This window comes from Juglans microcarpa x Juglans regia, chromosome 2D (assembly GCF_004785595.1).
Source record: "Juglans microcarpa x Juglans regia isolate MS1-56 chromosome 2D, Jm3101_v1.0, whole genome shotgun sequence".
NCBI lineage: Eukaryota > Viridiplantae > Streptophyta > Magnoliopsida > Fagales > Juglandaceae > Juglans > Juglans microcarpa x Juglans regia.
In genome coordinates, this window is record NC_054596.1 from 9,222,515 (window position 1) to 9,366,693 (window position 144,179).

The window sequence follows — 144,179 nt, forward strand, 5'->3', positions numbered from 1 at the left end:
GAGGGAGGCCCGGGAAATAGAAAAAGGTATAAAGTAGGCTTCCAAAGAGGGAGGTGTACATGAGTGTGCATGGAACATGTTTTCCTTTTTCGTAAGAATAATGATACGTTATTCTCACGTTAGGCCGGGCCTGTAGAAAAGAGAAATACTGATCTGGACACAAGGTAGTTGCTTGATATGATTTTTTAGATTATAAAGTTATTTTTATTGTAAAGTAAATCTAATAAATTATATAAACTCAAGTCAGTTTATAAAATTATTTTTATAAAATTTATTTGTAGTTATAGCAGTCCTATGTGGAAAAATGGGATCCGAGCAATAATTCAGAGAAAATTGGAACAAGTTCGTTGCTTCATGGAGCATTAATATTCTTCATTTTGGTGGGACTAGGTTTACTTTTGCACAAAAAACCCAATTTTCCTCGTTTGAAATTATATATAGTTGACTATTCGGGGGAAAAAAACACAAAAACAAACAAAAGGTTTGAGAGGCTGATCTTCAATTGGTGGCTTCCTCAAGCCATGTGAGACTTGTTAAAATTAATATTTATGTTTTCTATTTTTTTTCAACTATCAATCGTTTGGTTTATTGTATAGAGAAGCAAAAACAAAAGAAAATGAAAGAAAGAAAAAAACAAACAAGGAGAAAATTGCAGTCTTGCTTCAAAAGTTGGGTATGCAATATTAAATTATTAATTCTGTCTAAGAGCATTCTCATTGGCTTCCCTATAAATTTTTCTATAATTTGGTTAAAAAACACACTTCTTAAAATTTTCTCTTAAACTTTATTGATCATCTTTTAAAAACCTCCTACATTTCACTTCTTATTCTTTTTCTATTCTATTAAAATAATTTTTTTTTCTACTCCTTGATTTGTACATCTCTAACTACTTTTTTTTTTTTTTTTTGTCTTTCCAGGAATGATCGGAAGAAGACTTTTTAACTTATTTTTTCACATTTTTTGTAATGATTTCATTATTTGTTGTACTCATATTTTCGATTTTTCATTTGTAATGGTTTTTTTTAAACTACTCATCTCTCTAAATGATAATATTTTTAAAATCAGTGCTTTTGTAATAATAATATTTTAAAAAAATCATATGAGTATGAGAGAAAGTGTAGATGATTTGATGGAGTTTTGTTTTTTTTTTAAATGTGCTTTTAACAAATGGTCAATTTATTTTAAAAAAATGGATCATCTCAATGGTGACATTTTTTTTTTCAAATTTCAACTATAACAAATATGAGTATGAGAGAAAATGTAGATGATTTTAAAGAGAATTTATTTTATTTGTTAGAACAAAATATATATAAAAATTGACTTAGGGATGAACAGTAGCTCCCCAAATATAGGGAGCCACTGTTCACATCCTAAAAATTTTCCTTAAAATAAGGAATCAGATGGAGAGGTACTTTTATAAAAAAGTTAAATTTATTCTCTAAAATTTAGAGATTTAGAGAATTTAGAGAAGTGGATGAGAATGCTCTAATATCATGCACTTTGAGCTTTGGAGAATGGTGGAACAACTTCACCATGACAAATGCGCGCACTTATGATTGGACAATCTGCATGCATTGCTATTAATTAAAGAGAAATGCTACTTATCATCCCACACCACACATCAACATGTGATTTGTCATTATTATCATTCTATTTAAATACACATATTTACACATCAATATGTGTTTGTTTAAATAAAATAATAGAAATGATAAATAATCACATGTTAGTGTGTGATATAGATGATGATAAGTAAAATCTTTCTTAATTAAATGAGTTCTCTCAAGACTGACATGTTGTTTATGGAATATAAATTGAACGCATACAACAAAAGGTCACAGGGCTTCTACATGCCCCAACTTAATTATTTAATCAAGAGTAATCCTTTTTATAGTCATCTTTTCACCATTTCCTGATGTTATATTTAATGAATGGGTGGGGTTGCTACGCACCCCGTGCAGGCCGGTAGTGGGCAGATAGCTACCCAATCCTCTTCCTACTCTCGCCTGGCCGGTAGAACACTTACCAGACTTGCTTGTAGACACAGTCCTGCATATAACCCTATCTAGTCACAAGCCGTTTGGAATTCACCAAATAAAAACCAAACTTATTCTCAACCACCAAATCAATAGATCCAACCAAAAATCAACAGATCCAACTTGCAAATCTATAAATCAAACCCTAAATACACCGATCCAACAAAATAATACATGTATCGAACAAAAAAACATATTAAGCCAAAGAATGCATAGAGAACCACAGTTGAGCCGTGACCTGTGGGTCTGCGCAAAGAACCATGGTCGTACTGGTAGTTGGTCTACTCGGAGATCCACGGCCATGTATGGCCATGGGCTTGCACAAATAAGAAGAGAGGGCGAAGAAGAAAATGTGTTGGCGACGGACTATGAGGAGAAGAAGAGGAGAAGAGGAGGAGGAAGATAAGAGAATAAGAATAAGAAGAAGAAGAAGAAGAAGATGATGATGATAAAGAACTTGTGTTGGGCAACGGGCTTGAAGGTGAGAAAGAATTTGTGTTGGGCGATGAGCTGCACAAATTGTTTTGAAATTTATGGTTTTTTTATATTATGAACTGGGTGGGCGGGCGGAATACTCATCCAATCCCTACTCTTGCATATAAAAGCAAATGGGCAATTTGCCCACTCGCTTGCATGAAGCGGGCAGATTGCTTATCTAGCCCTATGCGGGGGAGTGGGATAATGGACTGGATCATGTGGGACTCGCCCGACAAGACTACTTGTGAGCCAATACTTTAAAATCACATCAAGAAATGTTGAGAATATGATAAAAGAAATGATCAGAAGTATAATTTTTCTTTAACTGAGGATTGCATGTTTTGCAACTCAAAGTTGTTCCTTGTTTTGATTTATAAACGTAGTCAAATAACAAAGTCTCATATATATCTTCAAGCGATTTGGGTTGCTAACCGTCTAACCCTCTATCAATATCCTAATTAGAAACTTGCTAAAATTTTGATGCTTAATATATAACTTATAATATTTAATGTTGTCCTTGTAAATATTCAAAACAATGATCCAACGTGAATGCTCAACTTAATTTTGTTGTTTGTTTTCACGTGAATGCCTCAACAATGATCCAAAAAATGTTATCGTTTGTTTTCACAATATATTTCATCTCATCTTATCTAATTATTATAATTTTTTTAAATTTTCACATAAAATAAAATAAACACTTCAACTTTTTCAAATCTCAAAACACTAATAATGTTAAAAAAATATTATAACAATATTTTATTCAATTTTTAATTTTTATTTCAACTCATCTTATCTGCAAAAACAAACGATTAAATAAAACTTTGGTTTTTTGCTATTACACTATTAACTTCATATTCTCGTCTTTTTTTTTGTTAATATAGAAATAAATATTATATACACTTTGCATCATTATTAGAATTTTTGCACTTTTCATCTTAAAGTAGGCCTGCAACCCGACCCAACTTTTCGGACCCGACCCGACCCGTTTGGATTATTAAAAATTGACAATTCACATGATCATCCATTCAAATTAAACGAGTGCGTAACGTTTAATTTTTTAGCATTTAAGAGTGTAATTTGTTTATTTTGATAATTTAAATTGCAAAATAAAATAAAAAAATTATTGCAAAACGTGTTCTTTTTAACTTACTTTTTTTTTTTAATCTCGGAAATTACTTTTAATAAGAGGAAAGATACGCGCGTCGCGCGCTTGTCGGTAACTTTAAGTAATGATCTTCAACCTGTCACGAGAGTACCGTTGAAAATGAAACATGCAATGAATTATGATGCATGAACCATGTACTACTACGTCGTCTAGGTTTCGAAGTCCCCCACGCAATGATGCACGGAAAGACTTTCAAGTCTCAACGTTTCGAAATCAAGTGGATTTTCTGACTTCTGTCACCCGAAGGTTGGCTTGTATCCTTCCGGTGAAAACAGCTCGATCCACAAAGAATTTAATAAATTAATTGCTAAAACGTGAATGAAATGTTTAATTACATTTCTCAACTCATTTTAATTTAGAAATTAGTTTGCAAGACACATGTTCTGAACTTTCGTGAGATTTAAGGATAAGAATGATCGGAATTATTGATCTCAATATTTATAATATGTGAATCACACACATATTATAAATAGATGATCACATATATATATATTTATGAGTAATACTAAATACATGTACAGTCTTGAGAATTTACACACGAGACTTGTGCACACCCTAAAATTACAAATATTATCATTTATCTATCCTCATATTCAATCTCTGAAATGCATAATGTTTATGATCATTTTTTCTTTTATTCTCTAGCTAGCATAATTTGTCAATAAACTTTACCAAAATTTCGATTTCAAATTCTTTGGTAAATTTATCACCTCAAAGATTAAAGGTTCATATGTTCAAAGTCACGCTATCATATAATTCAAGAGCTAGCTAATTCTCTTTTAGGCCGCAATAAGAGACGTGCAAATATTAAAAGAACTACATAAAAAATGAGACCTTATGTAAATAAACAAAAGGGATAAATTATAACTTTGCACCTCAAATCATTAAAATTGACACATTGAATATTTTTAAAACCATTAAACTAAATAATTGATGTTTTTACACACTTAATTCATTAAGATTTTAACTACCGAGATTGTGTTACGTACGTCACCTATTTTCTTGAACGAGTCTGTAAAGTATAAGCTTTTTATAGTTGAATGTACAAAGTGTCACTAGTTTTGCTTGTTTGAAGTGTAAAGTGCAAACTATCTACTAATTTAAAAGTATAAAGCTGTGAATTTTTCCCTGCACAAGACTGTATATATGTCTTGTTGAGCATCCAATTAATATTTTAATTTTTTTTAATACAACAAGTATATATTTTGGTGTACTAATTAAGATAGGAACCCGATTATACGTATCCCGCCGTGCTCCGTGATATACACGCTTTCATGTGTGGATTTTCCAGATGAGAACTGGCCCATGAAGCAAAAAATATACTCGGATCAACCATGAAGTATATATATAGCTAGGTACTACAGCAATTAATTTAAAAAAAGAAAAAACAAATAATTCAAGCAAATCTTTTATATATATCATTCTCTATTATATAAGTGGCTATAAAACGGCTGAAACGGAAATTCGCATTTTTCGTTTACTCTCTGTTAAATAGCCGTTAACTTCCTACAACAAAGCCTTGAAGACCGAGATTCTTTATCCTTCAGTTACTTTTAACGTTTTCACATCTTTATCCTACAGCAGCGCCTTGAAAACAGAGATTGTTTTATCCTTTAGTCACTTTTAACAGTTTCAGATCTTTATGGGTTGACTGTTAAGATGTTTTAAGTTTATTACTTTTATCTTTTATGTCTTACAGGTTATGTCTATACCATTTTTATACTTTTTTCCCTGCATGCTTTTTCTCTTTACAGATTGTCAGATTTGTGTCTGAATGCTTTTTCATCGTCAGATTGTGATATTTTGAGATTTCTTGTGAGCTGATGGCATATATTTTCGCCATTTTTATGCTTTCTCACTGCTGTCTATGAATGGTTTCTATCTTCTGCAAGTTGTCAGATTTCTGCATGCAACCTGCATGCGTATGATGCGTTTTCCCTTCTGCAGGTTGCATGCGTATGAAACATGTAAAACATTGAAAAAGTTGTGAAAAAAAATCAATCAAAGTCTAAAAACATTATAGCAAAACACGGAAAAAAACAAAAAAAAAAATTCATTTGTTCTATGAGTGCAGGTTGTAAAAAAAACAATCAAAATCTAAAAACATTATAACAAAACACAGAAAAAAAAATTTCGTCTATTCTGCCAGTTCATACAGTTTCCTACAAAATATTCTTAATCAGTGTATGAAAAAACTTTGTCGTTATTGAAAAAAAAAATCGAATCCATCTATTCTGCCAGTACATGCACTTTCTTACAAAATAAAATAAAATACATCTCAAAGATATTTTTAAGCAAAATACATCTAGGTGGATAAAAAAAAACAGTACGAAAAGGCCTTAATGAACACAAAAAAAACATATGCATGCATGGTCTCAGGAGTTTTTTTTCCATATTTGGTTTAGAAGTTTTTGAGTTTTTCTTTTCTGATGTCTGGGTTGGTTGGTTTTGCTGTTTTTAATATGTGATATGGGTCGCCTGGGAGGAGAGGGGACATTGCCCTTTAAAAGATAATGGGTTTTGACAGGAGAAACCAAGCCACCAGACATCTATACAGCCTGATATTTTCATAGGTGAAACCAAACCACCTGATATTCCGAAATTGAGGATCAAACAATTGTCTAAGGTGTTCATCTTTGGCAGTGTTCAACCTTTTTTGTGTTTTTGACTTCTCATCTATTGTCTTCTCTTCTATTTTTTTCTTTTACTGGTTTTAATGTTTACTGTTGATTACTTTTCAGCTGCTTTCCCAGTTGTCTAAGGTGTTCTTGCCTGGAGCTGGAGATTTCTAAAGCTAGAACTTTGTGGCCTTTGATCATTGTGAGTGCATAGTTATTTAGTGTAGTGTTTTCTGATGGTGAATGTAGTGCTTTTTCTGTTTTCTATTTCCTATAAACCTCAACATATGTTTATATCTTTGAAGATAAAATCCTCAGCAGATGTTCATATCTATTTCCTTTTCTTTGTTTACTGTGTCTCCAGATTTATTTTTTTTTTTCCTTTTTTTTATCTGTTTCATCTTGACTTTGTTTTTTCTTTTGTGAGGGTATACTAACAGCCAAACATGTGAGAATCCTAGAAACACCAACTTTATTTTATGAAATGAAAGTTCCACACCCGCAACCATTCTGCTATTCATTTCCTTCCAAAGCAAAAATAAATATCATTGGGTATCTATTTGCCATTCTACTCAATTGATAAAACAAATATTAGTAAATACCACTCTCAATCTACATTAAAACCAAAGTGCTAATCTGAAACTAAAAAAGAAGAAAAAAAGTTGAAAAACTCATAAGAACAGAAAATAGAACACATATTTTCCACAACTATTCAACATCCAGCCGAAAGGTCAAATCTTGTTCATAAACAAAATCTGAACTATTAAAAGAATCCAAACAATGGATCAAAGAATCCATTTAAAAACATAAAAAAAAATTTAATTTTAATACAAGAAAATATAATTTCGAAACCACAAAAAACCTAAAAAAATTAAAAAGAATGAGAAATACAGGGCAGATTGAATCATTTAGAAGCAATGTTTCGCGAACTGAAATCCATGACAGAGATAAAGTAGTGTCCAGAAGGAGAAAATAAGAGCAATACAGAGAAGAAAGCGCATAAACTTTCGGAACAACTATTATTCCCACTAAAGTTACCTGTTTCAATTCCATTAATCAACTCGGCTCTTGGTTCATTTAATTCCTGAGAACCAAGAAATAACTGTTATTAGCAAGCTACAGCTGTTTGAAGACCCTATTTGGTTGCAGAGAATATCGGGAACACAGATAATAGAAACAAGAAATAGAAATAGAAATGCCCGAGAACAAAGGAAATTAGAAAAATGTAATTTCTGTAAATACAGCAACAAGAAAAACTACAAAAAAAATAAAAATAAAAACTTTAGATCTGAAATAATCTAACATTCAAATTTGAAGAAGAAAAAAAAAAAAAAAACTCAGATCAGAAGAAGAAAAAAAAAAAACTCCACCTTTCCCATGAAGAACAACCGTGTTCTTCGTTGGCTGACCTAGGCTGCATTTTTCTTCATTTTATTTGAGACCAAACATGGGAAATGTATGTAGAGAGGAGATTTGAGAGACACGGTTCAAGAATCGTGAGAACAGACGTCTAAAAATCCTAATTTATTTAATTTATTTCATGAACAAACGCTCGGATCTGTTTCATTACGCACTCAAATTGGAAAGAGAGGCAAAAGGAAAACCGATTAGATCCAAAACTCAAAACGGAAAAGTTTGGGAGAAGAAGGATGAAGAGATATTTTCGTACCTTATCTCAATCGGACTTTGCGGCAATGGCGACGGAGCGAGGCAGAGGCGTGAGAGTGAAGCGGCACGGCGACGCAGAGACGAGAGAGTGAGGCGAGAGAGTTGAGGAATGGAGTGAAATGGGAAAGTGCGGCGCGGGGGGGGGGGGGGGGAAGAGAGAAAACGATAGGGTTTTCTCTATTTTTAGCAAAACGACCGCGTTTTGCACTTTATTATTTTAACACATGGGCTGGGCCCTTCCCACACAGACCTCCGGCCCAACAATAATAAAAACTCACCCAAACATTACACAACCTCCCAACATAGAAAGCCCAATCCGAAAAACTAAGATAATATATAAGAAGAAAATATTTTGATACAAAATACACAACAATTTTTATAATAGTAAAATAAAATAATGAAAACGATCTTAATATAGGATACACAACAGCTTTTCCAATAATAAAATAAAATAATGAAAACAATCTTAATAATAAAAAAAAATTAAAATTAAATAGCCAATAATAATATAAAATATTATTAAAAAATTGAAATTTATATATTATTGTGATGCATGAGGCTCAATCTGAAAAATGAAAATAATGTATATAAGAATAAAATATTTTGATACAAAATACACAACAAGTTTTACAATAGTAAAATAAAATAATGAAAACGATCTTAATACAGGATACACAACAGCTTTTCCAATAATAAAATAAAATAATGAAAACAATCTTAATAATAAAAAAAAATAAATAGCCAATAATAATATAAAATATTATTAAAAAATTGAAATTTATATATTATTGTGATGCAGGAGGCTCAATCTGAAAAATGAAAATAATGTATAAGAAAACATCTTAATATTAGATACACAACAGCTTTTGCAATAATAAAATAAAATAATGAAAGTGATCATTGTAATAATAAAAAAAAATGAAATTAAAAAGTCAATAATAATATAAAATATTATTAGAAAATTCAAGTTTAGCTAATGTAATCTTTGCAATAGTAATATAAAATAATGAAAACGATCTTAATAATAATAAAAAAAATAAAATTTAAGAGTCAATAATAATATAAAATATTATTAGAAAATTGAAATTTATATCATATATTATTGTGAAGCAGGAGGTCCAATTTGAAAAATGAAAATAATATATAACAAAACACCTTAATATAGGATACACAACAGCTTTTGCAATAATAAAATAAAATAATGAAAGTGATCATAGTAATAATAAAAAAAAATGAAATTAAAGAACCAATAATAATATAAAATATTATTAAAAAATTGAAGTTTATATTATTGTGACAAAACAGGATAAGTGTAGAAAAAATTATCTTGTCTTCATTGAGTTTAGGATTAATGAAAAAGTTTTGAATAAAATACTAGAAACAAAATTCAAAAGTGGTTTTAATTTTTTGGCATCATTCCAAAATGTTTGCAAAATACATATTTGGACAATCTTCTTGTGCTTATATGTGTGTGTATACAATACAATCAAAATTTACAATGTTTTTCCTATCTACACAGGAATTATCCTCCTTATCAAGAGATCTAACTATATAAAAGACTCTCCACTGTTGGTTTTGAGAACTGTAAGTCTTTTTTTTACATATTTTAGTATGTACTTACTAATAGAAAATTAATTTTGAGAAATATTTTATTTTATGAATTTCGATGTGTGATATCAATCTATGCTTTTTATAGATTCTCTATTCATGGTATTTTCTTTATTTTATGTGTTATTTTGTTTATATAATTTAAAATACACCATGTAGATGTGTATTTCGCATTAAGCATTTGTTAATTATTCATTTAGTCTTGGTTGTGTGGAACAGTATCCAACGTTTGGAAGAATTGTTCGCATCATTAACATAATGAGAAGTGGTAAGATTGTATTAATCAGTTATGTAGCATTTGTTTTTAAATAGAAGTATTAATTTTGTAAGAGTTAAACTTGAAAACTATTTTTTGAAGATCATGGAAAACAACCAGCAAAGAAAATCTCGTATAAAGACTTACCAGAAGAGAAAAAGGAAGAACTCCATAGAAAACAAAGAGAAAGATATGCTAAAAAAAAAAGCGTCTAGAAGCAATTCCATCCAGTTAAACGATTCAGCTTCATTTAGGAGTGATCAAATGATTACGTTAATTGATGAACTTTCAAATGATGATGTTGAACATATAGACATCATTCAGGATTTTACTGTTCTACAAAAAGTGTCAAAGAGACAACGAAATTTCCGCGTTGATGATGTTGACATCAATGAATTGGGTTCATCTCATGAAGTATGTGTTCCTCCTGGCGTCAATGTCTGTGTGGTTGATTCAGAGGCGACTTCATCATTAAACAATGTGACGAATCATTCTGATTGTCCGAGCAATTCAAGAAACACATACATCGATGAAACAACTGTCTTAAATCAGCTCTTAATTCAACAGGTTTTCTTGAATTTATTTTTCTATCTTTCTTATTCAAGCAGCGTTTTATTCCTTTCCATTGAAATTTGGGAATATCCTATTCAAATAGGTCCCATATGTTGTTCGGGAAGAGTCAAGTGTTGAAACAAGTATACCGCCACCTCGTAGGGGTAAGGAACAAGTATAATTATATTATTCATTCTTTTGATTCCAATGTCAACTCTTGGTATTCTTCCAATAGTGTCCTTAGTCTAATCATTCAAAGAATTTGATGGGTTTATGCCTATTGTCTTGTGTTCATTTTGAACTCAATAGATGGGGGGCATCATCGTTCTGCTGGACTTAGACAATTATTGCAAGTTGTGCCATCCAAAGCATATTCTTTGCCATGTATGCCTTGTTGCAGACATTGTAAAGCAAAGCGATTCTATCATGAAACAAACGGATTTTGTTGTGCTGATGGAACAATTTCTTTGGTCACAAATGATGTCCCTGATCAATTATATGATCTTTTTACCTCCAACACAGATGAAAGTGCGCATTTTAAGACTTATGTTCGGACTTATAATAACAAGTTCGCGTTTACATCTTTTGGAGTTAAATTCGATAGAGATCTTTGCAGACGGAATAGAGGGATTTATACCTTCCGAACTCAAGGACAGATCTATCACTATATCAATGATTTAGTCACATTAAATGGTCGTCCTTCTTATCTCCAATTGTATTTTTATGATACTGAGCATGAATTGGAAAATCGCATTTCTGATTCAGATAGAATGAATCCATCAATTATAGCTCAACTCATCGATATTCTTCGCATCAATCTATATTCTATGTTTTTTCGGTCTCTTGGTGATTTGCCAAATTTGGAAAATCAAGTAATCCATATAAGATCAGATGCTGGCCTAGATCAGCGTGTATTCAATGTTCCGACATCATCACAAGTTACAGCAATATGGGTTGAAAATGAAGATGCAGATCAGTTGGGAGGACGGAACATTTGTGTCTTTAGTCATTCTGGTGGAAGTCATATAGTTCAGTATTATTTTGGCTACTATGATCCACTTCAGTATCCGCTGTTGTTTCCTTTTGGAGATACTGGTTGGCATCAAGGCATTCGAAGGGTCAATAGAGAAAAAACATTAATGTGTAATGAAACAACTCAATCAATAGATCCTCACCAATCGATATCAGCAGAAGAATTACTTACAAGAGAACAACGAAGTGAGAGTGTAATCTTAATCTTCCCATTTTGTAATCAGTTTGTAGATGTCCAATTTTGTAATATTTCATTCTCCTTCAACTTTTGTAGCGTTGAACAGAAAAATGAAGGATCCAATTGTTTCGTGCCGTGAATATTATTGCTACAAATTACAAATCAGAGAAAATGTCAGATCAATTTTGTTGTTGTCAGGTCGTCTATTGCAACAATTTGTTGTTGATATGTATGTTAAGATCGAGACGTTAAGATTAGATTATTTTCGTAGCAAACAACAACATATTCAATCTGAGTTATATCAAGGTATTGTTGATACCATTACGCTTGGGGAAACTAATGCTTCTAAAGTTGGAAAACGAATTATTCTACCTTCATCATTTATTGGGGATCCAAGAGACATGTAACACCCCGTATTTTAGTGTATTTTTACTGAAGGAATTATTTTTATGTAATTAAAATAATTTCTCTTATTTTAAAATTGGTTGGATTTTAGTAAGTTTATTTCTATGATTTTTATTTGGTGAAAATTATTTTTATGTGCTTTCCAAATATTTATTTATTATTATGAATTTAAATTGCTTTTAATATTTAAATTAATTACCGTGGGATTTAATTATTTCAATTTGACTTTACCATTACGTTTAAATTATTTTATTTAACTTGTGGTTTTAAAATCGTTTCCGTTAGATCATTTTTGTGACCCAAGTTATGAGGATTGGACCTCATTTCTTTTTCCCTCTTTTTCTTTCCTCTCCTTTTCTTTTCCTCTTTTTTTCTTTTTCTCCTTATTTTTTTCTCTCCCGCGCGATCTCTCTCTCTCCTCTCCTCTCCTCCGCCCGTTCCATCGTCCACTCCCAGCGCCGCCGTCCGCCGGCGGTGGTCGTCACTGCCCAGCCCATTAGATTCCCCAGCCGCCGGCCGTCCTACCCCACCAATATCACCGCCGTTCGTGCCGCCATTAGCCTCCACGAAGCTCACGAAACCCACGACGCCGCGGCACACTTTCCTCCATTGCGCCGCCGTCGCGCCACCTCCGGCCACCATCTTCCTACCACTTCATCCCCGGCCTCTTGGCAACCCATTGGACCCAACCCCAGCTCCGATCCGTCACCGGTGAAGCCCCACCAAGTCCATCTCCGAATTGCACTTTTTTGGCCTAAAACCACCCCTTGCGCCGCCACCCACGGCAAACCACCACCACCACTAGCTTCACCGACCTCCCTAGGCCCTACCCTATCAATCTTGGGTCTTCGTTTGTCCTCGTTGAAAAGTTGGTAATTGTGACCCACGGCCACAGTGTATTTTACACTGTGGTGTTGCTCAAACGTCGTCTTTTTCAACTTCGCGATCCTCGGAAAATTATTATATTGCACTGTAAGTATTTCTCCAAAGAATTTTCGTAATTTAAATGTATTTTTTACACTAACCCATTTCACTGTGTTTTTTGGCATGCCGGACTGAGTCCGAGGAGTTCGGGGGTCGGATGGATTTGTGATTGGAGTTGTTTGGTTGGATTTGATTGGATTGGTATTTGTTGGTTTGGATGTTGTGTTGGTACATGTGCATTTCATCATTTCATGCATGATCATGTTTGTAAAAGAAAACTGGGTTTTCGTGTATTGCATTCATGTTCATGTGCTTTGAAAAGCTATGATTTTATGTGTTAATATTTTTGGTGCGTGTGTATCACGACCCCAAGCCGAGATGGGGCATTAACTCGGTGGAGCTCCTCTGGTTACTCGGGAGCGGAATATACTGAGTAACGTCCCCTGGATTGTCGCCGGGCGACAATGGGTTCGGACGAGATGGTCTCGTGCCGACTCCGTGGTCCTTCTGCTGGCGGGGACTAGAGGATGTCTGGCCACGTACGCGCTGGGCGCGGAACTGGGCATCGCTCGTTGCGTAGTGTGGGTGCTTGGCCATGTACGCGCTGGGCGCGGAACTGAGCACCGCTGCGAAGCCAAGACGTGCGGATGGTCCATAGGGGAGACCATGGTGCATATGGAAATAATGCATGGTGCATTTGGTATTAATGCACTATTTTCTGGGAAAATAGTGCGAGTTGATTTTTGGGTAAATCATTTTCTGGGAAAATGTTTTACGGATAATTTGGATCAAAATGAGATTTTGGTGTGTGTTGGAAATTTATCATTTTCGGAAAAATGATGTTTTGTGGAAAAATGCATGTTTTCATGTGCATGCATGTTAGTTGCATTTAATGCATTTTGTATTACGTTGTTGTTTGGGTTATACTTACCTGCGAGACCATTTTGTGGTGTCGCAGATTTTGATGCTGATGAGGAGGAGGAGGGCGAGCCTGAGGAGACGGCTCCGCCTGAGGAGTGATCTGGGATCACTCGTTTGTAGCTTTTAAACTATTGTAAATTATTTTATGGATGACTGTATAACTGCTATTTAAATCTTTACTGATGTTTGATTGCAACTAAATTCTGGTACTTAGTTGACTATCCGCTGCGTTATTTTATTTGAACACTGTTGCATGTACACACACTGGCACTTCGTTGGGATGCGTGACCGTGTTGTCACCATCCTGGCGTCTCGATCCCTGTGTATTTTTATAAGGGGGATTGGGGGCGCCACAAGACATGCGAAAAAGATATATGGAAGCAATGGCTTTAGTTCAGCGTTATGGTAAACCAGACATTTTTTTAACAATGACATGCAATCCAAACTAGCAAGAAATTTCAAATGAATTACGCATGTATGAGGAAATTCAAAATCGGCCTGATTTGGTTGCTCGGGTCTTTCGTGCAAAATTAGAAGAGTTAAAGGATCGATTATTCTAGCAGCAGATATTTGGAAAAGTCTCAGCGTATGTTTACATTATTGAGCACCAGAAAAGAGGGCTTCCACATGCTCATTTTTTAATTATATTACAGAGGGATTGGAAACTTTATGCGCCTGAATCTTTTGATGAGATTGTATCAGCAGAAATACCTGATAAAAATGTGAATTTGCATTTGCATAACGCTGTTGTCGAGCATATGATACATGGACCATGTGGGGTGTTGAATCCTACAAATGTTTGTATGAAAAAAAATGGTTATTGCAAAAACTATTATCCAAAAAATTTTACATCGGGTACGACTGTTGGAAATGATTGCTTCCCAATATATAGGCGTTCTGACAATGGAGTAACTGTCAATGTGAGAGGTCATAATTTGGATAATCGTTGGGTCGTTCCTTATAATCCATATTTGCTTGCAACATTTGACTGTCACATTAATGTCGAGATTTGTTCTACGGTAAAAGCAGTCAAATATCTTTATAAATACATTTACAAAGGGTATGATCGTGTTGCTTTCAATTTGATTTCTGAACAAAACAATCAACAAATTGATGAAATCCAACAATTCCAATCGGCTCGATGGATTGCTCCACTTGAAGCAATGTGGAGAATATATGGTTTTCTTGTTAATGAAATGTACCCAGCAGTGTATAGCTTACATTTACATCTTGAGGATCAACACCAAGTAACTTTTCGATCAAATGAAGACTTAACCAATGTTCTCAACTCTGATCGGTCTGCAAAATCGATGTTAACAGAATTCTTTGCACTAAACCGAGTGGATGAGAATGCCAGGACGTTGTTGTACAAAGAATTTTCAGAATTTTATGTTTGGAGCCAACAATACAAAGAGTGGACTTGTCGGAAGAAGAAAACTGTTATAGGTCGAATTGTTACAGCAAATCCATTTGAAGGTGAGAGGTATTATCTACGGATATTGTTAAATCATGTCAGAGGACCTTTGTCATTTGAAGATCTTAGGACAGTTGATGGTGTTGTGGCTCCAACATTTCGTGATGCAGCAACTATGCACGGTTTGTTACAGAGAGACAGCAGCTTAGAAGATTGTTTATATGAAGCATCTCTATATCAAATGCCGTCCAGTTTAAGACGACTATTTGCCACTATATTGGTTTATTGTAATCCAACCAATTCGAGAGAACTTTGGGAACGTTTTGAACAAGATATGTCACTTGATTTTAGGTCAACTGAAGATTCTATGTTCAATGTAAGAATGCAAGTTTTGCGTTCAATCTCATTTACACTTGAATCAATGGGAAAAGATATTAATTCGTTCCATCTTCTTGATGACAACATTTGTTTCGATGAAGATCAATTCGAATCTAGGGAAATTGACGATGAATTGGCTGTTGAAATTCCAACAGAAGATATTGCTGCATCAGAAGCCCTTAATAGTGAACAACGATATGTCTATAATTCAGTTTTGGGTGCTGTTTTTTCAAATAGAGCTGCTACATTCTTTGTTGATGGCCCAGGGGGTACAGGGAAGACATTCTTGTACAAGACACTTCTCGCCGCAGTAAGATCAAGAAAATTAGTGGCACTTGCAACTGCTCCATCTGGTATTGCAGCATCTATCCTTCCTGGAGGTCGAACAGCACACTCGCGCTTTAAGATTCCACTGGATACTGATGAACATAGCATGTGTCGTGTCAGTAAACAAAGTGCCCTTGCAAAGCTACTACGTGTAGCAAAGTTAATTATATGGGATGAGGCTCCCATGTCAAGAAAACAACACATCGAAGCATTAGATAAAATGTTACGAGACATTAATGACTCAGAGTTAACATTCGGTAGAAAAGTTGTCGTTTTTGGTGGAGATTTTCGCCAAGTTTTACCTGTGGTTCGTAAAGGAACAAGACAACAACAAGTTGACTCCAGTTTGGTTTCTTCCTATTTGTGGCCTACATTGATCAAACTTCATTTGACTGAAAATATGCGAGCAAGATTGGATCCAGTTTTTTCAGAATATGTGTTAGAATTAGGCAACGGAATGCCACCAATTACAGTTGATGAAACTATAAAAATTCCTGATGGCATGCTTGTTCCATATGAAGATGACTGCACTTCTTTGAATCATTTAATAGATGTTCTTTTCCATGATATTCATGGATATTCAATAAATATTTCAGCTATGATGAATCGGGCCATATTAACACCAAAGAACAGTTATGTTAATGAAATAAATGCATTACTAATTCATAGGTTTCCTGGTGAGCTTAGGCGATATTATAGCTTTGATGAAGCAATAGATGCATCTGAACAATCAGTCATGGAGGATTTTTTAAATACTCTGGCCCCAAATGGACTTCCTCCTCATGAATTGTTACTGAAGATAAACTGTCCGATCATGCTGCTTAGAAACATTAATCCTTCAGAAAGACTATACAACGGAACACGCCTAATTTGTCGGGCTTTTGATCGAAATGTGATTGATGCGGAAATCGCAGTTGGGCACCATAGAGGAAAAAGAGTATTTATTCCAAGAATCCCATTTTTGCCAAATGTTGATGAAAATAGTGGTTTTCCATTCAAACGAACCCAGTTTCCTATCAGATTAAGCTTTGCAATGACTATAAATAAGTCACAAGAGCAAACATTAGATTTTGTTGGGATATATTTACCTCAACCTGTTTTCTCACATAGTCAATTATATGTGGCTTTATCAAGAGCTAAGACTGCATCTATATTAAGGGTTTTAATACGACCAGTGTCGACTGAACTATCAGAAAAGAACTGCACAAAAAATATTGTGTATACAGAATTATTAAGATTAGCATGTTCAGATTAATGTTATATAGGTAATGATTCAATTGTATAATTTGAGTTTAACTACTTATGCAAAATTACATATTTAATTGAATTATCTGTTCTGTATGTTTAGTATTGTAGTCCTGAAATATTTATTGCATTTTTTAATTCTCTTTGCAATTTTCTTTTTAAATTTATTATTGGATTTATTATTCTTACACGTTTGATATTTTTGTATATGAACAGCTTTAAAGATGCAGACTATTTATACATCAATAAAAGATATAACTCCAAATACAAGGAATTGGAAAATGAAAATGATCGTGGCTGACAAGTCACCCAAACGAACAGGCCAACGCTCGCCAGTGAAGTACCAAAGTCTAACATTGATTGATCCAGAGGTATATTAATTACTTCTTTCTATTGTCTTTTGTTTTTTTTTGTGTACTAAAAACTTGTGAATGATTTTGTTATTCTAAATCTTTTCATATTATATAAATATTGATGATGTTGCTTTCATTTAGTTCTCTTATTGTAACACATTTAAAAAATATTTTTTTTAAAACCCGAAAACAATTTAAAATAAAAAAAATTATTATACTCAATTATTCATTACAATTTTTTTTTTTTTATAAATTGTTCATTTCAATTTCTTATACTGTACAGGGAAATCGAGTGCAAGCGACAATGTTCGATAAAGATATTGACTCACGAGATGATACCTTACATATTTTCCGGTCATATTACATTAGTAATGCATATGTGAGGCCGCTGGATCCAAGGTATAGAATTGAAACACATGAATATCAATGGATCCTAAATTCAAGAACGATAATTGAGGAAGTTCCGAAAGATGAAGAACAATTGGAGCTACCAAAGTACCAGCTCATTCCGTTCAATGAATTTGACGCTTACAAAAACTCAATTGCAGAAATAGGTAATTTACTCTTTATTTTAGAATCTTTAATTATCGATCTATTAAAAATTTAAATCTTATTTGTCAGATGTTTTGGCTGTTGCAATAAATATCAAACCAAGTAGAGAGATAACTTCGGCACATGGACCGACAACTATTCAGGAAATCTATGTTATCGATCAAAGGTAAAAATATTTTTTAGATAGTTCACTCTTTTAGAATTATTTTTCATTCTTTATTTCTTACATATTCTGTTAATTCTTTTTTTATTCCAATTTTGTAGCTTAAACCCCATAAGTTTAACTATGTGGGGTCAATTTGTGCAAGATGAATGCAAAAAAATCTCAGAAATAATTGGCTCAAAGCCAGTTATACTTGGAACAAGAATAAGAGTTGGTTCTTATAATGGTATTTTTAATAATTAACAATGTTATATTTTCTTTTATATTATATATGCTTACATTAATCATGATCTTTATTTCCAATGAAGGATTGTCTCTTTCATCGCGTCCAAAAAGTAAATTTATGATAAATCCTGCTCTTCCTGAGGCAACTTCATTGCAAGAGTGGTAATTATCACAAATATAAATCATTATTTGTTTCATGCCATTTGAATATTGAAATCTCCATATTTTTATTTTTTATGTTGCATTTGTTTTTATGAATTTTAAGGGCGGTGATTAATGACTTATTACTTGAGAGAATTATTGCAAAATGCTTGACATACCCATCAACATCTCTATCTTCTGTTGGTATTCGAGAAATCATCAAGAATTGTGATGTTGCTGAGTTCATTAAAAGTTTACAACCCATGCAGGTAAAATCATATTCTTTGTAACAGATATAAATATTTATACAATCAATTCACCTAAAAAATTGTTTCTAATGTAATGTAGAAAGCAAAATTTTGGATAAAGGCGAAGATAATTGTAGTTGACTTGCGCCAGATATTTTTTTATATGTCATGTATTGGCTGCAATAAAGGAACTGGGTATGATTACAATGATACATTCCTTTGTTACCATTGTAAACACCAAAGCATTTCTCAACCACGGTATGTATCTTTCAAATTTTTTGTTTTATTTGATAATTTATGTGATAGATTTAATGTATAGTTTTTGTTGATTCTAACTTAAAATGACATTTCTATCAAATTTATAGTTGTCGAGCATATGTTGAACTCGACGATGGTACAGGAAGACTATCTGCTATTATGTTTGGCGAAGTTGTAGAACAAACATTCGGTTGTTCAGCAGTTGAACTTATGAATCACACTGGTGATGTATGTTTTCCTATTTTCCATTAAATTTATCGTTGTGAGTAAAAAAGTTCATCTTAGAATTTTCGACGTGTTTATTACATTATCTATGACCACATTGAGTTTTATATTAATTTTTCATGTATCTGTTGTTTAAATTTTTATTAATCATAGAAGCTTATTAAAAATTTTCTTTGCAGGAGCATCTGCCATATATTGAAAATCTTGTAGCAGAAGTTTCGCAAAAAGAATGGATGATCGAACTTTTAGCAGACCCTAATCGACTCAACCAGCAGCAACACAAAAATTTCAATGTCGTCTCTGTTGATGCAGTACAAGACGACACAAAATGATGCATCAAAGTAAAAATATCAAAGGACTCATATTATGAACTGATATTTTTGTTGGTTTTGTAAATATGTGTTGGATTATGGATTATGTTACATTGTAAACTAATGTTTTATAAATATCGATGTTTTTACCGAACTAGGCAAATGTGCTTTGCACGTTATTCCGACCTAGTATATATAAATGCGTCAATATGAAAAGTAATAGTACTATTTTTTGGTCTAATATTTTGCTTTCCAATTTTGTCATTCCGTGTTTCTCATTTTCCAGTTTTGTCCTTTTATTGGCGTCTTTACGTTTTTGCTCCTGTTTGACCGACTGTGGTGACTCCTCGTTCCTAGGAAGATAGTGTTTTGTGATTGTGAGGTTTCTTTGTTATGTCCGTGTTGCAATTGCAACAAGGCCAGTTTCAATTTGTAAGCTGTCTTTCCCTCTTTCGTTTATTGCTTTTACTGTTTATAGTAGGTTTTTTTGTTTAGTTAGGAGGATTCTTAATTTTGTGAATTTGTTGCCGTGGAGGTGAGTCTTCTATTGTCTTGTCATTGACAGGTGTTGTACTTGATGGGTCATTTTTTGTGACGATCTTTTCTTTAATCTGTTGGTTTGGTTATTGTTGGTTTTAAACAAAGTAGCAAGTAGAGAAAAACAAAGGAAATTCTTGAGAAATCTCAACCCAATTATTCACATATTAATTCTATCGTTCTGACTTTTCATTTCACTTTAATCACATACTTATACTATTACATTAAGACTGACAAATTCATTGATTGAAATATAACTTCCCAAAAACAGCTAACAATAGCACACACTAATAATAGTAAACTAGAAAATTAAAGAGATTCTGGAAAACATAAATTTCCATAAATTAACTTCAATACTCCTCCTTAATTTGTTTTTTCAGCAACTTCAAGCATTGATCTTAACAATTGAAACTTGTCTAGCATATCTTCAAGTATCATTATCAACCAAATGGCTTGGTTTGCACAACTTGCAGCTGCTACATACTCGGTTTCAATAGTAGATTGTGCCACATTACTTTGCTTTCTTGAACTCCAAGAAAACATAGCAAATCCTAGGCTGAAACAATAGCTTGAAGTACTCCTTAAATCATCACATGAACCTACTCAATTACTGTCTGTAGATCCCACAAGTTTTGTATTTGATGTTTTCTTATACCAAAGACCAAAGCTGATAGTTCCTTGTAGGTACCTCATAATTCTCTTGGTTGTTCCAAGATAAATTTGACTAGGACATTGCATAAATCTTGAAAGTAAAGTAGTGGCATATAGGATATCTGGTCTGGTATTGCACAGATACAACAAGCTTCCCACAAGACTTCTATAGATTGATGCATCCACTTTCTTTCCACCATCATCCTTTTTCAATTTCTCATTAGAAATTAATGGAATAGCCACTGATTTGCAACTTTCCATGTTGAATCTTCTTAAAAGATATTTAGTGTACTTCCTTTGAGAACAAAAAATCCCCTCAGCCTCTTGACTGATCACTTCCATGCCGAGGAAATATGCATATTTCCTAAGTCACTTGATCATCTCAAAACTTCCCATCATGTCCCTTTTAAATTTTTCAATCATTTCAATGTTATTTCCTATAAAAACCAAATTATCTACATAAAGGGTTACAATGACTAGATCACCACTGTCTTGAGACTTTATGTACAGTGTAGGCTCACTTTTGCTTCTCCTGAAGCCTTGCTCATAGAAATATTGATCAATTCTCCCATACCAGACCCTTGCTGCTTGTTTTAATACATACAAAGCCTTTTTCAATTTATAGACTTTGCCTTCTTCCTTTTCAAACCCCTCGGGTTGATCCACAAAGACCTCTTCTTCCAACACCGCATTTAGAAAAGCTGACTTTACATCTAATTGTAAAACTTTCTAACCTTTTTGAGCAGCAAGTGAAACCAAAGCTTTAATGGTGTCCATCCTTGCAACAGGAGCAAAAGTTTCATTATAATCTATTCCATGTTGCTGCACATACCCTTTAACAACCAACCTTGCTTTATGCTTAAAGATAGAGCCATCATGATTTAGTTTAGTCTTATAAATCTATTTTACTCGAATAACATCTTTATTTGCAGGTAAAGAAAGCAACTCCCAGGTTTCATTTTTCTCAATCATTTTGATTTCTTCTCTCATAGCTTTCTGCCAGACTTCCTCCTTTGAAGCTGTTGCAAAGCTGTTTGGTTCAAGTGTAGCATAATTACAATGATCATAGGCTTCACTAAGAAGTCTTGTTCTTCTTATTGGTGATTCAGGAGTTGACTCTTCTTCCCTGTCATTAGAAAACACTCGAGTAGCTCTAGGACTTTCTGTGTGAGTTTGCTGAGTATTACTTGCTTTAGTTTCAGCTTCTTCCTCTTCTATCTCAATTAATGGTTGAACTGATATCTCGACACTTTGTTGAAAAACTTTCTCAGCTTCCTAGTCCAAAATGCATCTTCATTGAACTTTATATCTCTACTAACAATCAGTTTTCTAGTTCCTAAATTGTAAATTCGAAAACCCTTTGAAACTGAACTATAACCCACAAATACACCCTTTTCAGCTTTCTCTTCTAGCTTGGTTCTTTTCTAGGATGGAATATGAACATAACATATACACCCAAACACCCTTAGGAAACTTGCAGAGGGTTTTATTTCACTCCAAGCTTCATAAGGAGTCTGTTTCTCCACAGCTTTAGTTGGTACTCTGTTCAGTAGAAGCACAACAGCATTTACTGCTTCACCCTAAAATTCCTTGGGTAGTTTCTTCTCATGCAACATGCTTCTAGCCATTTCCATTACAGTTCTATTTTTTCTCTTAGATACTCTATTCCGTTAAGTTGAGTATGCCACAGACAACTAATGTCCTATGCCTTCAAATTCACAAATTTTTTCAAATTCTCTTGAGTTATACTCACTGCCTTGATCACTTCTTATTATTTTAATCTTATAGCCTGACTGTTTTTCAACTAATAGTTTGAACTTCTTAAAGGTTCCAAAAACTTCAAATTTTTCTCAAAGGAAATAAACCCAAATCATTATAGTAAAATCATCTATGAAAAGAATGAAATACCTGCTGTGATTGTGAGTTGAAGTCCTCATTGGTCCACATACATCAGTATGGACTAGTTGTAGCTTTTCCTTGGCTCTCCAACTGCTCTCTGATGGAAATGGATGTTTATGTTGTTTTCCAATCATGCATCCTTCACAGACTTGTGTCTCCTTTTCTAAGAGAGGTAGGTCTATTATCATTTCCTTTTGATGCAATAATCTCAATGAATTAAGATTGTAATGGCCAAATCTTTGATGCCACAATCTGGTTTCATCCACAGTTGCCACCATAGCTTTAGGAAAATTCCATTGAATAGGAAAGTTCTTACTTCTCCTCATTTTTATTTCAGCTAGCTCCACCTTATTCTTCTCATCGTAAATTTTGCATAAGTTATTTTCAAAACTTAAGGAGTAACCATTTCCATCAGTTGGCCTACACTCAATAAGTTTTGATCAAGAGATGGAACTAACAACACATCTTTGACAAACTTAGTACCTTTCTTGGTCGAGATGGCCACTGTACATGTATATTTGCCTTTAGCTTCAACAAGGTCACCATTTCCCATCTTTACCTTTGTTTTGACAGAAGTATCCAAACTGGAAAAAATAGCTTCATCAGATGCCATATGATTGCTACATCCACTGTTTATAAACCAGAGTTTATCTTCTCGGGTGAGTGCTTGACATGCAAATAATAAGTGCTCATTTTCCTCATTTTCTTCTGAATAATTTGCTTGTTGATTGTTCTTATATCTGCAATCATTTTCCACGTGCCCAAATTTTTTACAATTCCAACATTGTGGCTTCTCGGCATGATAACAATTTTTTTCTAAGTGGTTTGTCTTCTTGCAGATACCATAGGGAGGAAATTCACCCATCTTACCTTTTATCTTGCTTTCTTTTTGAACATGATCAGAATTCTTGTAATCATTTTGAGACTTCTTTTTGCAATCTTTCACTTTTTTGTTTTTCAGATTCACTTTACATTGAAATGCATGCTCCAAGGAACCATCATTCCTTTTAGCCAATCTTTGTTCATGGGCTTGGAGAGATCCCATTAATTCAGTAACTATATGATCATACTTCTCGGGTAAGCTAATCAAAATTTTTTGAACCATCCTTTGATCAGTCACCTCTTCACCATGAGCACGCATTTCATTGAAAATTTCTATTAATCTAGAACAATGCTCTTTTATTTCTTCAGAGTCTTTCATTTTCAAAATTTCAAACTCTCTCCTTAAACCTTGAAGTTTGATGATTTTTACCTTAGCATTTTCTTGAAATTCTGACTATAGAATCTCTCATGCTCCCTTTGTAGTATTGGCCCTCATCAATCTTGGAAAGATTGATTCAGAGATTGCCTGTTGTAGGATGAACAAAGCTCTTGCATCTTTGGTGCTTTCTTGTTTGGTTTGAGTTGAATCCGAAACTCCCTCTGCTGGTATTGTGTAACACCCGTATTTTAGTGTATTTTTAATTGAATGGATATTTTAATTAATTTAAATATTGGTTTTTTTATCTTAAATTTTTCAAGTTTTCTCGTTGGTTTATTTTTATGATTTTTAAGTTATGTAATTTATTTTGATATACTTTATTAATATTAATTATTGTTTTGCATTTAAATTGCTCTTTAATTTAAATTAGTTTATTGTTAGATTTTATTATTTTATTTTACTTAATCACTGCGTTTAAGTTATTTTATTTAAATTTACTGCTTTGAAATAATTTTCGTTGAATTAATTTTATGACCCAAGTTGTGAGGACTGGACTTTTTTTTTTCTCACTTTTTTTTCCCTTTTTTTTTTTCCTTCTCTTTCTTTTTTCTCCTTATTTCTTATCTGTTTCTCTCCCAGCCCGCACGAGTCCCTCCCCCCTCCCCCGTTCATTTGCTTCGTTAGCCCCAAGCGTCGCCGTGCGCCGTCCGTGTCCACCACCACCCCTCCCAATCTCTTCCTCACCTGTCGGCGACCACCTCCCTGTGTTTTCAGCTCCTCCCACGCCACCATTAACCCCCATGCGCGGCCTCAAGCCACAGCATTCCTTGCGTCCTTGCGCCGCCTCCGGCCACCATCTCTTCACCACATCATCCTTGACCTCCCAGCAGCCTAAACCACTCATCCTTAGCTCCGATCCGTCACTGGGGAAGCTCCACCAACTACTTTACCGATTTGAGCATTTTGGCCTCCAAACACCTCCCACGCCGCCACCCACGGCCACCACTAGCTTCACCGACACCTCTAAGCTCTTCCCTTGTAATCTCAAGTCTTCGTTTGTCCCCATTCAAAAACTTGCATTTTGATACCCACGGCCACAGTGCATTTTGCACTGTTACGTTGATGTGCCGCCACTTCTAGCACCTCCATGATCTTTCAAAAATTATATTATAGCACCGTAAGTATTTTTTCAAAGAACTTTCGTGATCTAAATGTATTTTTTTGCACTAACTCATTTTTTATGTGAACTGGTTTGGTTGTATTGGACTGAGTCCGAGGAGTAAAGGGGTCGGTTGGATTGGTTGATGGAGTTGTTTGTGTGATTGATTTATGCTGGGATTTGTTGGCCGTTTCGAGTTTAAATATTAGTGTTTTAGAATTTGACGTTGGTTATGGTGGATATTAATGAATTTAGAAAGGGATGATATTTAGAGTTGAGAGAATTTTAAGTTTTTTTTTTAGGAATTAAAATAGATACTTCAGGTGTAATATGAGATTTATCTGTTCACAGGAGATTTATTTAAGTTACATGAATTTTTATAGGTGACGAATGACAATTGTTCAGTACTGTTGTGGAGAATTTCTAAATAAGCTAAGAGACCCAGGTAAGCGGGGTTCCTATACTAGATTTGCATAAAAAGAAATGAACTGAGGTTGGTTTGTAAAATTGTGCATGTTATTTTAAAAAGAAAATGTGAAAAACAAGCTCAGTATATGTTTTGCGTTCACTTATGAAATATGTATGAAAGATTAAAGAAATGTTTTTGACATGAAAAATGTATACATGGGCAATATTTGACATGTTTCTGAAATGTGCAAAAGAGCGAATATGAAAATTGAGATTTTTATACAAGTGATATGAAATATTTTGGAACTGTTATTGATCATCTGAAAATGATATGAATGTGTTCAGCACGTGGTTTGATATGATATAGATATGAAAACCTTTGGCATACTTATCTGTTTTGATTCTAATTCTGAATATGGTTATGATATGATGATATTGGTTCACGTGATATGGTTGGTACCAACATGATATGATATGATATGAGTGCACCCACTTTAGAAATAAAGTGGTCTTTTATGTGTTCTTTCCTGTGTGCACACTCGGGGTTCTGAGATTGAAAAATGAAAAGTTTCATAACATGATACTACCTGGTTTGGCCACCGGGGATAGCACAACCCTACCACGGGGGTTAAACATAGTATATGACATGATACGATACGATATGATATAATAAGATGAAGATGTGCAGTTATGTTATGCCAAAACGATTTTTGAATATGAAAATGGTTTGAGTATGAAAAGATTGAAAAGTCGCTCTGATTTTTCTGATAACACATTTTGAGATGTGCATATGAAAATGAAATGTTTTATTTCTACATACCAAACTTTCTAAAAATAGCTCATGTTTACATACTAGTATATGTTCTCTGCTTACTGAGTTGTGGATAACTCATCCCCTTATCTTCATATATTTTCAGATGACATTGATTACCCAGCTGAGGGTCAAGAATAGAAATTGGAGTTTGGCTAGATATGGATAGAAGGTCGAGTACCTAAGAGTATCATTGTTAGTAGAAGGATTTAACTTGAGTATTTGAAGTACTTTATGTTGTTTGGACCTATTGAGACCTAAAGATGTATCGTTTTATTTTGTTGAGATTATTAAGAGATTGTGGACCCCCCCTTTGGTTTATGTTATTCTATAATGATGACTTATGTAGTTTGTATTATGGTTATTTGGAAAATATGAGATTATGTACTATTTATGAAGTCCTTGGAGTTTTAAATGCCTGGAGAGACAGGTTTGTAAGTGACAGGTAGTAATTCTCCAACCCTTCCGGGTACGGGGCGTTACATATTGTCACTCATTTTTCCACAACATCCCATAGATCTTGAGATAGGAAAAAGGTCTTCATTTTAATGCTCCAATAATAGTGGTTTTTTCACCACTGAAAATAAGAACTGATGTTGTTGCTCCAAAGGTAGCCATTTTCGACCCTCAGATGAACCTGGTTAGCTCTGATGCCAATTGTTGGTTTTAAACAAAGAAGCAAGTAGAGAAAAATAGAGGAAATTCTTGAGAAACCTCAACCCAATTGTTCACAGATTGATTCAATGGTTCTACCTTTTCATTTCACTTTAATCACATACTTATACTATTACATTGAAACTCACAAATTCATTGATTGAAATACAACTTCCCAAAAACAGCTAACAATAGCAAACACTAATAATAGTAAACTAGAAAACTGAAGAGTTTCTGGAAAACATAAATTAACTTCAATAGTTATGAATATTTTCTGAAATTGGTCTATTGTTGGTTATGGGTATTCTCCAAAATTGGTCGACTTTTTCTTGTTTGGTTGTGGGTATTTTCCAAAGTTGGTCTATTGTGCAAGTCTAGAAATGCAGGCAAGGTTCTTTGTTAATTTGACTTTGGGTAGTCTCATGTACCTGTGTTTATTGGCTGATGATGAGTGGCTTTATGTTCCTTACATTGCATAGGAGTTTGCATGAGAGTAGAAAATGATGGCTCTAAAGACTTCGTTACTTCTTATTCCTTTGATTGTGATTTCCTCTGTGGTGGTAAATGAGCTCTCTTTGCATTTTAGATTCCTTACATTATGTGGTTATAACTTTTTAAATCACATTCTTCTCTTATTTTGGGTTTGGTTTATATCGCATGCATATTCCAAATTCCACCAACATGCCCAGTTGATCTTGATAAGGAATGCGGTGATTCGGGTGAATGGATTGACAACGAATTCTTTTCTGAGATTCCCAACATTAAGTATGAGGTAGGTAGACTTATAACCAGTTTGGCCATCCCATGTTCATCTGTTTCACCAAGAATGTAGAACTAGGAAACTTTTTTTATCTTAATGATCATCGCACCCTAAATCTTGGTTAAGTTTATGAGTCTCTTTGTAACTTCGTTAATCTTAAATTAACAATGCCTAAAATCTATTTGTTATGGAGGTTTACATACAATACTATTTTTTTACAAGTGCATACAATACTATTTTTTGAAGGAAAGTGGAGTCTTCATGATTGTGATTGCAGATGTACGTATATACCTTTTATTTTATCTTTTCAGGGCCTTTCTAGCAAGAACCCACTTGCATATAAATGGTACAATGCTGAATAAGAGATTATGGGGAAGGTTAGCTTTATTCCCAAATATCATCAAGTTTTGTTAAAGAGGCTAATGGTTCGGCCTTACAAAAGGTTTTTATGGTGACAGGATTGGCTGAGATTAGTGTTGCATTATGGCACACATTTTGTGGGGCTGGTAGTGACCCGTTTGGTGCACCTACAAATTAGTATTGGCCACGGGAAGATGGAACAAATTTAGTGGACATGGCCAAGAGAAGAAGCAATGAGTTCTTTTTTTGGATAGATACAAGCTTCCATAGCCCAAACTTCTCAATGGCAAGCTAGCAGAAGCTTTGGGTAAGAAGCTAAAGCCACAGCAGCTGCATTTGTCAGGAAATCATGGGGCTATCGAGATGCTCATCTGAGAGGAAGCAAAAACTATCAAAATGCTGCTGAGAATGAAGGATCCGATGAGAATGAGGATGCAAATGGTAATGATGGAAGCAAAGATTCATCTTCTGCTGATGAGCTCACAGAAGTCAAAAAAAGAAGAAGCAAAAGATGGAAAGGACCTCGATTTCCTCAGCCTTCTCCAACAGCTGCAAGAGCTAGTGGAGGTGGTAATGAAAATGATTTTGAAGTGAATACATAATCTATGGGTGCAACAGCTGAACTTGTAAGCGGTAGAGAAAGGCTTTCCTGGGGCAAAGGTGGCTTGCAGAGTCACACACGATATGGCAGTATGAGTGGTGGAAATGGAAAAATGCATGGAACAATCGCCTCTCAAAACTGGTTGATTATCTGCCTGACATAGAGAAAAATGATGATGAGGTAAAGTGTATTTGACCGTTTCTCATGGAGGTCGTTCGTGAGAACGAGTCTCTAGCTTCCTTAAGTTTAGGAGCTCTTGAAGTGGTCCACTCTGATTATTCATCATGTTCCTAGAACGTTGAAACTGCCCCATGATAATCTGAACACGTGGGACACGTAGCCACCAAAGCTTGATGGAAACTTCAGCTATAAATACTACGTTTGGTCTCCAAACTCATTCAATCAATCCCCTTCAATCTTACACCATCTAAATAGAGTGGGTAGAGTTTGGAAGTGTCAAATATCAGTGAGAGAGCGCAACGAAACCGTGAGGAACATCAATGGTTGGAGGTACTGTTTCTTTGTCATTAAACTTGTCGATTCTGTTTTAAAGCGTTTATTCCGCATTATAGAATCGTCATTAAGCTTTCATATGTTGGGTAATGTTCTTGGGACTCGGCCATGGTAAGGAATTGAGAATTCCATTTGTGGCTTCTCACAAACTATTGACCATACCGTAGAGTGATTTAGTTCACTTCTCTTTTATATTGGTTGAGGTCATGACATCATTTTTTTTTTCTGTCAAGGGGGTTACTGTATGTATTTTTTTATTTTTTTTTATTTATAGAATATTTCATTCTTTTCCTGATTTGAGAATATTTCATTCTTTTTTAAGTAATTAACGTAAATGTTGCTCCTCGTCGATCGTTTGACTACTAAGGCTGAGTCTTTACTTTAAGCTGCTCTCATACAGGAGGTCATGAGTTAGTTGTTATTTATATCCATACCTATGTATATATTTATATTTTTTAGGAATTAAACAAGTGGTAGTTTTTTTCCTGATCATGATCAGCAAGTGTTTATTTTTTTTGGCAGGTTTTGCGTGTCCTTAATTGGTTTTGATCACCATGCCTTTGCTCATTTTCGAGATGAGAGGAAAAGACAGCAAATTCATGTAAACACTACTACGTACGTATTATTTTAAACCTTACTTTATGTTGTTCTGATCCACATTTCAAATGGTAACCTTGCCTTGAAATCTGTGGAAGGAAGCACACCGTTGCAACACAACCCAGTTATCGGGTTGTATATATAACAGGGAGGCGCGCAGAGGGTTATATCTCGATTATAAGTTAATTACAGTGGAGACCTCCCTCAGTGGGCTCCTTATTTTCCACTAGCTACCAAAGGTTTGTTCTTATTTGTTACTTAGGCGTTGTTCAGAATCTGCCTTTGAAGAGCTTTCATTTTTATTTTTGTCATCAACTCAACGTTCCTAATTACTTAATTTTCATGATCAATCTTCCTCAAGTGTTTATGCATGTTGTTATGAGATGATGATGTACTTTTATTTAAAAGATTTTACTTAATTTTGATATTTTTTTTTTAGATAAATTGCTACTGTACTAGTCTACTTGTGCAAAGAGATTCTATTTTCTAGTAGGCCTTTTTAAATTTTTAATCCTCCAACTGATCGCTACGTGCAAAGGGCATACGCATATTTTGAATCCCTTAGGTCATTAGGTGGACGTGGCACCGAGTCAGCACGCCTACGAATGGACCTTACTTTTCTTTGCAGAACTTCTCATATTGACCAGCTATGCGCTAGGAAAAAAAAAAAATATATATATATATATATATATATATATATTGACACAAAATCTGTGTGAAACAGTAGAAGAAATATCAATTAAATTTATTGATGGCTAGTTTCTAGTTTAAGCCCGAACAGCAATTTATTTATTTTTAAACCCAAAGTGGCACTGGTAAAAGATCAGAAATACAAGAAGTAGGGATGTAAAAACCAAAGTTTAAATATATATATATATATAGAAAGTATAATGCATAAAGTAATATTAAAAAAAAAAAGAATAAGTAGCTGAAAAGTCAAAGCCCAAAATTCTTTTGTCGAGAGGCCGAAACCATGATCATGATGAACAGATACGATTTAATTTTGTCCATCAAATGAATCGAGAATCGAAGGTGCTTTTTGTGGAGAAATCTAGGCTAGAAGCTACCTTTGATTCACATTCAATAAATTAAACATGTATATATATATATATATATATATTTATGAAAATATAACTATACCATTATACTATATACCTTTGATGAGTTATATAATATAGTATAAAAGAAATATTTTTGTTTAAAATTTTTTAAAAATATTCAATCTGTTTTAATTAAGAACTTTTGTTTAATAGATAGTTTGTTTATAACCAACTTGTAAAATAACACAATTCCAAAGGAAAAAAAAAAAACAATTTCATTTTCCCTTCTTTTTTCCAAGCTGGTGCGCTACCAAGGCATTTCTCTTGCAATGCCATGCTTAATTATCCCGTATAGGGCTGTGCATCCGGATCCGGCTTTTTAAAACCGAACAGATATCCACCCGGATAAATCCGGTCAAAATCAGGGCAGATATCGAATTTGAGCCCAAATACCCGGATTTTAACTGAATCCGGATTTTTTTTTTTTTTTTGCATTTTTTTTAACACTTTTTAAATGTTTTTTTTTAAAAAACCTTTTTATCACTTTCTAAAAACAAAAAGCTTTTGGCACTTTTTAAAAGGATTTTTTTTTAAAGATATTTTTTAAACACTTTTAAAGCCTTTAAAAGAAAATCTTTTGAACACTTTTTAAAAGGCTTTTTTTAATAGGTCATTATGTTTATTATTTTTTATACGCATTTTATATATAATCAATATCTTTATAGGCATTTTAAACTTTTTATTGCCCATTCAAATTTTTATAAAAAAAAAACTATTAATAATAGATATCAACACTCCCAATACACTGCATATTACATTGTTGTTTACATCATAATGCTAACATCAACTTAACAAAGAACAAATTTGAAATGCCTCCCATAATTCAGAGCCATCATCCTGCAGATTTGGAGGTAAGAACACAATTTTGTATGAATTTAGATTGCAACTGAAGCTTCTAGGTAGAAGTGACTGTAGAAAAAGCTTGTTGGGTTGTCTGAAAGAACACATTTAAATTTATCTATGACTAGGGGAATGAGTACAAGATTATGCCCTCTTTCAATCAAAAGCATATATATATATATATATATCCAGTACCGTAAAACTAATGGAACTTTCAATAGTTTCTGAAGACGAAAGGTAGTATTTATTAGTGACTCAAATTCAATATGAAAACAATATACAACATTCTATTTAAATATCAAAACATTATGCTGGAACTTTATTTTGCTCTCACTTGTCCAAAGAGCAATTAAGAGCTGTAAATTGTGAAACAATCTGACAAAAAGGCATCCAAAGCAAGCACTTGTAATCACTTGACATGGTTTAAGATATTATAAGAAGTTTTTTCCAATGTCAGCTTATGAATACCCAAACAGAATACCTAACAAGTAGTGAGTATATAATATTACCATGCTATATGCTTTCCATCTTCGATAGTAGCATGTTTCATTGTCTGATCTTATCCTCGAGCACCATAGACAAGTCACTACAATATTAGCATGTTTCATTGTTTGAACATAACTCAGTGCAAGAAATTTATAGAAAAAATACCCATAGACATTTATTGAGAACCCAAATCTGGGCACACAAAATCCAAATATGGGCAAACTACATCTAGAACCCAAAAGATTATCGAGAACCCAGATCTGAGCACACAAAATCCAGATCTAGGCAAACTACATCTAAAACTCATATTTTTTAGAAAGCATATTGGGCGGTTCATCACATGGGTGTATGGAAAATAACAATTAGATATGGGAAACAGAGGAAATACCCACTAAATCTGAAGGCACAAACAAAACCTAGACAATAAATTAAAGGTCCAAGATAAAGAAATCAAATAAGATGAGAAAAATAAAGGGGAGAAGACAGAACCCGTGTACATCACCAAGAGCACAAGTGGAGAATCTTAACATGGAGCAGCAGCAAAGATGTTCGACCTCTGCAATGCCCATATATTTGGTTACTTGAGAAGTAGTACAAAGTGCTTGAACCTCTCTGTTTTGAGGAATTTCTCAAGGCACCATATGTAAGCTTCATCTTCTTGAAAGTGTATCCGTTGACTGAGAACCCTTGCAGTCGTGAACCCTTCCAAGCTTCATCTTTATGAGTTGGTCGTCGACGAATCTGGACATCGTGCCATGCTGGGTCTGTGCTGATGACTCTAAAGAGAGGGAGAGACGATCGAGACTGAAGAGAGGGAGAAAACGACTCAGCTTTTGCCTTAGGGTTTTGGCCAAAGAGAGCAAGGGAGTGAGCGAGGAAATCACAGGAGGCGGGGACCTAATGACCTAATGTAGTTTTTTTAAAATAGTGCGGTTACGGGTAACCGCATGACCAAACCGGATCTGTGTTCGGATCCGGGCAGTTATAATTTATTTTAATCGCCTAGTAACAATCCGGGCGGTTAAAATAAAACATTCTATTTAAATATCAAAACATTATTCCCGTAAAAGCTCATGATCTGGACCTAGTCCACTCGTATTTGCACCCGATCGACCAACAACGTAAATGATAAAGGGTCCATTATTAATATGCAATCAGTTAATTATTCAGGCAACATCGTAAACTTATCAAGTACAACGTATAACCTAGTTTGTTATTTTAGAGTACTCATGATGATCAATAACTAATTATTAATTACATATATAATTGTTTTAAAAATTGAACGTGTTACAATCAACACAGTTTTTATTGCTAATTTGATGAAATTCTTCTTGTGTTAACATATGATGATGCATGTCTCTGAAATAACTATAATTTATGTGTGAGCCGCATGCATGTTCGTGTTACTGTGGTAATCGATGTACGTATGATCTGTGCACTAGCTCAACCAATTAATATTATAGCATTAATCTTCCTCAATCTTGATGGATTTGCTTGAATCAACCAATTATATTCGTCCATATATATTTTCCTTTAAAAGAATGTGTTATTAACATATATATATGCATTTTTCCCCTTCAAAATTTCAATCGAAGTTATACTAGCCCCCAAACAAGATTATGAGTGTGTGTGTATATATATTACCACTTTGACACCTACGACAAAGCTAAGTGAAATATTTGGTCATACCGAAATCTTTAATGATATAAAATGATCCAGCTTAATTAACGGCTTAATGATCACATTAATCTTCAATATTGAGCTAGTCCTATATATATCAACTAACATCACCAACTTGCTAAGCTGGTACTCGTATTTACCGTTATATCATCCTAAATCGTGGTTTGACTAAACTTCGGTGATTCTTCTTTTAATGACACCTTGGGTGTAAAACAAAAAATAAAAATAAAAGGAAAAATTGAAAAATTGGTTGAACCGGTTCGTACTAGTCCTAAACCAATTCAATACCGATATTTTTCATATTTTGAAAACCAGTTGAACCAAACTGGATTGGTATATATATATTTTTTAATTATATATATATTATATTATATGCTAATTTGTTAATTAATATTACATGAAATTTTAATCTTATTATTCAAGTCTATTAATCTTATAATACAAAACTCAGATAATATTTTATATAAGTTAGACACTACTTATATTATATTAATATAATTAGACACTAATTATACTATTTTAATCTTATTACTCAGGTCTTTTAAACTCACTAATAAGTTAGATACTACTTATACTATTTTAATCTTATTATTTAAATCTATTAACCTCACTAATAAGTTAGACACAACTTATACTATACTAGTAAAATCAGAGTCTCAGACACTAATGAGTTAATAATTGTTAATAATAAATATTAAATTCTAGCAATTAAGTTTAGCATTGAAAAAAATTATAATATTAAACTTATGTAATATCACATGTGTAAGTGGTAAACTGAAAAGACTAGATTGAAATAAAAAATTCGAAACTTCCAGTTTCAGTGGTAAACTGAAAAGACTGGACTAAAATCGAAAATTTGAAAATTTGAAATTTCCAGTTCCATTTCCAATTTCAGTGAAAAGACAGAACGTTTGGTTCTAAAATTTATCCAAAACTGGATCGAACCGGACCAGTAACACTAGGATGGAAATTTGTGTTTACTGGTCATGTTCGTGTCGTATAAAATCATAGACATTCGACTATGTTGGTCAATCCAAACTCGACCTATTTAAATAATGGATCGTGTCGTGTCATCCGCTATGACCCGTTTAATAATTAATTATAAATATGTCAACATCATGATACGACTTATTAATGACAACCATATCATATATATATATATATATATATATAAATGGGTTGAGGTAACATGCATAATCGATTTGACCTGATTAACATAATTTCACATAAAATTTAAAATCTATATTTATTAGTAGTCATAATATCTTAAAAAATAATAAGATTATCTATTAACAAAAAATATCAATATTTTTCAAATTTTAACCTATAATAAAACTAATATTACAAACCCTACAATAATAAATATGAGAATATATCTAGAATTACAATCTTAATAATAAAAATGTAAGCATATTAAGAAATATCAATATAACAATCCAGCAATAATAAATTTTAATTTGAAATAAAATCTAAATAGGTTATTGCAAGTTGATTTCAGGTTAAGCGGGCTAAACAGTTTATAATCGTGTCTTAACGAGTCAACTCGTTTTGACTCGAATCCATTTATATCAAACTCAAATTCGCTAATTTTGTATCATGTTGTGTTAATTTCAGTAATCGTATCACATATTACAATCACTAGGTTACACCCTAACATTGAATAAATTAATCAATTTATTTAACATTTTTCGTTTTCTTTGCAATATACGTTAATTTTTCATATCTATGGAAAAATAAGTAAGCATAGGTCTGCCATCTCATCATATATAACCAGCCATTAGGCCCATTCAGGTTTGTTTTTCTTTTTCGAATCATCTAAACTCCTGCCATTATGAATTAAAATTATAAGTTCTTTGGAAAAGAGCATGCACACATAAACGTTCCAAAATATTTTCTTGTACTTAACCTCCCTGTTTTGACCATATGTTCGAACTTCGAATATCGGGATCTACTTATGCTAAAGGGAAAAAAGAAATTAAAATATGTACGCGGTCTACATATCAATTAGGTTTAGTACTTAACGTCAAAGATTCTTCTCTCAACTATTTTTTCTCTCTCGTCATCTTCCTGAGGGCGACTGGCGGTAAAACGTGACAAGGTGAAGGTAAAAAGTCCTTCTGCTTCGCAGGGAGGAGGGAGGAGTATCTGCTGGCTACAGCGGGCAGAGGGAGGATAATGGAGGGGCTAGAGAAGATCTGGGAGAGACTTAATTTGAGTGAGGAGGAAAGCTTGCCAATCGAGTTTCAAGCTAGTGATAGTGATGAAGCAAGAAGGAAGGGGGAGAGGAGCCTAATCGGGAAGGTGTTTGCAGAGAGGAGAATCGGAAAGGAAATCATCAAGGCAACGATGAAAAAAATCTGGAAGGTGAGTCTTCCGATGGCCTTCCAAGACCTTGGTCCAAATTGTTTTGTTATTTCTTTTGCAAATGTGAGGGACAAGAGTAAAGGTTGTCCATGGCTGTTCGATAATTTCTTGCTAGTTCTAAAACCTTATGTTGGAAATGCTCAGATCCATTCTATTGATTTTTTCCATGAATGCTTTTGGGTTCAAATATTTAATCTACCTCTGGATTGCATGAATCGGAAGATGGGGGAGATGGTGGGGGATACTTTTGGGAAGGTGAGGGAAGTTGAGGTTTAGGAGGAAGATGTTGCTTGGGGTAGCTTCTTGCGGGTGAAGGTGGAGTTAGATGTGAGTAAGAGCTTAGCTAGAAGGCGAACCATTAATGTGAATGGTGACAATATGTGGATCCCTTTCCAGTATGAGAAACTACCTAAGATTTGTTTGCAATGTGGTTGTATTGTGCACGGGGAGGAGGGTTGTATACAGAAGGGGGGGTGTAGCTCAATATGGGCTTTGGCTGAGAGCTAAGTTTGCGGGAAGAAGGAGAAAAGTAGAGAGAAATGAGGATGGTGTTTCCCAATCTGATTTGGGAGGGGATTGTGAAGGAACCTATATTGAGGGGCCTGAGGTAAGGGAGGGGGAGGTGAGGAGTGGCAGAGAGGGGATGAGTGGTTTGAAGAGGGAGGTTTCACAAGAGGAAAGTCAGGGAGAGATGAAGGGGACTGGTGGAGGAGGTCTAGTGGGTCCTAGCTTGGTGCCAATAATCAATAGCAGTGAGTCACAAAATTCTGAGGGTGGTGTGGATGCTATATTGGTACAAGACTTAGGGGTTGAAGGTTTAGAGGGAGATAAGAGGGTTTTGATGAAAGGGAAGGTTGGGAGTTGGAAAAGGAGAGCTCGGGAGAAAAGTTTAGGGAGTGAAGGTTCTTTGTCTTCCTTACTTGCAAAAAGAAATGAATGTGAGGGGATTGTTTCGGGGGTCGGGGGAGGTACAAAGAAAAAAAATGAGGAAAGAGTGTGAGGAGGTTGTGGTTGTTTCTTCAAGTTTGGTGGAGGCTGCTAGTCAGCTCCACCATGCATTATGAGTTGGTTAAGTTGGAACTGCCGAGAGCTGAGCAACCCTCAGACAGTTTAGGAGAAGTTATGATCAAAGTAGGTAGGGTGGAAGGTTTGAAGCGAAGATTAGGCATGGAGGGGTGTTTTGTTGTTGAACCTGTTGGGAAAAGGGGAGGTCTAGCTCTGTTTTGGGATAGGGATGTGGATCTGGAAATTTTAAACTATTCTCAATGGCACATAAATAGTTTGATTAAGAAAGATGGAGGAAGGGGGAAGTGGTTTTTTACTGGGTTCTATGGTCATCCTGAAGCCTCAAAGAGGAAGTCATCTTGGGAGTTGCTATCTTCATTGAAGCCTAGGAGTGGGGAGGCATGGTGTGTGGCTGGAGATTTTAATGAAATATTACTCCAAGGGGAGAAAGAAGGGGGGAGACAGCATAAGGAGAGGCTGATGGAGCAATTCAGAGCAGTGTTAGAGGAAAATGGTTTGACAGACTTGGGATATGTGGGATGCCCATTTGCTTGGAGTAATAGACACAATGACTCAACCTTTACAAAAGAAAGACTTGATAGATTTGTTGCAAATCTGAGCTGGAGAGATATGTTTAAAAAAGTGAAGGTGGAGGGGCTCACTGCTAGGAGCTCTGACCATAGACCTGTCATGTTATCTTCTGTGGATGTTCCCTGTAGCTTCGGGAAGGGAATTAGAAATTTCAAATTTGAATGTAGCTGGGTTAAAGATGATGAGTGTGGAGAAGTAGTGAAGGGTGGTTGGGTAGACAAAAGGTATAGTAGTGATCCTTGGCTGAAGGTTCAGAATCTGTTACTTTCTTGTAGTGGAATGTTGAGAAAGTGGGCAAGAAAGAAAGTTGGTAATAGAGGGAAAGAGATAGAGAAGATGACTGGGAGGATTAAAAAACTGCAAGACATAGAGGGTCCTGAAAAGGTTGAGGAAATAAAAGAATTACAAAAGGAGGTTGGGGTGCTTTTAGTGCAGGAAGATGTAAAGTGGCGACAGAGGACTAAAAAGAATTGGTATAGGCTTGGTGATAAAAAACACCAAGTTTTTCCATGCATGTGCTTCACATAGGAGGAGGAGAAACCAGATTAAGGCAGTTTTGAACACTCAAAACAGGCTATGGGAGGAGCAAGAGGGTATTGCTGGGGCTTTCTATGGGTATTACTCAAAAGTTTTTAAGTCTGCAGCACCTTCAAGAGCAACCATTGATTCTTGCTTGGACCACATGGAACCTAGAGTCACAGCTGAAATGAATGAGGTTTTGCAAAGAGAGTTCACAAAAGAAGAAGTAGAAGTTGCTTTACTTCAAATAGGCCCTCTAAAATCCCCAGGGCCAGATGGCTATGGGGCATGCTTTTACCAAACTTATTGGAATATAGTGGGGGAAGATGTGTGTGCTGCTGCTCTCAGCTTTCTGGGTGGTGGAGGTATGTTAAAAAATGTCAATCATACTCATGTTGCTTTGATCCCAAAAGTAAAAGAGCCAAAAAGAGTTGGAGACTTTAGGTCTATTAGTCTTTGTAACGTGGTGTATAAAATTGTTGCGAAGACTCTTGCAAATAGACTAAAAGTGGTCCTCAATGCTGTTATTTCAAAGAACCAGAGTGCCTTCATCCCAGGGAGACTCATTTCAGATAATATAATAGCAGCTTATGAAATTCTACATTCTATGAAAGTAAGGCAGAAGGGGAGAAGGGGGAGTATGGCTTTAAAACTTGACATTTCTAAAGCATACAATATAGTAGAATGGGATTATTTGAAGGCTGTTATGGTTAAGATGGGGTTTGGGGGCAGATGGGTGGAGTTAATTACGCAATGTGTAACCTCTGGGTCAACTGCCATTTTGGTGAATGGGAAACTAGGAGCTACTATATGTCCAACAAGGGGGCTGAGGCAGGGTGACCCTTTGTCTCCCTACCTTTTTCTCATCTGTGGTGAAGGCCTGAGTTGCTTATTAAATCAGGCTGAGGCTAGAGGGGACCTGAATGGGGTTTCTGTTACTAGAGGGGGCTTAAAGATTACACATTTGCTCTTTGCAGATGATTGTATCATTTATAGGCAAGCGAATTGGCAGGAATGGGGGAGGATCAAGAAGGTGCTTGAGGTTTATGAGCAAGCATCAGGGCAAAGCCTGAATAGACAGAAAACTTCTCTGTTCTTCAGCTCTAATACTCAAAGAGATGTGAGGAGTAGTATTGCAAGGGATGTGGGTGTTGGGGTGCAGAATAATTGTGAGAAGTATTTGGGGTTACCAGTTATGGTGGGAATGTCTCAATACAACACCTTTAGAGGGATAAAAGATAGAGTGTGGAATAAAATTAGCAATTGGAAAAACTAGTTTTTATCTTCCTCGGGTAAAGAAATTCTCTTGAAGGCAGTGATACAAGCAGTTCCCACTTACCATATGAATGTGTTTAAACTCCCAAAAAGGCTGTGTAAAGAAATTGCAGCTTTAATGGCTAGATTCTGGTGGGGTTTTAAACAAAATGACAGGAAGATACAATGGAAGAGTTGGGCAAAGTTGGGGGCTGCAAAATCAGCAGGTGGTTTGGGGTTTAGAGAACTCGAGAGTTTCAACCAAGCCTTACTTGCAAAGCAGTGCTGGAGAGTGCTTACTATGCCCAATTCAGTAGCAGCAAAGGTTTTGAAGGAAAAATATTTCGAGCACTCTGATTTTTTAAAGGCAAAGCTGGGTTGTGGACCCTCAAAAATTTGGAGGAGTTTATGGGGTTCCCTTGAGCTACTGAAAGAGGGGTTGGTGTGGAGGATAGGGAATGGTGAGCAAGTGAGGATTTGGGGTGATAAGTGGATATCTAAGCCATCTTTGTTTGGCATACAATCTCCTATGAAGAACCTAAGAGAGGATGCAAGGGTTAATGAGTTGATTGAGTGTGGTAGGTGGAATCAGAAGCTAGTAAGGGATACTCTGATGGAAGAGGAAGCGGATGTGGTGTGTGGGCTTCCTATAAGCTATGCAAATTCTCTTGACAGAAGGATCTGGGCCTATACAAAAGATGGGTGTTTTAGTGTGAAAAGTGCATACCTTCTAGAGATGGATTGAAAAATGAGGGGGGAAGGGGGTCCATCTGGTTTGAATGTGGGAAAGGATGGCTGGAAAAGTCTGTGGAAATTGAATACCCCTGAAATTGTGAAGATTTTATGTGGAAGGCTGTAAGTAATAGTTTACCTACAAGACAAAATCTAGCTACAATGGGTGTGGTGGATAATCCATTATGTCCTGTGTGTGTTTTGGAAGTTGAGATAGTCTACCATGTTCTCTGGAGTTGTAGTGCAGCAGCAGATGTGTGGGCTGATAAATCTAGTCCTGTTCAGAAGTGGCCTCGAGTGGGGGGAGATTTTCTGGGGCTGTGGCAAGCTATGGTAGAGAAGTTACAAGCTGAGGTGTTGGACCTTGTTGCTACTGTAATGAGGAATATTTGGCTAAGGAGAAACATCTATGTTTTTGAAGGAATGTTTAAAGCTCCTACTGAGTTGTTCTTACAAGCTCAAGAAAACCTGGTAGAGTACAAAGAAGAGCAGGTGGTTAGGTGCAATGACAGAAATGCAAGACAACTGAATCGAAGAGAAGCTAGATGGAAAAGGCCTAGTGAGGGGTTTGTTAAAGTAAATTGGGATGCAGCTTTGGATTCTGAGAAGAAAAGAATGCGACTGGGAGTAGTGGTGAGAGATGAGGAGGGCGAAGTGCTGTTATCCCTTTGTAAGCTAATGGAAGGTCTGAGTAATAGTGCTACTGCTAAGTTGTATGCCTTATGGGAAGCTCTAAAGGTGTGTGCTGAGTTGAATTGGACTAAAGCTATCTTCGAAGGGGATGCGTTGTCTGTGATCAAGTCTGTTAATAGCTCGAGTTGCTGCTGGGAATGGCATGGACAGCTAGTGGAAGACATCAAGTTGATCCTTTATAATAGTCAGAACTGGTATATACAACATACTTATAGAGAATGTAATCATGTAGCTCACACACTTGCTAGGATAGCTTTTACTTTTACAGAGGAGAAAGTCTGGATTGAGGAGGGGCCTTCGGGCATCTATTCTTTTGTACTGATGGACAAAGTTTGTAGTCAAGATTCAAGGTAATACAGAAAGTTTTTCTGGTTCAAAAAAAAAAATTAGGTTTAGTACTTCCCACCTTTCTTCATATACGTCTTGATTTTAATTTCTTTTTTGTTTTGATCAATATCGACATATTATTTTATTGTTTCACTTTCACATCGTACTCACCCAGCTAGCATAGTACGATTGACTCTAGTCTATACACGAGGGCTTCGCACACAATCACACACACATATATATATATATATATATATTTAATTATAATATTATATGGTGCTCACCCAGCCAGCAACTCCACAACATGTCACTTGTAACATGACAACGGCCAGTGCCACCAACTTAGGTCTGATTTTATTCGTACTCAATGGACTCAACTCCTCCTTTCATTCCTTTGTCACCACATACATGCTTCTTGAAAAGGAAAAATCCATGCTCTTTCCAGATTTTTATGCCGAACTGCTCAACTATGATCTCATGCAGCAATTTCACAATCACGCCATTCAACTCAAGACTAGTTCCTATGCCCTTTACTCCCACAAACCTGGTTCTAAACCAAGACCACGCAGTAACAACAGCAATCGGTCTCGTTCCTAGGTACGTCCAAATTTCTTGGCCCAGTATCATCTTCTTCACCATTTCGGCAGCCTCTACCTCACTTGCCAGCTTCCTCATTTGCACCTGTGTCCAAAGATTCGCAGGCTCGATCACCTTGTCAAATTTGCAAAAGAGAAAATCACCAGGCATTAGATTGTTTCAACCGAATGAACTATGCTTTTCAAGGGAGGCGTCCTCCAACAGAGTTGGTTGCTCTGGTTGCTGAGGCTAATACCACCTACCTTAATCAACATCAATGGTATGCTGATAGCGGTGCGAATATTCATGTTACTTCTGATGCAGCTAATTTGGCAACTTCCAAACCTTATGAAGGCAATGATTCCGTGGGCATAGGTAATGGGGAAGGTTTGATAATCTCACGCACTGGCAATGCCACTATTCAAACTCCTTCTTCTACTTTTGCTTTAAATGATGTTGCTTATTGTCTTCAAGCATCTGCCCATCTTCTTTCCACTAATAAATTTTGTAAGGACAATAATGTGTTATTTGAACTTACTGGTTCTGATTTTTCGATGAAGGACCTCAAGACGGGGAACACGCTCATGACGGAGCCCAGTGATAGAGGATTGTACCCGATCAATCTACATCAATTTTCGTCGTCAAAATTTCTCCATGACTGTCAGAGTCAAGGCCTCTACCGCCACTTGGCATTGTCGTTTGGTACATCCTTCGTCGTCTACTTTGCATAATGTTATTAATAGTTATTCTCTACATGTTAGTGATTCATTCCATAAAAACAAGTCCATTTGTGTGTCATGTCAACTAGGTAAGTCCAAGCAATTGCCATTCTCTGATTCCTCAAGAGAATCAACTGCTCCTTTAGAGTTAATTCATTCCAATGTATGGTCAACTTCCACTCCATCTTTAAGTGGTTGTCTCTATTATGTCATTTTTATTGATGACTTTACTCGCTTTTGTTGGTTATTCTCATAAATCCGATGTTTATGCTACGTTTGTTAAATTCAAAATCTTAGTAGAAAAACAATTTAATTATCACATTAAGCAATTACAAAGTGACAATGGTGGTGAATATTGTTCCACCATTTTTAAACAATTTTTGAGTAATAATGGGATTTTTCATCGGCTCTCTTGTCCGCATATCTCTCAACAAAACGGTCTCGCTGAGCGAAAACATCGCCATATAGTTGAAATGGGACTCACACTCTTTGCACAGTCTGGATTACCTAAGAAATTTTGGGTCGATGCCTTCTTAACTTTTATATTTATCATTAATCGATTACCCACAAAAGTTCTCAATTTTTCCTCACCCTTTGAATGTCTATTTCATCTTCCTCCGGATTTTAGCTATTTTCGTTCCTTTGGGTGTCAATGTTTTCCTTGTCTTTGACCTTACATGCCTAATAAACTCTTTTATAGTAGCACACCATGCATTTTCATTGGTTATTGTTCTAATCAAAATAGGTTTTGGTGCTATGATCCTTCCTCCCGACGTGTTTATATTTCTAAAAATGTGATCTTTGATGAGACTATGTTCCCTGCTCGTGTACAATCTTCTTTCATGGATTCTGGCAGTAGCGTTTCCTCGACAGGTAATTCTTCACCTTTCCTTCCTTCTCCTCCTTCACACATTTTCCCTTCATCTTCCTCTTCCTCTTCCATTTTACCACCCCATACTACACCCATAGTGTCCACTGAACATGACTTCTTCATTCCCCCATAGTGTCCACTAAACATGACTTCTTCATTCCATCAGACACTCCACCAGACAACGACCCTTCCATTTCCTCATCTCCTAGCAACATCCAGGAGTCCCCATCTACTGCTCCTGTCAGTTCAACTCCTTCCTATCATGTTGTCACTAGATCACAAACTGGCCATCTTAAGCCCCGTATATACCCTAATTTTCATCTTTATTATTCAACACGTCACCCCCTTCGAGCTTTGCATGTAGGTGTTATTATTTCTGAACCTCATTCCTATGCTCAAGCCGCTGCTATACCTGAATGGCATGCCGCCATGGAGAGTGAATTCCAAGCATTGATTAAGAATGAAACCTTGACTTTATGCCCTCGTCTGCATGGCAAAAATGTTGTTCCTAGTAAGTGGGTTTTTAAATCCAAACGCCGTCCAGATGGGAGTATTGAAAGACTCAAAGCACGGCTAGTTGCAGTTGGCTACCTCCAGTGTAGTGGTATTGATTTCTATGACACATTCAGCTCAGTTATTAAACCATCCACAGTTCGGATGATACTCGCACTTGCTGTTTCATTCAATTGGGACATTCGGCAACTCGATGTGTCTAACGTCTTCCTTCATGGAATTTTGGAGGAAGAAGTCTATATGGCTCAACCTAAAGGTTTTGAAGATCCTACAAATCCACAGTTTGTGTGTAAGTTGCATAAATCTATTTACAGTTTAAAACAAGCCCATCGGGCTTGGTTTAATCACTTATCCATTGCCCTGTTATCCTCATATTTGTAAGCTCTCAGGTTGATCCCTCTTTGTTCACCTATCACCTTGAATATACACATGTGTTTCTGCTCGTTTACGTGGATGACATTCTCGTGACATCTAATGTTCGGTCTTCTATTGACAAGCTAATCTCTAACCTTTAGCTGGACTTTACCATGAAGGACCTTGGGCAGTTATCATATTTTCTGGGTATTGAAGCTACCTGTGATTCTTCCGGTTTGCATCCTCGGCAGACGAGATACATTATTGATCTCTTGGATCGTGTCAACCTCATTGGCATACGTTCGTATCGTGCCCCATGCGTTTCGGGTACTAAGCTGTCCAAATTTGATGGAGATCCCCTACTTGATCCTTCCGAATATCGTCACACATTCGGTGCCGTAACTCTTACTCACCCAGATATCGCCTACTCCGTGAATCAACTTTGCCAACATATGCAAGCACCAACTACAGCTCATTGGACAGCAGCCAAGCGTGTCCTACGATATATGAAAAATACTCTGGACTTTGGCCTCTTTTACAGACTTGGTTCTTTCTCCATCAATGCATACTGTGACTCGGATTGGGCTGGTAATCCCGATGATAGATGTTCAACGTGTGGCTATGGAGTTTTTGTTGGTTTCAATCTTATCTCGTGGTCAGCAAAGAAACAACCAGTTGTCTCTAAATCTAGTACTGAGGCCGAATATAGATGTCTGGCGCTAGTAACAGCTGAAGTGTATTGGTTGCACATGCAGTTATGTGAATTGAAAATCTCTCTTGATTCTCCCCCTGTGATCTGGTGCGATAATATTAGTGCTCTTGCACTTGCCTCCAATCCTATCTTTCATCCACGATCTAAGCATATCGAGGTAGACTATTATTGTGTGCGTGAAAAAGTAGCACACCGAGACATTATTTTGCAACATATTTCGACTTCTATCCAACATGCAGATATTTTCACCAAAGGGCATACAGCTAATAGATTTTGTTTCCTTCGTGACAAACTGGCCATCTCTGATCTTACCGCCAGATTGCAGGGGAATGTTAGAGATAATGTTGATCATTCAAATATTCAAGCAAACTCAACGTCAAACCAGTGAGCTGCGTCTCCAAGTTTATCTCCAACGGCTTATCTTATATTTGAATGTTTGTAATCTATTTGTTGATCACTTGTAACAACCTTAGAATCTCTCAAGTTTGTTCTCATCCAAATGTAATTGCTCTGTTTACAAATATACAAATACATACTGCCTCTGGCCGTAAGGATTTCCAGAATAATTTTGGTTTCTTTCATCAGTCTACGTCGAGGTTAGCTCTTCATGAATATTACACAATCATATAATATACCGAAGAGTTGCAAATGGAGTACTTCAATCCTAACAAATATTAACACTGATGGACCCGTCTACAATGACTTTAAATAATCGATCGGAGCAGCTCTTAGCCCACTTTAAAATCAACACACACAAAAAAATATTAGACATACCACGTTTCACTCTTATATATCTTTTTATGATAAGGTGTTATTATCTATCAACATATAATTTTTTTTTAAAAGGTTGAAATGACTTAAAGGTAATTAAAAATTTCAAATTCACAAAATGTATTAAAAGTAGGATAGCATAAAAAAATTATTCTAAAGAAATTGATAATAAAAAAAAATTAAAAAAAAAACAATAACTACATGAATTTTGTTTCGAGTGAGTTTATAAAACTACGAGTTCATTGACTCAAAAATGCCTAACTAGGGAGTACCTCTACTGGACAGGCCGTAGATATAATATATATATATATATATATATATATACACACACATGACATGACCGACAGTCTATATTACTGCCTTCATGATCTGATCCAGCTATAATATATCTCTGATCCATTGATCCATTTTCAAACCCAATTCTTCTAATTCATCTCTTACCAACTGTCACGTACGTCCGCTTCCCCTAGCTAGCTACTAGCTAGTGAGTTCGAAAACTTGCTTAGATAGTTTTAAATATAATAGTCAACTACAAAAAACTCACCACCCACATGACCCATTTGATTCAAAACCTAGTTTCTCTGCAACCGCCGCTCTTATCTCACCTCCCCCAGACTGCCCCCGAATGGCCAGTACAACATACTCATCATAAATACATAAATCCTTGGAGACAGAGAATGCGAGAAGAGAAAGATCAGAATAACAGGCACAGACTTAATTTGATTAGTACTAGCTATTCCCTATGGCTAGTTCTAACCTACCGCCATATCAACCCACCTCCAAGCCTTCCAAGCCCACCACTGGCGCCTGCATCTCCTTCTCGAGGAAAACCACCAACCTCTACTCTCTTGTTGTCTTCCTCTGCATCACCTCTTACTTTCTCGGCGCTTGGCAACGAGGCGGCACCACTATTCCCAGCACCAATAGTTTAGTATCGGATGCATGTAGTCCAGTACTACTCGATATCAACCTAGACTTCAACACCCACCATAGCCTCAACGATGCCGGCGAAACTTTACCCTCCATTAATACTAGCAAGAGCTTATACCCTCTATGCGACGTGAGTTACAGCGAGTACACTCCCTGTGAGGATGCAAAGAGATCGCTCAGGTATAGCAGAGATAGGTTGATATACAGGGAGAGACACTGTCCCGAGAAGAGTGGGCTCTTGAAGTGTCGCGTGCCGGCACCATATGGGTACAAAAATCCGTTTGCGTGGCCGAAAAGTCGGGATCTTGCGTGGTACGCGAATGTACCGCACAAGGAGTTGACAGTGGAGAAGGCGGTGCAGAATTGGATCAGATATGAAGGAGATAAGTTTAGGTTTCCGGGAGGGGGGACTATGTTCCCTAATGGTGCTAATGCGTACATTAATGACATTGGGAAGTTTATCAATCTTAAAGATGGGTCTATTCGGACCGCCATTGATACGGGCTGTGGGGTAAGCTTTCTTCAATCTTGCTCATATTAATCTGTTCCTTTTCCTTTCTCGAGTATCGGTCCTGCTACGATTTTCATTTCTTTTTTATGATCCTTTTGTTATTATTTTTAGTTTTATTTTTATTTTTTTTGTAGAATTGAATAAGATTGCATATAGGATTATATTCGCATAATTAAGTCTACGGCCGTCAGACCAAAGGGTTTGATTACCCTATTACTCACCTATTACTACCCATATATTATTTAAGTGAATTTAAAATTTTTTTTTATTATTATTTTCTTTTAAATATTTTTTTAACATCTTTAATTAAAAAAAAATTAAAAAAATATATAATTTTACTAATATTTAATTCTTTAATCATGAAGTAAAAAATAATAATAAAAAAAAGAAATACAAAAAGAATATTAGATGAGTAGTAGGAGGAGTTGTAACCTTATCATTATTTTTAATTAAATAAATCCACCACCGTTTTTTACTGTACATGTTCATAAAAATAAAAATAATAAATATAGAAAAGAAAAGGAAAAAAAAAATAGAGAAAAGATATATAGTCCAATTGGCTAGCACTGTTCCACCGTATATAGGAAACTGAAATCGACTAGCTATAGGATGAGTTTTGACGGTGCAAAATTATCTTGCCTGTAATATTTCGCAAGATTTTGGAAATCATATGCTTGCCAATTAAGATGCACCATAAAAGAAAAAAAATCAAATTAAATCTTGACTAGGGTATATTATAGAAACTTTAGTCTGGTTTGGTTACACATACAAAAATATTTTATTTCATCTTATAATAATTATTATAATTTTAATTCTTAATTTTTTTAAATTATAAAATAAAAATTATATTAAAAAATTAAATTTTAATAATATTTTATTTAATTTTTAATTTTTATTTCATCTCTTAAGAGTCAAAGTGAAAACGAATTGGTAAAAGTTAATGGGATTTAATTATCAATAATTACTAAAAGATTACAATATTCAATGGCCGGGATCGTCAGAACCTCTGACGGATCGATACTATTTCTTAACAGATCATGATAGATAGGGCACTGATCATATACGTACTTTTATAATTGTGCCATTTTCTGGCCAAATTATTCTATTATTCTCATATTCTGTGTGCCTGCGGCCAATTGTATCCGTTGTGCGTGGATCATACGCGGGTACGTATCGTTCAGGAGTTATATTTTTAAGGAAAATGATAGGGATCCTGTTGATCCAGCTCATGGTCCCGCTCTATTTTAAATTTTTTTTTTCAGTTTTTTTTTTTTTACTTAATGATTAAAAAAATATTGTTTAATAATATTGTGAATTTTTTTAAAAATGTTAAAAAAATAATGTAAAAAAAAAGTTTTAGTTACTTATCACTAAGAGTACTATACAAAAATTAAATATGATTTTTTGTACAATATATGCATGTGGGTGAATATATATAATTCAATGATAAACATGATGCAATTATGTTCAGCAAGGTAAAATTTTATCTTCGAAGAAAATTATATTTCTCATCAAATGCTAAATTTCTCTAAAGAGCATTAAACATTAGATCAGCACGTATACAGTTCAATTGATTAGGTTTGTTTCGACCTCGATCACTTGACTTTATTTTCTGTCATGTTCAATTCGTTGCACTTGATATATATACATATATATATATATATATATATTCATATAGCAAAGTGCGATTTGGACGTTCCTAAAGGCTAAAAGATAAATGCGTGCACTAATTACTTATCGATCGTAGATTTTATTTATCGTAGATTGTATCATCTTAAGTTAAATATAATATATAAGATGCATTGTAATTAAATCAGGGTCCATTTAAGTGATACACATGCAAAGTCACGTGTAAAATATCGCTACTCAAATCAACAAATGTGAATAGGAATAAAATCTAAACTAATGATCGATACATTATAACATCGCGAGAATCATTAATGTTCAAGTTGACAAGTTGTTCCACCTGTTGCAACGATGCAGGTTGCAAGTTGGGGAGCATATCTTCTCTCCCGTGACATCCTGCCAATGTCATTTGCCCCGAGGGACACCCACGAAGCTCAGGTGCAATTTGCTCTGGAGCGAGGTGTTCCTGCTTTGATTGGTATCATTGCCTCTAAGCGACTTCCTTACCCATCCAGAGCTTTTGACGTGGCCCATTGCTCTCGCTGCCTCATTCCATGGGGCCAACATGGTACTACAAAGTTTAATTAATTCCATTTTCGTGGTCACTACATCAGTACTTTATGCCATATACAGTGAAACATTCATTATGATACAAAGTTAATGATGCTTTCTTATAATTTGTTATGTTATATAGGTGGGCTTTTCTTGATTGAAGTTGATCGGGTTCTACGCCCCGGTGGGTACTGGATTTTGTCTGGACCACCCATCCACTGGAAGAAATATTGGAAAGGTTGGGAAAGAACAAAGGAAGATTTGAATGCTGAACAGACAACCATTGAGAATGTTGCTAAAAGCCTTTGCTGGAAAAAGTTGATAGAGCAGGATGATATTGCTATATGGCAAAAGCCCACCAATCACTTAAACTGCAAAGTTCACCGTAAACGTCTCACCCAAAATCCACCTTTCTGCCCAGCTCAAGATGCTGACAAGGCCTGGTATGCATGCACGTTTGTGCTTTCCTGATTTAATTTCGGACTTATTATTCGTAGTACTGTTTTTATCATGAAAGATTGAGCATTGGTGCTGGGCTATTTCATCATGCGTATATGTTCGTTTTGACCATTTTCAGGTATACTGAAATGGAGACTTGTTTGACAACCCTGCCTCAAGTTTCCAACAGTGAAGAAATAGCGGGTGGAGAGCTGGCAAAATGGCCTGAAAGACTGTATGCGATACCGCCTAGGGTTAGTAAGGGAACTGTGTCGGGCGTTACAGCTGAGGTTTTCCAACTAGATGCAGAACTATGGAAGAAGAGGGTGTCATATTATAAATATGTAAACCAACAGTTGGGACAAGCTGGGAGGTACCGCAACGTTTTAGACATGAATGCTCACTTGGGTGGCTTCGCTGCTGCGCTAATTGATTACCCACTTTGGGTGATGAATGTGGTTCCTGTCGAGGCAAAGGTTAACACACTTGGAGTAATATACGAAAGGGGATTGATTGGAACATATCAGAATTGGTACACATGCACTTAAATTTCTGTAATTTTTTTTTCATTTGGTTTGATTAAATTTTACAAGCTAGCTAGCAGCTTGAGTAGCTAATTAACTTTTGGCATGGGCTGCAGGTGTGAAGCCATGTCTACTTATCCAAGAACTTATGACCTCATTCACGCTGATTCCGTCTTTAGTCTGTACAAAGACAGGTAATTTCTTTGTATTGAAAGGGAAGAATATTATGTTTACTAGTTAGAAAACTGTAGATTAACTTACGTTTTAACTTGCATTTTTGCGTTGTAGATGTGAGATGGAAGACATTCTGCTGGAAATGGATAGAATTTTGAGACCAGAAGGAAGTGTAATCTTCAGGGATGATGTTGATGTTGTGATAAAGATCAAGAATGTTATCGATAGATTGGAATGGGACAGTGTAATTGTTGACCATGAAGATGGGCCTCATCAGAGAGGGAAGCTTTTACTTGCGGTGAAGAACTATGGGACTGCTCCTGCTTCCGATCAAGAAGAACTCCAAACAGCTATTAGAGCTTGATAATTCTGTTCATTTTTTACCTTAATTACCTTTTTTCCATTTTTTTTCTCTGGTTGGTTAATATTGAAATTTTGGAATTTGGCACTGCAATACAATAATATTATTCTTTGCACATTTCAAGTTACATCCACCACTAGTACTAGCTCAACTATAATACTGAACTTTATATCCGATGATTGATAGAAAAATACATCTAACTTGTTCCAGTACTGAGTTTATATTGTTTACGAAATAGGATCTTAGAATATAATAAATAGCTATGTATTCATTTGGAATAGTTTTTTCATAATTTGGTTGGACCTTTTGATGCCATTCCTACAACGAGAAATTGTTATTCCTGTAAAAACATTAATGGGAGTAATAGCTAGTTAATTAGGAACATAAATACAAAAATCTTTAAAAATCCATTAGGTCTGGTTTGGTTTCAGAGACCTTTCAAACCATCTCATCTTAACATCCAAACATGTCATTTAAATACAAATATTTTTCAATTTCAAATTTTTAAATTTTCAACTTTTTTATCTAATCATTACAACTTTTCTAAACTTCCAAACAAAAGACAAAAAATAATTTAACTTTTTCAAATTTCAGAACAAAAATTATATTTTAACCCTTTTTTAATTTTATAATTTTTTATTTAACTTTTTCTTTTTTTTTCTCAAAATCCCATAAAAATCTTAATTCAAATTATTTCACTATTATTCACAAATTTCTTATCTCATCTTATATCATCCTTGTAACCAAATGAGGCCTAGAGTATTTTTCATATATATATATATATATATATATATATATATATATATATATATTAAAAGTCCAAAAATAACATATCAAAAATACCAAAAGTTTCTTCTACATGCCGTCGACTAAGCTGGCCTCTGGCCATGATCATGAGCGTGGTGAACCTAATATGCAAGTAATTTGGTGACTCATGCATGCAATATGGCTCACCTCTTATCGTGTGAACTCTAACTATATATAATTGACCTAATAGCCTCAAAAATTAATTAGACCTAGCTAGCTAGTTTTTGAAAGATCAAAACGACCAAGTGATCATGGCAGCCCTGAAGTCCCTTGTCTCTGTCAGCTCTCAAGTTGCAGTACTGCTCGTCCTGCTCATGGCACTTGCTGTGCAGACCCAGACAGCTCAGGCGCAGACCTGTGCGGCTTCGCTCAACAACCTTAACGTGTGCACACCCTTTGTCCTGCCAGGTGCCGCCAACACCAGTCCTAGTCCTGCGTGCTGTGGTGCACTCCAAGCAGTTCCGAATGACTGCCTCTGCAGCACTCTCCGGATCGTTGCGCGGCTTCCCGCTCAATGCAATCTCCCTTCCCGCTCTTCATGTGGTAATTCTAGCTGCTGCCAATTCAATTCTTTCCATGCTGTTTGAATAGTGATAGTTTATACGTACTTTTCTTGATTGATCATTTTAAGGGCTATTTATACGAAGTACGTACTTCGAGTGTGGTACTGTTTCCAATTCTCTTACTAAAATGGCTGACTTCACGACGTCCTAACAATTTTCTTTTTTCTTTTTTCCAATGTATATACAGGTGTAAATTAAAGAATGATCGAGTGGGTTCGGGACTCGTCAATGAATAAGGTTGAAGTTTAATCATTTTGCCTTTGTGTTTTTCTTTTCTTTTTTTACTTTTTCCTGATCGTACTGTAATGTCGCCTGACATGGGAATACTGATCAATCAGAATAATGGGAATCAGACGAGAATTAATTACGTACTTCGTGTTTAAATCAAATAAGCTGGATGTTATATTTTTTGGCTGATCATAAAATGTGTAGTATATGCAGTTAAATACTGGCATGCATATATGCATGGAGCACTTATAAATAAATGAGCAAGCTGCATGCAGATCTGACTTATTAATAGTGGTAAATATATAAGCAATGCCAGAAACAAAAACAAACGAGAAATCGAAAAAGCCTCGTGATAAATCATTAGCATCGAATCAAATATAAAGAGAAAAGAAAGACAATTTAAACTGAAAAATGAGCCGAATGGACCTCCACAAGTACTGTGGACTGGATCATTAACAGGAAACGAAATTACCAAACTAAAAATGTTGATGTGATCTCGTTTGATCTACTGTAAATAATAATAAAAAAATAGTAAACAATAATAAAAAAAATAATGAAATGTTTGTGAATAATTACCAAACACAACTTAAGATCAGTACAGTAGTTTGGCCCTTAAAAGGTGAGCTATATATGGTCGCTGACTGCAGCCATGTAATAAATTAGATACTTGACTGATCTATTGACTTTCAGATTACAAGAGTGATTTTTCCTATTCATTGAAAGTTTTACCGATGAAAACAATTTGTATGAGTTTCTCTCCGTGCCTTGAGAAACTTCTATATGTATTATATTATTTATCATAAAGATTATTACAATGATAACAAATAAATATATTATGGTGAAGTTTTTTTTTTTAAACTATATATGGTGAAGCTAATTGAAGGTGAACATATTAGTAATGTATTATTAGAGAGTAAAATTAATGGTTTTCTATTAAGAGTAATAATAGAGACAAGCACAAAATGCACAAGCAAAATAGCCTTGTGTATGCTTTTTATAAAAAAGTAGATCATACTAAGAAAAAATAAATTTTTCACACATTTTTATGATAAATTTATGTTTTTATAAAAGACTTGCACGAGACTTGTACATCAGAAACTTATATATATTAATATTATTCTGTTATATATACCATAAACTCTTCTCTATTGTCTATAAATGCACCCACATTTTTATTTAATAATTATAGTTAATTCTCGCATCTCTTTGAAATTACACAAATCCCCCCAAAGTTCCAAATTTCGAGGGACTTCCCATTTGAGAGACTTCCTTTTTCCGTGAACGAATTCATCACTGGAATCCGAATTCCTAGTTCCTACCTTACCTCGAAAGGTCCCACCCTCTCTCTCTCCCGCGATGAAGAAGGCAGGCCTCCCGTAATCCAAAAACCTCTCTGCTCAAACCCTATCTACAGGTACAACGCCTCAGGTGCTCTCTGCCTCTCTCTGAGTGTGATTTCAAACATTTTGTATGCACTTGTTTAAATCAACTTGCCTCATAAACTGGTATGCCTTCTGTGAATTTACGTTTCGTGTTCACGCTAGTGCGTTATATATGGAAAATTTGCCCAAATTGAGCTGCTGAAGTGTAGCGCTTTGAGAAGTTCTTGAAAATTTGTGCTCCAGTACCAAAATGAACTGTTTGAATTTTATAACCCCTGAGTTTTTATGTTTCTCGATTGACGAAGTCTTTGGTTTTGTAAGCAAAAGCAAGGAGACTGCATTTGGAGTTGGAGGTCCCTCCCAATAAGTTTTGTATCGAATGTGTATTTTTCTAACGCCCTAAATTGACAGAAATGAGTGAAAGCAAGAATTATTAGTTAAATAGAAAATTCCAGTTAAAAAACTTTACTTTTTGCTTTCTTGGTGAGGCCACATCTCTACTAGGACTGTGAACGACTAATCTTTTTCTACATGGACCTTACCCATTTTGGACTTCAGCAAGCACAAGGATGTGATTTACAGATACAATGAACAGTGGTATCGTTAGTGTAGGGGCAGTTTCATGGGGCGGTAAATTAACTTAAGAGAGTATATGTGCATATATAATGAGTCTGATAAGCAAAAACTGACCATTGCGTTTCGAAAGAATCACAAACTCTTCAAATATTGTTTCTTATCACACCTCGCTTGGCTACTTTAACTTTAGATGCCAATTGAAGAATTAAGAACTGAACCAAGCTAAACCTATCTTAAAAGCATGTATGCACTTATAAAGTCAAGTCGAAGCTTTAACAACGTTAAATTTATATTAAAAAACCATCACTACTGCTAGATTATTTTTTTGATCGGTCACTACTGCTAGATTATTTATAGAGGAGAAGACTCAAATGCAAGAAAAAGTTTCAAAAATCTTCTTCTATTTGTGTATGCTGTTTACCTGCATTTATGTCCATTCCTCGTTGCATATAATTTTGGCTGAGACCCAGATTTTAGGCATCTTATTCTGCATTTTCCTGTTGGATGGATTCTCTTGACACACCAATAATTTTATGGTCCATCTATCTCAGCATTAAAACCATTGTGGATGGAGATATGTAATCAATTAATTTTCTTTTCCACAGAGAACTTTTGCATATTTATTTCTTCCTTTGATTTTTTTTTTTTTTTATGTTCCACTCTTGCAAAGGTCAATGGATACAGATGATAGATCAAGTAGTCCTCTCAAAGAGAACATGGATAGGACACTTCTAGCATCAAATAACTTGGACTTGAATGTGGAGCAGGACTGTCGCAGCCCAAAATTTTTGCATAGTAATGGCATTCAGTCCAATCTTTATGTAAAGGATGGAGCCAGTAAAGATGCAGTACTTAAAATCGGTACAGAATTTGAATCAGATGAACATGCATACAAATTCTACAACAAGTATGCCAGATTAGTAGGTTTCAGCGTTAGGAAAGACTGGATAAATAGGAGCAAGGTACATGGTCAGGTGGTATCTAGGAAGTTCACTTGCTCTAAAGAGGGTTACCGGAGGAAGGACAAAAGAGACATTAATGTGAAGAAACACCGAAAGGAAACTAGAACCGGTTGCTTGGCACATATGATTATTACTCGTCAACCTGATGGTAAATACCAGGTTACACATTTTGAAGAACAACACAATCATGACAATGTAAACCCAACTAATGCTCAAACCTTGTCATTGCAAAGAGAATTTAGTTGTTCTCCTGAGACTGAAGCTTGCTCTGCAACTAATTTGGAATCATGCTCAACGTCAACATTTGAATTGATGACTAGACAACTTGAAGTCCGGGAATCCCTTGATGTTCTTGCCCTTGATTCTGACAATTATCTTCAATCTGAAAGATTAAGAGATATTAAGGAGGGAGAGGCAGGACGTTTGTTGCATTATTTTCAAAGGCAGCACTTTGAAAATCCATCATTCTTTTATGCAATACAGCTTGATATTGATGACAAGGTAACCAACATATTTTGGGCTGATGATAACATGGTACTGGACTATGACCATTTCAGCGATGTGATCTGTTTAGACACAACTTCCAAATCAAACAAAGACTTTCCCCCATTTGTACAGTTTATAGGAGTAAATCATCACAGACAAGTCTTGATTTTTGCTGCTGCACTTTTATATGATGACACTGTCGATTCTTTTAAGTGGCTATTACAAACTTTCATAGAAGCAATGTCTGGGAAGAAGCCAAAGGCTATTCTCGCAGATCAAGATGCAGCAATTATTGAAGCAATCAATTCAGTGTTACCAGAAACAAGCCATCGTATATGTGTATGGCAGATGTATCAGAATGCTCTCAAACACCTTAGCCTTCTAGTAAAAGATGTGGATTCCTTTGCCAAAGATTTAAAGAGCTGTATTTATGACCACAAGGATGAGGAAGATTTCATTTGTGGCTGGGAGTCTATGCTGGAAAAATATGGTCTTCAGCAGAATGAGTGGTTAAGATGGATGTTTAGAGAAAGAGAGAAATGGGCTGTGGTATATGGTAGGAATACTTTTTTCGTTGACATGAATGGCTTACATCTGGGTGAGTGTTTATTTAATGACTTGGGGACTCGCTTGAACTCGGACCTTGATATTCTTCTTTTCATAAAATATTTTGAAAGGGTAGTAGATGAGCAACGTTGCAAAGAAACTGAAGCTAATGATGAAATGAGCAGATGCATGCCAAGACTAATGGGAAATGTGGTTTTATTAAAGCATGCCAGTGGTGTTTACACTCCAAGGGCATTTGAAGTACTTCAGAGGGAATATGAGAAGTGTTTAAATGTTGTTGTTAACAGGTGCAGTCAGAATGGGTCATTGATCGAGTATAAAGTGAAGAAATTTGGACAAGTTCGAGAACACACTGTTACCTTCAATTCTTCTGACTCTACAGTCGTTTGCAGTTGTATGAAGTTCGAATATGTTGGGTTTCCATGTAGCCATGCACTGAAAGTACTTGATCATCAGAATATAAAGATTATCCCTTCCCGTTATATCTTGAAGAGATGGACAAAAGATGGAAGGTCTGGAAGCGTGAAAGATTGTTACAATTTTACCATCGAAGATAATCCTAAGTTGGTTGTTGCTAGCCGCTACAAAAGTTTGTGCCACAGAATGCTTAAGTTGTCAGCCAGGGCTTCTGAGTCCGAGGGAGCATTTCAATTTGCTGCCAGACAACTTGATGAGCTGATGGAAGGGGTGAAGAAAATTTTGACCTTAAAACCTGAGGATGCTCAAGCTATCACCTCAAGTAGCACAGGTGCAAATGCCTCTGAAAGTGAACATGCAGAGATTTTTCTGGATAGAAATGCAATTGATGATCAGGATGAGAACAGAGTAAAAGGACCAAAAGAAAAGGTGAGTGGTAATTCTGATAGAGGTCCACTAGTCAATGTGAATGGAAAACTTTCTCATACCAAAGGAGTTCAGAATATAGAAGCATCCCCACAGGATATTGTAACCTGCATTTCAAGTCCCTCAAGGGCATATATTTCACCTCAAGCCACCACACCAAATACCATTATGCAGGTGATACTTTGCTTTATCCTTATTTCCTAGCACATAATGCGAATATTTATTTTGTGCGGCTTCTATTTTTCATTGTGCAAGACTTATTTAATGTTTACCCTTCGAAATTGAATTACACAGGGTATGTACAATTTTGAAGCAAATCAGGTGGTTCAGTGCATGTACCAGCAATCTAATCTGGTCATGGACCAGCAACCCAATCCTGACATATATCAACCACCTAACATCTTCTCTAACCAACATGATTTACCTGGCCAATCTCAACTATTACAGGTAGTTATTTGTCCCCACTTGCATTTTGGTTGGGTTTTGAAGTAATTCCCATACGTGACCTATACATATATTGTCATGTAGGAACCTCTAATCCATAACCCATACCACGAGTCTGTCTCAAGCACCAGTCAATTGAGGCAGGTAAGTAAAGTTTTGGATAATATTCATCAAATTTGGCAACAGTTTTCGCTTTTGGAAGAAGACATCATTTTCATACTAATTAGTTTTCTTCGTGTTATTGACAATAGGCAATGGATCTTGATGTCCAACATGAACATTCATCTTCGTTCTTACTTTTTGACGAGAGATACAGAGCTTCCAGCAACTATCTTGGGCCCAAGTGAAAAATATGGAAAGTTATACTTCTCTCTCATCATTGTCTGTCGTGTTCTGTGTAGTATCAAATTCTTGAGTTCATACATTAAATTTCATTATCACACGAATCAGTCAACCTCAAAGGATATAAAGGCAGCTTTACTTCACAAACCAAAATATATTGTATTTTGCTCCGTTCCCTTTTTTTTCTTTTACTTTCTTCTTTCCTACGAAGGTAATAATTTTATTCATGGATCTCTCTCTCTCATCACTGTATATATGTTGCCTTTTTCTTCTCAATTTCTTTTTCCTTTTCTCAGTAACATCGATAAAATCCAAGAAGCAAAGAGAGGAAAATAAATGTCTGCAGTGACGGGAAGATTTCCCTTAGTTCCAACCGCAACTTGCATTGGTTAAGAGATGGGGAAGATCGAGGAATTAAGGTGACTCGCACAAAAGAAAGCTAGTGTTTGGAACTTTGGATGATTTGCTTAACATCATGGCGCATAGATTTGAATCATTTGATCTCTAAAGGGAAATGGGATTGACTGCCTTAGCCCGCCCTTGTTAAGCGGTCGACAATGCGCCTCAAGTAAGTTCATGGCTGCGGTGAGCTTTTGTGCAATGGCCGCGCTGCTGCTCATTAAGTTGCCTCAGATTAGATACGAAGCATCACCACAACCTGCTGCAGAAAGCCCTGTTGCATGTCGGGTAGATTTTTTAGAAGAAAAAAAAAAAAAAAAAAAAAAAAACATTATGAAATAATTAAGCCCATGTCCAACATGAAAAAAGGATATAATTAAATTTCCCAACATAGTATAGAATTTAAAATATCTTGCATTAGGAAAACATCAATCTACGTAGAGTCCACATGGCACATAAATATATTTGAAAATCATAGCGCATCTGCTTTTTGCATTGTCCTCGAAACATCCGTCGTGTAAACAAAATTTTGCTACAAATAAATACCTCAAGGTAAAAGAAAGCGACAAGGCCTCGTTTATTTGCACAAACCATCTCAATGGTCGCATCTCATTTAATATAATTATTATAATTTTTTTAAATTTTTATACAAAATATAATAAAGAATTCTACTTTTTCAACTCTTAAAATAAAAATTATATTAAAAACTTATATTTTAAAAATATTTTATTCAAATTTCATCTGTGTAAACAAACGAGATTTTACAAATGAAATTTGTTTTGATATGAGCAAAGTATAATCTGTCTTTTAAAAAAAAAAAAATAGTGGAAGGGATAAAATATCTTAGGTCCTTACTGGGTGTAGCCCAAGGTGAGAAGTCTCATCAGGACAAAAGAAAGAGAGAAGAAAGAGAGGACAAAAAGCTGAGGAAAGAAAATGGTGTCAAGAAGAAAAGTGGAAATGTAATGTAAAGAATAGAAGAGAGGATATAAAGTAAGGGAGGAGAAGTGGATAAAGGGAGCTTCCAGATACTTTTTGAGGGGATTTCGACTTCTCCTTCAATTCTTCAACCTCACGACAAGGACTCTAGTAATGAGATCTCTCCAGAAGATAGAGCTCTGATCTAGATTGTACGGCGATGATGAGAAACCATGAGAGACTATAAAAAAAATTATATTATAGTAGATTCTCCTTTCCTCAAAACTCACGTGGATGTAGGTATTACGCTGAACCACGTAAATCTGCGTGTCCCCACCTCTTTATTTCCTTTGTATTTATTTATTAATCATTGCTATGGATGCATGCATGGACACTGCACATCCACACCGTACCAGCGCCTTGGACTCCATACAGGACCGATCAAGTCCTGAATAGTTTCGGCGGGTTAAAAATGACTATTTCACTTATTCCGGCATGTTGCGTTATTTTTAGACATCAACAAGTAGTACATATTTATATTATATGTAATGTTTTTATAATTGTGTTTCAAGTGAAAAAAGATTATACAAATTTGAAATTAAAAAAAAAAAGTTAATATTTTCAACGCATTGACACTATGTTAAGAGCAATTTCTCTGCAAGTTTTTGTAAAATAATTAACAATATGTTAGAATAAGACTTCCAATTGATTATGTAAAATCAATATAAAATAGTTAAAAGTGCTTCTCTATATTTAATATATACTATTCATCTATGTAAATATTATTTATTATTTATTTCTTTGTCCTAATCTTTCTTTATATGTCGCACATTTTACACTTTTATTTATAAAACATAAAAATTATAATATTATAAGAACATTTCATTTTAATAAAAAGTTTCTTTTTAATTTTTATTGGGCTATTGATGTCATTTTGATAACAAAGGGATATTGTGCTCACATTAATTTGAGGAATATTGAAGATTTTGAGAATATTACAAATTTAATGACAGTTAAAAAATATATAAAATAAATAAACAAAGAAGAATGAATGAATATTTAAATGATATAGAAAATAATAAATTAATACCTTGTTTGTTTTTGTTGATGAGATGAGTTGAGATTAAAGTTAAAAATTGAATAAAATATTGTTAGAATATATTTATTTAATATTATTTTTGTTTTAAAATTTGAAAAAAATGAATTATTTATTTTATCTTATATGAGAATTTAAAAAAATTATAATAATTAGATAAAATAATATGAATTATAAAAACAAACAAGGCTTAAGTTTTTTTATTTTTATCAGGGTCTAAGTTTTTTCTTTTAAAAAGTAAAGAATAAATAAATTGATGTATAATGTATAGTAGAAGTCGCTGGTTAAATAACAAAATAATTGGAAATACTCTTGAATTTAGCCGACGAATCGAAGTGGGGCTGAAAATGCGAAAAAATAAAAAATGAGGCTGAAAAAAGTGCGCGTGTGTCGGAAAACCTCAACCGCGCGTCTGCCGACCTCCTCAAATAATCTTACCCCTCTCTTTCTGTGCGTCTCACTCTATCCCTGTGGCTATGAGTACAAAATCCCGAGTCTCAGAATAACTCGGCCACTGATTGAATATATTAGCTACTTCCCAAGTTTCGAGTTCCAACACTTGCCTGCCTTTTTTCTCCCTTTCTGGTTTTTTTGCCGCTGTTCCAACTTCCCACACAAGCCATGCTCTCCCTATACGCTCATTCTCACCTCTAAATCCAATCCCAAATTCGAATGGGCTTTCTCCGACGGCTCTTTGGCTTCGGCAGCAAAAAGCATAACAACAGGAAGTCGGCCAAGGAAAAAAATAAGCGGAGCTTCAACGTCGGATCACTAGCTCACGCCAACACCCATACGACGCCGCCTCGAGACATCGACTCTTCTTATGCCACCGACATGGACGCCAGTAAGCACGCCATAGCCGTTGCGGCCGCCACCGCGGCTGTGGCGGAAGCTGCGCTGGCTGCGGCCCATGCTGCGGCCGAGGTGGTCAAGCTTACTAGAACCAGTACCAGCGCCGGCGGTACGTCGTCGGTGCTCGTCGGCAGCTCCCACCGTCGGTGGACGGATGACTTGGCGGCCGTTAAGATACAGTCCGCTTTCCGTGGTTATCTGGTTAGCCGTTTGCTTCTTTGTTTTGATTTAATTTAATTTTTCCCAGAATTCCCTTTGAAATAGAAATTGGTTTCAGTTTTCCATTTTCATCTTAAAAATTTGTTAAAAAATACATATTTTTTATAAATTTAAAATCTCTCTATTCATAATTTTTAATTTCTTTATCCATAACTTCAAAATAAATTTTAATCTAAATTCATCAAAATAATAATATAATATTATTAATAATAATAATATTTTTAATTTATTTTTTTATATTTTATAATTATATTAATTATATGTTAATTAATAATTTAATTTAATATTTAAATTATTATTTTTCAATTTAAGTATATTATGGTTTAAAATTAAAAAATAATAATTTAAATAAATAAAATAATAATTATAAAATGTGAATAATAAATTTTTAAATTTAAAAATAAAAAAAATTTACTGTAACTAAAAATTTTACGTTGAAGATAAATTTAGAGTGCGTTTGATTATCAAATTCATCTCAATTCATTATTATAATTTTTTTAAATTTCAATACAAAATATAATAAATAATTTAATTTTTTCAAATTTTAAAATAATAATAATATTAAAAAATAATATTTTAACAATATTTTATCATCACAACTCAATTCAACTCATTTCAATATTCAAACGCATCTTTAATGTCAAAATTTTAAAGTTAAAATCGTCAAATGAGTCAATGCTATTTGCCCGTAATTCTCTAATCAGCCAAACACGGGTCTGGGTCGGGGAATATTTTTGAAGCTTCATTCGCATTGAAGGGGAGAAAATATATTTGAAAAACTGAAAATAAAAGAAGAATAAAATTAAGATGGAAGAAAACTTCGCATGTGGGCAAAAGTTTGGCCATGCGTCATTTCGCTGTCAGACAATTGACATCAGAAGAGAACCGATTCCCTGCCTGAATAAAATTATTTTGTCTTTCTATTTTGACCGATCAAATCGCTGGTTGAATTTTTTTTTTTTATTGATTAAAGAAATAATTTTAAATATATTGATGTATTTTGTTATTTTTAAAAATATTTAAATATATTAAAAAAATAAAAAGATAAAAAAAAAAAAAAAAGAGTGAGCGGCATTGTAGCCCCCACTCTTCCTATCCAGAGTGTGTTTTTGTCCTTCGGAGAAGTTCAAATTACGGTGAATTGTACGTGTAGCCTTTTTCGCACGTGCGTGTATGTTACTTCCTGTTATTTTCTTCTCGACCACTCAGGAGTAAAACCGCATTAAAAAGTAAAGTTGTTTTAAATTTTTATGTGTGCGTACAGGCTGGTGCCGTTCATGGAAGGGCATGTCTGTTACTTTAGAAAAGGTTATCCCATCACATCGCGTCAAATCCAGCTCGGCTGATGTGCCTCTTTGGGTCAGCTTTCTTAAAAAAGAGATGAAACCAAGGCTACTCCCCAACTGGGAATGATTCCTCTGTTTTTCTTTTGGAATATCATCTTCATTGGCGATTCTTTGTATTGAGCCCTGAATGCAAAATTCAAATCTTTGCCTAACTCGTTGTTGGATTTTGTGAAGGGCAGAGATTGGATTACTATTTTTTTATAACTTATTTATTATTTATAATGTATTTAAAATTTTTTATTTTTTTATCATTTTTTAAATATTTTTTTAATCTCTTTAATCATTAAAAAAAATTAAAATATATATAATTTTATTAATAATCACTTTCTTAACTATTAAATAAAATAAATAAATTAAATAAATAAATAGTAGAGGGTATTACCTATCATTATCCTTCTGTGAACTGAGTCTTCATGAATGTTTTTAAAAAAGTCGGTCGGAACCAAAAGGAATCATTGTCAACTTTTCCCGGTTTTGTTATCATGTCTTCGCGTTTATTTTAATACGGCCACCCCTGCTGCTCGAATATTAGGTGCCCTCGAGATAAATGACTTGGGTCCCTGAATTTTTTGATGCTACTCTTATGGCGTTGGACCACAAATTGAGCTACTATTTCCCACAAGATTCTTCACTCTACTAATGCTTGTACCAGAGTCTGGTTACCAGACTGGCATGTAAATTTAAGAGGCCAGGCGTAGTGTTGTGGATGATGAATTATTTTTACCCTTAGGTTTTGGATTTTTCTGATTAATATTAAAACGTAGCAGTTGGTAGCTGACTTTAATTGTTATGCATTCGAAGGCAAGGAGGGCACTCAGGGCACTGAAAGCACTGGTGAAACTTCAAGCATTGGTGAGAGGACACATGGTGAGAAAGCAAACTGCCGACATGCTGAGGCGTATGCAAACATTGGTCCGAGTCCAAGCTCGAGCACGTGCAACTCGGACACACTCGCTAGAATCGTTGCATTCTGTCAGCAAGTCCTCCCTCTCGCGGCACCCTGTAAGTAAAATTTTCTTCTCCTTTCACAATGACACATGGCATGTTGCAACTATTTTTTGACAAGTTAAGACTCTTTTCACTAATTTGTGGATTATAAAGGGGAGCTTTTGGGAAGATACTGAGGACCTAGTCAACAATAAAGCACAAGTCATGCTTGTGCAGTTAAAAATGCCTTGAGTTATAGGTTATAGTTGATCAAATAAACTGCTCTGTGATTTGTAGAAGTTCCTCAGTGCAAGATCACTTGCTAGCACTTGCTCCTGCCAAAGTTGAGCACATAAAGCCTTACTTCAACACGATGATGTTAATGTTAATGAAAGTAATGATTCATTTTCTGTAGTTTTGTCACCCACCTGTAAGGAATAGTGGAATCACTAGAAAATTGAGAATTATTGATTTCTATGTGCTTTAAGACGATGATCATTTCTATTGTATATGCCTGCAGGTCCCTGGAGCTCATAGCATTAATGATCACTCACTTCGAGCATATAGTACCAAATTTGATAGCTCCTCAATCTTAAAGGTATTTACTTGATTGGTTGTATAGCATCCTCTAAAGACTTCTGATGCTCTCTTATTAAGTGCGACTTAAAATAGAAATTTCAATATGTTGACTTCAAATTGCCATTATTTTGCTTTTCTGTGAGTTGTAATTTCTGAGAGTCGGCAAATTTTTTATGTTCTGAGTCCCTATAGATTGCTATTTTTGGCTTTTTCTTGATCTCGGTAAGGACAAAAGAAAGGGAAGAAAATATCATTCCATGGCTTGAGGGCAAGGAATAAGCACATTTATATTTGAAGGATTTCTAGCTTTGAACTTTGTTGAGTTTTTTCTCAAGGAAAAGTTTAAACATGTTCTTTGAATTGATGCAGTAGTTATAAATTGTCTTGTCCAGATTCAGTTTATACTCTTTAATTTGCTTTTGAATGATCATAAGGGTGCCTATCAAAAATTAATTGCACTCTTATGTTCCCACACACACAGAGATGTGGTTCGAATTCAAACTTCAGGGACATCAGGGACCTAGAGAAAGCACATGGTGGTTCAAACTGGTTAAACCATTGGATGGAGGAAAGTTTATGGAATGACCATCGAGACATGTCACTAAGAAATGGGCATGGTGATGATGAGAAAATTGACAAGATTCTTGAAGTGGATACTTGGAAGCCCCATTTGAACTCCCAACAAAGTAACAGAACCTTTCAGGCACCACAGCATGTTTTTGCTTACGATTCAAACAAGGAAAGGTTTATGAGCTATGATTCTCCATCAAAACACTCAACAAAAGCTCCAAACCCGGTTCCCATTCAGGCTACTTTATCTTCCAAGGAATTTTCGTCGTTGAGCTCTCTAAAAATAGAAGATGAAGCAGCAATAAAGACTGCTGAGAACAGCCCACAAGTGTATTCTGCATCATCAAGGCCCAGAAGTAGTGCCAGAAGAGGTGCATTCACGCCCACAAGGAGTGAGTGTGCATGGGGCTTTTATAGTGGATACTCTGGTCACCCGAACTACATGGCTAACACAGAATCATCTCGGGCCAAGGTTAGGTCACAGAGTGCCCCAAGGCAAAGGCTTGAGTTTGAAAATTTTGGTTCAACCAGGAGGTCTGCTCAGGGGTTTTGGGATGCAGGGATCAACTCAGATAGGGTTTTTTCCCCACAATCGGACTACAGGAACAAAGCTTACCCAGCCTCTAGCGGCTTAAATAGACTTGGGAGTTCTAATTTACGGTGATGCCGCACATTTCATAATTTTTGTGTGCACTCCGTGGCAACAATAACTATAGTTGTAATTATTTGATCGTGAGTGTAATCTGTCCCAGCACAATTAAACTTGCTGGACGTTGAACGTTGTTAACTAAATGTTCAAACAATAATCTTAGCTGCTCCTCTTTGTATATTTACCGATCTGTGTAATGCCTTGTGCTTTTTTTTTTTTTAATGTAAATTTTGCTTCTAGAAATGCAAGCCTACTTGGAGGCATTTAGCATGTTCCGGGCTGCTTAACTTAATTCTGAGTTATAGTGCTGATTGGTTCATAGCACTTGGATGACTCCACCACTTTCCATTTCAGGCATTGACTCTTCCTATAATGTTTGTGATATCATTGTTGCTTTAGGACCAACTCAATGTTGGTTTTATTAAGGTTACAACTTACTTCAAATACCTATTTTCACTTGGTTACTTATTTGAGTTCTTTTTTAAAGTATGGAAGGAAAGTGTGTCCTTGTTACATAAGTAATATGGTATATTTTTCAGCTAGACATAATAATTGTAGATATAAATAATTTTAATACTCATCCATCAAAAATAGGAACTGGAGAGTACGAGCCAACAAGCCAGCCTTGTGTATGAAGGTTCGGCAGCTTTAATTTCAACCATGTTCTCTAGTGTAGGGAGCAGGTTATGGGATTGAAACATGTCTTCGTAGAATGACCATTCTTATTCCTAAAAAGAATTTTCTACCTTTTTTATGTTGGTGTATGATTATTACAATTGGCTTATTTGTGGATGAAAAGAAGAGATTAAGACAATAGATCATCGTCAGGCTGACTAGCAATGGTATTTGGATTCAATCCTCTAAGCATGAGGGGAAGGGGCAAGATTCAACCCTATTCAGTTGAGTGAGGAAGCTTTCAGAGACAAGTATTTGAAAGCGCCAGTGGTTTAACATATCTTGGAGAGAAGTTCAAACCAGTAAACACTGATCTACTCTTGTAGATTGTAGTGTTTTGCATATATTGTAGTGTTTTGCATATGGTAGCTAAACACTGATCTACTCTTCTTAATGTTAAGTTCCCATCTCCATGAATTTGCCGTCTGCAATGTGCAATCAGAGGGGTTCCACCGTACCGCGGTGCACGTGTTCTAGTTGGAATACAATCAACGTCGATTTGTAATCTAGAGTTACACATGCTTGATTTTTGCAGTTTTAATCCAGCTTGCGTTGGACCCCGCTCTGATTTCACCAAAGTTTAGATCCTCTCACTCGGTTACTTTCGGTGGTCCTACATGTTTATGTGGGTAATTGCCCCCTTTGGTTTGTCCTGAATAGGTAAACAAAGTGACAAGAAATTGCATTCCATTAAAAGACAACATCTTGAACTATTTCTAGTGCCCAGATGGAAACAAATGCAACTTTGGATACTCACCACAAGCCAATACAGTTAAAATTGATGATCTGACTGCTTATGAGAGCGATGTAGAAAGAGCAATTCAGGAGCGGCCCACAACAGCAAAACATTGATTGATGGTGAATATCTTCTCTTTTTCGCTGCTTCTGACTCAAGTGTTGGCCCCTAGCAATTATAAACAAAGTAGCTTTGACTGTAGTGGTTGCAGCACGTGAAATCAATACTTTATATAATTCAGGTGACCTCAAATGTGATCTGATAATGGTGAAAACTAAAAGCAAAGCATGATTGCTTGTATGTCCCCAAATCATTTCGTTTGGTAAATTACAATGAATGAAATCGCTATACTTTAGAACTGTTTTCCATCATTTCTTCAAAGAAACATTTGAGTTGGTTTTATACGCAGAAATAAGACAGTGCTGTTACGCAGTGTGACTGGCCGGGGGCCCCGGCCAGGCACCAAATTATAACTAAACTTGAACCATGTTATTTTAGAGTGAAGCATTTTGCATAGTTACTCGAATCTTGTATAATTATTTGTTTGAATTAGAACATCTGGGTTAAAAAATACCATGGATTTGTACCTGATATTGCTATGTCAACTGTGATGATGCAACGAACTTTATGGAGCATCCATTGATACCCTTAAAGCAACAAAAAAAAAGTGATTTTTATGTGTTTAAGAGTAAGATGGATCAGTAGGCAAGCAATACTGACCATATAAAATGTGGCGACCTCGACCCCCACGTGTTATTTTTATGGATTTCATGACACCGGAATGATGACCACACGGATCACGCACCCTAACGACCAATGGAGAAAAGCAATCTTCCAACAGCGTTTTCGCAGTGGAGAAAATAAAAGGTCTTTCTTTATTAAGTATCAGAATTATTCAAAAAGCAGTAAAATAACTTTACAAAAATTGTACAATCTTCCAACAGATAATTTAAAGAAAACAAATAATATAAGGGAAACATCCCAAAATGCTGAACAATATATCAGCAACTTAAGCTTCTGGCAGAGCCAGTCCTTCAAGTTCATACTCGGGCTTTGCGTCAAACTCTACGGCACCATAAAACGGAACCGCAGGGTAAAATACCACAATGAGATTATGACATCTCAGCAAGTAATTAACCAAAACAACATCCAAGAGATTTAAAACACATTTATATAATCACGCGTCCCCATACAGAAAAATATTGCAGAAAATGAAACCACATTCTTTTTTCCAAAAATTCCCTTTTTAAACTCACACCAAAAATCTCATTTTTGGTCCCGATCATAATTATTACAAAATTACGCATGCACCACGGTCTCCCCTATGGACCGTCCGCACACCCTGGCTCCCTTCGTCACATCACGGGTAACGTTCGTGCATGAGACTTCGTAACGAATGATCCCCAGTTCCGCGCCCAGCGCATACATGGCCAGGCATCCTCTAACCTCGCCAACCAAAAGGTCACAGAATCGGTACGAGAGCGTTACTGTCTCGTCCGTTCCCGTCGTCGCCCTGCGACAACTCAGGGGATGTCACGTCAGTCTGTTACGCTCCCGAGTGACCAGAGGAGCTCCACCGAGATAATACCCCATCTCGGCTTGGGGTCGTGATACACACGCACCCACATATTCAGTCACCAATGCAAACAGACCACGTGACATCACAGCACATTTTTAATAAAAACCATAAATATACAGTTCAATCATTTAATAGGAATATATAATTAAAATAATTCATTTATAAAAATAATCCTTTATTTACAATTTCACCATTTCACAAAACAAGTCAAACCCCATCCTCCAAACCGGCCCAAGGCCCAATTCCAACAATTACAACAGTTACAACCCAACGCTTTAAAGGCCCATGGCCCAAATCCAACAGATCATTACAATCAAAAGTTACAACAGAAATGACAGTTTACAAAATACAATTACAACAACTTTATTAATAAAAACTGAGAAATTACATACACACGAAGATGGGTATTTCTAAAAGATCACTCGAAAAGGACATTGTTCGAGGTGGCGGCTCAACGGCGGAGCTCACGGCAGAGCAATTGCCAAAAATGGATTTTTATCACACGGGTTGGCAAATTTTACAAGTGGATAAACACGGGTGGCTCACGGGATGGTCAAACAGCCAAGGGAAAAATACTAAGTGCGACGGTTCACGGTGGTGCACACAGTAAAAGGCCTAAGGCTTTCGGGTTTAACAAATACAAACTTTGGAAACTAGAATTCGAGCTTGAGAGAGAAAAAGCAACAGATTTCAAATCCTCAATAAACTGGAGAATTCGGCCTATATATAGCTGAGCAAGGCGGTTGCAGATGCCCGTGTGTCACACGGGTAGAAGAAGAGAAAACGGCAGCACAAGCCGTGGAGAAGAAGAAGCATTTCGCGCGGACACGTGATGCAGCAGCAAAGATAGAACCACCCGAAATTCACAACTGGTTTACACGGAGCTGCTCACGATGGGTGGAGGTGGCCGCGAAGAAGGACGGCTTGACAGCGAGCGTTTCGGAGTCCCACTGAACGACACTGAGGGCACCCAATGAAGCTCGAGGTGGAAGTGAAGGTGGTGGTGGCTTGAAGTGGGTGAAATGTGCGGCTTAAAATCCGATTGGAGGAGAGGTTGGCATCGGCAGTAGCTGCTGGAAGAAGTTTGTAGAAGACACAAGAAGAAAAGAAGAAGAAAAGAAGAAGAAAGGAGAAGAGGCATGCGGCGTAGGAAGGAACACGATGGAACCCTAAGGGTTCCTCAAAATGGCGCCGTTTCACTAAGGGGAGCTGGGTTCACTCACGGGTTGGGTTGCGTTTTGCACACGGGTTGGGCTTCAGGCTTACACGGGCTGGGTTCACACACACACACACACACACACACAAGCCGAACAAAATAATACAAACACAATAAAATTAAAAAGCCCAAAATAGAAACATAAAAAATAAATAATAACTTAAATAAAATAACACAAACAACATAATTAAAATAACACACTTAATTTAAAATATAAGGAATTAAAAACCCATAAAAATAGGAATCTCACATAAAATCCACATACTTGTACAAGCATTACCTAGATCTAGGTACATAATGCTCACAATCATCACTTATTTGTATCGTTAACAGACAACATGAATACACCCCCTCCTCTCCTCTTCTATGCCAGCTGAAGACAGCCTTCTTATTTGATCCTCTCTTCCGTATCTTCTACAATTCAACTTCATTTCTTGTAACCCCAAATCAAGATATGCTGCATTATCCATGTAAGAAGCGTTAGAAACTCTGCAATAATAATACATTAAAACGCTAGTAGTACAAAACTCCCTTTCTTCATGTCAAAAGATTGAAGAGTTGGTTGGGACCCATCAATGTTGGACAGACTGTGAGTGCATATCTGTTCGGTGACAGTGAATGTGGACAGAGAGAGAAAGAGAGAGTTACAAGCTACAGTCAGTATCTGGGTCGATTGTGAAGCCCAAAGAGACCCCACAAAGGCCCGGCAAGGTAGCAATAGCAGTGGCATTGGGATTGAAGGTGGTAATGAGGTCCATCATGCATCCACATATTACTCTTCGATCATCGGCAGAGTCAGCAATGGCGTTGAGGCTCATCATGGCATCACAGCATGGTGATCCAGGAAAGGGGTCAGGTGTACCGTACGTGACGAATGGATGGCAAGTTGAGACGAATGCTCTCACTGTTGAGCACTCATTTGCAGCAGATACTGATATGGCCAAAGATACCAACATCGATATTCCGAAGATCCTTGTTGCTTTTTGGCTATCCATTTGATAGAATCCCATCGCCTTCTTCTACTTCTATAAATTATTTACTTCAACTAGCTGAGAATCCCCGCACAGAATAGAATTCTTCTTATAGCAGGGAAGATGTTGGGTTGGTGTACAATGCAGAGTGTGTGCTAGCTCTTCATCAAGTTTGTGTGAAAAATTTATTTGGCCCCGGTTAATTGGTAATTTACAGGAGTGCTGAGTCTAGAAAAACAATTACAAAAATTTCCCACATAAACTGTCATTCATTAGATCTACTTTGTAATAAAAAGAACTTTCATTTCATATTATTTGCAAGAATTTTTCTCAAACTGCATTTCAAAATTGAAAATTGATTTTGAAATGGTGTGTGGAGTGGTTGGTTATGGTCTCCATTGTTAAATATCAACCTAAGTGTGAACACTAGCCCCTTAAAAGTCTTGAATAGTTGCTCCAAATATCAAGCTTGTCTCTAAATATCAAGTTTGTCTCCAAAATATCAAGCTTGTCTCCTACAGTCCATTTAATTGTCTGTTTGTCTCCTAAGGCTTCTCCTATAAAAGGAGATCATTTGTAAACGAAATAGTGTGTGGAAAATACATAGAAGAGGTCATTTGTAGAGAAAGAGATAATCTTGTTAGAGTTTGTATATTTTGTACAAACACTTTGAAATCTACTGTTTCCGCTACAGTGGACGTAGGCAAACTGCCGAACCATTTACATATTGTCTCTATCTTGTGTTTGAGTGTGTTTCTGGGTGGTTTTGGTACAACATCCATTTCCAATCTAGTTGATGCCAATCTTACAGTTTCTCCAAAATTTTCTCTATATATATGTTCGTCTGTTTCTTCAGGATCTCCTCAAATTATATCCATCTTCTTAAATGCATGTTATCCCAGTCATGAGTCGGTTGCCTATCAGCACTCAGAAACCAGTGGGAAAGTTGAGCATCTGCTAAAAAAATTCCATATCATTCTTGCAGGAAGCATTTTCACTTATTCTGCTGGCTAAAAGGAAGGAACATATAATCAAATCTATTTCTCCGGGTACAAATTGTTTCACTAAATTAGTAAAAATTGTATCATGAAGACAGATTAAAGTCAACAGATCATTGTCAGGCTGTTAAATCTTTGCTTTCTACTACACAAATCATGAAGACAGATAATGTTCATTGTCCCAGGTTTGGATCAATACTATTAATACATATATTGTAACCCTACTCTCTCTTAATGTCATGAAATATCGACAATCGAACACACTTCATATATTAGAATTAGAGGATCCAATCCACAAAAACATCAAAAGATGTTAAACCTAACAAGAAGATACAACAAAGAATGGCTGCAGATACATATAACAACTCTATAAACTGGGGCACAATCCAAGCATATATGTTCGTTCAGAGCAAAAGCGTACATAACATGTACTCTCTGAGGCCCAGAGGTGCTATGAATTAGATAATAGACATAGAGGAAATAGCTGTCTATAAAACAACTGTGCATTTACATATTTAAGAAGAAAATAGATCCTAGAGGAGAGGAGGGGAGGCCCAGCAAGGTATGTTAGTTTTCACCGCAGTTCCATCTTGAGGTGGGGACGCAAGCCACGTAGTGACACCGGTGGCAATGATCATTCCCATTCTCTCCTCGGAAAAGCATCACCAATGCAACTGTAAACCTGCAACATTTTTGTTACATGGAGGGAATAACGTGTCAAATTTGAATAGTTTGGGGGTGTGAAGTTTAAAATATCTAGTAATTGAAGTGGGCAGAGTGTATTTTCTCCAAAATAAAGGAACTTGTTATTTAGTAAGTGGGAATATAAATGGAATGACTCCTCTCTATCTGATCTTCTAATGCCACCAAATATAAAAACATTCCGTGGCTCAAAAAATCAATCAATATTCAATGAGATGATTAGATTCTAACTGATATGGTCTAAACCTTATCAATTCACAAAATTCTCCTTTTGAAGTATTGGAATAGTAAATTACCCAACAATTAGCATAGCAAGGGAAATGAGCCAAAATGCATATTGGTAAGACTTGTATTTGGATTTGACACGAACTCCAGCAGGAAGATTCTGATGCTCTGACCACCCGTATTGAGGACGGGGAAGCACAACAAAGCCAAGGAAGAAACCCACCAGAAACCCACCGATGTGTGCATAATTATCAACATGTGGCAAAATTCCAATGCCAAGGTTGATGACAATGATGACAAGAAGTGTGATCAGCGCCGCAGCCTGTTGAAGACAATATGGAGGGAGAGATCAATTAGCAAGAGAAACTCTCAACATAATTACATGAACGAAGATTCACAGCCATTACCCCCTTCGAAGATAAGTACAACCAGCTGAGTAAGATACAGAACCAACCTTGTTGGTATAGATGGTCCAATTTGTAAAAAGTTCAGAAAGCATCGCTCCAAGAAGCCCAAAAAGACTACCGGAGGCACCAACAGAAATGTTTCTGATAAAAAAAGAAGAAAGTATGCTCCCACCAAAACCTGACAACAAGTAAACTATTCCAATCCGAACTGCCAATTCCAAAAACCAAAAAAAAAAAAAATATTAGTAATCACTAGATGATTAGGAAAGTCTTGAAAAAAACAAAAAAGAGCAAATGAGCAACATACCAAACCCGAACTGTTGTTCTAGGCGTATACCAATGAAGACCAGGCTCAACATGTTCGCAACCAGATGAATAACACCAGCATGCAACCAGACACAAGTGACAAGTCTCCATCCTTGATGCTTCTGGACAACCTTGCTCCACTCAAGAGCTCCCAACTTTTCCAATCTTCAAGAAAGAAGGGAAAAAAAAAGCTTCAGCCCAAGTTGCTCAACCATTTTGTTCACAAATGAAGGAAAAGGACATCCAAATAATTAAAGACGTCTGTATTTTGATCAGAAATTCTCTCTAATGTAACCAAAACTTCATCCGTGGTTCTTCTTTGGAAGAAAGAAACTCTCAAACAAGCTATTTCTATCAGAAATTTCATCAATTATGACCATACTTCCTGCAACCCCCACAAAGGACACGTTCCATTCTTCACTTTAAACTCTGTCAAGAGGGACGACAAAGCTGGGATTTTAACTGGCGTTGTCCTTGATAAGAACCTCACACTAAATCCAAGCAAACCCAGTTCCCGTAAAATCAAACACCCAGAAGACCACCAACCACCAACATGCCCGCCCGATCAATCCTAACCGAGAAAATTCTCCAAAACTCAAATTCTTTGATGAAAGAACTATTTCACCACATTTAACCAATTTTCACCTATGCGACAACTGGTCAATAAAAAGAGTACCAAATTGCAGTCCACAATCTATAGTTGTTAACGAGTTGCATGGAAGAGAGAGAGAGAGGGAACCGTGACACCACCGGTCCACTGCAAAGGAGTCGTGGAGAACCAATGTGGTAAAGTTGAAAATTTTCCACCCAAAGCATTTAATATCAAAAACGCTTGCAATTCACGCATGTAAAGGATCACATATAATTCCCACTAAACCCACCGGAGTTTCACATTTTCACAACCGAAAAGTCAAATCAGTCAAAACCCATTCAACATGGCACTCTAATTAATTCGAATTCATGCCATGAGCTATGGCAACCCACCGGAGATATTGCATTAAAGAAGAAACCCGGTTCAGATCAACCCAAATTTTCATCTCAAAGAAATTGATGGGTAAAAAAGAACCAACACATATCATTTTAATTACGGAGCAATCCAAATAACCAATTTTTGCAGGTTGAAAAACATATAATTTTAATAAATAAAAAAAAAAGAGTAGAAATTCTGTCATAGGTTTAAAGTATCTGCAGCAGAACTCATCATAGAACTTCACCTCAAACTATGTGCAATTCCAAGAGTACCATGCTTCTACCAGGATAACAAACTCAAGTAAAAACATAAAATAACCAGAAAATCAGAAAAGGGTGACAAGGAATAAATCACATCATCACAGTCATACCCAGAAAATAAAGTAGGATGTTTTCAGAAACTACTCCCTAGATCACATCATACTCATACCCAGAAACTAAAGTAGGATGTTTTCAGAAACTACTCCCTGGATCACATCACCACACTTATACACAGAAACTCAAGTATGATGTTTTTCAGAAACTATTCCTTACGTTGCAGAAGAAGGTCCAAATAAAGGATTTCCCTTAATAGGTTCGAACGAGAAGCGCCCAAGAAACCTTGCCACACACTTCCCCTGCAGGCCAAGATTGTGCTTGGGACAATTGTTCACGTGCATGACAGCAAGGAACATAGCTACGTTCGCCACCACGAACATTGGGATCAGCCAGGGGGTCCATTGGGTCTCCGAGTCATCTCTCGTATAGAAATCAGAATAGACCGGGTAGGTTCTGTAGTTTGATCTGCTTTTCACTTCCCCTGTTCCTCCTCCTCCTCCTCCTCCTTCTCCTCGTCCCCTGTTTTCAAGATCTTCACCACGCATTATCTCTCTCTTTCTCTCTACAAATGGTGTTTCTCTCTCTAAATTTCTGCGTCAGGAGTGCGGGTTTGAGAAGATTGAAGGAGTGGATTGAGTTGGTGTAGGGTTTAAATGGAGTGGGAGATGTGAGCGAGTGGGTGAGCAATTTCAGGTTTCTAACTGTAATAGTATAACAGGGGAAGCTGTGTATATTTTGTGCGGAAACAACCGCAACAACGTTCATGGCGCATCCAATAATGCTTTCCCACGTCGGATGGTGACATGAGACATTGCCGCAGGAAGAGCTCTGTCTGTCGACAGTGAGGTTCTTTGGTTGACGTGGCCGCCGTTGATTGGGTTAGCTGGTTTTCCGAACGTGGTGGCTTGGAGCAGTCGATTGCTGCGGCTTCTCACTACGCGGTGGCTCGCTTTTACAATTACGTGGGCTCTTCCACTAACCGACCTGAACCAAACTGACCTGAACCAAACTGAACTGAAGCTACCCGTTTCGCGGTTATTTTAACTGATACCGCCTTTTTTGAAACGTGGGTGGGCATTGTTGTTTGGAAACTGACCGTTTTAAATCCGAGGGTTTTAACCCGCCGAGAAATATGCCAGGCCACATTAAAATTTTAGGAAATGAATTACCTTCCGATAAAATAATGGCTGAGATTTAAAAAAATATTTCAAATATCAAATGGCCATGGCCACAATTCATGCTATAACTATATTAAAAAAAAAAAAAAGAGTTTGATTTATTATTATTATTATTATTATTCAATCTTATAATATATTATAAATAATTTTATAGATCAATCATTTAATGAAAAGTTTTTTAATATATAAAATATCAATGGTGTGATTAAGTAAAGTAATTGAGAGTGATAAACCTGAAATAGAGAATAATTTTTTTCTTATAAGTTCTGATGATCAAAATAAGAAATGATATTTACAGTCATGTCATGTGCAAACGTCTTTTACTCTTTTTAAAAAAATGAATAAATGCGTGATTTATGTGAAAAAATTAATTTTTTAATAATAAATTTTTTTTTCAAAATAAATTCGCAGCAGTTATACAATTCATAACTTTATTTAGCATTACACGGTCAAAATTATGTGTTTAATTAGTTCTCATAGTGAATGCGATAATAATGTTACTTTGTCGACGATATGGTGCTGTTGGGCATTAATGATATGCCTTTTTCATGAGCAATATGGAACTTAATTCTATTCTCAAGGAATAATACGCTTTGCAACTTTTATTTGGAAAGTCCTCTCAAAATTTTGGACACGATAGGATGCTCTCAGAACTTCCATTGCTTTACAGAGATTAGTAAAGGAATCGCAATTACGATAAGCCGATCGAGAGCATCAGATTTGCTATATTTCTTGGTGCCCTTTCAAAACTTGCACAAAACGAACCCATTTTGATTCTCTGTTTACTCGTAATAACAGCTTACGCGCGTATGCCTCTTTTTCGTATTACGAACAATAGCATACGTATACCCTTACTCATAAACTGATGTCATGTCACCAAACCCTGTACTCCATTTCTATGGCGACAACAACTCATGAAGAATAATATTGTTGGGCTCCATTCAAAGAGAGAGAGGGCTCTAAACCAAACCAATGGGAGATAATTAAAGCCCACGATCCCAACCTGGGCTTTTGTCTCCAAAACTAGACGGGAAAGTTTCGAGTCACCATCCCTATGATTGATAATTAATAAGAAAAAATATGTAGAGCAGCCACCCTTTAGCAGCAGCCGGATCACATCCTATGTGACCTAACAAAATGACTAATTTCTCCCTGCAACAAAAATCACGTTCCGTTTCTCAAATTCTCTAATTTGAAATGCCCAGTAGAGCTCCTCTCTCCCTTCCCCACCCCCATCTTCCTACACTCTCCCCCTACCTCCACCCCAGCGTGAAGTGTTGGGCGTAGTGGTGGTGCCGAGGTGGCACACGACGAAGACACAATGGCTCGTGGAGGAGATTGGGCCATGGGTCTCAAATAAGGGAAATGGAGAGGGGGAGATAAGGGAGGCATGGCTGAGCATGGAGGGCTAAGGGAGGTGCAGTGGAGCTGGTGGTGGCGAGGGGGAAGCGACACGATGGTTGGAGGGCGGCGAATCTAGGCCAAATGGGTGGAGAAAAGATCGGGACTATGGGTAGCTGGAGTAGGTCGATGGTAGCAAGTGGAGGCTCAATGTGGCAGCGTACGGCGGGCCAAGATGGATAACCTGTGTATGGGTGAAACCCATTTCAGGAAAGAGAGGGAGAGGATTGCCGTGCTATGGAAGCTCGACGATGGCTAGAGGGGAGGTTAAGGGCTTAATGGTGCTCGACGGTGGGGGTGGAGGCTAACGACGACGACGGTAGCAGTAACGAGAGGGAGAAACCGTGTAGAATAACCCATTTCGAGTTGAAAGATGGGGCTGCCATAAAGACTTAAAGGTGGCTGGAGGTGGCCGGCGTGAGGGGGAGCCGATAGTGGTCGCAAGTGGCGCACGGCGGAACTAAGTGAGCTGAGAGAGGGAATTGGGTAGGGGGATGGGTGCTGCCCGCGTGAGCTGAAATGCACGTTTTGTTTTTAAAAAATAATAATAATATGACATGTAAGGTGTGCTATAGATCAATCGTGAACAGTGACCGATCTGTAAAAAACCTCAATTAATAATTATCTACACAATCGCCTATTTGGTTGCTATGAAATATAATCCATCATATACCTAAGTTCCTGCCAAATCATTCAAGAGATCTTTGATTGTTTTTTTTTTTTTCCTCATTTTTTCTTGACATATGTGTAGGGTTCTCAATTTAATATTGGGCTTAGTTATATATCTAGCAAAAAAGTTGGTGGCACACAATCGAGTAAAAATGAAAAAGCCTCTCATCTTAATTTTTCTAAAAGTAGATTTAAATTTTATTTAATTGCTTTATACTGCGGATGCCAATTTGCAATTAAGGTCTGTTACATGTAGTTATTTTTATATATTTTTTACACGCTCTATTGATATGATTGGTAAAAAATAATTATTTTATATTAAAAAAGAGTGATGCAGTCAATCACATTAATTAAATATGAAATGACTAACTAAAAATGACTGCTTATAAAATTTTTGTTTGAAATTATAGTACTCTTTTTTCTTTGATTCGGAGAGGGAATGTTTTTCATTCTTGTAAATCTTTTCAACTTCTAATTGTTACTTTGATACAAAATTTTCAAGTTTCCAATGCCACAAATAGTTTGGTTCAATTGAAAAGCAGTCATATTTTAGTTAATAAATGTCTACTGTCACCTATCTTATATTCTTAAAAATAACTAACGTGACAACTTAATTTTTATTTTCAACAAGAAGGAAATTCTATAGAGTTATTTAATAAAAAAGATCACTTTTGCACCAAAAAACTATGATCAATATCTAGGGGATGGGATATCTTTTATTAAAAAATATTCACAGCAATCAAATTATTACTTTTTATAAAAGGAATATAACCATCTCCATTTCGTTTCCAAAAAATAACATCTTTTTTAAAAAATTAAGAGTATTAATCGAATATAAAATATAAAGCGTTTTAATTAATTCACATGTAACAGTTTAAACACTCTTAAAACTATAATGACTAAAATATATCATATTTTGTATTAAATGAATATTAGTTATGTGAAATAAATGCTAATATCCTTTAAATCAATTGTCAATACCTTTGATTTCTTACGAACGAAGTATCGAATTCTTCGGAGAAAAAAAAAAATTGTTCGATGGTTTCTTTTTTAAGGCACTCTCCAATCTTGACGCGTGGCAACTACCATTGTTTGACAGTTGTCACCTTAATTACCACTAATGTCGCCAGCCTACGGCTAGGCTCACGTTCTGCCAAGTCACCTACCCTTCATTTTGTTTGTTGGGACTTGGGATCGTTAGGATGGGACTTGGGAGTACATGTAATTACAAAAGTAATTCAATATGAGAAAAGCTTCTACGCCGTCTAAAATGTACGTTTCAATATATCGATGCATAATTTTTTTTTTATTTAATAATTAAAAAAATAATTTTAAGTATATTAATATATATTTTTTATTTTTTAAAAGTATTTACAAAATGTGAAAAGAAAAAAAAATTAAAAAGTAAAAAAGTGGTATAAATGAACGGTACTACTTAGGTGACAAAGTAGCACCATTCATTCAATATTATCCTGCGTAATTATTTTTGACAAATAATATATTTTATTATTAAAAAATTAATTCATTTTTATATAAATTCTATATTTATTTATATGTTTTTTAAAAAATTATGTGATACTTTATAATTATAAATATTATTTTTCACATAAAAAATACAAACAAAATCCTCTACAACGCATGATAATTTTTTTTTCCTGATCTCTTCTGAGGGAAAAGATTATTCATTCAGCTGAGTAATGTAACTCTTTAGTCCCAAAAAAAAAAAAAAAAACCACGCATTAATATCCTTATAGTTTGTTAAGGATCATAAAGGATAAAATCTATGTATTAATAAATAATTTAATTAACAGGATATTCAAAATCTATTAAATAATCACATTATAGGACACATTGTAATAAATTTAGAATATAATTTGTATACAGTCCAAGACTATAGTATAACCATTCATATCACATACTCAAAGCCAAAACAATATTTGGTCAGCCCGGACTAATATGGTATGCCTTTTTTTATCTCTCTCTTTTTTTCTTTTTTCTTTTTTGTTGCCATTTTTAGGTAAAGAATTATGTTACATATATGCACGTTGACAATGTAAATACTAAAATAAGGCTCGAGAATAAAAATAGAAAGAGCAAGAAATAGAATGATTAAAAAAATTTGATCCATATATTACCTAAATATCTTTATATCAAAATTAATTGACATCCCTATTGTACATGGCCAATGCCTTATCAAGTTTGTTGAAGTATACACTTACCAACTAAAGTCAAAAAAAAATGGTCTATCCTTTTCAAGTTTAATTTGTCTGCAAATTTATGGTCTTTCTTGTTAGTATCATAACCCCACGGTCTAAATAACTTAAAATAACCCAATCATGTTTAGGATCCATTTGGATTGATAAACTATTTCAACTCATCTCATCTTATCTTATCTCGTTATTACAATTTTCTTAACTTTTCATACAAAATATAATAAACAATTCAACTTTTTCAAATCACAATTCAATTTTTTTAAATTTTAAACAATAATAATATTAAGAAATAATATTCTAATAATATTTTATTCAAATTTTAACTTTTATCTGAAAGTATCTCATCTTATCTCATTAGAGCTTAGTTCAACATTTTCGATTTAGCTGGTCAGTTGGACCAAGCTCGAGACCGCAATCACTCGCTAGGTTATAGAAGTTGTATTTTTTTTTTTAAGAATAATGTTATTATTTTAATGTTTATTATTTTCAGCACACATTTGAAGTATATGTCATTAAAATTGTGGATATAAAAATCTGTTTGAAATGTTATAAAATTGGGGATCATTTTATTTCCATTTTTACTTTATTTATTCGACTGTTTGTCCTTTAATATTTGTCAACAAAATTAGGCATCTTGAGATGAATTTTTTGTGAATAATAGTAAGATATTTGAGTTAAAATGAGATGAGAGAGTTTGTAAAAGGAAAACGATAGTATGCCCTATCATTTTGACCGCTCATATATTTAATTTTTTTGCTTAACAGTTAAGGAATTGATTATTAGCGTATTGGTATTTTTTTTTTTTAAATGTTTAAAATTTTTAAAATTTTTTGAAAATAGAAAAAGAGAAAAATTAAAAAAAATGAGATTTAGCCTAGGGGCACGTCTAGTGGTAACTATTGGGTGGCACCCTAGCAGAATCCTTTGTAAAAAGGTGTGTTTGGATAATAAAATAAGATGAAATGCTTTTAACTTTAGATTTGATAAAGTAGTGGGTCTCACTAATGATTGAAAAATATTTTTAATTATTGGGTAATAGTTATGAGTATATTAAAAATAAGTAATATCTATTATTAATTTAAAAACCAATAAACATATTTAAATCCCAAAATATATATTTTGTAGTTGACTGAAATTATTCAATATTTCCTTAAATATCAATTTCTTTGTTAAAAGATATTATTCTAATTATGAGCTATTTATTATTTTATATATTAGGAAATTCGAAATGTTTTATTCTGATTATATATTAGAATAAAATTGACTATTGTAATAGATAATTATGTATATTAAAAATGTGGCTGGAGCTGTAGCGTATGTTTTCATATGTTTTTATGTGTTTTTTAAGTTATTTTTTATATAGATTTTTTTAATATTTTTTTAAAAATAAAATAAATTTAGAACATTATTAAAAACACTTTCTTAATTAAAAAGTAAAAAAAAAATTATTAAAAAATACTTCTTTAATCAAGAAATAAATAAAAAAATCATAAAAAAATATTTTTTATTTTACTTCATGATTAAGAAAGTATTTTTTTAATAATATTATAAATTTGTTTTATTTTTTAAAAATATTTAAAATTATTAAAAAAATCTATATAAAAAATAACTTTTAAAAAAAGTACATAAAAATACATGTTAACGGGAGCTCTGGCATTATTCATAGGAGAAAGGGAAGGCGTGAAGGAGAACACGTGGGTTGTCAGAAGGCTCGGTCGGCTTTATTAAGAAGTTGTATGGTTACATCTGTCTACAGTATATAGATGCAAATGAGTTATAAAACTTGATCGTTGAGCATTTGGATACACGGATAAAACAATCGTACAGCTCAAATGAGATAATTTGTACCTTATTCGTGTATCAAAACCGGACCTTATTTAACTCGTTTAGCTTATAACATTATTTTTTCCTCTCCAAAATAAAATATTTTATTAATTATTAACCCACCAAGACATTCTTTCCATAAATTCTACCGATTCGATTTTTTTTTTTTACTTAAAATATAAAGAAGTATGTTTTAATAAATTTATTATTTTTTTATTTTTTTTAAATGATTAAAGTGATTTAAAAGCACAATATATATATATATATATATGAGAAAGTCTACTATACCGCCCCACTATGACCGCTCAATTTGACTATTGGTCAATTTTTTTTTTTTTTTACTTAGTGGTTAAGAAAGTGATTTTAAATGTATTGGTATATATTTTTTTATTTTTTAAAAATATTTAAATGTATTAAAAAAATATAAAAATAAAAATAAAAAATAAAAAATAAAAACAAAAATACCAAGTCAGCAAGTCCAACGGTAAGAGAGAAGCGGCATAGTAATCCCCATAATCAATATTTGCTTTCTCATTCTCATGTGTAGTTCAATCAAAATATCATCGGAGTCGGTGAACAAAGGTGTCCATAGAGGCAACGCAGACAGACAGGTCGCCCTATTAAAAAAGAAAAATGTTTTTTTTGATAGCTCATATATTTTATTTTATTTAAAAAAAAATTCTTACTTAATAGTTAGAAAGTAATTATTAATGTATTATATATTTTTTTATTTTTAAAAAATATTTTAAAATGGTAAAAATTAAAAATTAAAAAAATGAGAAGATAAATTTGTACAGCACACCCATCAGTCTACTTTAAAAACTTCCCTCGTACGTGAAATGGGTATTGTTTCGAGGTCACATTCAAAAATGGAATTTTATTTTTACTGTCCCAAGCAAAATTATAATACCGTTCCAGAGGAAAGAAAATGATCTGTAAAATCATACCGTTGCACCTACTAAATTAACATTTACATCAATTCACATAAAATCAGCCCTGACGGATCTACAGAGGCAACAGAGCTTTTATTTCCGGCACTAAACTTTTACAACATTAAACTTCGACACATATAAAATTGTAATTCCCTATATGTAGTTCCATTTTCAAGCGCGCGGCTAACATCGCCACAATAAAGTGTACTTTTTGCGACATTTCGGCTTACCGACGGAGAGGATAGAAGTGGGATGATAATGATATTTCCGTCCACACTGTAGCGAGTAAGGCTGTTTTTTAATATTGAGTTGAGTTTAGTTGAGTTGAGTTGAGATAATAAAATATTATTAGAATATTATTTTTTAATATTATTATTATTTTAGAATTTAAAAAAATTGAATTTTTTATTATATTTTATGTTAAGATTTAAAAAAATTATAATGATAAGTTGAGATCAATTTAAGTTCCAAATGAAGCCTAAAACTCGTAGCAAAATTTTTATTGTGTCGACTTTTGTTGCCGTAGAAAATTGACATTCTTTTAGTGTTAGATAAATCGTTAACTTAGGCCTAATTTGAAAAGTGACGCCATTTTAACTCATATCATCTCATCATTACAATTTTACAAAACTTTTAAATAAAATACAATAAACAAATTTACTTTTTTAAATTTCAAAACAAAATTAATATTAAAAACAATATTATAATATTATTTTATTCAACTTTCATCTTATCTTATCTCATCTCATCTCAACTAACTGTCCAAACTAAGCCTTAATTAAACCTGGTTGTTGAGATCACAATATCTTATAATTAACCAAACTATATGATGACATTAAATTAGAGAATTATATATAGACTAAGGTTAACAGATATTACCAATATATAAATAAATGGATATTAATTATGTGTGTGTGTGTGTATATATATATATATATAATATATATATATATAATATATATATATATATATATTTATATATATATATGGCCTTCTTTAATTTGGGGGCAGCTCATGAATAATTAAAATAGCTATATAGAAGATAGCATCAGGGTTTTGTGGTCGAATGTCATTTGCATGTGTTGAATAGTCCCTGCATCTCTGCGTTGCAAAACCCTGTGGTAGATGAGTATATATAGTTGGGGAAGTTCTTTGTTACTAAATGCTTGACATGATTAATAATTTTTACTGCATTATGCCTTCTTCTTCCATCATTGTCTTAATTTGCAATAAACTCGAATATTCATGGCCTTCTTGGAGCTAGGGGGAAAAATAAAATCAAGTGAGGGTGAAAATCGACACATGCGGTTCGGTTTCGGTCTAAAACTAAAACTGAACCGAGTAATTTTGTACCTGACAGCGTTCATGCATGCGACATGCAGGATATCGTGAGAATGGCGCATCCTTCGCTTAAAAGACAATTAATGACTTCGCAATCTAAAAATAAACAAACTAAAGATTGAAAAAATCGAAAAGTCCTTAGCTTAAAAGACATTTAACTTTGCAATAAAATAAAACAAACAAATTAAAGATTGAAAAATTCGAAAAGTCCTTTTTTCGTGCTGATCATGAGGTTTGGTGCACATAATAGATTTCAAATTCAGTTTTTGCATGTATGTCATTATGCTAAATATAGCGTGCATGCATGGGAAGTACCGCCACGCACCCATTTGTACTCGATCGGCTTATAAATAACCCAGACGCCGTTTTCCGTTAATTAATAACTGGTTTGCAGGATGGGATAAAATGAAATAATTTTAGATAAATTGAATAAAATATTATTTTTTAATATTATTATTATTTTAAAATTTAAAAAATTTAAATTATTTATTATATTTTATATGAAAATTTAAAAAAATTATAATAATGAATGAGATGAGATAAAATATATCAAGAATATTTCTCTATCTAAACGAACCTTATCAAATGAAGATCATTCTCAAAAATAAAAATCAGCCCAAATAAAATAGATCACAGCGAAATGACAGACAAAATTAACAGAGAGAGAGAGAAAAAAAGAGAAAGTAAGTGGCAAAGAAAGATAAATTTGCAGCAGAAATAGCATTAGGAATTTTGTAAATATTGATTCATTGTATTTTTAAATTTGTTATTAATCTCTCTAGCTAGCTAGTTTTATCAAATTAAACACTTATTCGTCTCCAGCTGGGTGTTATCTTAAACCATATTGCAACTACTCGACATTGCATATAGACCTTGACCGATTTCAAGTATTAAATAATTCCGGATTAATATATCTACTTTATGTTCTTAAATTATTGGAGAATTTACAGTACTTTGCGCCAAAATCACTAAAATTAACACATTATGCCTCAAATTATCAAAATTTTTATTTTTTCAGAATTCAACAGGGTGTTTTTTTTTTTTTTTTTTTTTAGTGATTGATAATTGGAAGCTAGGCATCCAAAATGTATCACTTTTGGATGACTCTTGATATAAAATGCAAGACTCAATAATAATTTAATGACGCAATACATGGTCCTCCCAATTATATATTTTTCCGTTTAGATACAGAAATATTTTCATCATCTTATTTTATCATTATAATTTTTTCAAATTTTTATACAAAATATGATAAATAATTCAATTTTTTCAAATCTCAAAACAATAATAATATTAAAAAATAATATTCTATAATTTATTCAACTTTTATCTAAGATTTTTTTATCTCATCTCATCATCTCAACGGGACCTAAATTTCACTTCCAATTTACAGCACTCATGTAAATGCCTTTCTATGTGAAGCTAGGCTAGCCAGGTGCAAATTAAGAAAGGAGCAAAAATCAGTTTAATTATTTGGTCTAACTTAATTGTAGGTGCATGTGCAATTAATGTATACAGTAGTAGTACTTGCACATGAAATGTAATCGTGTGAGGTATTCATGCAATTTATATACCAATTAGGGTGTAAGTTTAGCCGAATTATGTAGAAAATCCAGATTGGTATGTGACACATTAAATATTTTTTATTTTTTGTTTCTAACAGTTAACAATTGTACGTACATACGTTACAATTATCACGATCAAATTTGGACGGTATATATGTTCCCTAGCTCTTTAATACAGGATAAAATGCCACGCTTCATATCAATCTTCAAAGATTTATTTATATAGCCACCCCACTTGTTTCCCAATTAGCTATGCTTTATGGATAGTAAAATGAGGTCAGGACTCAGAATTGATTAACACGCCTAAAAAGAAGCTGGTAATATGCTCATGGCTACGAGAATCCCGTATTTCCTGCTACAGCTTAACTTTCCATATATACATTTTCTCACAAAACTTTCTTTATCAAACTATTATAATTAATAGAACATAATCTTTTTTTAAGAAATTTGAGGAGACGAACACAAAATTTCTGAGTATTTCTCACGATAAAAGTGAGCAAATATAAGGCTATTAATTTAGGAGAAACTATTCAATTCGTATGATACGTATATGGTACAAGGGACTTCGTATGATCGATTAATAATAATAATAATAATAATAATAATAATAATAATAAAAACTAAGAATATGGTATACTTTTTAAATGGTATCTCTCTCTCTTCTCATGCGTCTTAGTTTTGTGGACTTCAATATTATGGATATATGCACTGTATTTATATATCTTCAGATTGGGTTAAGTGCTCAGAAGAAAAAGTTAATGAAAATATAAAGCTCTTTGTTTTATATAAAGTAAATTCACATATTATTATAGGTTCGTGGAATCTATTAGATATATTTTATAATAAGAATAATTTTATAATCTAATGTATCATATTAAATTATATTAATTTATAAATTGACTTATATATAATATATTTGTAATTAAAATATTTTTTTTAAAAAATTAATAACAGTGAAAATTGCATGGAGGAAAAATTTGAACATGGAAAATTTGAGGAAAAATCGGAGGTGATGCAATGTCATAAAATCAATAAGTCAGGCTCTGGGTCAGCTGCACGGGTAGAATCGGTTGCGTTCACACCTTAGTATGGCTTCGCCAAGACAAAGGGCAATAAATGCAGAACCATGCGCGCGTGTACATCCGCGTGGAATTAGTGTAGGAGTGGGGCGGCCGCTGGGCGGTACGCCTTTTTTTTTTTTTTTTTTTTTTTTCACATTTTAAATATTTTTAAAAAATAAAAAAATATACCAACACTTAAAATTACTTCTTAATACTAAGTAAAAAAAAAACCATCGGCCAACTTGAACGGTGAAATGAGGGAAGCAAAGTAACTTGGGCGGATATCACGAACCAAGAGTCAGAACGCGGGCTCCACAAACCCCCGAGTCTTCTCTTATTATATATCTTTCTTCTAATCAAAGATAGCATAATTCTAGAAGGGGCTTTGAGAAACTTGTGCATGGAGAGGAGAAGAAGCCATTGGAGATGGACGAGAGTATTGATTCAGTAGAGTTCTGGGGTTGGAGTCGATCGAGGCTTTAAAAAGTTTTTTATTTTATTTTTATTTTTCAAACGAATACAATAACAGAACCCTTTGACTCTTTAGTTTCCTCTCTGTCTATCAGTCATTGTTATTTGTAAGTCAGCTCCCAACCTTTTTTTTTATTATATTTTTGTAACACAATTGTTTATTAGTTTTGATATGCATTTTCTGTGTCTTTTTCTATCCCACAGATCCCAGAGAGCGAGGCTGCGAGCGGGAGAGAGGTAGAGAGAGAGAGAGAGCGGGAGCGAGGCTGCATAACAGGACCCTCCTTGTCTTTTTGCTTGGCTCGCTGTCAAACTCATATCGTACCCTATTTTCCGTACTGGGTTTGGTTTGCAACTTTGTATGCTATCTCTCTGTATCTTCCTTCATACTATTTTTTCATTTCTGATCATAGATTCAGAGGTATCAGGGAGGAGAGAGAGAGGGAGAGAGAGAAGGGGGGAGGGGGGGGGGGGGGGGTCGGGGGTTGGAAAGTGGAAACTTGGAAGGTGGTTTGGGGGTCAACAGGGTCTTTTTATTTAGATTTGGTATCATGGCAATGAAAAGTCAGATATAGTGTGGATGTGAAATAAGCTTTTTACCTTTTTGTGTTTGTCTTCTTCTTTCTCCGACTTCAAGCCCTTTTCGATTTTCTACTTTCTGGGCCGCGTCCTCTACTGACAAATAATAAGTTAAGATGATCCGGAAAAAGGTGGAAACCTAGGGTTTATTTTCATCCCTGTTTTTCAGAGATTTTCTGCTGTGAATATGCATGTGTGTGAGAGAGCCGAGAGGCGTGAGGGCTGGAGATTAGGAAAGGAAAAAAATAAGGGTTTTCCTTGTCTGGTTCTTCCTTCTTTTTTTATATATCTGAAGCCGATTTTTCTAGAGAGAGAGAGAGAGAGAGAGAGGGATTGAGTCATGCGAGGGCGTTGACAATGAAATGAAACAACTTTTTCGTTTCTGTTTCTGCTGAGAGTTTATAATTGTCAGTCTTAGCTCATCTGGGATAAGGTAAAAAAATATAAGAAAAAAATAAAACCTAAGCACACCCTTGTGAAAGTGATAGTGACAATGCCTTAATAACCTGTGGAGGAAGAGTTGGAAAGATATAGGAAGAGAGACAGAAACACCGAGGGTTTATTTTCTCTTTCTTTTTCTTTGTGATGGGGCCTTGGGGGTTTGATCAGTGGTGCTAGTGGCGGTAGTAGTGGTGGAGGGGTTACAAGAGTTGTGGGTGACATTGCTCCACACCGCATTGCTGTGGCCCTTCCCACTCCTATTCCCAGGTCAATGCACAGTTCCTCTACCCATACTCTCTCCATCGTATGCCTCATTTCCCTCTCCCTCATCTGCCTCATTTCGCTCCCCCTCTCAGTGGACATTATTCTTCTCGATTCATGTTTTACTTGGTTATATTTCTTTTATTTTCTGCTTATCCTTCTTGTTCTTAATATTTGTTTACTTATGGTGTTTTTGTGCAGCCAAGGAAAATGGAGGGTCATGGGGAGATGGGTCTAATTGGGGAAAAAATTGATACTGGTTTGATGGTGAGGATGCGGGATGATGAGTATGAGAGCAGGTCAGGGAGTGATAATGTTGAAGGCGCATCAGGTGATGATCTGGACGCAGGTGATGACCAACGGCCGAAGAAGAAGAAGTACCATAGACACACACCACATCAGATTCAAGAGCTTGAAGCGTAGGATTTTTCATCTGTATGCATTGCTTTCGAGTTCTTAGTTCAATATGATTAGGTGTTTGATGGTAGTTTTTTTTTTTTTGGTTATTTTGGTTCTAGTTTTTTTAAGGAATGCCCCCATCCTGATGAAAAACAAAGATTGGAACTAAGCAGGAGGCTTGGCTTGGAAACCAAGCAAGTCAAATTTTGGTTTCAAAATAGGCGAACCCAAATGAAGGTATATTGGTATCTCGCTTTTAATCTATACTATTGTGTAGTTTTTGTCCAATGTATTGTGTATCACTAACTTACGGAAATGAAATTTGTTAATTTGAATCAGACCCAATTGGAACGGCATGAAAACCTGATGCTTAAACAAGACAATGATAAGCTTAAAGCTGAGAATGATATAATGCGTGGTGCTATGGCAAACCCAATATGCAACAACTGTGGTGGTCCCGCCATTCCAGGCCAAATATCATTTGAGGAGCACCAACTTAGGATTGATAATGCTCGATTGAAGGACGAATTAAACCGTATATGTGCTTTGGCAAACAAATTCTTGGGGAGGCCTCTCTCGTCCTTGCCCGCTCCCATCCCTCTCTCATGCTCAAACTCCGGTTTGGAGCTTGCTGTAGGAAGAAATGGGATTGATGGTTTAAGCTCTATAGGCACGTCGTTGCACATGGGACTTGATCTGGGTGATGGGGTTTTGAGTACTTCTGCAATGCCCCTAATTAAGCCTCCTATGGGCTTGATGGGCAATGAAGTTCCGGTTGATAGATCAATGTTTATAGATCTTGCTTTGTTGGCTATGGATGAATTAATTAAGATGGCCCAGACAGATAGTCCCCTTTGGATCAAAAGCTTGGATGGAGGGAAGGAAACACTGAACTATGAGGAGTACAAACGGACTTTTTCTCCTTGTATTGGCTCAAAACCCGCTGGTTTTGTAACTGAGGCTACAAGGGATACTGGGATGGTAATAATCAACAGCTTGGCACTTGTGGAGACATTGATGGACACAGTATGCTCTCTAACCCTTTGTGCCTACATGGAGCCTTCAGTGATTATATTGGAATACTTTGCTAACTGAATGAATTTTCTTGTTGTTTTGTTGCAATAGCAACATATAAATGAACTTTTACTATAGGAAGAAATTAATTTTCTTTTTCAGAATTGTGTGGTTCAGGCTGAACATGGATTGGAGCTAGAAGTCCTTAAATCAAGCAAGTCTTGATGTTTGAGACTAAGTATTGCTTTTATTTGCTTTTCTTTCAAATAGGGTCGGTGGAAAGATATGTTTCCGTGCATGGTTGCTAGAGCTGCCACAATTGATTGGATATCAACTGGCTCGGCTGGAATCAGAAATGGAGCTCTACAAGTGGTATGTTTCTCATCTGTTCATTTTTGTTTCCTTTCTCATGCTGCTGAACTGGAACTCATTAAGATCTTACCTTATAGATGCATGCTGAGCTTCAAGTTCTTTCACCATTGGTCTCTGTTCGGCAATTGAAGTTCCTCCGGTTTTGCAAGCAGCAGGCAGAGGGTGTCTGGGCTGTGGTTGATGTTTCTCTGGACATTAGCCAAGAAGGTACAAATGTACAACCTTTTGTGAACTGTAGGAAGCTTCCTTCTGGCTTTGTAGTGCAAGATCTGCCCAATGGTTACTCCAAGGTAATTTTAGATGTAGATTATTCATCTGTTATGTTGTTACGTGCATTCTTCTGTTCTCTTTTGTTTATTGTGCTTTACCACGATGGTGTATTATCCCTTATGCGAAGTGAGTGAGATTACTAAAACGATTCCATTTATAGGATTTAGTGGGCACTTCAACAAGGTGGAACTATCCGGCACTTGGACTCTCCTTCCCAACCCACCTTGACTTGTGCTTTCCAAGGATTCATTTGTGTTAACTAATTAAAAATTTGCTAGCTTTGATGGTTATGCTGTTTATGAAATATAGAGGGTTTACCTAAGAATCTGAACCTTTTTTAGTATTTTACTGAGGAAGATGCTTGCTCAGTATGATTATTTTATAGTATTCAAACTTCAATGCTGAGATTTTTTTTTCCAATGCTCAGATCTCTCGTGGTCTTTACTTAATTAGTATACTGCTATTCTTAGAGATGAGCAAAACTGGGGCACTAATCAAAGTATAATAATAGTGTATGCCACTTATGTTTTTTTAACATCTTGAATATATGATATTTATCATCTATATGTGCAGGTAACCTTGGAACTTTCAATTCTTTCTCCTATAAACAAAATATTTGATGCTTCTATTCCACTCTGTGTTATATTTATTCCCATGAGGCTGTGACCTGGATCTAGTCTTATTGTTGTATATTGAAGCCCACACAGTGTGATAATGGCTTTCATTATCTTAATAAACTTGTAACGTCCCTTTTAACAAGGAATATAATTCCATTAAGCCTTCTTGTGAAGGTTTTAGGATGCCTAGAATTTTTTATTGTCTAGGAAGTATTTTGTCCTTATCTTGCTGACATTGCTGCTTGGCTTTTGACTTTTCTCTTCATCCTTAGTGTATACCTTTATATTGCAAAATTAATCCATGATTGTCGTGGATTTCATTTCAATCCTCAAGATATTTATCATCTTTAATCTCAACTTTTTTTTAACATATTTCCTTCCCTTTACATTTCCTCCTTCACTCACATAGCATATTTTTTTGGTTAACATTTCTTCTAGATTGAGGTTATATTGTACTTGTTTTTGCTTAAGAATGCAATTCTATTGGTCTATTTGGCAAGTTCAAAACACTTGCCAGTATAGTGCATCATCTGGTTGACAAACATGGCAGGAACAAAGTCAAAGTTGGTACTCAAGTTATTTAGATGGAATGTGTTTATTCGTTCTATGGACTATAGGCTTTCCAGCCCTTGTTGCTATGAAAAAGGGCCACGGATTAAGGGTGCAGCTAGTTCAGTAGTTTGTCACTGAAGTTCTAGTTTTGGTGGTGACCTTCGTCTAGTTTAAGCATTTCAATGAGTTCAAATATTATCTTCACCATCCTACCCAGGTTCCCCATCTTCCTTAATACCTTCTGTTATATATAATACTTTTACAGAAATACCTGTAGTTGGAAAAGAATGTAATCATACCTGTTAAAAGAACCTGTTCCCCAAGGCTAACTGAAAGACAACACGATCTTACAAGCTTTGTGGAGTAATATATTCACCTCAATGATTCGTTCTGAAAATTTATTAATTATTTTCTGTTGAGAGAAATGTATTCTATTGACCTTGTGTTTGTTTTGTGAGCAAATGGGTTCTGATACATGGTAGACGCATGAAAATGTAGGTTACCTGGGTAGAACATTCAGAATATGATGAGAGTTGTATCCACCAACTCTACCGGTCATTTATTAGTGCTGGCATGGGTTTTGGTGCACAGAGGTGGGTTGCCACCCTCCAAAGGCGGTGTGAGTTCCTGGCAATCCTTATGTCATCTAGCATTCCTAATGAAGATCAGACAGGTCTTTTTTTGCTACCCCTAATTATTCTTTACAGATAAGTTTAGTTTAGTTGCACATTCTGATACATACCATGCGCTCTTCAGCAGTGATTAGTTCAGCTGGTAGGAGCAGCATGTTAAAGCTGGCACAGCGCATGACTGATAACTTCTGTTCTGGGGTTTGTGCTTCAACGGCTCGCAATTGGGATAATCTCCATGTTGGAAATGTGGGTGAAGACGTGAGGGTCATGACCAGGAAGAATCTGGACGACCCCGGTGAGCCTCCTGGGATTGTGTTGAGTGCTGCAACTTCTGTTTGGATTCCTGTAGCACAGCCAAGACTCTTTGATTTCTTGCGAGATGACCAGTTGAGGAGTGAGTGGGACATTTTATCCACTGGCAGGCCAATACAAGAGATGGTCCATATTGCCAAAGGCCATAAACAAGGCAACTGTGTTTCTCTCCTACGTGGTAGTGTGAGTGCTCTTTTTCTACACGTGCTCTAAAATAATCAGCATGGCTTAGTAATTTGGATAATTTTAATTTCTCCTAATCATTTACATATTTACATTTCTTTCTACTCTCCTGCATGCCTATGTTTTTGTGCGACTTTGCAGCCAACAAATGCAAATGAGAACAACATGCTGATACTGCAAGAGACATGGTCAGATGCCTCCGGTTCAGTGGTTGTTTATGCACCAGTTGACATACCATCTATAAATGTGGTGATGGGGGGTGGAGATTCTGCCTATGTGGCTCTCTTACCATCGGGATTTGCAATTCTTCCTGATGAGCCATCTAGCTATGGCAGGCCCCACAACTGCGATAGGACAATGGTCAAAGCAGGAGATAATGGCACTGATGGAGGTGGATGCTTACTCACAGTTGGATTTCAGATTTTACTGGATAGCCAGCCAACTGCCAAGCTAACTGTGGAGTCGGTTGAGACAGTTAACAATCTCATCTCCTGCACAATCCAGAAGGTTAAAGCAGCTCTTAAAGTAACCTAATTGTGATGATTGATTAGTATGCTGTTTACCTTGTCTTTTTCTTCTATGAAAAGCAAAATTTCGTGTATGAAGAAATGTAGGGGATAGAAAATTGATACTAAAGGAAGAGAAGGTTGAGATTAAAATTTTCTTAAGGGTTTCGAGTCAAGAACGAACCGCAGCTGGGGGAATTTTGCTGTCTGACTAGCGAGATGACTTTTGGTCATTCTGCTTGGGGGTGAAAAAATATAGAGAGTTGGGAACGGTGGTTCGGGCATTGACTCGATGGATCCATGAGGGTTGATCAGATTTCTCTTTTTGTCAAAGCTGTTTGTTGTTACTAATTCATCTATAGAGGTAAAAAGAGTTTGATAGTGGAGGAAGTATGGTTAACTGGTTGCTTTGTTTTTCGTTCTCACTTCCAGTCTAAATCGTAGGGTCAATTATCGCGAATCATATTAATGTTTGAATCAAAAGTTTTCGGATATTTAACATTAGAATGTCCATCTGATTGAAATGTACTCTGTATGTGTACCGCTACAATTAGAAGTGCCGCTCAGCTGCAAAAACAAGTTCAAAAGGTTTATAAAAAAACGAGAATGCATGTATTTTGTGAAAATCTTCCGAAACCCCAGTAATCTAGCTAACATGGTTAAGTGCCATGAGCATTTGCTACACCCATGTTAAACTCCTACTGTACTGTTGAATCTAATATAGTGGGGAGAGAGAGAGAGAGAGAGAGAGAGATTAGCTATGGGGGAAAGAAATGGAATAGCCGAATCGGGTTCTTCCTTCAAACGTATTCATTTCATCTAATAGTTGACAGGAAATCATCGTGGAACGAACGTTAGCATTATGAAAAATGATAATTGTTGTCGTGAGTGTGTAAATATTGTATATTCATTTTGAAAAAAATGAATAAATATAAAATTTATATGAAAATAAAAATAATTTTTTAATAGTAAATTTTATTTTTTTTCAAAGGGACTAACAGTGCTTGCCACGACTGTACGTAGCTTACTCATTGATGTCCGTGGAGCAATGAAAACAATTAAATGCATTTGTTTGCTGGGAAGCTGCAAATGAACCATTTCTGAGGAGTTTACTAAGGAGAAGAGTTTGCTAATTACGTTGAGATTAGTTAGATTTGCCATTAAGCTTTTTAACAACATATAATACGACAGACATAAGTCGTGCTGCCCTCATTATTTTATCAACGATCGATTTAATGTGAACAAATGGGCAGTTATTGGTGCAGCTTCCAACTAATCGTATCTTAAGAGGAACCATTTGGATAATACAGTTTATAATTACACCCGACAATGGCCCCTACAAAAATGTTTCATTTGTTCAACAATCTGCATCTCCGTTATAAAATAAACGCATGCAATCCATGCATGCCTTGACAATTAAACCGACTGCATGCACGTAAATGACTAGTTTTGTGTTTTTAGATTGTGAATTACGATTTGGGATGTAATCGGTCCGGTCTAATTCTGCCCGCAGGGGGGGGGGGTTTGGTTGGACCAAACCAAAAATTTCAGTCCACCCTTTTTCCAAACTGGACCGGATCGATTATCCCTATAGACGTGATGGGACCGTTAGTTATCGGTCCAATTCGATTAATATGAACTAGGAACATTTTTTTTCTTCTTTCTTTTTTTGGTAGATAAATTAATGCAAAAAATTATTTAAATTAGTAAAACTAAATTAAGTGAGCTCTTTAATGTGAATTATATTATAATTATATTTATGATATTAATAATTACTAACGTAATTTATCATATGATATATTAGTTAATTGATAACATATATTATTAGCATCTTATATGGTCAATGGTGATAGATTAGATGAAAATTATATAATTAACTTATACAACTATTATATAAAATAATATATTATATATATAATATTTAAAAATTTTATATGTAAAATCACATTTCAAAACCGGACCAAAAACCAAATTTTGTCAAAAAGTAGGATCGAAACCGACCAAACTTCACACACAAACACACACACGGCCGAGTAAAGAAGGATGCGGTGCATTGGTATTGGTTTATCTATATGCAAATGCAAACACATATTTACATAACTAGACCATTAAATTGATTACATTTGATTATGTATATATCAAATGTATATGTAAATAATTCCATAGCTATGAACAGTGCCAATACATCTTTGCAGATGTATTGTTCACTCTACAAATGTTATTTTATTTATTTTTTTATCTCTCTCCTCCCACTCTCTCTCTCTCCACCAACGAGATTATTTTTCCCGAGAGCTACCTTCATTTTCCTCTTCTCCCTCCCTCCACTCGAATAGAAGTTGGAATCTCTCTCTTATGATGGCTCTCTCTCACAACAGATCTTGTGACGACTGTTTTAATTGGTCTTCTGTTTTGAATTGAGGTTTTTCAGTTGCTGTTTTTCAGATGTTTGATTGTAATTTACTGTTTGTTTTGCTAATCTTCTGTTATAATTGATGAGGATAAATGGCGATGTGACTATGAGTAATACAATGGTATTGTTGAAGGATGAACACTTTGTCCTTCAATACAGTGGTACTGTTTAATGCGCTGTTTTAATTGGCAATGCCGCAATGTGACTATGAGCAATACAATGATATTGTTTAATGTGTTGTTTTAGTAACATTTTGTCCTTCAATATTTTGTTGAAAGATGAACACTTTAATTGACGAGGATCCATTCTTCACCACACTGTCGGGAACTGGTGAGGGTGATATTAATAATCCACCTATGGATAGTGCAAATGTTGATGTCCAACCGACACAACCCCAATGGGAAACTAGGACACCTAAACAAAAATCTCAGCAGGGTGTGTCATTTGCTACAGAGGAAGATACTCTCCTCGTTTCAGATTGACTTAACATTAGTAGACTCTATACGGGGACTGACCAAACCTCCATACAATTGTGGAGTAGAATCTATGATTACTACAACACCTATAAAAAAACTAATAGCCCAGAATGGTCTATACCCTCTTTGACCAATCGGTGGTCAAGCATTCAAAAATGTGTTAATAAATTTATGGTTCCATATCCCAAGTTGAAGGAATGCATCCAAACAGTGCGACCTAGCTAGACAAGGTATAATGATTTTTTCAATGTTTTATTGTTGTAATTATTAAGTATTTTCAATAATAGAGCATACTGATTGTGGAACTATTTTGTAGATTGATAAGGCAAAAACTTTGTATCGAGAGACCCAAAAAATGAACTTCAATATGAAACATTGTTTGAATCTTTTAAGACACCAATTGAAATGGCAAGCGCACATGGAACTCATAAGAAGAAAAGACAATGGTCAGGCCTTGGGTTTGCTCCCCAATGGTTACCAGTTTGAGTCCCCTTAGGGTCACTAGAGGTTTACTTGGTCGTTAACTTTAAGGCCCTATAGGATTAATCGAGGTGCGCGCAAGTTAGTCCGGACACCCACGGTTATTAAAAATAAAAAATAAATAAAAAGAAAGAAGACAATGTGTCACTTTCAGGTATTACTCCAAACTTAATATGATTAGGGGAAGACATGGAAAATGTGCCCTGTGAATTGTGAGAGACCTCCGGGTAAGAAGGCTGAAAAAAAAAGAGAGAAACAAATAAAAGATAAGGAAAGACAAGTTAATGAGGCCTTAAATCACATGCGGAGAAAAGAAGCAATAATGAAGAGGGACAATGATAGATCTGAGTTATTGTTTCTTTGGAAGAGAAAACTTGATATGGAAATTAAGACTGAGAATGATAGATCTGACTTAATATAGCTCTTAAGAAGAGGAAAACTGATATGTAAATTATGAAATTGGATATTGATTCCACAAACTCTGTGCAACAAGAGTATTTCCATAATCTTCACATGGAAATCATTGATGAACAAAGAAATAAGGCTATATGTCATACATAGTTGTATGCTTGGTTTTGGGTGATTTTGTAATTATTTTTTACTGTGGTAACATGTTTTTTGTTGTGCTTGTGGGTCGTCTGAATATTTTTTTTGTACTGCTGGTTGCTAGTGATTTTGTTGGTGGTTGGTTGATGATGGAGTTGCTTATAATATTGCTGGTGATTTTGTTGCGGGTTAATGGTGGTGGAGTTTTTGGTGATTTTGTTACTGGTTGCTGGTTGCTCTACTGGAAATTGATGGAACTAACTTGTATCACATATAGTAACATGTAATGTAATGGGATGTCTATGATTTTGGTGCTGAGAATTTGTATTCTAGACAACTTGGAGGAATTGTATTAAGTGTATGAATTTGTATCAAAATCAACTTTCTTGAATTTGTATTAAGTTGATTTTGATACATGGAATTTGTATTAAGTTGATGATATAAAGTGTTTTTTAGCACATGTTAATATTTGTTGATGAAATTGATATATATATAAAATTGGTAATTTTGATATATGAAATTGGTAATATTTCGATGAAATTGGTGTTTTTGAGTACAGGTTAATACATGGAATTTGTATTAAGGACATATCTTATGTAATGAGTGCTAATTACAATATATATATATATAATTAATTTTAAAAAAACAATAATAGTAAAAAAATAATATTTTATTATTATTTTAGCTCAAAGATGTATAATCTATTGTGAAAATTTTTCTTGAATGACAAAGACAATATCCAAAATGTGTGATTTTATATTTGCATACAGATAAACCAATGTAAATACTCTAAAAAATGATGCGATCTTCTAATTCAAATGATGACAGTAGATTACACAATGATAACTAGTATTTAGAAACATTTTGATAAGCAAGAAATGATAGAGCTTTCTTTAACTCTTTGAAATCTCTGGTGGAGAAGAAATCAATTAGTATTTAGAAACATTTTGATAGATTCCCAGGTTGTGATACACAGAGCGAAACAAGTGCAACTGGATTTATATATAGATGAACCAATACATGAGCATCGAGTTAGTGTAGAAAATAGAAGGACAGTTACATGAGAATGTCCACCTCAAGGTTTTTTTAAAGTTAACTCGAATATGATTATTGATAAAAAATATTATAAAATAGGAATATGAATAGCAGTAAGCGATGAAGTTGGAAACTTTCTAGCAACCTTGAGGAAAAAACAAGACTTAATGCCTGATCCTAATATAGCAGAGGCCATATCAGTAGCGATAGTAGTAAGTTTGGAATAGAATTGGGTATGAGGAAGGTCACACCCGAAAAAGACTCCAAAAGAGTGGTCAATGAACTCAATCTAAAGAATCAAAATGGAAGCTACTTTGAGATGATCATAAATGATACTCAAGCTACAATGACAAAGTTGGAAACATGTATAGTCAGTCATGTAAACAGTGAGGGCAATTCTATTGCCCATAATCTAGCTAAAGTTGCTTTATATGTGTAGGCATGGAGGAAACTCCAATAATTTATCAGATCATGTAATACAACATAATATCAATGAAGGAAGTTGCTTCTCACAAAAAAAAGAAAAAGAAAAAAAAGAAGATAACTAATTATTCTCTCCAATCCTATCCTCCGTGTTTTGTAATTTGATTTTCTATTTTTGTGAAGTTTTCCTTTCATGCTTTAAACCAAAACCCTAGGGAAGGGGATATAACATTTTATTATTATTATTTTTTATATCTCTGTTGAATTAAACGGCATTTATATCAAATACTATTAGTCTATTAGAATTACTTATTTATAAACAAATAGTATAAAATATGGTGTCGTAAAAGGCGAAGATGAGTTGCTGCAGTCCCTAGTACCAATTAGTACTGGACTCTCTAATTTTTGACTCACTCCAGACAAGACTGACGTAAACAAGGCTCCAACATTGCTTGCTTCAGTCCCAAAGTGCCGCACTGCCGCTTTTCCAGCGCGAGTGAGGAGCCCACACTCCCCAACCAAAAAACAGAGGACAATGCTAGGTGCACTCCAAATATGGACCTTAGTTCAAATGAGTTTACTTATTTATTTATTTTAAATATTTTTAATTAAAATAAAATAAAATATAAATATATATTTACTAATAGTTACTTTTTTAACTATTAAAAAAATAAAAATATATAAATAAGCATATTTGATGAACATATTTAAAAATTATACTATCATTTTCTAAAGGATATTGCTAGCTGGCCCAGTTACTGTTGGTGTGCTAGTTAGTGTATTTAAATGTTTTTTATTTATTTTTGACATTTTTTTAATATATTTAATCTTTAAGAAAAAAATAAAAAAAATACACATCTTTATTAATGGTCACTTATTTAATCATTAAGTAAAAAAATAAATAAAAAAATTAAATAACCGAAAGGTAAGTTTGAACGATAAATTTGAGAATTCTACTAACAATTTACTTTTCCAAAAACAAAAGAGGACCTAATCCCATTCCCTCCCTTTGCGTACATCTAAAATAAAGATATAAACTTATAACTTTAGTTATAACTTTTATAATTTTTATTTTTTTTAATAAAGTGATATAATTATATTAATTGCGGGCAGAGTGATATAAAAAAATGACGTTTAAAATATATATATATATATATATAAATATATATATATTAAAATCTAATGCTCTAGTCCCTCTGCGTGAAAAGAAGGTAAAATTTGTTTTCTTTAGAGAGGAAATAGCTTTATTCCTTTTCCCTTGTCCTCCTGCCGTGTCCCTCGAAGGCTCAAACCACACCATCCAACTGCAGCAAAGATCCCAAGCATAGCACAAGAGACACAAGAGACCCAGAAAACGGATACGCGCGCGCTCGCACACAGATGCCACGTCATATCTCCAGGTCGCCGCTAGTAGACTTTCTCAAATCGAAAACCTGCCGTGCCTCCCGTCGAATTTCTTATTTCCTGTCCATGAAATTGTTGTACGACGGTTGACCTAATATATTCGTTCCCATACAAAGCTCACATATACATACGCACTGACGCGCAAGTGAGAAACACAGATGGGTAATTCTTTTGGGTGTTCTGCAACCGGTGAGAGGCTGGTATCGGCCGCTCGAGACGGCGATTTGATCGAGGCCAAAATGCTATTGGATTGCAATCCATGCCTGGCCAAGTACTCCACCTTCGGTGGCCTCAATTGCCCCCTCCATTTTGCTGCCGCCAAGGGCCACAACGAGGTCCTTTCCCTTTTTCTTTTTGCTATTTTCATCTCGCAGCTTCCTATTGATCCTTTTTCCCCTTTTCCCTGACCTTTGTTTTGGTATCCTATGGGGTTGGTGTGTGTTTGAAATTTGAATAGATTGTGGCGTTGTTGCTTGAGAATGGAGCAGATGCGAATTCGAGGAATTACTGTGGTCAGGTACAAGATTTGGTGGTTTTCTCATCTATGTTCTGTTTTATATTGCTGATTCTTTGTTAGATAACATTTGTTTTGGCATTTACGGTTTAGGTTTTCAGCGCATTTTCTGAGATGGGTATGGATGTTCTTAATTACATTTTAATTCGTTGGCTTTGATATAGTATTTGGAACAAGCAACGCTACTTTTCATCCTTGATTTTGCCATCCTCCACACTTGCTAGTTACTGTAAGTGATTAACACATAAAATTGCGCCACATAAACAGTGACCAGATATGACAAAATCAAGGATGAATATTTTTTCTCATTTGGAATTGGAATTGGAAGCTTGGAATGAATTTGAGATTGAATTTGAATTTTCTTGTCGGAGACGCATAGATAATCCTGCTGTAAAAGGCCTTTTCCCCCCTTTCTGTGATCTGCCTAATTCAGTAATTAAGATTAGAAACGTTCAGTGCAAACACTGATTTTTGAAAAACCGGTAGCTTGAATATGCTCTTCATGACTCAACATATTATTGGGTCTGTGTTGAATCTGATTGATTATTTTGATAAGTAAAATGAACAGTGTTAACCCTTAAGGGTTGGCTCAAGTGGTAAAGGCCTTGATCTTGACGGTATGCTCCCTCCAGGTCTAAGATTTGAATTCTCTTGGGTGCAAACAATTTATAGGGGCCATCGGGCTGGGGGAGTTCTCCTTGGATTATCCGAGGTGCACTTTGTGGGAAACTCCTTGCCAAGGGCTTGTGCACCCCCGAAATTAGTTGGGACTTTGTTCTCAGACACCCGGTGCCAATAAAAAAAAAAGAGTAAAATGAACAGTATTGAATCTGATCGATAAGAGGATGTTGATAGGAAATGCTTCTGAATCAAAATTAAGAACTAATTCTGGTTGCCCCATAATCTAAACTGGTATGATCAATAATGTCACTGATCTTGTAAAAATGACTTAGTGTAATTGACATGGCTCTTTATTTGCATTCGTATTTGAAGACGGCATTGATGCAAGCTTGTAGATATGGGCACTGGGAAGTTGTGCAGACTCTTCTTCTTTATAGATGCAATGTGAGTTTTCGAAACTTCTGTTTTTTATTAATTTCCTATTATAATCTTAAGCCCATTGGTCTGGTCAAAGCTTCAATGTGAGAGTGAGAAATTTTGTCCTTCAATTTTGCTCATTTCTGGTCGTATTTATTGATCGATTGTTTTGAGCAATTTTTTTCAATTATTACAGGTTACAAGGGCGGATTATCTCAGTGGAAGGACAGCCCTCCACTTTGCAGCCGTCAGTGGTCATGCAAGATGTATAAGACTTGTAGTGGCTGACTTTGTTCAAAGTGCTCCTAATGAAGCTCTACATGCACAGGCGGATGGTGATCGAAGTGATGGCACAGATGTAAAGAATAAGTACGACCAAAGGTGTGAGGCTTTAACGAATTTATTAAATATGTAGATATTTCCTGGATTTACACCTGAAAGTGGTAGTAAAATACGTTTATTCTTGTTTGTAAAGATTTTGAATACTTGAACGCTTTATTAGCAATAAAGAATTACGATGTGAATTCCTGCTGGAAGAATTGTTGCATAGATATCTTGAATATAATTTTGTATTATTGCTTTTTGTTTCTACCCTTTTTCATGTCTGGTTCTGTATAACCCTCAGCATCTTTATTTTCCCTGTGGGTCAAGCTATCATCAGATAACATCTCTGCCTGGCCATGATGATTTTGGGTGCTATATAAAAGTCATCTGTACATTTTGTTCTTACTATTTATTTATTTATCCTGTGCAGTGCTTTGTCTAAGTTTGTAAATAAGGCAGCTGATGGTGGTATCACTGCTCTTCACATGGCTTCATGGAACGGGTATTTTGATTGCGTACGGCTCCTTCTTGACCTTCATGCCAATGTTTCGGCTGTAACATTTCATTATGGAACTTCCATGGATTTGATAGGTATGCTCTGTGCTGAAGTATGGCACCTTATATCTTTGATGGTTGCTTCTTGGTCACTCTTCAAACTGAAATTAGAACATCTTTCCAGGAGCTGGAAGCACTCCATTGCACTATGCTGCTTCTGGGGGAAATTTGAAATGTTGTCAGGCAAGATTTTTAACAGCCTTGTTGGTTACTTAATTTATGGTTTTTCTTGAATTTGAAATGATGGTGTTATTTCTTCTTCAGATTCTCCTTGCAAGAGGCGCCAGTAGGATATCCTTGAATTGCAACGGGTATAATATCTGAACTGGGTCTTTGGGTGTGCAGTCTTAGTATTAGTTACTCCATGCGATGAGATGATGAAAAAAAAAAATCCATGCGACATGAATAAAAGGATTGTATCTTTGAAAGAATTGCAATGGGTATAATATCTGAACTGGGTCTTTGGGTGTCCGGTCTTAGTATTAGTAGTATTAGTTACTCCATGTGACGAGTCCATAAAAAGAAAACAGAAAGAAAAAACTCCACGCTACATGAATAAATGAATTTCATCTTTTCTTTCAGGTGGCTTCCTATTGATGTTGCCAGAATGTGGGGGCGCCACTGGCTTGAACCATTGCTAGCACCCAATTCCAACTTGATATTACCGGCATTCCCTTCTTCTAATTATCCATCCTTGCCTCTCTTGAGTGTACTTAACATAGCAAGGTGATATTACAGTTAACATGCCTACAAATGCATCTCATGACTTTTGAAAAAGTTTTACCTTATAAATGGTGTGAAAAAATCATGGAAGAATACTTTGGCTTTGCGGATGTCACCCTGGGTATTCAGTGGGTTGCTGACTATGAGCCCATAGAACTTAAGGCATACACACTTAGAAGCAGTTTTTTGAGGAGTCTAGGGCACGTATGATGGCAGGCAGTCATCATACTCAACTCCTTTTAGACTTCTAGACCATATCCTTTTATTTCCTGTAGACATTTGAGAAAGGGCCTGTTTTTCAGTGTTGAGACCGCAACATTGTAATGGTGTAAGACTCATTTTTCAATATTGAAACTAAGATCATGCATTGTGAATTCTATGCAGAGAGTGTGGATTAAAGTCCTCAACAACCTCCTCTGATGATGCTGATGTCTGTGCTGTCTGCTTGGAGAGAGCATGTTCTGTGGCTGCTGAAGGTCTGTTTCCTTCCTTTTGTCCACGGGCATTTGCATGGACATATGCATGTTGCATACGTAGATATTTTTACATCTCTAGAGCCTTTTTCCCTGGTAATGTGCTAAATGATGGATGAGTGATCTTCTTCTTAAGATGGACGATTGACTTGCCAAAAAAATTCTGTCAAGGTTGGCTAACTTCTAGTCATCCTGCTGATTGTTAGTTTAGTCATGTGTAACAACAACTTGTGATCGAATCAGTGTCGTTGGGTTTAGGAGGATTAAGGATTTAAAAAATATAAAATTGATCTGGTTGAAGCAGTGAGCGCTAACCCCCCCCCCCCCCCCCCCCCCCCCCCCCCCCCCCGGGGCGCGTTTTTATTTTATGTTTGGTTGACAAGAAGTAGGATAGTCAACTGAGATTGTAAAATACCTTTTCTGAGAGAGAGGAGGGTGGAGCTTGTCTTCCACTCTTTTTGGCTGCCAAACTCAGCATTATGCTATCACTTCCTAAGAAGGTCTAGCTATGAGCAGTGTACCTTTCACTACCATTTGTGACATTCATGATTGAGAGAAATGAGATATCTTTTTCCTGGTATGATTTTCTAAATCTGTTTTTGGATTAATTATTGAAACATTGAAGCTTCATATAGAGTTCTTTCATTCCATGGAGTCATGTTAAATGGCTATGACAGTATTTATTCTCTATTCTCTGATAGGTAACACTTCCAATTACATGGTGTAGCACCTACACTTAATAATTGGTGTATCTATAATTTCAGGATGTGGGCATGAGCTTTGTGTAAAATGCGCTCTCTATCTTTGCTCGACATGCAATATTCCTTCTGAATTAGTGGGACCGCCTGGCTCCATTCCCTGTCCTCTCTGTAGATATGGAATCATTGCTTTCGTCAAATTGCCTGTTTCCCCAGCAAAAGAAAATAAACTACACACGTCCCTTGGCCTCTGTACCCCATGCATGCTTCACCCTCGTGATCCTGACTGTCAATCTCCAGTTCATACACCAGAGATCCGAAAGAATCGTGTGGCTTCAGTTTCTTCTGATCTTTTATGTCCAGTCACTTGTAGCCCATTTCCTTCTGTTACAATTCCTTTATGTACCTGCAATGATGGTCCATGCCCATCATTTGAACCTCGAGAGGTGGAAACACAAGATGAGTCACCCCATCGTTTACAAGCAATATCAATGGACAATGATAAGATGGAAAGGCCAAGACTGGAGAGAACCAGTTGTTCAAGCCTGTTTTGGGGCAGAAGAAGCTGCAGCAGAGAGCATCAGTGCAACTCTGAAATAAATGCTTGACTAGTTTGGTTCATGGACGGTCCATTCTTCTCTCCTCATGGATAGCATTTTGTGTTGACAGCAGTGCAGTCCGAGGTCGTCTTAGCTCACCTATCGCGAAACTGACTATTCATGAACCATGTACATCTGGTATTTATTCAGCTGGCTACATGGCAACAGGTGGGTCACGCATCGTTGCATTTTGACGACATCCTGGATTGCTTTTTGAGATGATTGGAGTTGTCAACTTTGAGAATCTCTTAAAAGCCTAGAGTTTGAAGAAAGAGAGAGACGTAGTTTGAGTTATACAATATTTATCGAACATTTAATCATGTCTAGGAGATCATGCACACAGGCAGCAATATTGTAGCGCCCACACACTATAAATTTTTCTCCAATCTTAGGTCCAGAGAATCGTAATACGCATGTTTTGTATGTTTGGATTGTAATCGAGTGCAATTGAATGTCAGAACGAACAATTAGTTTCTTTCCATAATGGTATTTTGTACAATATTCTTGTCCTAGATTTGATTTTGTCAATCTAGCAAATAAGGTGCATGGCGAAGACCGGTTGACTCCATCATCTTCATAAGCTTTTCCCGTGTGGATTCGAATCTCTTTATGACTTAAATTCTAAAATATACGTAAGTGCATGTTAGTCACCGCCTATATATTTGCTTTGTGGAAATCTGTAAGTAATCAATCCCCTTGGATTTCATTACTTTGCATTGGAGGATGTGGACTCTCATGATCATGATTCATGTAGCATTGAAATTGGTGCTTTGTTCTTTAAGGTGTGGTTTTAATAGTAAGACGAGATGAAATGATTTTAAATGAAAATTAAAAGTTGAATAAAATATTGTTAGAATATTATTTTTTAATATTATTATTGTTTTGAGATTTGAAAAAATTGAATTATTTATTCTATTTTATGTGAGAATTTAAAAAAATACTGAGATTAGATAAAATAAGATAAAATATTTTAATTATCCAAACAGCCTAAAGTCGGCAATTTCACCCCAGGATGTTGGCGTATTCTTTTACGAGAAGTCATATATATAAAGTCTATCCAACCTCCGGTTCGCGGGTCGCACACCACACAATTGATGTGGCTAACTCGATTCTTCTGTTAGAACCCCTAGGAAAGTGGACCTGGGCCATGCCTCAACATTGCTCTTGACATGCCAAGACAGCTCCACAGCCAGCCTACATGCGTGCCATGGCCCATGCCTTGACACGCATGAGGTGCCCAGCGAGGCTATTGGTCACGCGCAGTCCAGCGCACTGCCCAGCATGCGCATGCCTTGCGAGATTAGTGTGTTAGGGACCTCGGTTAAGTCCTTAAACACTATGATCTCCACGCCTAGGATCTCCTTGTGATGATCGAATGCCCGTTCCTCTCTTGCTTGATTCTTGAACAATGGTCACAAAGATGACCACTTTGGTATCGTGAGGTTAAGTGTTTAGGCTTGAATTTGTGTATGGAATGGTGGAAAGGGTTGTTGAAGTGTATGGGCTACAATGGAGCAAGGGGCGCACGACACTAGTGAGGAACTAGGGTTGGCGCCACTTGGAACTTTAGGTTTAGGGTTTGGAAGATGGTGATGGATGGCTAGGGTTTAGGTTTAGGGTTTTGGAGTTGGGCGGCTAGGGTTGGTTGAGTTTGGTTGGTGAGAGATATTAACAAGGTTATTAAAATCTTGGGAAGTCAAAGGTGATATGTATGACCGGCCATGGAAATAAGAGGGAGCAATTAGGGTTCATAAATTATAGGAACACTAATTATGGTAAGTGTAGTGGACGGCTAGGTCAAATTCAAATAAGGCAAAGAAGTGTCAAAATTTGAATTTGAATTCAAATTGGATGGGTGTTCGGCTAGGGCAAAAGATGACGAGGCAAACAATTTATGAAAAGTGACAAACACTAGGGTTGGTTGAAGATATGGATTTAATGGATTGGAACAGCAACAATGTGATCAACACCAAGAACACAATGAAGAATACTCAAGAACAAAGCAAACAACTCTTAAGAGCTTGAATGAACAACGATAGTAATTCAACAATTGATTCACGAATTGCACAAGAGTTGAATAAACCTCATATATTGATGAATCGGCAAAATCAAATGAAATACAACTTGGATTCACGAATTGTACCAAGTTGCAAGAAAAACAAGATAAATGAATTACACCTATTCAATTGTAAGGTATAATCCTCTCTTTGGGATTCACGAATTTCACCCAAAAAGCCCAAGTGCAAATGCACCGTTTATGATCTCTCAAACAATAGTCTTCCATCTAGGAAATTTGCCAAAAGATTCTAAGGCAAGTGAATGAAGTCCTATTTATAAGCAATATAATTTGGAAACTCCCAATAGGTCCCTTGGAAATAAATAAATTAATCAAATTAAATAAATAAAATAAATAAACATGATAGTGGCATGGACCAAGCTTGTCCGTGGCATGCATAGGCCCATGGTGGGCTAGGTTGGTGGTGGTCTTCGGGCTGGTCCATGGCTAAGTGGTGCGGCATGGCTTGCTGATGGTGAGCCATGTGTGTGCGCTGCATGGCCTAGGCTCGTGGCTTAGGAGCTGACTTTGCATGACCCAAGCTGGTGGCTTGGGCGATGAGGCTGCAAGGCATAGACTGGAGCCATGCGCTGGATGGCATGCTTGGTAGGCATGCCACTGGCCTAGCCTGCAAGGCACGGGTTGGAGCCGTACGCTGGATGACATGCTTGTGAGGCATGCCACTAACCTCGCTAGTGTGAGGCAGATGGTTGTGCGTGGGCGCGCGTGGGCTGTGCGGCGCAGGGCCACGCTGCGAATAAGAATGCGCATGGGCCTGCGCAATGGGGCACGCATGAACGCATGACGCAGCGTTGCGTGCATGAGCGCGCGGCACATGACTGCGCGCATGGGCAGGCGTCCACTAACCTCGCTGGCCCTCATGCTGGGCGCCCCGTGTGTGTCATCGCGTGGGCTAAGGCATGCATGCATGATGGGCGCCTCGTGCGTGTCACCCCACGAGCCAAGGCATGCTTATGGGCTAGCCAAGGTGCATGTCCCTACCATGACTAGGGCATGTGCGACAACTCTGGAGGCAACTCGGCGTGGGGGTCTAACAATCCCCCTCTGTTCAAGTATATCCTTGCCCTCAAGGATAAATTCAGGAAATCTCTCCCTTATATCATCATAATCTTCCCAAGTAGCCTCTTCTCTTGGAGCTCTACCCCAATTAATCAATACTTGCCACACACTTTGCCTATTTCTTCCTCTTGGAATAACCCTATAGTTAAGAGCCTCATTTGGTTGTAAGAGCATACGCCATTCTTCATCAAACTTAGGTAGCTCTTCCACAATGAGACTATAGTCACCAATCCTATTCTTGAGCAAGCCGTGCCTCACTATCTCAAGCCTTTGAGATTATCACTTAGTCACCCTTTTCATCATCATCATATATCATACCATCACTAAACACCAAACCTTCGTTAACTTAGGGTCCCATCATTGCCACGTTTTGATCAAGGCCAAGCAAGAGGGTAACCCTATAGTTAAGAGCCTCCTTTGGTTGTAAGAGCATACGCCCTTCTTCATCAAACTTACGTAGCTCTTCTACAATGTGACTATGGTCACCAATCCTCTTCTTGAGCAAGCCGTGCCTCACTATCTCAAGCCTTTGAGATTATCACTTAGTCACCCTTTTCATCATCATCATATATCATACCATCACTAAACACCAAACATTCGTTAACCTAGGGTCCCATCATTACCACGTTTTGATCAAGGCCAAGCAAGAGGGCTAGCCATTTTGGTCAACACAAGGAGAACCAAGAAGAGAAGAACATAGTGTTTAGAGACTAGATCGAGGTCCCTAACATTAATTAGTGCTTTCATAGTGAGGATTCTTGCTTTGTGTTTTTGAAAAGTTCTCACTTCTCTTCGAGGTAAACGATGCGTTAACGTGAACCTTGTGAATTGGTTAGGGGAACTCCTCTGGAATCCCATATATTGTTATTGTTTGTGAAACGAAGTTTGGGGGATGAGGTAGAGGATGAAGTAGTGTTACTCAAAGGGATCGGCCACCCTTAAAGGTGGGGGATCCGAGGTTGGACAATTGTGCAAGAGGGGTTGACCACCCTTGAAGGTGGGGGACCCAAGGTTGGACTTGTGAAGTCATGAACAAGTTCCACAAGCCGAGTTGCTGTCCAATTCTACTGTGTGCAAGCTTAGTTTGAAAGTGATAGACCGAAACACAATTTGCAAGCAGTTGCAAGATTTGAAGAATCATGAACCGAGAAGTGCTAGAAGTCGAGGAATAAGGTGGTTCCAACTGGGAATGCCTTGAAGCGTTGGAAGGGCAAACCACAAGGTTCAACAATGTCCTTGGTGAGGTCACCACTACATTGGCTGAGCTATAGATGGCCTTGAATGCCACATGCCGTGAAACAGAAAAGAATAGAAGGATCATGGATGCCATGAGATGAGACACCAATGCAAGCCTTGAGAGGCTTAAGAGAAGAGTTGCGGAGACTAATGGGCAAAGGTCACCACCTAGTCTGAGTATGCAAAGGGTCGAATATAGAAGAAGAGGTCGTGTTGAGAATGACCATGTGGCCGTGGAGAAATGGTTCCATGACGAAGGCAACCACTCTAGAAGCCCGAGTATGTTAAGAGAACCTCAAGATGTGAAGTTTGAACCACCAAGATATGAAGATCATCAAGTGGCCGAGTATGAGTTTGATCATGAGAGACCAAATGGTCATGATGACCATGTTGGTAGAAGGCACCATCACCATGATAGAGAGAGAGGCCACCATGGCCGAAGGTATGAATATGTCCACTATGATGATAGAAAATGAAATCGAGCTTATGACCGGGGACCAAAGAGACCAAAGGTGGATTTTCCCAAGTTCAATGGGGGGGATCCATATGAGTGGTTTGACAAGGTGGATCATTATTTTCATGCATATGAAGTGCCAAAACATGAGAGAGTATCTACAACTTGTTTTTACTTAGAAAGAAAAGCAAGCAAGTGGTGTAGATGGATAAGAGACCAATATGAGAAAGAAAGAAAGAGAATGGGATGGACGACTTTTGAGAAAGAATTTCTTATGCAATTTGGGCCATCCCTTACTATTAACCATCATGGCCAACTTGCCAAGTTGAGGCAAGAAGGGAAGGTGCATGTTTACATTGAAGAATTTAGACAACTTCAAACACTTGTGAGAGGTTAGTCCAAGGAGGCCCTTGTGGGAACTTTTATTGATGGATTGAAGCCTTTGGTTAGCCAAGGAAATTAAATTGAAGCAACTCATCAAGATTCAAGAAGTGATGAGAATGAGCGAGATTTTGGAAGATAGTACCTCTTTGGAGAAACACCAATCTAGGGATATGGGGAACAAGTTCACTAAAACCTTGCAAACCAAAACTCCTTGGAAAGGTAAAGAGGTTGAAGTTGGGGCTTCTAAGCCCAAGCCATATGAAGTGAAGAAACTCTCAAGGGAGGAAGTCCAAGAGAGGATCAAGACAGGCTTATGCTTTAAGTGTGGGGAAAAGTGGAGTAAAGAACATACATGTAAGTCGGGTAAAGGCTATGTGACGATTGAGGAGGATCATGATGAGTCCTTAAGCCATGAGTCCAAACAAGATGAGGCCGAACCTAGTGAAGAAGATGAAGATACCGAACTTTCTCTCAATGCCATGTCGGGAGTACGAAAACCCATTTCCATGAGGGTTATGGCATGGATTGGGAAACTTGAGGCCACTTTGTTGGTAGATGATAGTTTTACCCATAACTTCATCAACTCCAATATTTTCACTAAAGTGGGTTGAAGCTGAATGCCATTGAACCCTTTGAGGTTAAAGTTGCCAATAGAGACAAGTTAAAGTGTTAGGAGTCTGTGAAGGAAGTCAAGATGAACATTCAAGGAGTGAGAATAGTGGCGGATTTGCATGTCCTTTCACTAGTGGGACTTGATGTAGTGTTAGGCAACGCTTGGCTTAGAGGCGTTGGGAAGGTAGTGTATGACTGTCACAAAATGACCATGGAGTTTAAGCTCGGGTCTAAGAATAGGATATGGACGGCATTGATATCAAAAGAAGTGAGGTCTTGTGAGGCTTTGATGTTCGAGAAATTGTGTAAGGGTGGAGCTCATTGCTTCGCCATTGTTTTAGCCAAAGAAGATTCGATTTTTGAGGTTGAGAAGATAGAAGATGGGGGCAAGCATGATGACTTGTCCTTGCTACCCGTGGAAGTTCAAGAGGTCTTTAAGGACCATCAGGGGGTCCTAGAGGTGCCTACTTCATTGCCACCTACTAGACCCTTCGACCATCGAATTGTGTTGATTGTTGAGAACAAACTGGTTAATGTACCTCCATACCGGTATACCCACTTCCAAAAAGAAGAGATTGAAAGACAAGTTGATGACATGTTGAAGGGTGGTTTGATAAGGTCGAGTACTAGTCCTTTTTCTTCACCGGTCTTGTTAGTGAGAAAGAAAGATGGCACTTGAAGATTTTGCATGGATTATTGGGCCTTAAATCAAACAACAATCAAGGATAGATTCCCTATCCCTACGGTGGATGAGATGCTTGATGAGGTACATGGGGCAAGGGTATTTTCTAAACTTGACTTGAGGGCCGGGTACTACCATTTAAGCATGAGAGAAGATGATGTGCACAAGACGGTGTTTAGGACTCACTCCGGGCATTATGAGTACCTAGTGATGCCGTTTGGACTATGTAATGCTCCTTCTACATTTCAAGCCACTATGAATGCCATATTCAAGCCGCTTTTGAGGAGGTTTGTGCTTGTATTTTTTTATGACATTTTAGTTTATTCCAAATCCGTGGAAGCACATAAGGAGCATTTGAAAATTGTGATGAGAATCTTAGAAGAGCACAATTTTTTCATAAAGGCTTCTAAATGTGCCTTTATGGAAAAAGAGCTTGAATACTTGAGACATTTCATTTCGAGTGAAAGGGTGAAGGTGGACCAAAGAAAGATTGAAGCAATGGTTGATTGGCCATTACCCAAAGATGTTTCGGCTTTGGGGGGTTTCTTGGGTTTGACTGGCTACTATAGAAGATTTGTGAAGAATTATGGGCTTATAGCTTAGCCACTTACTTTCCTACTCAAGAAAGATATTTTGAATGGACCAAGAAGTTAAAGTATTTGAAGACTTGAAGAGAGCCATGACCATGACACCCGTGCTTGCTTTACCCAACTTTGAGAAACCATTTGAAGTTTATACCGATGCAAGTAGGGAAGGTATATGGGCTGTTTTGGTTCAAGAAAAGAGGCCATTGGCTTTTATTTCCAAAGGTCTTGGGCCAATGAAGAAGGCTTGGAGCACTTATGCTAGAGAAATGTTAGCTGTTGTTCATGTGGTGAAAGTATGGTGGCCTTACCTATTGGGCCGCAAGTTTGTCATTGTAACCGACTAACAAGCTTTGAGACACTTATTGCAACAAAAAAATTATGACTCCTGAGCAACAAAAATTCCTTGTGAAGTTTCTTGATTTTGAACATGACATTATTTACCAACTGGATAAAGAGAATAAGGTGGCGGATGCATTGAGTAGGCGTGGGGAGTTCACTTTTGTGGATAGTACATGAAGAAGATGATTTTGCTATGATGGCCTTAAGTGTGACTGAATGGAGAGTGTGGGATAAAATCCAGGAAGCTACACTTATTGATGCTCAGGCCTTAGAGATTATTGAACACTAGAAGCTCAAGGAGGAGGAGTAGTGGGCTTCAAAGTAAGAGATGTCTTAATCTATTACAAAGACTATGTTTATATACCAAATGTGCCGAACTTGAGAAAAGAGATCATTGACCACTTTCACAATAGCAAAGAAGGTGGTCATTCGGGTTGGTTGAGGAACTTCATTAGAGTGAAGCATTTTTTCTATTGGGAATGAATCAAAAAGGCTGTGAAGAAGTTAGTAGCCGAGTGTGATGTGTGTCAAAAATCCAAATATGACACAAGACTACCATCCAGGTTGTTGCAACCATTGCCAATTCCAAACAAAATTTGGGAGGATTTGATAATGGATTTTGTAGAAGGATTTCCAACTAGTGGAGGACATGAGGTGATCTTGGTGGTTGTCGATCGGCTTAGCAAGTATGCACACTTTATTCCTTTCAAACACCCATACATGGCCAAGAGTGTGGCCAAAGCTTTTATTGATAATGTGGTGAAGCTATATGGGTTCCCCAAGAGTATTGTGACAGATCATGATAGGGTGTTAGCACCTTTTGGAAATAGTTCTTTGAATTGCAAGGGAGCAAGTTGAGAGCAAGCTCCTCTTACCACCCACAAACCGATGAGCAAACCGAGGTGGTTAATAGGACTCTTGAACAATATTTGAGGTGCTATTGTTATGAAGAACAAGTGCAATGGGGGACTATCTTACATGGGTTGAATATTAGTATAACATTTCTTTTCATGCTTCCATTCAAAGAAGTCCATTTGAGGTGGTTTATGGAAGACCTCCACCAATATTGGTGAATTATGAAAGGGGAACGACAAGGAATGATGAAGTTGAGAGAGAGTTAATTACTAGGGATGAAGTTCTAGTGAAGGTAAAGAAGGAGCTCAAGAGAGCTCAAGAGAGAATGAAGAAGTATTACGATGAGGGAAGACGTGTGGTTTTTTTTTTTATGTGGGAGATTATTTTTATTTAAAATTACAACCATATATGCAAAAGACATTGAGGAAAAAGCTTAGTTTGAAACTTTCAGAAAGGTACAATGGACCTTTCAAAGTATTGGAGAGATTGGGGAATGTTGCATATAGATTGGAGCTTCCTCCATCATCAAGATTACACCCGGTCTCTCATGTATCCGTGTTGAAGAAAAGGATTAGAGATCCAAGCCTTACAGTCAAGGAGCTTCCAAGCTTTGATGAGAAGGGTAGCATGCTTTTGCAACCTAGAGTGGTGCTTGAATATAGGGTGGTGACACGGGGGAGAAATAGGAGAAAGGTATGGCAAGTACTAATTCAATGGCAAGGAGTGTCGAGAGAGGAAGCCTCTTGGGAGGATTATGATGACATAGTGTTGAGATATCCACATTTGATCCTTGAGGGCAAGGATGTGCTTGAAGGGAGGGAGAATGTCAGAACCCCTAGGAAAGAGGCCCGGGCCACGCCTCGACACTGCCCTTGACATGCCAAGACAGCTTCACAGCTAGCCTACATGCTTGCCATGGCCCATGCCTTGATAAGCATGAGGTGCCCAGTGAGGCTACTGCCCGCGCGCAACCCAGCATGCGCATGCCTAGCCAGGTTAGTGACTACGCGCTGCTCGGCATGTGCATGCCCCAGTGCATGCCTATTTGCGCGCCCCAGCAGCAGCAGCCTAACGAGGTTAGTGGCATGCCATCGAGCGCACAACTCCAGCCTGTGCCTTACAGATGAGGCTAGTGGCATGCCATCCAACGCACGACACCAGCCCATGCCTTGCAGCATTAACGCCCTGACCACCTGCCTGGGCCATGCAGCATTAGTGCATGGTACCATGTTGTGTCCACCAGCAGGCCCATGCATGGCACCATACCATGCCCATCAGTAGGCCATGCATAACACCATGTCGTGCCCACCGGCAGGCCCATGCATGGCACCATGACATGCCCATCAGCATGCCATGCACGACACCATGCCGTGCCCCAACAACCATAAGCCAGACCAGACCAGTCGTGGGCCATGAACCACACTAGCCCATCCATGGGCCATTGCATGCCACGGGCCACCATAGCCATTGCAAGACTATTTTATTGCTTTCAGTTATTTTTATTTAGTTATTTTCCAATGGACCTCTTAGGGTTTTCACTTTGTAATGTCTATAAATAACACTCTTAGTCATTTTATTTACATTTTTTGACAATTTTCCTAAAAGACGGCTATTGTTCTTGAGATCATATTTTCGGTGCATATGCACTTAGACTCTTTTGGGTGCAATTCGTGAATCCCTAAAGAGAAAATCACACATTACAATTCGTAAATAGGTGTGATTCATTTTATCTAATATATGAGGTTTCTTTTCAACTTTGTGCAATTCGTGAATCGAAGTTGATTTGTTTATCTTTGTGTTCTTTCAAAAGTTCTTGAGTGTTCATATACTTTCCATTATGTTCATACACTTTCTTGCATAATTCTCTCATCCCAAACACTTCCATATGCCTATCATATTGCTTTCCATAATTCCCATATTCGGCTACACCCTAAAATTCCTTTCTTCCATCCTCCAATTACCCTAGCCGAAAATCGTACTTTCCATATAAGGATCCTAATTTCCTTTCATATCCGAATATTCCCATCCTTGGCCAACCGGTCATACTTACCATATTGAGATCCTTAATTCTAGGAACTCTCCTAGATTCTCTCATTCATCCAATCAATCCATTCCATCTTGCCATAATTGAAACCCATCATCTCCTAAATTACCTCCTATAATTTAGGAACCCTTCTTCCATCTAAACCATAACCTCACTCATTATCCAAACCCTAATCACACCTTATGTGGCGCCAACTCCAAGAGCACCCTCCATAGTCGTGCCTCACTATCTCAAGCCTTTGAGATGATCACTTAGTCACCATTTTTATCATTATCATACATCATACCATTACTAAACACAAAACCTTCATTAACCTAGGGTCTCATCATTGTCACGTTTTGATCAAGGCAAAGCAAGAGGGCTAGCCATTTCGTCAACACAAGGAGAACCAAGAATATAAGACCATAGTGTTTAGGGACTAGACCGATGTTCCTAACATCTTCACCCACGTCACGGTTCAGTCGCCCACTTCTTTCAGACTTCTCTCACTCGAGTTTCTCTCACTCGGCTCCCTACTTCTCTCAGACTTCTCTCACTTGAGCAAATGGCCTCTTCTCCCAAATCTCCCGCACACAGATGCCCACCCCAGGCAGCACCTAAGCAACATATCACTCCCCCTCAACCTAGCCCCTTCACGTCTCTCACCTTTGAAACCCCATAAGATTTCTTTGTCACCTCTGACCCTAGCCCCTTCTTCACGTCTCTCACCCCTGAAACCCTCGATCTCGCTCTCAAACTCCATACGGTGTGTTGAGCTTCTATTGCAAACTCCATATGTCAAACACCAACACTCATTTTGTATAGACCTGCCTCCTCACATCACGGTAACACACGTTAGTCATTTTTCCTAAAATAAATTATATGAATTGGAGATGATTTATTTTATGTGACTATGTAGGCTGAGTATCGCTTCTTTTCCTTTTTTTTTTTTTATTTTTTTTTATAGTTTTTATGGTTGTTAAGAAAAAGGGAGAAATTTGGCGGTGGGTATTGTTGGAGCTTGGATTCGTGGTTATTTAGATGTGAAAATTAGAACAGATTTACCTTTAGTGAAGTCTGTCAATATATAGTCTGTAACACACCCTGTGGGTTGTTTGGTAGCTAAGAAAGTAAGGGAAAATTCTGGTTACTGCAGGAGAGTATATTAATTTTTTAATAAGTTAAGCCTTATTAACGATCGAAAAATGGTTGTTTAGATTTTCACCATCATCAATAACATTATCATGTCGTGAATGGAAAATATTTAATTTTAAGGTGGCCTGGATGTGATTGCTCTTCCTTCTGTTGGTTTATTTGTTGGGCGAGAAATGACGAAAATTTTGGTGACCGGAGACTTAAAGCTTAAATTATATGTTGAATAGATGTAAGAGTTGATGAAAAGTTCACATTTTAGATGTTGGTGTAATTGTTTGGTCTGAAGAGTTAAACTAATCTTTGGGTGTTTTGTTTGGATGCTTTGAAAGTGATGATATAATTTCTCAATTTTGTAACTTAAATTTAATGACTGATTTAAAGAATTTGGTATAATAAGATCTCTACATTTTTCAAGAGTGTGTGTGTGTTTTGGTATCTTGTAAATAGACTTTAAAAATCCGAGTTGTGACTTTAAAACTCTACATTTTTTGTGTGTTTTCAAAATGATTCATCACCCTCCCTTGATAAGAGACTTCATAACTATTGCAACTTATTTTTAAAATGTTAGATTCTATAGCATATACTGACAAGCAGCATGTAGCAAGAATGATTAAGAATGAGGGTTCAATTCATTCCTATTCATGCTAGAAGATGAGAAAAAGAGGGAAGGGTGAATGAAAGAAGAATCAGAAGATAAAATTCAGATATACAGAATTTTCCTTATTTTGACTACCATGAAATTCTACTTCATTAATTTGTTAAACTTATCAATTTACCTTTCTCATGCTATATATAGGATGCCATGGATTCTCTGATGAGGGGAAGGATTGTTCTTGTCATAGCACATAGGCTTTCAACAGTTAAAAGTGCAGACAATGTTGTTGTTATATCAGATGGTTAGATAGCTAAAAGCAGCACCCACGAGGAGCTACTTAGCCAGGATGGAATTCACACTACATTAGTGAGGAGATAATTACAAGCCCTAAGTACTGCACTGTAGTTTAAAATTGTAGATAAAACTACAGGCAGTAGGAATGAATCAAAATAATTGGTGAGAAAGAAAGTTGATTGAAATTCCAATGCTGGCTTCTCCTGCATGCTTATTGTGTAGATCACGTAGATGAAGTTCTTGGTCTCAAATTAAAAGTTGATTGAAATTCCAATGCTGGCTTCTCTTGCATGCTTATTGTGTAGATCACGTAGATGAAGTTCTTGGTCTCAAATTATGATCAAGTCCTCTTCCTTCCTTGATCGGACTATACTATAGCTTAATCGTGTTAGTTTGAAATGTAAATAGATTTTTCAGATCGTAACGTGTATGCTATATAATGTATGTAAAGAATTATGGCAACTTATTATGCTAAATCCAAAGACACCATCACCTATTTACACGTGATGGGTGGTTATTTAAATGGTTAAAGATTTACAAAGAAATTCCTATATTTAATCCAGTTTGAGATAATTTTCTTATGACTGTGAGTTTGCATTTGGAAAGATTTCTGCCATCCCAAATACTTGCAAATGACAATTGGTCTGGTCTAAGACGACAAATGCAAACCGGCAAGCCAAACTTACCACCAGTTAGTAACACCACTGCAGGAATACAATTTGTAGCAAAAGACTTCTTTCGTCATACATCTATATATATATATATATATATATCTAAATAGTTTTTTTGTTTCTTTTTAAACTATGCCTTTATTCATTAATTGGCCGAGACCGAGAGATGAATTAACAACTCCACTGAACCAAATAAAATCACAAGGCACTTGCCGATTGGTTTTAACTTATAAGTATTGGAATCTAGCACCTACTATTATTGCTCATAAAAAGAAAATAAACGAGCGACAACAAACGTGGAGTTCTAGCACCTGAATCATCTTGGTATGGTGGGAGAGGTAAAACAAGATGTATTCAATCACTTTCAGTATAATTTGAAGTCCCTAAAAAAAAATGCCAATGCTCGACATGCATTATTTGAACCGAATGTGGAAATGTAAGCTGGACCTTATTGTTGTGCAATAACTAAAGAAAAAAAAAATGCCCAAAATCCAAGTATGCAATTACCCACTACTACTTGAATCTAAGAAAATTACCCACTATGTATGCATATATGTGCATATCATTAGTCACTTGCATCTCCACAACCAAAATTGGAAGAAGGAAAATCTCTTGAACAAAAAAAAAACCATAGAATGTATCAATATAGCTGTCAATTACCAATGACACTAGCCCAGTGCTATAGCCATAAAAAGAAAAGAAAAAAGAGCAAAATCCAAGTAGGCAATGTTCCCACTACTAATTGAATCGGAGAAAATTCACATCCCTCTATGCTTAAAAGCAAAATAATGATCCAAATCTGTAAAGTAGTTTCAATGTATTACAAACAGCAAAATACCTCCTCTAGATACAATAAAAGATTGCACTTCTAGAACCATATTAGAAAAATAGATTATTAAAGCAGCTCCAGTGACAGTCATCAACTGAAAATTCAAATTTCTTAAGCAACACCATGTGTGGAGAAGCACATCATGTCCCCAATACACATAATGCACGCTCACACGTGCATTTTGAAATCCAGCATGCTTTCAGCATCAATCCTCTACACTGGAAAGCAGGCCTTTTCATTTCTAGGATCCTTTGCTTGTTGAACCTTTATTATTTATACCTGTACCAACAAAGGAAAAAAAAAACTCATAATCCCCACAAGTCCCTTCAAATAATAATTTTTAAAACTCAGAGAAGCACTCTAATACCTACCCTTCAGGTAATAGCTAGTATCAAACACGCAGTAACCCACTATGAGCAGTAGAATCATATACAGTTTTTCAAGTCCAACTTTTGAGCTATATAGTTTTTCAAGTCCAACTTTTTCAAGACCATAGTTGAGCAGTTGATCAATCACATACAAATTTATTTCATTTCATAAATCAATTTTAAAATTGATAAAGTTCACTAATTTTGTTGCTCAAATGATGTTCCTTTGGCCAATATAAATCTTCCCATATTTTTCCTTTTCCATGAAGCACACCAACCACCCATGGCTAGTGTCTGCCACTAAAAGTATATCCAATTAGATTTCAATAGCATAACTAATGAGTTGAACCAGATCCAAAAAAAAAAAAAAAACATTGGCTTGATCCACATCAAAACTTTATACATATATGCCCACCAATAAAAGTAGAGCAATTGATCAAGTTTCAATTGTAAAACTGACTTTGAAATTATGCGCAATGTTCACATGGAGATCAGCTTTGGTTATTGATTAATATAGACCATTAATGCAACAAGTCAAATGTAAATTGTAGCTACTTGAGAAGTTTACAAAATGTTGCCATCTTAAAGAGTAGTTTTAGCCATTGTTGTGCAAGGAACATGATGGTGTGTTCGAGATTTACCAATTTTGGTTCCACCCACCACACACATTTTCAAGAACGTTGTTTTGTACCTATGCTAAATGTCAAGGTTTCGACTATTTTTGTGATTTTCTCTAATCAAACTGATTAAACAACTATCTAAACCACCACTTATATTACGAATATTTGGGCACTGATATTGGGCACATTGAGTTTAATTGAGAAAATTTCATAACAAAGTATATAAACCCTTTCGAAACATACCACTTTTGACAACAAAATTTTCACAACAAAGAAGGGAAATAGAATGGAGAGAAAGAGAGAAAAACACAAACCTAAAAGGAACAGACCACTGTTGGCACCGTTCGAAAGATTCACGGTGAGAAGCAACACTGCAGGACATGGGATGAAGCCGTACGTAAGAGAATCTGCAACTAAGGTGAGAAAGTTGGGGGAGGGGGAACGCAGGAAGGGCGAAATGAAAAAAAAAATGATTGAATGGATTAAAATGCAAGTTTGTTTATTTAAAAAAAATTACACATAGGCTATGTGGGGAGATTGTGCTACAGTGGGCAGGTTGTATAACAATACTCATATACTACGACTCTCATTCACAACGTACGTCATAATAAATGTTATTATTTTTAAATTTAAATAGTTAAACTCCTCAATATAAGACAAAAGCCAAACGAGAATTTTTAAAAAATTATTATTTTATTATTTAAGGAAATAAGAATTAAAAATAAAATATTTTTTTTCCTTGAAATATGGACAAATGAGAGTTTAACTCCTAAACAAGCCCTTCGAGAAGCCTCACGTCATTTAACTTGATTATTTGTTGGGGTACTATTCGCACCATAAGGTGTGGGGCACCCCCTGCCCACACCATGCGAGGGAGGGTTTCCAACCCCACCCCGATACCAGGGGGTGGGGTTGAAACCACAGCCCGCCCCGTTCCTGCTAAACTCAATGACCCATTATAATAGAATTAAAATTATAAATTAAAATTTATACATTAAAAAAGAAGATAAATCCATTAGAGTTATATTTTAGATTGTCTTGACCTCCTATATAAAGGTTGGCCTAGGAGGCCAAGACAATCCATTAACTTGAATTCAACTTTAAGTTTTTAACAAATTGCATATATCTATATACAATATATTTATATAAATTATTTATATTAAATATGGGAGGGGTGCGGAGTGGGGTGCAAGGCAGGCCTCGTTGGGGTCAGCCTGCCACCCGCCCATGCTAGGAGTCTTCCCCTACTCCCGTCCTCCCCACCCCCGCATGGGCGGGCGGGCGGGCTACCCTGCACCACCCCTAATTATTTGGAGTGACTTCACGAGAAAGAGATGGAACTGTGAGTTATTTGGAGTGACTTTACGAAAGAGGGATCAGAATGGTGGGACCTATTTGCTCGATGAGGTTTTGGACATAAGGTGGGTTCGGTCCCAGTGATGGCAAGGCCTCGCTGGGGTTAGCCCGCCACCCGCCCATGCTAGGAGTCTTCCATGTAGGGCAGGAGCCCCTGCCCCGCATGGGCGGTGTAGGGTAGCCCGCCGCCCATGTTGGGACAGGAGTAAGGGCAGGCCCCTGCTGCCCACCCCTAATTATTTGGAGTGACTTCACGAGAAAGAGATGGAATTGTGAGTTATTTGGAGTGACTTTACGAAAGAGGATCATAATGGTGGGACCTATTTGCTCGATGAGGTTTTGGACATGAGGTGGGTTCGGTCCCATCCCATCACTCTATTTCTCTCTCATGAAGTCATCCCTTCAAAAATAATAAACAGTAGGCATGTTTAGCATGCATCTCATATTATATCATCTCATCTCATTTTAATATTTTAATATTTAAATATAATAAATATAATTATTTTTTAATTTCAAATCTTTAATTTTTTCATCTAATCATTATAATTTTTCAAACTTTTAAATGAAACATAAAAAATAATTCAATTTTTTCAAATTTCAAAACAAAAATAATATTTTAATTTTATAATATTTTTATTTAACTTTTTATCTTTCGTTTCTCAAAATCTCATAAAATATTTTAATCTAAACTATTTTACTACTATTCACAAACCATCTCACGAGCGCACCAAACTTACTGCTCAAACCGGACCTCAAGAGCACCAAACTTTTGACACTTGGTCAATGAGGTACTATTTTTTTTTTCCTTTTAACTTTTTCATGCAATGAAATCGTTGGCCTTGTGTTTTCGACCATGCCATCTCGAAAAAGTTTTGCCATTTTTAACTTTTACAGTGTCGATATAGATAATATACTCACATTGATATTAAATCCAAATTTAAATGACATGCATCAATTAGTTTCATCAATTGAAAATGCATGTGATGCAGTCACAACTAGGAGTGATCTCGGTCCGGTCTGGTCGGTCCCTAAGGAGTTTTGTGAATTAGACCAGGCCTATTCGATCCAGGATTTTTTCACCCTCGACCAAATCGAGTATTGCATAGGACTGGACCAGACCCATCCCTTTTGGTCTGGACCATCCCAAAATAGGCCATTCAACCCAATCCAAATCTGGTTTTTATTTTTCTCCAATTTCAATTATTTTCGGCCCACTTCACATTTTTAAGCTAAAACATTCTAAAAAAACTTGCTCTTAAAAAAAATGATAAAAGAAAAATAATCTATACTCAAAACTGTTTCTTTAATAGTCCATGCATCGACGATCTCACATACACTCTCATCCAAGTCCAATATGTAAGTGATGTATCCCATGTATTGGAAAGGAAAATTCTATACACCACACTACTATCTCATTTTCATCCCATTATGTAAGATATGACACATTTATCACTATTGGATGATCCTTTATCATCTAATGGTGATAAAAATGATCTTCCAATAGTAATAAATGTGCCACTGCCACATCTTACATAGTGAGATGAAAGTGGGATGAGAGTGAGGTGTATAATATTACTCATTGTGAAATCATCAGCTTTAGATTATTCGAAAAGATTAAGCTGATAATTAAATAAGATAGAGTGTAGACTGTAGACTCAGGATTTGAATTCAAAACCTCTTATCTGATACCATACATGTAAAATCATTACTTGTTCCAAAGATTTAAAATGATAAGAAGCTAGAAATAGATTTGATTATTTGTATTATATTATTGAAAAGTTATACTCATCATCCCACACACTACACACCACACTTTTTTTTCTCTTACCAAATGTGTGGTGTATGGATAATGAGTGAAATAATTTAATTAGTTTAAGAAGAATAAAACCAAAAAAATAAAAATAATAAGTATGATGTGTGATGTGTGGTGTGTGAGGATGATAAGTAGTAAAACTCTATATTATTAATACCCATATAGTACTGTAAATGTGGTCACCCACTAATTAATTTGTGTCCATCTTTTACTGTCCAAACCCAAGTAAAAAAAAAAAAAAAAAAATTCAAGTAGTGGCGTCAAATTATGCAGAATTTAATCTTGACTAACAAACTGTAGAAAATTAGATTCCTTCTTTTCAATGGATTGCGATCGCACGCTTGTCAGATTTAGTGGCGTCAAATTATGTAGCATTCTCGATTACTTTTGCTTGAATGTCATTTGTGTGAGTACTGATCATAATGAATCCCACATCATTAGAATTCTCCTTCATATCAAAGGAAAGTATTGTAAATTTGTAATGATATATATTCCAAAGTAAAATCCAGAAAAAAAAAGAAAAGAATAGAAAGAAAGCCAGGCAATACTCTTATAGAATGAGGTTCGAAACCATCACCATATAGCACAACTCAGCATGCCACGTGCCCATGCATGCACCAACTGGAACACTTAGATATGATCGATCCTAAAGGAAACTTAAAGTAATGGGACCATCAATTCCCAAAAGCTAGTAGTACAGAAAATACGGTCATCTACCTGATTTGGACGCACAGTACCAAGTACAGTTCGCCCTACAAAAGGACAGGGCGAAAAAGAAAAGCCAAAGGAAAACTACATCGTGCCCATAAACATACTCACAACATGGAAATTGAAAACAACTTTTTTCGATGGAGGAATGCCCATTCCTCTTACTTTTTCCCTGTCATTGAATAATCACCTTCTTCTTGAAGCGGTTTCTCTCTGTGAATTGAAGTACACTGCAGCCACTGGCAGACCCAAACCATTCTCTTCTGAGAATCTTCTTGTGTTGAAATGGTCTCTTGTAGCTGGAGTCCTCACTGTTTGTCTCCCACTCTGCTTGAATAAGAGGAACACGTACCTATGGATTCCAACAACTGGCTTCGGAGTCTCGTAACCCACAGTTTCTTTTCCTGTTTAAATCAAAAGCCATCGATTTTAATTAAATAACCATTAAAAAATTGATGCAATGTCATGGCGCAGTACTACACTGAAAACTAGCGCTACCGTAAAGGAGAGAGGGGTTATATACATATATAAACTCACCAAAAGAAGCATCAGTGGTGCCAGGAATGTCAGTGACCATCCTGAAAGATATATTACGTATCAAAATTCATCGATACATATTGAAGGAAAAGTATAAAAAGAACCAGGACTTGATATACACACTACCAATGGAGATGCTCCCTTAAATACGGATCACTAGGACTTGGAGCATCGGGGTCTGTCATAATCTTCAAGAAAAGAGAGAAGAGATCAGAGGTCGACACATGCAGTATATATAGCATTAGTAGTAGCAGAAAAAACACATGAATGTTGTTAATGCAACATATATAATGGCCAACTTTTAATTAATAAACTCACCAGTGTATAAGCAGTCCTCATGTCCTCCCCACCAATCTCTACGCGGGGTTTAGAAATAATAACAGAAGGCATGAGTTCATGGCCATTGGCAACTTCCTTTCTAGAGTTGTAGATTACATTCATTCTAAGACTTGGGGTGAAAATGTCCACCACCTCTCCCACTACTCTCCCCACAATTAGTGGTTCCATGAACCTAGACATTAGGAAAAAAAAAAAAAAAAAAAAAAAAAACGAAGCTCAGTACTCTGTATATAAGAGAGAAGAGAGAAGAGAGAGACAGAGACAGAACGGAGAAGTGCTTTGTGGTAATGTCTAATTTGGTGTAATGGGAGTGTGAATATGAGAGAGGTTTTATAGGCACGAGGAAGAAAGAGACTTCAAGAGCTTGGAAGTCTCTAAGAATACATGTATAAATAAAAAAATAGTTGTGTAATTACTATTTAGGGAAAGGATCGGACGCGTGTTATGAGCTAATTCCGAACTGAAATGTCCCTTTCCAAGAATGCGGAAAGATGCCAAATAGAGAAGTCAATTGGCAGAGTTAGTCGTAAGATATCCATGTGAAAAGCTTAAAGATGGCTACATGAGTTACATATAGTTCTCCTGTCTTGCAGAATCTAACATGTCTTTCGCTTATTGGTTTTTATGTGAATGGAGAATAATACAACTTTTCCCAATATAATACAATATCATGGACAAATGGGAATTCGGCTTTTGAGGTGCGCTTATCTGCAGGCACATGGAAATGGGTTCTTGATTGGATGGATAAAGACCAGAATTAATTAAGCAACTGTGGCTTGTTAATTATCTGCTCATATCGGTGGTGTGCGGCTTTAAATGGGATATATATCACAGCATAATTTAAGAGCCTCGACTGGTTTTTCTTTCTTAAATAACCCTAGATTTTTTTTTTTATTAGAGCACATTATTGCTACAAGTATATATATATTATATATATATATATAGCCATTTTCTTTGACAGCAAAATATTTATTTTAAAAAAAATTAAATCATGATTTTCGGCTTTAAATGGTATATTATATAGCACTTGAGCTAGCACAAGTACTAATTAAGAACTTTCAGACTGGTTTTTCTTTCTTAAATAAGTATAAAAACTATTTATTCTTCTTTCTCAATTTGGTTATTGGAGTGGAGCATATATATTGCCACAGCCCACATGTATAGCCATTGTTCTTTGTCCAATTAATAAACTAATATAGACAGTTGGGTAGGTGCTGGAATATATGCAAAACTGATGTCTGGCTTTAAATGGTACAGCACTGCATAAATTAAAGAAATCCTAGCCTGGACTGATTTTTTTATCTATTAAATAACCTCAAACTTACACATTCCTGATGGGATCGAGTTTACCCTGATGGGAGATCCTCTACATTGTCATATAGGTCTGGACTACAAAAGGTGCATGTCAACTCGGCGATAGAAATACTTTGCTCGACACTGAGCTGGGAGCTGGAACCAAAGATTTTTACTGTAGCTAGGTTTGTTTGGTTATGATCAATCATCAATAGATGATTGTGTTGCCATGCACGGCGTAGCCATTTCTAATTTGTCTAGCAAATGTAAACCGTTTATTGCTTCTGGCAAGCTCGGAGCCATTATATATCTAACCTTTTGATGATGCAGGAGAAGGCTATGAAATTTGACATTGATGAAGCTAGAATAGCTTGAGAAAGAAGATCTGCACAAGAATGCCAAGAATCCTTGAATTGGGACAATGACATATAATATACATACATACATACATATATGTAAGGCTGCTCAAAAAAGCCGCATGCCCGACCCGACAGAATTACCGACTCGAAAACCCGACCCGTTTGAGGTGTAAAAACGGAACCGGTTATAACCGATACTCGTTTGCTTTTTAACCGGGTAATACCCGATACCCATTTTTAGTCGAAAACGGCATCCAAAGGGGCACACTCTCTCGATCCCTCGCATATCTCACTCTCTCCCAATCCCTCAAAGCTAGTACTAAATTCAGATCAATTCACGTAATGGTCTTCCCATTTACCCTCGCATGGAGGGTAGCTGCTCTCTCTCCCAAATAGCGACCTCCTCTTCCTCTTTCACAGCAGCCGAACCTTGCGGGACTAGCTTAGAAAGGCTGATATCGCCTTACCAACCAGCTTAATCGCAGGTAAATCCTTGTTTCCTTCACTAGCTCCAATCCTTTTCACCAATCGGATTCTAGTCTATAATTCACAAGTGAGGTCCTTCCTCAATGAGCATTTCTTGTTCGGCTCAACCCATTGTATGTATCTAGGCCTTTTCGTTTTTAATTGGTATCCCGAAATTTGATTGTACAAACCTTTTGGATCTGTATATACTAAGATTTCTCGATCTTTTGGTGAGCTTCTTCAGTTTGTTGGGTACTGTAGAGTCCCGGAGATAATGGGTATTTATCTATTTGGTCATTTCTTGAGAGTTCTGCGATAGCAGCTTTGATGGTGGTAAGGTTGATAATGGGTTTTGATTAATTGAGGAACCCTTGAAAAGAGCATGGAGATATTCAGATTTTGATCCTATTTCGAAAGAAAAACCGAGAACTAATGTGGATGAAACCGAGCACCAATGGGTTTTCTTTGATAATGTCAAGATTGATGCCAAGAGGGTTCTTGATGTTCTCGAGCAAGATGGCCCATGGTTTGATAAGAAATTGGCTCTAGACGAATTGTATATAAGGCTTTCGGGGCTTCTCGGAAGTTCTATTGGGATTTTGCAGAATGTACATCATATTTGTTCCTGCTTTGATTGCTGTAAACTAAAAATAAATAAATATATATCTTAAAAAATAATTATAATAATAATCAAATGGGTCAGGTCGGGTCAGGTCGGAATACCCGTTTTTCCGAAAGTATTTTCGGGTCGAGTATCCGATTAATCAGCCGAACGAAATAGATCGCTTTCGAGTCGGATCGGAATTGGTAACTTACAGGTCGGGTTGGGTTGGGTCGGGTCGGAGAATAGCCCTACATATATATATACACTAGCAGTGGGCACGTTTGCCCGGTTGAAAGAAATATATATATATATATATATATATATATATATGGATTTCTTCAATGATAAATATTTCCAAACCAAAATAGATTAACCATATCTAAAGTTAGTTTACTGGCAATCAACTTGATGGGCCAACAACACATAGACACCATTAACTACTTCTAATGAACAACCAAATCATATACGCTGGGATGCCACATGCAACAAGAACATCATAGAAAACATCATAGGAAGGTAATCAAGTAGGCCACAGTTCCTTTGTTGGTCAATGAAATAAAAGAGAATAGAATAATGATAGAGCAAACACAAATACATATGACAACCAATAGTTTTGATTGTTACGTTACTGATAAATAGCACTTTTGAAGACACCATAGTTATCACTTGCACATAAGTTAACAAGGAAACCACTTATGTATTATTATGATAATAATCGAATCTATACTTTTTTTGTCTCCTATAGGGCCATAAGTTTAATTATCATTATTACTATTTTAAATTTTTCAAAAAAAGGACGAATAATATAATCTCTCCATACCTTAAAAGATGAAGGTAAAGTAGATGAAGAGCATAATAAATGAGAAATCCCGAAAAAAAATTTAGAGGCCAGCTATAAACCGATTACCGATTACCCTCCTAAACCGATCATTAATAGTCACTTTCTTAACTATTAAATAAAACAAAAAATCTTTAAAAAAAATAATAAATAGATGATAGAAGGATAGTAAACCTATCATTATCCTTAACAAATTATTTGGTCATATAAATGTACCTACAGGTTTCGTTTTGCTGCCGTGTGACAACAAATGCATTTTTTATTTTTTATTTTGAAACGTGACAATAAATGTATGAACTAAAATCCCAGGTGTGCAGAAGCATTGTATAAAAACAGTAATGCATCATAGCTTAAGGAGACATTAATTATTTTTTATTTGCTTCAGTTCTTTTTTTTTGTTTAGGGGTCCTTGTCAAGATTTTGTGTATTAATTATAAAAAGATTCATAATGCAAGCCTACTATTCTAGTACTACCAGCCCAACCCAACTTATCTCTATTTTTTTTTTCTTTTTCTTCCCCATTTCCGTCCCTTCCCGAACCTTCTTCTTTTCGTCTGATTCTATCTCTCTCATCTTTGAATTTCACAAACCGGTCCCTCACTTTCTACTCTCTCTCTTTCTACCCTCCCCCCTCAAACCCACTCTCTCACATGTTTATCTTTCATAATGTTTCCTCTTTTTCACTCTCTCTATTTTGTTGGAACCAGATCTCTCTCTCTTTCTCTCACGGTTCCTCGTCTTCTCTCTCTCTCTCTCTGTCACTTTCTCCATCATGCATTGGTAGCAAAATCAAAGTGCCGATTTTTCTATCGCTTTGGCAACCTATCGTTAAAAGAAGTGGTATTTGTTTGTTGAGAGATTCGAAGACCAGGCCAGATCGACTTCTCCATCTATTTCGTAAAGTTCTATTCACACAGGGGTATAAACGGAATGAAAGGTGTTAAAACAAAAATTTACTGCTCATTCATGTTCACTTATCTATAGATTCTTTTTAAGTGTAAGGAGATATATATATGGCAGTTTTTTTTAATAACTTTGACTACAGTATCATAATTACGCATTGGAAAACTCTTTTTTGGCACAAGTCGTGGTCATGGCCAAGCCACACCAGTACCCTTTTTGAAGTTAACAAGACATGAACCTGCAAATTTTTGTTAGAATAAGGCCATTTGGGTTGCAAATGATCTCATGATTTTGATTGCAAATGATCATATATATTTTGGTCGCAAATGATGATTCTAATCTGCAACCAAAATGACTTTTTTGTGACAAAGAATTTGGTTCAATAAAAATATTGTTAAGAATATAATACAAATAACTAAATCTATTTTTTTCATCAATTTAGATTTTTAGAACAAGTGATGATATATAATCTATTGTAGTTCTCCTAAAACCATAGTGTACGTGATAATCTATAGACGAAAACCTCTTGGGCAGCCCTTTTGCTAATTATTATATATATAAGATAATAAGCATTTGAATTCAAGTCGTACCATTTGAGTAAACTGTATGTTTAATATTTTAATCAACATAATGAAGAATTTGGTCTAAGGTAAACAGAATTTAGTTCCAAGAAAAGAAAAGTCGGCAATCATATAAATGTGGCCCACCAAATGTGTGCATGCAGTACATTAACGAGGTACATGATATATCGAACCTGTTCTTATTTCCTTTTCCTAATGCATACATTCCAAGTGAAAATTTCTTTTGATCATTTCTCATGAATTGGTTTGTTGAGATTTAAATTCAAGGAAAAAGGGAGTAGATATTCGAGTTCCTAACATAAAATAAAATAGAGAAAGAGAGAGAATCGGCCTCTTATTAAATGGAGAAATGATAGTTGCAGTTATGAGTATACAAACGTTGCGTAATCACTTTAAAAAAAAGTAAATAAATATGGAATTCGCATAAAAAAATCAATTTTTTAATAGTAGACCTCACTCTTTTTTAAAGCGACTGCAAGGTTCTTGCGCACTCAACGATTGTATGCAGTATTACTCTATTTAATGTTCTTTTTTTTTTTGGGTATATAAATTCTCATTAACAGACCCCTTGTGGGGCATTAACAATTTAACACTGACCTCCGTTTCTGATGAGGAGCTCGCAACTCAATATTGGCTCCTAATTATTAGTGTTTATGTTAAAAGTTCAATTCAGAAATTAACGAATCAAGATTAATAAAATTTTGTTCCGTATTGATTGATTTTATATATGATTTTGGTATCATCGATCATTATACTAATTGGTTAAGTACCAGCTGACACATATTAATATCTACACGTAAGCCAAACTCTCGAGATTTTATTCAACTCAAAATTAGCTGCGAGAAACAAAAAAGAAAACAAAAAAAAGGGGGGTTGATGATTTTAACATGCAGTCAAAACTATTTATCTCAATCTTAATTTTACATTCTACTTTCAATTAAGATCTTTTCTTGAGTGTGCAAATAAAATAGATATATGTGTGTGTGTGTGTGTATATATATATATATTATGGAAAATGATAGTATGCCCCCTCATTTTGCTCCCTCATTTTGACCGTTCATGTATTTAATTTTTTCTTTTGCTTAATGGTTAAGGAAGTGACTATTAGTGTTGTTAACGTTGTGTTTCGTACGTCTTTGATCCAGATTCCAGCAACTCAAGTCTTCAAAGCTGGGCTTGCGAAAACAAAGTATAAAGCAGGTGGGAGAGGGCGGCCTTAGGGCCGGGGAGTCTCTGATGTCAAAGTCAGTAAAGTATTTTGGAAGTTTGTAAATAATGAGAGAGTCCAGAGACCAGAGAAGCGAGAGAGTTTTTTCTTACCTAGAAATTGCTATTTATATCGGGAGTTTGGGGGCGACAGATGGTGCCTGCCCCTGTGGAGTCCATGTCCTTATTACTGTTTCTTTTGTTAGAGTCCTTTAATGCGCCATGCCTCTGCGACGAAGTCATTAATGTGGCGTGTTGCTCAGGTAGTGATGTCATTAATGGGACGTGACTTCTTGATCGTTTTATTCTGCAAGCACTGTTGCCTTTCTTCGATGTTCCCTCATCAAAAGATCAAAGGTTCTCTGTCTTTCCCGTTCTGCCATGTACGAGTCCCCATGAACGGATGCGGGCGAGTGGCATCAGGCCTGTCTGTCCCATCAGTCATCATTGCTTACTTTCCCTTACAAGTGAGTTGCTTCTTGGGCAAGTTTGGACCCTGGGCCAAGTATCGGGGCAAAACCCATTACTTTCGGCCGAGCGCTTAGTGGGCTTATGAGTGTGGGAGAAATCCCCTTACGAGTGTATTGGTATTTTAAAAAATATATATTTAAAGGGAGAGTAAATTGAAGTTAATTCATTCATATATAATTTGATAGTTTGTGTAGTACTAAAATGAGAGCATGTGGTATTTTCTGGGTGAAAAATGTATTTTTGTTCTAAAAAAATTGAACTTAAAACACAATGGTGTTTGACTTGATTTGGCTTCATGTTTGAAACATAATGGGATATGAAAATATTATTATTCCTCACTAACAATAACTTTACAGAGAATACAATATATACATTGTTGGCAATAATGGTAACCTTGATTACAGGGATATGATTGACAAAAGATGGAGTACGTTTGACAATTGTTGGAGTTAAGAGACACTACAAGAAATTAACCTATTTTTCGGCGACGTATGTCGCCGCAAATACTCACATTTATTGCCACAAATATCTTATTCCGGCTAAATATGTTTGCCCCAATGTCACCGCTTTTGAAGAGCCAAGTAAAATATTTTGTGTCGATTTTTGAAAACAGACAGAAATGATGTACATTTTCGACGATTTTACATCGTCGGAAATGTCATTCATATCGCCAATAAAGGCTTCCAGAATAGATTAATTACTAGTTGCTAGGTCTATTTCCGGCGACTAATAATCGTCGAAAATACTGGAGATATATTATTTGTGGCGATTATATAGTCACCAAAAATAATGTCTCTGCGACTCATCATGCCGGTGTTGTAATTCATTTTCGGCGAGGTATGTCGCCGGAAATGGGTTTTAAAAAAAACAAAAGTGTTCATTTTCGGCGAGTTATGTTCGCCGGAAATGTTTTTTTGTTTCAAAACCTGCTCTGTTTGCTTGTATTTTGTCGTGGTGTTATTTTCCCTGGTATTTGTGATTTCATATCAGATAATTGCTTGCTAATAAATTATAAATACTAGATTTGGATAAATTTATATCTAATTGCTTATATTATATATTATATATCAACATCATTCAAATAACCTCGACGTACATATTTAAAATTCACCTAGATTTAAGAGTACGTTTTACAGAATAACATCCAACATATCACAATGGAATATAAATTTACATGTATTTTTCGTTCAAACTATAAATGTCTAACAGCAAGTTGTCTTCATGAATGCACCAACATATTCCAACAAGTATGGGAAGAAGTGAATTTGGTTCCCCGGTTTTACTTCAAGTGCTTCAACACAACTCTAAAGAAATGCAATATATTTCTGCAAAAACATAATATTCAAGGCCCCAAGTTACAAGGCATTCAATTCATAATCAGCTATATATAAAGGTGTGAGTATAATAATCTTCAGCAATTATCAGAAACAATAACGAAAAGCTTAGAATGCAAATAATTGCAATGAAAAGCTCAACAAAGTCGAACCAATTAAAACATAAGGTAAGGTAAATAGCAATGTCGCAAATCAACATCAGAGTTGAAACAAGCTGCACATCCTACTTGGGAGTGAGAAATTGCATATACTCCTTTAAGATCATATATCTATAGATTTAAAGTTATCACAGAATAATAAAAAAAAGGGTTGAGCAAGATAATTGTGTGTTCTTGTTGATTGATTTTCTTATACTTATGCTTCTGATGATATTGATAATCTATATAAAAAATCTATATATTTGCTGCAACCATAAACATATGAAAGTCATTTTAGGATGACTGAATAGTATGATTTCATGAGACATATTTAGTATTTTCCATGAGTTCAAACCTTCCCCATGTCACCAAAGATGACTACACGTTGTAGAGAATTTTGACCAGGATAAGGAGAAGCTCTAAACTGATATTGTTCACTCCAAAAATAGGTACCATTGAATAATCTATACCTCGGCTTGTAAGTATACCTGAATAATCAATAAGAAGAATATTGAATGTTTAGTTGCCAATAAAGTAAAGCAGCCAACTGTGAATAGTACCTTATAGTAACCTAATCTTGAAAACTATTATTACTTCAAACTCAGTCCTTTTCAGAGAGCTATATTTAGAATTTCAAATGTATTGGACCACTTCATAATGGAGAGAAATAGTTAAGAGAGCAATTAGTCTAACACCAGATTTTCACTTTTCTTCTTGGTGAACTAATCATTATGGATGATTGCACCTCTAAAAATATGAGGAAAAAATGACAGCACAATAAAATATTTCTTATATCATTCCACCAGGTCTTTTATTTATATCAGCCTTGCACTAAACTTTGTAGTCATACTTAAATATATAAATTGAAGTTTCCATGATTTTTGGCCAGAAAGTAAGATTTTGCCAAAAGAAACTTGAATATTATAGATGGAATGTACCTAGAAGTCTATATCAAAGGTCCTTCTCTCAGCATAAAACTTGGCCTGAAAATAAGGCTATGTATGTACTGATAACTTACCTTGCTGTAGCAATTTCACTGTACATTGATGACCAAGAACTTCCCATGTGCATGTTGGTGGCAAGAGCAACGTACATCGCCAGACAGAAGCTACAAAATATCCTTACAACTAAAAAATATACTACCTACCCCACACCAGTAACTGATGTACAAAAGGGGAGGTTCTGGAGATATGGGAGAAATTTTGTTGCTATATTATTTTAACTTTTATCTCCTTACTAAAATTTACAAAAAATTGTTACCTTCAAATTCAGTAACCGGCTATGCAGGTCCCTGAGTCTCTCTATGAGACTCTCCCTGTGTCTGCCTCTCTAACTCATATATCTCCATAAACTTATCGTACTTGTCTTGTTTCTCAATTAATAGCATGACATTCGCCCGTAAGTCATCATGTAAAGCCTTATAATGTGCAGCTTCTTTCTCACTTCTTTTTGCACGTTCAATTAATTCTTCTATTCGGGCATTAGTTGATTGTCTAGATGACTCGGGAATAACCATCTCGCCGAGACCCCGTACATACCCTGGCCTGTGGCCCAAAACTTCCTTAAATATTGCTGCTGCAGCCTCCTTAGTCCGCTTCTCAGGCTCTAGCTCTACCATCTTTGCTGCCATCTCATTCTATCAACTATTAGAAAACATCACACAGGTTAGGTGCTCGTAATATGTACTTAGTACTAAAAATATGGACATCGGTTTATCTCGAACATCACAAGATTTTACTTTAACACTCACATATTTCTCTTCCGTCATGGGAGTCACAAATTTATCATTCTTCTTTGACCATCTGACTTCTTTAAAGAAATCAACCAAATTCTCTTCATTCCCACACTGCAAATTAAGTAAATTATACACTAGCTTAGATTGAATATATGAACACCATTATGGAGTACAAATTAAAGTAAATTACACACTAGCTAGCATTCACAATGGTGAGCTCAAATCTGCATAAAATCTCTCATTCAAGCTATCAAATTAATTATTGGGATTAGACGTACAAAGTACAAACAATAACGATTGTTGAGTGTTTTTTTTGTTTTTTCATAACTAAATGTGCAAGTAATTATATTAGTCATTCATATATAGAGAACACAAAGGAAATACACAACTTTGAAGAAGCCTAACATATCAATTAGTACAAAGAAATAATAATGCTACATACAGTCGATGTGCATCTTGCAACCAAAATGGAGACTTACCCTCATCTCCATTAGAATTCACTTTATTAATGCTATAATGGTTGCATTAAATAAAGGCAACTAGCAAGCTGATTACATTAAGTGAAACAACATTAAATATATATGATTCCTAAGCAAATAAAATTAATACAACATTTTTTTTATGTAAAATGCATAAAGGAAAAAGTGAAACAAATTTTGAACTAATGTTGTGAGATCTTGAGTTTTCAATTAACTTGTCTACCAGGTTTTTTTTCATGTCTTTTATCTATAATGCGTAAGCATAGGTGCATGTATACACGAATATTTTAATATAACCACCTATAATGCATTTAATTGGGTAACTCATCGAATCACCAAAAGAAAGGGTAACACATCTTGTCTCAGCCTTTAGGTGCAGGTATTAGATAGAAATAACCAAGTTAAAACAATTCATGTCTAGCAATTGCATCAAAGTCATCACAAATATAGAACATAAGCAAATTAGCAATATGGATTAGTGAAGTTTACCCTCAGCTTAGAGAGATTATATTGCACAGTCCTTATGAGAATAATGACCATCAGGGAACCAAGAGATTTCTGATGAAGGAGGTACTATTTGTACCATGGAACACCAGGCAATATCTGTCCACATCATCTATGTTAATACAATCCCTTTGTAAAGCATAAATGGGAAATAAATATAATCCATTTATGCATTTTTCTGACCTTAACACCATAATAAGCATCTTGAGGTAGAAGAAGGAACACAATGAGAAGTGTTTGTTAAGGCATTCCAAATCAAAATCCTTGACACCACATAAACTAAACATGACAAAAGTGAAAGCAACAGATGAAGGCCGTTTTGTGGGCAATTCCAAATCAATGCAAACTCTTCAAAACATATGTACTACCCCACAAAAAACGTGTTTCCCAATATATATATATATATAGTGTACTACCTCTTTAGTTCTTGTTTACAAAGAGGACAAGAAGATATAATTTGGAGCCATTGATCTATGCACTTGAGGTGGAAGACATGGGAACATGGCAACCTCCTCAATTCTTCTCTGTCCTTGTAATTGGTTATGCAAATGCAGCATTCCTATCATTCCCACCACAAACACAAAAACAAACACAACAATCTCATCAACACTTCAACTTTCAACACGCCAATATATTCTTTTGACATAGAATATACTAAATTTGTTCTATCCTATGAAAGATATTAGCTTATCTGTAAGTGTAAGTTGAAATGAGACGTACTAAATCATCATTTCCAAGGTCGGATGTTGGGAAGCTGGGAAATTTGATCATCGATTGCTCCTCTATCAGTTGAACCAGCATTCATGTTGTATCCGACGAGGCTGCTAATCATTGGCACGCAACAGCATAGCAACAAAAATAGCAGGAATGGAAATGAATAGCAGATTGCATTCCAAGCCAGCAAGAAGATGCAGAGCACGTGCAGTTTTGGGGCTTGATGAAAGGACCCAAATCGAGAGTCGAATACTCTCTGTACCACTTCCACTAAATTTATGGAAACTTGTTTGTGTATGAAAAAAATTAAAAGCAGGCAATTCATGAGTTTTTATCTTATTTTTCATCATTTAAATATAGCTGCCAATACAATTAAAACTCTAAGGTGGCCTAGTACAAAATATAGTGACCACCAACCATTATCGAATTGATTTGAAGTTATTTGTTATAACTTGAGGCTTTTAATCATATCACTAAGGGTTTATCACTACTAAGTTGTTTGCATAATTTCTCAATAATTCCAGCCGAAGAACAAAATCAAAGATTTATCCTCAATAACAGTTGCATGATGTTTTATAACTAGCTCACAAATCTTTGTAATGATCCCAACAAACGAGCTATCACTATTTGTACAGCGCATGGAAACCAATGATTTTGCTTAAGAGAAAAATATAAATGAATCATAGAAGGTGAAGGGCGAATTGTATGTAAAGCTAGCATACCTAGATTCTTCGCTGCCCCTCTGCTGTTCCACATTAGAAAAGCCGAAACCATATCCATGATTGAGATGATGCTGGTAGCGGCCGTAGAGTAGTATCAGACTAAGAACATAGCCAATGTTATAACCAACAATCCATATTCTCATTGGCCAAACAGGCTTCTCCTTGGAAATGGCTATAGTAAATGTTGTGATGCTTATTTGAATCACCAAAGCTATAAACTCCATCAACATCCAAGTGCTTGAATTGAAAGGATTAGAGCTAAGATCAGGTCTTGATCCATTTTGGTATTGGAATACTCTTCTTAAAAAAGAGAACCACCTTGCTCTGGAGATTCTCATCGCAATCCTTACCAAGGACGAAGAAGGTAGAGTACAAGTAGGCCTATGTCGGGTATTCATTTTGGATGATTTTTGTTGGACTAAAAACCAACTTCCAAACAATAAACTACCCGTAACCATCTGCCCACTATATCATCGCAAACAATCGAAATATATAGAATACCAGTGTAAGGAAACTTCAAAATCACAAAGATGATATTGTTGAATCACGAAAAAAGTGACTTTTGGCTAATCATAGTGTCATGCACACACATGAAATTTTACAATAAAAAGGTTTAATCAGAAGCTTCTGGCAAAGATTCTAGTTTATTTGATCATGATAATCTTGATTAATGTGAAAAAAGGTTTATTCTATACTTTTTCTTCAAAAATTAAAAGGAACCAAAAGGATTAACCCAACTAACGAAATTCATGTACTTTTAATTGTCCATGAAGTTGATAATTATTAACATATATAAAAGTTGTGGGTCTTTTAGCTATCAATTATTAATAATCATGGTTGTAACTACTGATCAACTTTCATCTTTTTACTGGTGCAATTAGATCTAAGCTGCTCATGATGTATTGGAGAGGAATGGATCATTAACATTTAAATGACTAGTTATTAAATATGTATGTATGTATGTAGTAAAGTTGGTAACTCCAAATATATATATATATATATATATATATATGTATGTATATTATATAAGTCATATATAATATATATATGATTTTGTTTCCAGCACTGCAGATATATATCCATTCTTCCATTGTAATGCTACTTATAAATCTTCTTCTTCTTCTTCCTCTTATCTTTTTAATTAACTTCAATGCCTTTTTAATTTCCCCCTATTATTCTTCCATGTGCAGTTGAATTAGAAACAATTTTTTTGGCAAGATGTTTTGTTCTCAACCACATTATAATCTAGCTACTTCAATAGCATTTTCTATGTATATATGCAGAAACTAAACCGGCAATTAATGCAGAACATCCTCAGCTACCTGGTGAAAGACAAAAAATGCATGCATTGACTCAATTTTTTATTCTCATGCATGCATGTGTACCCACAATTCTAGATCACTGATATAATCAATATATATAATGTTTCAACATGAACATCAAAGACATTAATTTTTGTAGCTAACTCCAGCCATTTAGATATATATGACTGAATAATCAATAATTAACAAATAGAAAGAAAAATAGGTCATTAATTCATGATGAGCCTCAAACCCACCCAAAAAAATTAGTTTTATCTAATTACTAGGTAGGTTATATAGCATATATATATATATATATGTTTTTTCAATTAATTTTCGTCCTTTAACACTTATGATCGAGAATTAAGGTACGTACGTAGGTCTGGTTTCAAAATTAAAATAACTAATTAATTAAGAAGACTGGTCTGATATATATCATTCCCATGAAATTATAAATTAGCATAAAGCTGAAGTTCACTATAAAAACGAGTATGTATTGGAATATTATTGCAAAAACTAAAATAGTCAGTTAGAGAAAAATTAATATTGGAGGAAAGAACAAACCTTACTTCATATTAAGAAGAAGAAGAAGAAGAAGAAGAGAGGAAGTAAATGCATGGAAAGAGATGTTGGAATATAGAAAATCATATAGAAAAATTAGAATTACAATCTCTAGAAGCCAAACAGAAAGTTTTATCTTAAAATTGTAAATAGTCAGTTGAGTTAGTTAAATCTGTTACAGCTATACAGTTAAGTTGGTTAAGTTTGTTATAGCTATGCTTGGGTAAATGAAGTGTATAAATAGACCCTTTGTACAGCCCTTTTAAGATACGAAAGTAATGAGAATATATGCAAGTTTTCATGCAGTCCTCTGTTTTCCATTATAAAGTTTTACATGGTATCAGAGAAATAAAGAAAAGTCTTCCGCTGAAATCTTCCATTCTTCTTGCTTCTTGATATTTTTTTCTCTGTTTCTTGCTTTTATGGAAAACTCTGAAACTCCTTCTGAGAGAGCTTCTATGGCTAATCCTCCTATGCCGAATCCTTGTGATGATTCCTCGAGCCAATACTATCTTCATCCTTCTGACAATCCAGGAGCACTTCTTGTATCTGAAATCTTTACAGGTGAGAACTATATTGCGTGGAGTCGATCGATTTCAATTGCACTCACTGTCAAGAATAAAATCTGCTTTATTGATGGAACTTTACTTCAACCTAGAATTGATACTGATTCTAGACTTCGAATTGCTTGGCTAAGAGCAAATAATCTAGTGCTCTCATGGTTAATGAACTCAATTTCCAAAGAAATCCGTGGCAGTCTTCTTTACTTTACAACTGCTTTGGACATTTGGGAGGAACTAAAGACAAGATATCTTAGAAGTGATGGTCCGAGAGTTTTCTCTCTTGAAAAATCCCTCAGTTCCATTTCTCAAGGTTCTAAAACTGTTACTGAATATTTCAGTGATTTTAAAACCTTGTGGGATGAATATATCAGCTATAGACCTATTCCGAGTTGTAAATGTGGAAATCTTGATAGGTGCACCTGCAGTATTCTCAAGAATCTCACAGATCGACAACAGTCTGATTATGTGATAAAATTCTTGGTTGGATTACATGATTCATACTCAGCCATCAGAAGTCAATTACTCCTTCAATCCCCCCTACCATCAATGAGTAAAGTATTTTCTTTGTTACTACAAGAAGAAAGTCAAAGGTCTCTGTCTAATAGCATTGGAATTTCCTTGGATTCTCATGCCATGATTGCTGCTCAACCTCAAAGACAATCATCTGCTGGTGCTAGATACACGAAGCAAAAAGGGAAAACAGATTTGGTTTGTTCTCATTGTGGCTATTCTGGCCATCTTGCAGACAAATGTTTTCAACTCATTGGATATCCTCCTGGATGGAAAGGTCCTAAAGGGAAAAGATCACTCAATATGCAATCTGGAAATTCATCATATGCACAACCCATTGCAAACAATGCATCTTCATTAGAACAATATTCAAGTATTCCCAATATGATATTTTCTCAAGAGCAAATCAAAAATCTGCTTACCCTAGCAAATAGTCTATCCAATTCCAATATTAACACTGATTCCACAGCTAATGTTGTCTCCACTTCAGGTATATCTTATTCTTCAGCTAATATTGTTTCCTTTTCAAAGAATTCCTATACTTGGATTCTTGACACAGGAGCAACAGATCATATGATATGTTCTCCTCATCTATTTGATTCCAAAAACTTACTTAGCAAACCTTCTAAAGTCCATTTACCAAATGGACAATCTGTTCCCATCATTTTTTCTGGAAATGTTAAACTTTCTCCTGATATAATCCTCCAAAATGCACTGTTTGTTCCTTCTTTCAATATCAATCTGATTTCTGCTTCAAGATTGACTAAAGATAATTCTATTGGATTGTTCTTCATTCAATCCAAATGCATTTTGCAGGACTTGAGCAAATGGAGGATGATTGGGCTTGCTGAAGTCAAATCTGGTTTATACCACTTATCTTTTCCTGCCTTAAACAAAAGAAAAATGCCTGATTCGATTGATCCTTCTTCTACTGCCTTAGTTCATTTATGTAATAACAATCCTCATATATGGCATCTTAGATTAGGGCATATTCCATCTACAAGATTACAAATAATTAGTAATCTTGACCCTTCTGTAAAAGTTTCACAAAATCATGTATGTGAAATATGTCCCTTAGCTAAACAAAAGAAGCTTCCATATCCTGTATCAAACAGTCAATCAAGTAAAAATTTCCAGTTAGTTCATGTTGACATCTGGGGTCCCTTTTCTACAGTCTCTTATTCTGGATATAACTATTTTCTTACAATCATAGATGACCATAGTCGTTTTACATGGCTATATCTCATGAAAGCAAAATCTGATACAAGGTCTATACTTACCAGTTTTATCAAATATGCTCAAACTCAATTCAACACAAATATTCAAACTCTTCGAACAGATAATGGTCAGGAGTTTAACATGCCTCTTTTCTATCAAGAGCATGGAATAATACATCAATTATCATGTGTTGAATCTCCACAGCAAAATGGTAGGGTTGAAAGAAAACATCAACACCTACTAAATGTTGCTAGAGCCCTTCTATTTCAAAGCAATTTACCTCTATCTTACTGGACAGATTGTGTTTTGACAGCTACCCATCTCATTAATCGTACCCCTTCTTCAATCTTAAACAATCAGTCACCATATTACCTCTTATTCCATAAACAACCAACTTACAAATATCTCAAAGTATTTGGATGTTTGTGTTTTGCAAGCACACTAAAAAATAATCGAGGGAAGTTTTCACCTAAAGCTTCAAAATGCATCTTTCTTGGTTATCCACCAAATGTAAAAGGATACAAAGTGCTTGATATACTTACTCTCAAAACCTTCATATCTAGAAATGTCACATTTCATGAATCTATTTTTCCATCTATTCCTAACTCTATCCATATCCCATTTGTTTTTCCAAATTCTCCTCAAATATATGACTGTCCTACCACAGAAAATTCTCTTTCACCTTCTACAGAAAATTCTGCTTCACCTTCTCCAGAAAATTCTGTTTCATTACCATCTCATAATATTACAAATCTGAGAAGATCTGAAAGAATTAGGCATTCTCCTCAATACTTGCAGAATTATTATTGTGGTAATTTGATTAAAAGTTCTTCAGCTGTCCATGAACCTCCTTGCTATCCTTCTTCAGGTAAACCTTATTCAATTCTTTCTTTCATTTCTGATTCTAAACTTTCCAACAATCACAAAGCTTTTGCTCATGCTGTCTCTTCTATATCTGAACCAAGAACTTTTAAACAAGCCATCTCACAACCTCAATGGCAACAAGCCATGACAGATGAAATTAAAGCTCTTGAAACTAATAAAACTTGGGAACTTGCAATTTTCCTCCTAACAAAAAGGCAATAGGTTGCAAATGGGTTTATCGCATAAAATTTAAAGCTGATGGCACATTGGACAGACACAAAGCTAGATTGGTAGCCAAGGGCTACACTCAACAAGAGGGACTTGACTTCTTTGATACCTTTTCACCTGTTGCTAGAATGACAACAGTGAGAATATTACTAGCTGTAGCCGCATCAAACAATTGGTATTTACATCAACTTGATGTAAATAATGCTTTTTTGCATGGAGATTTAAATGAAGAGGTATATATGCAGCTACCACCTGGTTTTTCTACCCCTAATGACCCTCAAGTATGCAAACTCAAAAAGAGTTTATATGGCCTAAAGCAGGCCTCAAGGCAGTGGTTTTCAAAACTGTCCACTTCACTACTACAATTTGGTTTTACTCAAGGAAAGTCAGATTCATCTCTTTTTATCAAGAAAACTGAAAATAGTTTCATTGCTCTATTGATATATGTAGATGATGTCATTGTTGCTTCCACCAACTTAGAACTTATATCTGCTGTGAAGGATTTTTTGCATAAATCTTTTACAATAAAAGACTTGGGTGAATTGAAGTACTTTTTGGGGATTGAGGTAGCTAGGTCAGCCAAAGGTATTGCTCTATGTCAAAGAAAGTATGCCCTTGACATTCTACATGATAGTGGTTTTTCTGGATGCAAACCAGCTGCTTTCCCTATGGAATCAACCTTGAAATTAACTGCAAATGACTCATCAGACCCTCTATCTGATCCAGCATCTTATAGAAGACTAGTGGGTCGATTGTTGTATCTAACAATTACTAGACCTGATCTTGCTTATTCAGTACAGGCATTGAGTCAATTTATGGCCAATCCTAGCACCTCACATCTCAAGGCAGCAGAGAGAGTTCTTAGATACATCAAGGCAACACCAGGCCAAGGGATTTTCTTATCTGCCAAGTCTCCACTACATCTAAAGGCTTACTCAGACAGTGATTGGGGCGGCTGCATTGATACTAGAAGGAGTGTCACTGGTTTTGCAATATTTCTAGGAGATTCTCTCATCTCTTGGAAATCAAAGAAATAACCCACAATCAGTAGGTCCTCTGCAGAGTCTGAATATCGAGCATTAGCATCAACTACTTGTGAACTTCAATGGTTAAATTACCTGTTATCTGATTTAACCATTGAACATACTCAAGCTGCACTTCTATACACGGATAGTAAACCTGCCTCTGAGATTGCATCAAACCCAGTACACCACGAGAGGACAAAGCATATCCAATCGGACTGCCATTTAGTTCGAGAAAAGCTGCAGGAAGGTCTTATAAAAATCATTCATATTCCTTCCAGATTCCAAATAGCAGATATATTAACTAAGCCTCTCGGATCTCTCAATTTTCATCACCTTATTCGCAAGATGGGAATGATTAATATACATTCTCATCTTGAGGGGGGTGTTGGAATATAGAAAATCATATAGAAAAATTAGAATTACAATCTCTAGAAGCCAAACAGAAAGTTTTATCTTAAAATTGTAAATAGTCAGTTGAGTTAGTTAAATCTGTTACAGCTATACAGTTAAGTTGGTTAAGTTTGTTATAGCTATGCTTGGGTAAATGAAGTGTATAAATAGACCCTTTG

General features: G+C 35.9%; 12 protein-coding genes, 2 long non-coding RNA genes and 1 pseudogene across 30 annotated transcripts in view; 9 read left to right on the forward strand and 6 right to left on the reverse strand.

Moving 5' to 3' along the window:
* LOC121248351 (F-box protein PP2-A13-like) overlaps window positions 1-30 on the reverse strand; it is a 2,889-nt gene extending 2,859 nt beyond the window's left edge. The window contains exon 1 of the mRNA XM_041146805.1: window positions 1-30. This exon is cut by the window's left edge and continues 520 nt beyond it. The gene's annotated coding sequence lies outside the window, so the exon portion shown is untranslated.
* A 40,534-nt stretch (window positions 31-40,564) lies between these two features.
* LOC121249222 lies at window positions 40,565-41,449 on the forward strand. The gene has a single exon (XM_041147941.1). It carries the CDS (start codon window positions 40,565-40,567, stop codon window positions 41,447-41,449), a length of 885 nt encoding a protein of 294 aa, XP_041003875.1.
* A 5,050-nt stretch (window positions 41,450-46,499) lies between these two features.
* On the forward strand, window positions 46,500-51,151 carry LOC121248411 (probable methyltransferase PMT15). The gene is made up of 6 exons (XM_041146859.1): window positions 46,500-47,379; window positions 49,363-49,573; window positions 49,700-50,000; window positions 50,135-50,527; window positions 50,636-50,713; window positions 50,808-51,151. Exons 1-6 carry the CDS (start codon window positions 46,681-46,683, stop codon window positions 51,055-51,057), a joined length of 1,932 nt encoding a protein of 643 aa, XP_041002793.1. The 5' UTR covers window positions 46,500-46,680; the 3' UTR covers window positions 51,058-51,151.
* Window positions 51,152-52,073: 922 nt separating this feature from the next.
* LOC121249224 (stamen-specific protein FIL1-like) lies at window positions 52,074-52,448 on the forward strand. Its single transcript, XM_041147942.1, has one exon. The coding sequence runs from the start codon at window positions 52,113-52,115 to the stop codon at window positions 52,446-52,448; it is 336 nt and encodes a 111-aa protein (XP_041003876.1). The 5' UTR covers window positions 52,074-52,112.
* Window positions 52,449-53,832: 1,384 nt separating this feature from the next.
* LOC121248412 (protein FAR1-RELATED SEQUENCE 7-like) lies at window positions 53,833-58,335 on the forward strand. 2 transcript variants are annotated; one of them, XM_041146860.1, is made up of 5 exons: window positions 53,833-54,080; window positions 55,281-57,642; window positions 57,763-57,915; window positions 57,997-58,056; window positions 58,164-58,335. In XM_041146860.1, exons 2-5 carry the CDS (start codon window positions 55,285-55,287, stop codon window positions 58,257-58,259), a joined length of 2,667 nt encoding a protein of 888 aa, XP_041002794.1. In that variant the 5' UTR covers window positions 53,833-54,080; window positions 55,281-55,284; the 3' UTR covers window positions 58,260-58,335. The 2 variants fall into 2 exon arrangements, with proteins under 2 accessions (XP_041002794.1, XP_041002795.1); XM_041146861.1 differs by having other exon boundaries at window positions 53,833-54,066.
* A 2,785-nt stretch (window positions 58,336-61,120) lies between these two features.
* LOC121248413 (protein IQ-DOMAIN 14-like) lies at window positions 61,121-65,993 on the forward strand. Its single transcript, XM_041146862.1, has 4 exons — window positions 61,121-61,720; window positions 63,886-64,086; window positions 64,532-64,609; window positions 65,072-65,993. The coding sequence occupies exons 1-4, from the start codon at window positions 61,340-61,342 to the stop codon at window positions 65,822-65,824; spliced, it is 1,413 nt and encodes a 470-aa protein (XP_041002796.1). The 5' UTR covers window positions 61,121-61,339; the 3' UTR covers window positions 65,825-65,993.
* A 4,271-nt stretch (window positions 65,994-70,264) lies between these two features.
* Window positions 70,265-71,066, reverse strand: LOC121248414 (putative non-specific lipid-transfer protein 14). Its single transcript, XM_041146863.1, has 2 exons — window positions 70,664-71,066; window positions 70,265-70,472 (listed from the first exon to the last, which is right to left on the reverse strand). Exons 1-2 carry the CDS (start codon window positions 71,023-71,025, stop codon window positions 70,463-70,465), a joined length of 372 nt encoding a protein of 123 aa, XP_041002797.1. The 5' UTR covers window positions 71,026-71,066; the 3' UTR covers window positions 70,265-70,462.
* A 1,293-nt stretch (window positions 71,067-72,359) lies between these two features.
* Window positions 72,360-75,625, reverse strand: LOC121248415 (RHOMBOID-like protein 2). The gene is made up of 5 exons (XM_041146864.1): window positions 75,128-75,625; window positions 73,626-73,789; window positions 73,366-73,526; window positions 72,983-73,233; window positions 72,360-72,666 (listed from the first exon to the last, which is right to left on the reverse strand). Exons 1-5 carry the CDS (start codon window positions 75,454-75,456, stop codon window positions 72,552-72,554), a joined length of 1,020 nt encoding a protein of 339 aa, XP_041002798.1. The 5' UTR covers window positions 75,457-75,625; the 3' UTR covers window positions 72,360-72,551.
* An 11,878-nt stretch (window positions 75,626-87,503) lies between these two features.
* On the forward strand, window positions 87,504-94,129 carry LOC121248416 (homeobox-leucine zipper protein ROC5). Of its 16 annotated transcripts, none has more exons than XM_041146875.1 (10): window positions 87,504-87,673; window positions 87,771-87,925; window positions 89,049-89,282; window positions 89,366-89,483; window positions 89,586-90,272; window positions 90,531-90,632; window positions 90,710-90,922; window positions 92,570-92,744; window positions 92,828-93,198; window positions 93,340-94,129. In XM_041146875.1, exons 3-10 carry the CDS (start codon window positions 89,128-89,130, stop codon window positions 93,730-93,732), a joined length of 2,214 nt encoding a protein of 737 aa, XP_041002809.1. In that variant the 5' UTR covers window positions 87,504-87,673; window positions 87,771-87,925; window positions 89,049-89,127; the 3' UTR covers window positions 93,733-94,129. The 16 variants fall into 16 exon arrangements, with proteins under 16 accessions (XP_041002809.1, XP_041002802.1, XP_041002811.1 ...); XM_041146868.1 differs by having other exon boundaries at window positions 89,049-89,266; XM_041146877.1 differs by having other exon boundaries at window positions 87,771-87,913.
* A 1,783-nt stretch (window positions 94,130-95,912) lies between these two features.
* On the forward strand, window positions 95,913-111,277 carry LOC121248420. The gene is made up of 3 exons (XR_005937454.1): window positions 95,913-97,036; window positions 106,707-106,709; window positions 111,267-111,277. It is a non-coding gene; the product is annotated as an uncharacterized LOC121248420 (long non-coding RNA).
* LOC121248419 (E3 ubiquitin-protein ligase XBAT33-like) lies at window positions 100,313-105,877 on the forward strand. Its single transcript, XM_041146882.1, has 10 exons — window positions 100,313-100,813; window positions 100,936-100,995; window positions 101,986-102,057; window positions 102,227-102,411; window positions 102,785-102,945; window positions 103,034-103,092; window positions 103,174-103,220; window positions 103,492-103,635; window positions 104,017-104,108; window positions 104,870-105,877. Exons 1-10 carry the CDS (start codon window positions 100,637-100,639, stop codon window positions 105,409-105,411), a joined length of 1,539 nt encoding a protein of 512 aa, XP_041002816.1. The 5' UTR covers window positions 100,313-100,636; the 3' UTR covers window positions 105,412-105,877.
* Window positions 111,278-116,414: 5,137 nt separating the features above from the next.
* LOC121248421 lies at window positions 116,415-117,901 on the forward strand. Its single transcript, XR_005937455.1, has 2 exons — window positions 116,415-116,555; window positions 117,662-117,901. It is a non-coding gene; the product is annotated as an uncharacterized LOC121248421 (long non-coding RNA).
* A 6,181-nt stretch (window positions 117,902-124,082) lies between these two features.
* On the reverse strand, window positions 124,083-125,194 carry LOC121248422 (CEN-like protein 1). The gene is made up of 4 exons (XM_041146884.1): window positions 124,975-125,194; window positions 124,783-124,844; window positions 124,657-124,697; window positions 124,083-124,523 (listed from the first exon to the last, which is right to left on the reverse strand). Exons 1-4 carry the CDS (start codon window positions 125,173-125,175, stop codon window positions 124,306-124,308), a joined length of 522 nt encoding a protein of 173 aa, XP_041002818.1. The 5' UTR covers window positions 125,176-125,194; the 3' UTR covers window positions 124,083-124,305.
* A 9,271-nt stretch (window positions 125,195-134,465) lies between these two features.
* On the reverse strand, window positions 134,466-135,412 carry LOC121249225. The gene is made up of 3 exons (XM_041147943.1): window positions 135,401-135,412; window positions 134,937-135,032; window positions 134,466-134,822 (listed from the first exon to the last, which is right to left on the reverse strand). Exons 1-3 carry the CDS (start codon window positions 135,410-135,412, stop codon window positions 134,466-134,468), a joined length of 465 nt encoding a protein of 154 aa, XP_041003877.1.
* A 478-nt stretch (window positions 135,413-135,890) lies between these two features.
* On the reverse strand, window positions 135,891-137,738 carry LOC121249226 (annotated as a pseudogene).
* Window positions 137,739-144,179: the final 6,441 nt, after the last annotated feature.

Excerpts from the sequence above, each read along its gene's own strand:
- LOC121249222 (XM_041147941.1), top strand. The coding sequence starts at position 40,565 with ATGGGTGTGGTGGATAATCCATTATGTCCTGTGTGTGTTTTGGAAGTT.
- LOC121248411 (XM_041146859.1), top strand. The coding sequence starts at position 46,681 with ATGGCTAGTTCTAACCTACCGCCATATCAACCCACCTCCAAGCCTTCC. Across the intron at positions 50,528-50,635 it reads ATTGGAACATATCAGAATTG|GTGTGAAGCCATGTCTACTT; the intron begins GTACACATGCAC and ends CATGGGCTGCAG. Across the intron at positions 50,714-50,807 it reads TTTAGTCTGTACAAAGACAG|ATGTGAGATGGAAGACATTC; the intron begins GTAATTTCTTTG and ends TTTGCGTTGTAG.
- LOC121249224 (XM_041147942.1), top strand. The coding sequence starts at position 52,113 with ATGGCAGCCCTGAAGTCCCTTGTCTCTGTCAGCTCTCAAGTTGCAGTA.
- LOC121248412 (XM_041146860.1), top strand. The coding sequence starts at position 55,285 with ATGGATACAGATGATAGATCAAGTAGTCCTCTCAAAGAGAACATGGAT. Across the intron at positions 57,643-57,762 it reads CACCAAATACCATTATGCAG|GGTATGTACAATTTTGAAGC; the intron begins GTGATACTTTGC and ends TGAATTACACAG. Across the intron at positions 57,916-57,996 it reads GCCAATCTCAACTATTACAG|GAACCTCTAATCCATAACCC; the intron begins GTAGTTATTTGT and ends ATTGTCATGTAG.
- LOC121248413 (XM_041146862.1), top strand. The coding sequence starts at position 61,340 with ATGGGCTTTCTCCGACGGCTCTTTGGCTTCGGCAGCAAAAAGCATAAC. Across the intron at positions 61,721-63,885 it reads CCGCTTTCCGTGGTTATCTG|GCAAGGAGGGCACTCAGGGC; the intron begins GTTAGCCGTTTG and ends ATGCATTCGAAG. Across the intron at positions 64,610-65,071 it reads ATAGCTCCTCAATCTTAAAG|AGATGTGGTTCGAATTCAAA; the intron begins GTATTTACTTGA and ends CCACACACACAG.
- LOC121248414 (XM_041146863.1), bottom strand. The coding sequence starts at position 71,025 with ATGGGATTCTATCAAATGGATAGCCAAAAAGCAACAAGGATCTTCGGA.
- LOC121248415 (XM_041146864.1), bottom strand. The coding sequence starts at position 75,456 with ATGCGTGGTGAAGATCTTGAAAACAGGGGACGAGGAGAAGGAGGAGGA. Across the intron at positions 73,790-75,127 it reads TTTGGACCTTCTTCTGCAAC|ATTGGAAAAGTTGGGAGCTC; the intron begins GTAAGGAATAGT and ends TCTTTCTTGAAG. Across the intron at positions 73,234-73,365 it reads GGACCATCTATACCAACAAG|GCTGCGGCGCTGATCACACT; the intron begins GTTGGTTCTGTA and ends TGTCTTCAACAG.
- LOC121248416 (XM_041146865.1), top strand. The coding sequence starts at position 88,858 with ATGCACAGTTCCTCTACCCATACTCTCTCCATC. Across the intron at positions 89,267-89,365 it reads CAGATTCAAGAGCTTGAAGC|TTTTTTTAAGGAATGCCCCC; the intron begins GTAGGATTTTTC and ends TTTTGGTTCTAG. Across the intron at positions 92,745-92,827 it reads TCCTAATGAAGATCAGACAG|CAGTGATTAGTTCAGCTGGT; the intron begins GTCTTTTTTTGC and ends TGCGCTCTTCAG.
- LOC121248419 (XM_041146882.1), top strand. The coding sequence starts at position 100,637 with ATGGGTAATTCTTTTGGGTGTTCTGCAACCGGTGAGAGGCTGGTATCG. Across the intron at positions 102,412-102,784 it reads AAGAATAAGTACGACCAAAG|TGCTTTGTCTAAGTTTGTAA; the intron begins GTGTGAGGCTTT and ends TATCCTGTGCAG. Across the intron at positions 103,221-103,491 it reads ATATCCTTGAATTGCAACGG|GTGGCTTCCTATTGATGTTG; the intron begins GTATAATATCTG and ends CTTTTCTTTCAG.
- LOC121248422 (XM_041146884.1), bottom strand. The coding sequence starts at position 125,175 with ATGTCTAGGTTCATGGAACCACTAATTGTGGGGAGAGTAGTGGGAGAG. Across the intron at positions 124,698-124,782 it reads TTAAGGGAGCATCTCCATTG|GATGGTCACTGACATTCCTG; the intron begins GTAGTGTGTATA and ends TATATCTTTCAG. Across the intron at positions 124,524-124,656 it reads CACCACTGATGCTTCTTTTG|GAAAAGAAACTGTGGGTTAC; the intron begins GTGAGTTTATAT and ends TGATTTAAACAG.
- LOC121249225 (XM_041147943.1), bottom strand. Across the intron at positions 134,823-134,936 it reads CCATGACGGAAGAGAAATAT|AATGAGATGGCAGCAAAGAT; the intron begins GTGAGTGTTAAA and ends AATAGTTGATAG.